This window comes from Apostichopus japonicus, chromosome 6, assembly GCF_037975245.1.
Source record: "Apostichopus japonicus isolate 1M-3 chromosome 6, ASM3797524v1, whole genome shotgun sequence".
Classification (NCBI taxonomy): Eukaryota; Metazoa; Echinodermata; class Holothuroidea; order Aspidochirotida; family Stichopodidae; genus Apostichopus; species Apostichopus japonicus.
In genome coordinates, this window is record NC_092566.1 from 14,285,914 (window position 1) to 14,403,921 (window position 118,008).

General features: G+C 37.2%; 5 protein-coding genes and 1 long non-coding RNA gene across 11 annotated transcripts; 3 read left to right on the plus strand and 3 right to left on the minus strand.

Annotated features, from left to right (window-relative positions):
* Window positions 1-3,979: 3,979 nt before the first annotated feature.
* On the minus strand, window positions 3,980-31,472 carry LOC139969058 (CMP-N-acetylneuraminate-poly-alpha-2,8-sialyltransferase-like). Its single transcript, XM_071973800.1, has 7 exons — window positions 31,116-31,472; window positions 13,720-13,836; window positions 12,123-12,270; window positions 9,358-9,464; window positions 8,924-9,013; window positions 5,650-5,885; window positions 3,980-4,710 (listed from the first exon to the last, which is right to left on the minus strand). Exons 1-7 carry the CDS (start codon window positions 31,313-31,315, stop codon window positions 4,478-4,480), a joined length of 1,131 nt encoding a protein of 376 aa, XP_071829901.1. The 5' UTR covers window positions 31,316-31,472; the 3' UTR covers window positions 3,980-4,477.
* LOC139969060 (uncharacterized) lies at window positions 13,773-17,518 on the plus strand. Its single transcript, XR_011793642.1, has 2 exons — window positions 13,773-15,652; window positions 17,118-17,518. It is a non-coding gene; the product is annotated as an uncharacterized lncRNA (long non-coding RNA).
* A 7,034-nt stretch (window positions 31,473-38,506) lies between the features above and the next one.
* On the plus strand, window positions 38,507-67,571 carry LOC139969068 (uncharacterized). Of its 2 annotated transcripts, none has more exons than XM_071973825.1 (6): window positions 38,507-39,054; window positions 39,308-39,421; window positions 40,116-40,263; window positions 43,000-43,106; window positions 43,419-43,508; window positions 67,441-67,571. In XM_071973825.1, exons 1-6 carry the CDS (start codon window positions 38,852-38,854, stop codon window positions 67,487-67,489), a joined length of 711 nt encoding a protein of 236 aa, XP_071829926.1. In that variant the 5' UTR covers window positions 38,507-38,851; the 3' UTR covers window positions 67,490-67,571. The 2 variants fall into 2 exon arrangements, with proteins under 2 accessions (XP_071829926.1, XP_071829922.1); XM_071973821.1 differs by lacking the exon at window positions 67,441-67,571 and adding an exon at window positions 49,839-49,976 and having other exon boundaries at window positions 38,511-39,054.
* Window positions 49,453-113,168, minus strand: LOC139969065 (alpha-N-acetylneuraminate alpha-2,8-sialyltransferase ST8SIA3-like). Of its 3 annotated transcripts, none has more exons than XM_071973815.1 (7): window positions 112,821-113,168; window positions 111,652-111,765; window positions 62,561-62,708; window positions 58,578-58,684; window positions 57,230-57,319; window positions 53,428-53,663; window positions 49,453-53,186 (listed from the first exon to the last, which is right to left on the minus strand). In XM_071973815.1, exons 1-7 carry the CDS (start codon window positions 113,045-113,047, stop codon window positions 52,945-52,947), a joined length of 1,164 nt encoding a protein of 387 aa, XP_071829916.1. In that variant the 5' UTR covers window positions 113,048-113,168; the 3' UTR covers window positions 49,453-52,944. The 3 variants fall into 3 exon arrangements, with proteins under 3 accessions (XP_071829916.1, XP_071829917.1, XP_071829918.1); XM_071973816.1 differs by lacking the exons at window positions 111,652-111,765; window positions 112,821-113,168 and adding exons at window positions 66,240-66,353; window positions 67,527-67,729; XM_071973817.1 differs by lacking the exons at window positions 111,652-111,765; window positions 112,821-113,168 and adding an exon at window positions 67,527-67,729.
* LOC139969053 (alpha-2,8-sialyltransferase 8E-like) lies at window positions 74,895-93,305 on the minus strand. Of its 2 annotated transcripts, XM_071973791.1 has the most exons (7): window positions 92,759-93,294; window positions 85,222-85,338; window positions 83,623-83,770; window positions 80,830-80,936; window positions 80,396-80,485; window positions 77,098-77,333; window positions 74,895-76,158 (listed from the first exon to the last, which is right to left on the minus strand). In XM_071973791.1, exons 1-7 carry the CDS (start codon window positions 92,956-92,958, stop codon window positions 75,926-75,928), a joined length of 1,131 nt encoding a protein of 376 aa, XP_071829892.1. In that variant the 5' UTR covers window positions 92,959-93,294; the 3' UTR covers window positions 74,895-75,925. The 2 variants fall into 2 exon arrangements, with proteins under 2 accessions (XP_071829892.1, XP_071829893.1); XM_071973792.1 differs by lacking the exon at window positions 85,222-85,338 and having other exon boundaries at window positions 92,759-93,305.
* LOC139969067 (alpha-N-acetylneuraminide alpha-2,8-sialyltransferase-like) lies at window positions 97,576-109,075 on the plus strand. 2 transcript variants are annotated; one of them, XM_071973820.1, is made up of 9 exons: window positions 97,576-97,630; window positions 99,485-99,642; window positions 100,034-101,110; window positions 101,329-101,477; window positions 102,184-102,331; window positions 105,090-105,196; window positions 105,481-105,570; window positions 106,647-106,882; window positions 108,600-109,075. In XM_071973820.1, exons 3-9 carry the CDS (start codon window positions 100,958-100,960, stop codon window positions 108,830-108,832), a joined length of 1,116 nt encoding a protein of 371 aa, XP_071829921.1. In that variant the 5' UTR covers window positions 97,576-97,630; window positions 99,485-99,642; window positions 100,034-100,957; the 3' UTR covers window positions 108,833-109,075. The 2 variants fall into 2 exon arrangements, with proteins under 2 accessions (XP_071829921.1, XP_071829920.1); XM_071973819.1 differs by having other exon boundaries at window positions 97,580-97,630; window positions 101,364-101,477.
* Window positions 113,169-118,008: the final 4,840 nt, after the last annotated feature.

A 118,008-nucleotide genomic window follows, 5' to 3' on the forward strand; every position in this document is an offset into this window, starting at 1 on the left:
CGTCGAATGCCACTTTTGTTCTCGGGAAAAGCGTGTACTGGGAATCCGTTATACGTGTGATGACAGGAATTGGAAAACTTTCATATTTTGCCCAAATTCGACTAATTTGTAAAGCTATACCCTAATGATTTTGTTCGATTTTGGCCAAAATCACGACTTTTTTAATTCTTCCCAAAATTGTACCTGAGGTGTGTGGCGTCCTTTCGATTCGTTTCCAGCTAATAAGAGTAATATAAACATTCATATTTTGGTTGAAAAATGAAATTTAATAACCATATCTCGAAGCCATTCCATATCAAATTTAAATGACTAAAGGTTCGTCGAATGCCACTTTTGTTCTCGGGAAAAGCGTGTACTGGGTGCTGGGAATCCGTTATACGTATGCTGACAGGAATATGAAAACTTTCAATTTTGACCCAAATTCGACTAATTTGTAAGGCAATACCCTTATGATTTTGTTCGATTTTGGTCAAAATTACGACGTTTTTAATTCTTCTTAAAATTGTACCTGAGGTGTGTGGCGTCCTTTTGATTCGTTTCCAGGTGATAAGAGTAGTAAAAACACTCATATTTTGGTGGAAAAATGAAATTTAATAGCCATATCTCGACGCCATTCCATATCAAATTTAAATGACTAAAGGTTCGTCGAATGCCACTTTTGTTCTCGGGAAAAGCGTGTCCTGGGTGCTGGGAGTCCGTTATACGTGTCCTAACAGGAATTGGAATACTTTCAATTTTGACCCAAATTCGACTAATTTGTAAGGCAATATATACCCTTTTCCTTGGGAACATTTCCTGTAATTTTTCGTAAAATACTCCTATACTTTGATGTCGATTTCCTTAGAAATGGTGATCATGTCACTACGTTCGATGAAGTGTGTATACCTTATGGGTGTCGGAGCCCCACACACGCATAATCATAGAGTTGGTATAGTAGTATACCCGTGTGTACTTTATTTAACATCCGGGTTTTCGTGACTGGCACAAAACTTTTTCGGTGAGAGACAAACAGAGCCGCCGAATTCTTCTACGCGACCCCGTGTTGGTGTTTCTTTCTGCAAAGAGGTAAAGACTCTATCAAATGGACTATGTATATATTATTGTAGAGAAAAGGCGGGGTCTTATAGAAAATAGGCAGAGCCACAGACTACCCTCAGGTGGAGAAAAACCCCCAAAATACATAAGCGTCGACCGTGCAGGATATGAATAACTCAGTGCACTGAGCTGGAGCTAGAACCCCTGATCACATATACTCGTCATGTTAAACATAGTACGGGAGCTCATTAGTTATGAAGCCGAAGATGGTTGCTATTCAAAACCAAATATGTTTACTGTATGACGTGCTAATGGTTCGTATAGCGAGATATACCCTAATGTGTCGTGCTAACAACCAATATCAGCGATTCTTCAATGTGTTCGTACACTGTAACATGTGTTACAGGACACAAACAGTGTGGATTGCTCCACCTTCACACCTTCCTATACGTACGCCACTGACCAGAAGATAGCCCGAATGGAGAACCAAGCAGTGCGCCATACACGGTTACAAAAATTTCACTAATGCTAACCCAGAATTCTCTAAAATTATATTAACGTTGAGTCAGTATCAAGGGTGCCTGTGAAAGCACACTATGATATATAAAGATATTATAATAGAGTACACTGCATTGATACATTGTTTTAATTAATTATATTCGTCGCAATATTTTACAAGCATCATCGACTTGTGACTGTCTATACAATAACGCTTAAATTGTCATAAGTTGATTTGCTATTTTTCATCGAATGAAAATGAAACCGCTGGTTTGCGAGTAACACTTTCACTTCATTCTCACGAATTGTATGAATGGAAGCCATGACGATCATTGTTTATTTTAACTGTGTGCTTTGTTAGTCTCATACAAACAAAAGAATGCTAAAAAAATGTAACCCAACCGTCGACTAGTAAGCTAAAGTCTTCACTTTCCAAGTTCAGTAGAGTATCGTAACGGTATAAGCAGAAGTTTTCAACGGGCATGAGCGGATTAAAGGGGTATAAGGATTTATTGAACAACATTGTGTTTAGACCTAAATGGAGACCTAATTGATAGTATAGCACCATTAGACACCCACACCATTGAGGATGATATATACCTCGTCTTTTATAAATGTTTAACGATGTAAATCTACACTCGGTCCTCCTGATGTCTACACAATCGTTAGCTGATTCTCTCGAACATCAAAGCAACCGTATTTATGATGATGATAACTAAACACACTCCAAAAGGCTCCTCTATAAAGTTTCATATCAAGACTTTTCCCATCAATCGTTAACTTTCAGGTACTGTTTGCATCTTTTCATTAGCTCAATCTCTCCAATGAGCCAAATGTTTTGGCCAAATAGTACTCACGTCATGATTGTGTGTAATTTGCTACTACGCAATAGTAGCAAAAAGAGAAAACGATTCTTCAGACCGTCAAGGTCGAATACAGGCATCAGCAGTTATGTCAGGTGAAGGCGGCTGCCATTTTGTTAGTATGTGATGTCATTAGTTCTACTATGAGGTGACTATATATATATCTATATATATATATATATATATATATATTTATATATATATATATAAATATATATATATATATGTGTGTTGACCGGACATCTCCCCTGGACAATTAGCCCCCAGACAACCCCCCCCCCTGGACAAGTGCCCCCCGGACAATTCCCACCCAGACCATTCCCACCCCAGAAAAATCCCCCGGACAATTCCCATCCCGGTCGACTCCCCACCGGACAATTACCCTCCAGGACAATTTCCCCTTGGACAATTTCCCCCGGACCATGGGCCCACAGATAATTGTCAATCATTCTATAGAAACTACTATGCTTTTCCCATTTGATATAATATTGATGAAATCTTTTGGACTTTTGATAGTTTGATGAGTTCAAGTCTTTTTTTTTTAATAACTAAAACATTATTTGACGTTTGTATGTGAGGGATATGACTGATTTTTTGACGTTTTGTTAAATGTTTATTCGCGAATAAATTCTAATATTTTACAGGCTTTCATATTTATGGTTTATATCAAAGTCAAGGGCTCTTCTGAGGTGATAAGTAGAGGCTGCTGTGCCTACACATCAAATATTTGACATCTCAGTAACGTAGGACAATGTTCAACCAAATTTACCCCCCTCTAGTACTCTGCATTATACCCCCCCCTGCACTACACATTATAGTCCCTAGTCCCTCCATCAAGGTCGTGACAGTCTCTTGGTGGGGGGGGGGGGTGCTGGTTGTTCTTCACCAGTAGTACCAACATCTGCTACGGGGAGGGGGGGGGAGTCATGTAATGTGTTAGCTAGTTGGAATTGATAGGGTCAGTTGATAGAAGTTTTTGACTGGTCTCGCGAGTTTTTGAAAAAAAGGTCAAAAGGTCAAAATATGACCACTTATTGAATGTAGACAAAAAAAAAACAAAGAAAGACGTCCACATGAGCCCCCCAAAAGGTGGTTTATTGATGCAGGCTGTCTGTTGTACAAAATCAAGCCATGGGAAACTCTCTAGTGTGTTCCTACTCAGGCACGCACGCACACGTACACACGCACACATGTTTGTATTACATTCAGACCGAGGACCCCATTGTATTTTCCATTGTTCAAATCCACGTACCCTAACCTTAACAATACTCCATACAATATAATTCTTCCGAGGACGTGGTGATTCTTTAGAAATTCTTTTGTTCAAGTCCTCGGTCAGAATACATACCAAACGAACGCATACACACACTCTTCGCCTGCATGAATGCATAGGTAACGATTATCATCGAAACCAAAACTGAAATCTCCTGTTGCACACCCCCATTATATTTACATATATATATATATATAATATATATATATATATATATAATATATATATATATATATATATATAGATATATATATATATATATATAATTATATAGATATATAGATATATGAATACATGATAACGATATATAAATATTGTATAGTTCAAGGTTATGCTAAGAAAACAACAAATGCCTAGATATAAACCCTGGAGTAAAATAAGTACTGTTGTAGTGTTTGGTTTCTTAAAAAGAGGATTATTTCACATGAACAACTTCCTGTCGACGGTGATTCTGTGACGGACTGGTTAGCGGTATGTTTTGGCTTCATCACTAACCACGTATGATTATAGTCTGCCTACACCTTCACAGACCAATTCGGTTGATTAGTGTGACCTACTGAACAGTTCGTCTCACATAAGATTCTAAATCAATAACTCACCAATCTCGTCTGCAGTTTTACTCGTCTCTCAGTTTATATGAACATCAGAGAAGAAATATATATTAATCTATTCGCTAGAGATATGCTAATGAACAATGAACATGAGATCCAAGCTCATTAACAGAGATGAAAAAACTAATTTTCAATTGTGTATCTTTCTTGTCTTCCTTTTATAAATATTTCACGTTGTTAGTCCTCATAGTCTTCCTTTATTCACATTTTCCATTGTGAATCTTTACAACACCAAGAAGATGAAGCTGTACGAGAATTGAAAACTCTATGTTCATTCCATGGGGTTCCTTCCATGCGTTTTCGAGCTTTTCAAAGTAATGATACGAAACATTGTAAGAAGAAATATCGTCAAATGCTTTTGGAAATGGCCAAAATCCATAAAGGTGCGTTTCATTACAGCGACTTAATGCATCACTGGTGTAGTAGAAACCTTTGAAATAGGAAAATATGAATTTGGTTAATTAATAAAGATGTTTAAGTTGCTACATAAGGAAATAAGGAACCTTAGGCTATTAGGAAGAAGAAAACCAAATCAAAAATAAGCGAGCGCGAGCCAGCAGTTTTTCGCTACTTGTAACAGCATTCTAATAAGTGGCGTGTGCAAATGGGGTGGGTAAGGATGGCACGGCCCCACCTCCGATTATCAGCCAGTGTTAAGTGATTCAGTCGGGGGATTTTTGCATTCAGCCATGGAAGAATTGGACCAATAATTCGGTTGTGTTCACGCCCCTCGCAACATCACACAGAGTATTTATTATAAACAGCCTTGCGTTTAGAGATAATTATGTAGCCTTAATTCATAACTAAGTTGTACATTTTTTGTGGTAGTAGTAATTTTGTTGAAATGATTTTAAAATTTAAAATATTTATAACATAAAATAGACCTAATCTATTATCAGTTCCTGGTCTTAGGATTTCACCAATAACTTAACCGAACAATTCATATTTTTTTTTTGGAAAATTTTCCTTTCATTGCCTTATCATCTATTTGATTTTATGGTATAGTATTGTGATGTCGGGAGGCTCACGAATTTTCCTGTGAACCCTGCAACCAGTGGCGTGCGCTTTAATGACTCTATGGCAGTGCCCCTCCATTATATAATATGACCCTTCCACACAAGTTCAGCACCATAACCTAATTTGTGGTGAAAATTTTGAATTTGGCCCATACCTTTGAAATCCTGTGCATGCGAGACGCTTAACCTTTGATAAATGAACCAGTAAATAAGACAGAACAATCACTACCTCAACATACATAATGATTAATTGTAAACTGTCTTACTGTGAGAACGGTAAATGTTAATTGCTCAAAGTTTAGGTTTTAAAGCTTTTCCAAAGTGTTTAGTGTGTTTTTCTTTCGAAGCCTTACCTGTAGAGGGGAGCTTCTTCTTTCCACGTCGAATCCAATAGTCATGGAAGGACTTATAATGATAAGGATGAGCTAGCACAAATACGTTTTCCTTGATGTTATAGCCGCTGATTGCTTTCATACACAGGTCCAAGGTAGAACGGCCACTGAAACAGGCTCCCCACAGATAGCCGTGATACTGCTGCATATCCGATACAAACTTCTTCAGAGAGGACTGTTTTGCAATTCCTTTGTATCTAAAAGAGATAATACTAACAAATTAAAGCAGACATAAATGAAAACATTATTATAAGTCTTTGTAATAGAGATATTTGGCGTGATAAACTTCCCCAAACAAATATGAAAATTTGTATGTCATCATTAAATTGACTATATTTAGCGTTACTTCGCACACATTGGCTCGATTAATTCCAAACATGACATCATCGAATGATATGTGCTTCATATTTTGTATGTTATTCTTTTATTCTTTATTGCTAAGTTTATTTTCTGTTTTGAAAACTGGAAGGTGCGTGTAAAATCGGAATAGTAGCATATACTTTTAAAGTTCAGAGCGTCTTCCATGTTCAGTTATAATTGCCCCTGGGCTACGGCTTCCGGCATTCGTCACACGTCATTTCAATCGTTGATTTCGAAATCGCATTTTTGAGGCCCATTTTCGTAAGTTTTACATTTATCATTATATATTGCATGTATTAAATGTAAGATAAGTTGCATTAATGTTTAAGGAAAACCTATATTTGAATTTAGTGTTCGATAAGCCATATTCGCCAAGATTATTTTAGATTTTACCAAGTCATACTTCTCCGTCACCATTGGTTTTAATATGTGTCTATAAGTTACTGAATAACATAATTTCGTATATTAAGCGTCAGGTTTCTCGTGAAATATTCTGGAATTTTAACTGTCTACGCACTTCGAACCTGTAGTAGGCTATATAGATTGAGACATATTCATTCCCATGAGTATTATTTCCTTTGCTGTTTAAGTAATTATGAACCATGTTTGATGTAGAAGTTTAAGATACAATGTTGTCAATTTCTGTATTGATTGAACCACCGCCACTACCTCACCATACCTATATACCGTACTACACTATGTATATATATATTATACCAGGTTTTACGTTACGCCATCGTTATTATTGTCACCCGACACCGTCAAATTGATACAAGGGCGGCGGAACCGGGGGGGGGGGACAGGGGGCACGTGCCCCCCACTTTTCCTGAGGTTAAAATGTGCCCTTTTTCTACCAAAACATTTCTAAATAAAAAAAAGAGTTAACAAAGCGAAACCCACGTCGAATGAAATATTTCGGGAATTTTTAAATGTTACTACCACAGGCGTAGGAGCCCAATTTGAATTGGGGAGGCTGTAACGACTTGCCCGAAAAATATTACCTACGCGCGCGTTCAACATCTTAATGTGCATATCATATAGGCATGCGTTGGTTATTACATCGCATGCCAATAACATACAATCATTTGCCGTGTTATAACCCTTCCAAATTGGTTAGAATTTTTGGGAAAGTCGTTACAATAATAATGATCATAATAATATCAGTTTAACCATTGAAAAACACATAGAAAATTATTTTTCTTTCAGTATTTTGACATGTTTCATTTGCTTTCATGCATGTATCGATCGCGTGTGCAGGGACTTGGACTTTATAATGATTTCACCTCATTTTGTCTTTTTCCTTGTTTCCCAATTTGCACATTAGATATTGCAGTGCTTATATGCATTGTTTCCTTGAGGGGGGGGGGGGGTGGTGGCGTTGATGGAGTGATGTGTATACGCAAATAAGATAATACAATAAGAGTTATAAAGGGTACTAAATATCAGGCTGCATCAGTCCAATCGAATTTCTGCTAAGTGCCCTTCGACGTTGGTGCCCCTACAGATTGAAAGTGCTTCCGCCGCCCTTGAATTGATATCATTGAACAGTGCGTTCAATACAAGGGTCAAGAGATCATTTCTCGCAGTCGTGCGTTTCCGTTTTTTTTTTCGGAGTCAAGATTTTTTATCGCTAACAGTGTGTATTTGCAAATGATGAATCTAACATATTTGAAGCTCGAAACATGTCTTTAAAGATAGCATTGGTTTCAGTGTCAAAACTTCTAACATTTTACCTGGAAAATATGAAAAGAAAAGACAGAGAAAAGTAAAATGTTTCATATCTTAGTGGTAGCAGACGATGACGGTTTGGGTTGGGTCCCCATGCAAGCGACGATGTAAAACACGCAACTAATACTTGTGCTTTGTATTTTACCCCTATAACAATTCCAGTAAGGAAGGTCGTCATTCCACTGTAAGCTTTTGCCACTTGTACCGAACATTGTTAGTTCTGCTTTGTTGACTTATGCATACTCTGGAGATCAATCATGATGCCAACCAACTCGAAATCATCTGTGAACCCTGCCCGGGTTCGAATCCCGGTGGAGACTGGAAGTTTTTTTCACTGTTCTGGATTTTCCAACTCACTACAATTTCAACTATATATAAATATTCATTTGGCTTTGTCGTTTACCTCCATTTCATTAACATGAAGTCTGTTCAAAGTATCTCTTTCGAGATCCGGCTTTAGGAATCTTAAATGATTTCGAGATGGTTAGCATCATGTTTAATCTCTAGTGTAAGGCAAACATATGTCACCAAAACAGAAATCGTATTGTTGGATACAGGTGACAAACTCCTACAGTGCAATTACGACCTTCCTTATAGGTTTCGAATCTCTGGACATACAATCGGCGTCCATCGTCTAATGGTTAGGGTGTCCGCATATAAAGCGGAAGGCCCGGGTTCGAATCCCGGTGGAGGTTGGAAGTTTTTTCACTGTTCTGGATTTTCCAACTCACTATGATTTCAATCATATTTATATTCATTTGCCGTTGTCGTTTACCTCTATTTCATTATCATAAAGTATGTTCAAAGTATCTCTTTTGAGATCCGGCTTAAGGAATCACAAATAATTTCGAGTTGGTTAGCATCGTGTTTGATCTCTGGAGTAAGGCAAACATATGTCACCAAAACAGAACTAGTATTGTTCGATACAGGTGACAATCGCCTACAGTGGAAGAACGACCTTCCTTACCGGTTTCGAACCTCTGGACATACAATCAGCGTCCATAGTCTAGTAGTTAGGGTGTTACCAGATGTATATATATATATATATATATATATATATATATATATATTTATATATATATATATTTATATATATATATATATATATATATATATATATATATATATATATATATATAAAACTAACCTTTTTTCAAAGATGCTCGGGTTAAATGAGGTGAGGTTACTTTTAGTTCCTGCATCAGCTGCAAAAGGTTTCAGAGGTGCAGCGTTACACCTGTAGATTTTCAAAAGGAGATAATATCCAAGGCCGTAGAAATTCAAGATGAGGCTATTATTTGAAAATAAACTAAAGAAAGTCGTCATGAATTACTGTTTTTGAGTGTGAGATTCCACATTTTCATATTAATTTACGTACGTAAATTCAATAATTAGGTTATATAATGAGGTAATAAACAGACTCAACGCACTTGCTCATGTCCCTGGTTTCTTTACCTTGCTTCGCCAATAAAAACAATCCAGAGCATTTGTTCCAAAATCTGTCTTCAAATTTAGTTTGTCTTCTTCCCTTAACTTTACGATACTGTACGATTTGTTATCCAAAAGATATATTACTCTAACCTGTATACAAAATCAGCTTCGTCTATATGCTTTCCACAATTAGAGTGAAGGAGAGAGCCACTGTTGCCCACCACACTGCACCGGGTTAGCCTATCAAACGTAGCTTTCTGTGTGTAAAAAAAAATGAACAATAAGAACAGAATGTCACACATTTTAATCTACTTCACTCTGTTAGAAACTGAGCCCTCGTGCCTAGGCATATAACTAGATCAACGTATTTCATTCATCATTAAACAATGTAAACTTTCCTTTTTAAATTGGTATAAGTCTCATTCTAATATCTTGAGAAAAGGCCTCGCCAATTTCCAGCTAAAAAAAGAAGTGACATTATGATTATCCTGGAAACACAGATCTTACTGTTGATTTCGGCTCATAGCAACCAAGAAAACCTGGTATAACTCTTGTCACTAGTCAAATCATTTCAAAACGTTTTATAATTTACATATCTGTCCCTAAAACATTTGTAAATTTCTTTTTGATTGGACAGGAAAAACCCTCGTCATTTGACGTCGAAATGGTAACAGGCTAAGAAATCTTGAACGCTCTGTTTATATTTCTTTGTTTGGGGATTACGTAATACCTCATCGCGTGCCCTTAGCGATGACGCTTGCAATCTACAAACGTAACCTGCACTTTCCCCATACCCTGCTCCGTCGTGTTAACCTATAATTTCATTTTCAACGCTGTTTCATTAACAAAATTACTTTTATTCTATTTAGCTCTCTTTTAAAAGAGTAAAAAGTTAATATCAAACACTCCAAGCAAAAGCTTTTAGCCATGTCGGACCGTTGTTGTGGAACAAGTTACCATCAGAAATACGAAGCCTCACCTCTATCAGCACTTTCAAAGCAGCGTTAAGGACGTTTTTATTCAAACAATCCTATTGTTAAGTGTATTCAATTGTATTTTTGAATTTTGGATGTTGTCTTGTTGAACCCTGGGATTTTGCGCTATATAAGCATCGGTGTGATAATATTATAATAATAATAACTGTTGAACTTAACATGGAACAGGGAACTTAAATTTGGAGACGGTGACCCGTACACTTGTGAAACATATCACTTGGCATTTGCCAGAGTGAATTTTGTTTGATACTTCAAAATTGTTCTCCAGTTCGGGAATCTTTGAGGACAAATTTGGCAAGGCAGTTTTTACTTGGGAACGAAAACTACCATATCTCTTCCCTGTATAATAATGGAATTGTCCAACATATTTGTTAACGTGAGTTACAACAAGAGCGATCTTGTCACTTTGCTTTGTAACGATTACCTCAACCTCGCCAATTAACTGACCGACTCCGCGAAAAATCCTGCTATGCGCGACTTATATAGGTCAACATTCTCATATGTCTATATATGTAGTAAAGCACACGCAACAATGAAAAGGAAATAATTCAGAAACGAACTACTCAATCAGGAAATATAAATGTTGAAACCAGCCGATTCACACAGAGATTACAGTAACTACTGTAAATCTAAAGTTTTGTACCACAGTAAATACTGGATCGTGCTGACAAATCTGATAAATCTTAAGTTTACAGTAAGAACTGAGGATATGTGTAATTCCAACAAGTCCCAACAACTTGAATTGTTAGAATTACACATATCCTCAGTTCTTACTGTAATCCTAATAGCACATGCTACCGAATTATAGCACGATCTAGTTTCTACTGTGGTACAAAACTGTAAGATTTACAGTAGTAACTGTGTTCTCTATGTGTATCGGGTGTTGAAACTGAAGGTTATCAAGTACGTTATAAGATTCAATCTACGTACATATAGAAGTACCTTACAATACTCCGATTAGTGTAAGTTGCCCGAAGAGTTAACCGGAAATAGTCTTATAGGGATCGCACTGAAGTGATTTTGTTTGCATATTTTCAGTCATAATCAGTCTTTTCTATGTTTTGGGAAAAAATTCGCAACGAGAACTGGCATTTGGGTTGTTGATCACTCTCCATGCTGAACTTCGACCCTCTCCTAGCCCAAATGGAATTTGATAATAGCCCAAAACATCATATGGTGGGTAGGAAATGTTTTTCGAATACTTCTATCTATGCTCTAACGGCATATTGTGACGATTTTAGTGTGTGGACCTACCGAGTGGGAACGGTCACTGTCATATTCTTATAACTTACTTTCCATGCGGATCTTAACAGTCTACATTAAAAACTCCTTTTAATTCTGGTCGCATTATTGTTCCTTAATACCAATGGTTCTGTAGGGTTACTGCTGCTGTTTTTCCTGAGAATATTATGTCCGTCAGAGTCTAATGTTGTTTGTTTTCATTATTTACCAATTATAATACAGGCTGAGTCCACATTTGCCCATAAGATGTTAGTGAACTCTCTTTCTTGTTCGTAACAACTGTATAGTAGAGGATATTAGTTTCGGGAGAGTTTAAGTTTGTTCATATAAGTATCCGACTCGAAACACGAACACTCTGAGTTTCCTTTTGTCAATTTGCTTTGGAACTAAACTTCGATCATAACTTTCTTGTTACCTTCGCATTACATTATCGTATTTGTATCACATGGTATTTACCTGCACGGAGAACGAGTGTCCATAAATTATCTAGACCTATGTGCACATACAATCATACAAGTTAATGACTTTAAGAATCTTGCAGTGAATGATCCGAAAGCCTGGGCTGGTGAATGAGGTAAAACATAGGAAGTTGATGATCCCATGTTGTTAAATGAACCAAGGACAGCACTGACCAGGTAGACACTGACACACTTCACTGAACAATGATGTAATTCTTACCTTTGGTAAAGATTTATAAAATGTGGATGACACTTTCCATAAGCCTTTCTCGTAGACAAAAGGTAAGGTTGATCCGATCGGAGAATTTTCTTGAGTAACAAACAAAAGATTAGTTATATTTGATCCCAACTCCTGGTGAATTCCTTCCCTATGACAAAGAAAAAACAAAACGTTGCCTGTCGGTAGAACATAGTAATGTTTATCTTTGTATTTTCTTTCAATAGTGGTAAGCGGATATAAAGACCAAAGACCCACCCACAACTGAATATTATCCTTTGAGCATTTATAGGGATAATATTTGAGGAGAATTATTCACGATCATGCTATAGAAAGTAACTGCATGTAACTGAAGGAGCACTTTTCGAAAATTCCACCTGACAATATTACATAAACCAAATGCACAAGGCGCTCAAACGGTTACCTTTGATGGTTTTCATGATAACTGCAAGCCTCTAAACATATTCTTGCTATACATTACACCATAACTGTGCGTCTCATTTTAACTGCATATGGAATGTCAGGTTATATGAACATTGAGAGATTCGTGTGCATTTCTAACACTGCAGCAGATATACACCCTCGGTCTGCATAATTAACCACCCACAACGAATGGTCCTGTATGTGAATAGGTTAGATGAATGTTGGTGTGAACTGGCAAGCTGCAACAAACATATTGTGAACTTTATTTATTACATTAAATCCTTATTACAATTGCACCCTAAATTACATATTTGTTGGATTCTCCGTTGAAAATTGTTCAGTTGTGTCAATATTGTGAACACCTTATTATTCTGCATTAAGTGCCAAATGCTAAACCTAGCCCAAAATTTGTTGATAAATTTATTAAGAAATATTGTTAACCCATATCCTGAAAATGGAATGGTTGCATAATCACACCGGAATTCTAATTTGTTTGCAGTTTAGAGGTATTTTGACTTCTATGCATATAAAGAGATGTCTAATGTACAAAAGAAACCTTGCTCTATGCCAGATAGTAGCAGTGTATCTAGCGCCGAAGTTCTATAACAGAGAAATTTTCCTTACCAGAGTAAATAGTTATAAACGAAATATATTTAATTCAACAATAATTGCAATCCCTGAAAAGGTGATAGATATTGTCTTTATCTATCACTTGTTCATGTACTATGTAAGCGTTAATATTGGTTCGGGTGGAGGAAGGGGAGGGGTGTAGCATGTTATATGAACGGTGCTTGTTCTCCTACTATTTAACAACTGTATGTCAATATATATTGCGTAGTCTCTATAATTATGTAACAGACTGACTATAATTGCACCATACAAGCAAATCTATATAAAACGTGTGAATCATAGCAGCTTTCTATCTATAGCTGTGTAACAAATAATATTGGAATGGTCATCAGTTAAAGAAAAAAACATAATATGGGGAATATTCAGTAATAAAAACTATAGTGAACATCATTGCCAACATGTTTTATGTGTGGCGATACACACAGCATTCCTCCTTGATATAGGTTACCACAATTATACGGTGTCCACTTGTCAACTGTCCCGCCACCATTGTCATCATTTACTTAATAACATATCGTAGTTTGCACGCTATATGTAAACTACTAACCTCAGTGTTTCAATGTTTCTTCGGTTGAATTTGTGTTCACGTTGTAACAACTTTTCATACAGAAACAATTTCTCATTCTGCTCATCCAAAATTAAGGCAGTGTGGCTGGAGATATTCCTGTGACGAAAATGATAAAAATGCTCCGTTTTGAACTGCAACAGAAGGATTGTTGATATTGTGATCAAATCTTTTGCAAATGCCTATACTTATACTATTGAAAACTCTTTTCCGCAGGCCATAAGGCCTAAGCCTCTGCTCTAAACATGAACCCAACAACATGGTAGATCATAAAATGTCAACAATAATGGGCAAATATGTTCAACATTTCGCCGAACGTTGGTCATCGTATCAGGTAGCAGAAATACATATAGAAAAGAAAGAACAACAAACTTCAGTTTCACATGCATGTTGGGCAAAACTAGACTACATTGATTAAAAGCACGCTCTCAGCTAGGAAATTTTTAGAGGGCGGGCCAATTTCATATGTTTCGATGGTTCACCGTTAATCACGTGACACGGTATTTGTAATATACTGCCAGTGTACAGTGTACCCTGTATGTAAATATACGTACAGTATTTGCTGACCAAATTGTTGTATTTTTTAAGCTTTTAACACCCTCCCCCCAGTTTTGCACGTTTTTTGGACATTTGGAAAGCTTACTCCCTAAAAATAACCAAAATTACCTCAATATAATACCACTTCTCTCTGGGACCTGACCTGTCTGAGCTTAGAGGTTCAGAGCATAGCAAAGAGCATCCAAAGTCAATGGATTTATCCTTAGGCCTACACTACGGTTAGTTAATCGACGAATGTGTCAATTTAGGGGTATGAGAGAACTTGACAGAGCAGACATTTTGTGGCCAAATTCAGCTCAATTGTACGGTGCATAAGCACAGAACCTTAAATATTTTGAGATCATAACATTTCTGAGGAACTACTGTAATATATAGCACAGTTTCATGCAGTGGTAGCATAACACACGTAACGTGTATATTGCGGTGGAAGGCACAGGTTGCTTTATTGTGGGTCCCAATGCCAAAAGCAGTGAGCGACAAAACGGACATGAAATGAAAAGTGTACTTGAGCTGGTGCTACGTACGTGGACTGGGTCTCCAAAAACGATCTACTGGAACAGAGATCGGGGATCGACAAAATGACCAATGCTACCTTCGCGGAGCATTTACTGGCATGGCAGATCATACGAGAAGGTAGGCAGCAAATTATGCTAACGACTAACGTTATATATTTACTATTTAGGCTACTGCATACTGTTTTCCGGCGGAAGTGTTTGGTCTGCCGCAGGCTTCATTGTTAAATTGTTCAATAGATCATGCTAGCTAGGCCTACTACTACGAGTACTACAAACTAAGGCAACTAATACACCGAGAGACATAGGCTAGTACAGTAGTAGTATAGTCAGTTTTGCGAAGTTCGGACACCCCTAAGAAATACGCGATTTCACGATGAGACAACCTACAGCAAGAGCCAATTGCACGAAAAACTACGAAGTTACAGTTATTTTCTCTCCAAAATGACCCAACCATATCAAGTATACACTCTAAAAACAAAAGAGTGAACTTTTCACTCTTTTCACGGAGTGAAAAAAATTTAACTCCAAAGGAGCGGAAATTCACTCCATTAGACAACAGAAATCTTCGTATTTCAAAGCTAAAGTACTTAATATTCACTCTTTACAAAGGAGTGAACAAATGAGCCAATCAAATGCTAAGAACGCTCACTCTTACTTTGGAGTGAAGGATCAACCAATCAGTCAGTACGCGTTTCTTCGAATACAGAAATATTTGTAGTTACGCCATTTTTTTTACTCGTTTGCCTTCGCTCGTTCTTGTCGTTTTACATCTTAAAACATGTCAGTTTCGCAGTGGCTTGAAGAAAGGGGATTTGGACGTGGTGGTATTCAGTTGTTTGGAGGTAAGGTTAACAATCAAATGTTGAAAGAACGTGAAATTATATAGAATTTAGAAGGTTGCCATGGCCGCAGGTCGTCGTTGCCTACAGTCGATTGGCTAGGCTCTTAAACGTTACGCTTAACAGTGTAGCGGAAACATTTAACATTAGGCTTGGTACCATACACATTAACACATTGGCTAGTTGTTTGGAGGCACAGGCACTCGTAACGTTATGTAGGTGTATAGTATATAAACACGCCTACATAACGTTACGAGTGCCTGTGTTCGGAGGTAAGGCCTATGCCTAAGGCTAATGTTAGGCCTATGAGTAATGGGCCAGAAGTTAATGCAGCTAAGGTCCAGGAATTGTTTTTTCTTAATGAACGTTTTCCTTTATGATTTTTTGTTATTTCACGTATCAAGTTGTAACGTCACAAACTGAAACAGAGACAGGTGGAAAATTCGGAATAAGGGGAAATTTCCTGAAAGAAAATTACAAAATAATAGTAGAAACAATCAACTTCGGACGACAAACAATTGCAATGTTCAATCATAACTATCATGAATAGCAATAGCTAATAATATATATGTATGTCCCTCTTTACAAAGTTCACTAGGTCTATATCAATTTAACCTCAATATACGGGAGAATAATACTACATGGCATTAAGGTTAAATAGCATTTACAGTACAAACAATTCAGGTATGTTTATGGTCCTACGCAGCTGAGAAAGAAACTTATGCCAAAAGATTGCATGACCTTCTAACCCCTTAAAAGCGAATATCCGAAGAGAGTTACAAATGCCTATACACAGTGTATGGACATAGCAAATGAAACACCCTCCAAAGCAAACACAAGATTCGTCTACTTTAAGATGGGTACTATCTGTGATGTTGAGTAACTTCTTCATTCATAGTACAGAGAGCAATGAGTAATAATGTAGAAAACCAGTCAGGGTCTGAAAGGAATATCAATAATTAACAACGTTGCCCTTTACCAGTCAATTATACAACAAAGATGTATCCCCTTTCACTATTTAATTCACAAGGGAATACAAAATTAATATGGACAGAAAATAGAATTAATCTATCAACTGTGTTGGAAAATCTGAATGATTGCTTACAACAGGGATGTTAATGGTCCTATGCAGCAGAGAGAGAAACTTATGCCAAAAGATTGATTGAACTTCTAACCCCTAAAAGGGAATATCCTAAGAGCGTTATATATGACTACACACAGTGTATTGTTCTGTTAGTGCAGTACCAAAGGTAAGGACCATTTGTTGTGTTTGGTGTAAAGGTTATTACCCTTCCTGCTTCAACTGTTGGATAGTTTTTAATAGACAAAATTGATAGTGATGTAAAGACGTTATTTTGTCAACTAAAGTGTACCACAGAATTATAAACTAAAAAAATCTGTCCATTATATCCATAACCACACATTTTTAACTGGGTAATAATGATTTGAAATAACTTTGTCGTTTCAGGTAGGCTGTGTGCACCAACGTTGGCCAATTTGTTAAGGAGAAGCCCCTGAAGTGTACCCAACCTTTTCTGCTGGGCCAAGGTCCAGACAGGAGGCCAACCCAATTCTTTTTCATTTTTGATTCAACAAGCTCACCAGTTTGGGACTCCATCACAGTTGCAATTGGCAGGATTTTTAAATTTCATTTGTTTTAATATTCATTTTGCCATTCCATTAACAACATTTTACAATTATATTTTGGAAGGGCTAATATTTAAGGTGCATAGTAAGACCAGATAAGGTAAGTCCAAAAGTTAGGTCTCTGAATGTTTCTCTGGCAAATGTGTGAGCATTCATAGATTCAAAGATTAAAGGTATGTAGACAGGTAGCTATTACTTCAGTTGAAATATCATAACCCCCCCCCCCCAAAAAAAATAAAGTATATATATATATATATATATATATATATATATATATATATATACTTTTTTTGGGTGGGGGGGGGGTGGTTTATGATATTTCAACTGAAGTAATAGCACCCTGTCAGAGGGGTTATGACATTTTGCTATCAAATTTTGTCAGCTTAAAATTAAAGTGGATATTACTTGAAAAGTGCAGCTGCTATTTTGACTTTTTCAGAGACCATCTTACTCAGAATTTCATACACTTCTATATGAATGGGAACTTTGACCTGTCTGTTTACCTTTAAATTCCAACTTTGGTTATTCTTTATTAACAAGTTTGATAGTTCTAAGAAGCATATGAAGGTATGTTTTATTCATTACGTACTGCTATGTTAGTAATTAAAAGGTTTAATTTAACCTTTAATGAATGATGCATTCTTTGTAAAGGAATTATTCAATAGCATATTATGAACTCAAAATTTAGACTACTTGACTAACTTTCTATTTTGATATATTTTTCATTCATCTTTATTACTTTACATGGTACCAATTAGAGCGGGAGCCCAGAGGGTTTGGTTAGCTGGGAAGGTAACCAATTGCCTTGTACGTCACAATGTTCACAGTGCATTCCTGTATATGAAACCAGACGACTGGCAAACCGGCTCTGGTGGGTGTGGCTGGGAGAGCAATTTTAAAGTCACCTAATAGCTAACCTAGATCAGCTTTCATGGTAACCACATCAAAGTAAGTACAATGTGTCAGGTACAGTATGGCCCCAAGAGCAACAAATGGCCATCGCCAGTAATTATTGGTGGTGGGGTACCCCTGCCAGTCATCAATAATTGACCCCTCACGGCTGACCTAGGTCAGCTCACGAGGTAACCAATTGAAACCTACTGGAAAATGATGGTTAGGACTTCAGATACAAGGGATGGGCATTGCCAGTGATTTTTATTAGTGGGGTACCCCTGCCAGTAAATCCCCAAAATGCCCCTCCTCTCATTGACCTAGGTGAGCTCATGATGTAACCAGTTGAAACCTACTGGAAAATGATAGGTAGGACTCCAGATTTAAGGAGAGTCATTTCCAGTAATTTCCACTGGTGGGGTACCCCTGTCCATTGTCCCAATTGTCAATTGTACTAAAAACAGTGAACAAATTAAAGTTTACCTCTAATAATAGGTCTTCATATAAAGTTATTACACATACTGACATAGGGGAGGGTTATAAAAAGTCATAACTTCTTTCTTTCATGGCATGGAATTTTTTATTCACAGTGGTTATCGAGAGGTCAAAGTCAATGATCAGAGTTTATATATAGTCCTCTCAAAGAAACCAAGTTTCAGGTCATAGGTCGTAGTTATTGTTTTATGGTTTTTCACAAAAAATGTCCCCATGCTAAAAGAAATTGGAATGGCAACAAAAATCACAAACAGTGAATCATTCACCAGATTAATATATTTTTCCTTGACCCCTGGAAACAGGCTGGTGACACTGGCATGGACCACGTGTTTCAATCAGACAATCACCTTGGCATTAGTAAAGCTACGGTAACTTGAACGGACCACTTCAGAACAGCTGAATGAAATGAACGTAGACTGTCAAGAACATACTTCCTGAATAACCACACAGGTTGTGTTCAGTCATTTGAGGCCACCTATGAGTGGTTACACTGTATCTGGGGTGTTTCGGGGAGTCTTGGGGTGTGAGCTATAATATAATGTGAGACAGTGGTTGAGATGTTGGGACAATGGACAGGGGTACCCCACCAGTGGAAATTACTGGAAATGACTCTCCTTAAATCTGGAGTACTACCTATCATTTTCCAGTAGTTTTCAATTGGTTACACCATAAGCTCACCTAGGTTAATAAGGGGGGGGGGGGGGCGGACTCTGGCAGTGGTGGCCCACCAATATAAATTACTGGAAATGCCCATCCCTTACATATAGAATCCTGCCAATCATTTTCCAGTAGTTTTTAACTGGTTACTTCATGAGCTGACCTAGGTCAATGACAGGAGGGGCATTTTGGGGGTCTACTGGCAGGGGTACCCCACTAATATAAATTACTGGAAATGCCCATCCCTTACATATAGAGTCCTGCCAATCATTTTCCAGTAGGTTTCAACTGGTTACTTCATGAGCTCACCTAGGTCAATGAGGGGATGGGCATTTTTGGGGGTCTACTGGCAGGGGTACCCCACCAATATAAATCACTGGAAATGCCCATCCCTTACCTATAGAGTCCTGCCTATCATTTTCCAGTAGTTTTTAACTGGTTACTTCATGAGCTGACCTAGGTCAATGACAGGAGGGGCATTTTGGGGGTCTACTGGCAGGGGTACCCCACTAATATAAATTACTGGAAATGCCCATCCCTTACATATAGAGTCCTGCCAATCATTTTCCAGTAGGTTTCAACTGGTTACTTCATGAGCTCACCTAGGTCAATGAGGGGATGGGCATTTTTGGGGTCTACTGGCAGGGGTACCCCACCAATATAAATTACTGGAAATGCCCATCCCTTACCTATAGAGTCCTGCCTATCATTTTCCAGTAGTTTTTAACTGGTTACTTCATGAGCTGACCTAGGTCAATGACAGGAGGGGCATTTTGGGGGTCTACTGGCAGGGGTACCCCACTAATATAAATTACTGGAAATGCCCATCCCTTACATATAGAGTCCTGCCAATCATTTTCCAGTAGGTTTCAACTGGTTACTTCATGAGCTCACCTAGGTCAATGAGGGGATGGGCATTTTTGGGGGTCTACTGGCAGGGGTACCCCACCAATAAAAATTACTGGAAATGCCCATCCCTTACCTATAGAGTCCTGCCAATCATTTTCCAGTAGTTTTCAACTGGTTACTTCATGAGCTGACCTAGGTCAATGAGGGGAGGGCATTTTTGGGGTCTACTGGCAGGGGTACCCCACCAATATAAATTACTGGAAATGCCCATTCCTTACACATAGAGTCCTGCCAATCATTTTCCAGTAGTTTTCAACTGGTTACTTCATGAGCTGACCTAGGTCAATGAGGGGAGGGCATTTTGGGGGTCTACTGGCAGGGGTACCCCACTAATATAAATTACTGGAAATGCCCATCCCTTACCTATAGAGTCCTGCCAATCATTTTCCAGTAGGTTTCAACTGGTTACTTCATGAGCTCACCTAGGTCAATGAGGGGATGGGCATTTTTGGGGTCTACTGGCAGGGGTACCCCACCAATATAAATCACTGGAAATGCCCATCCCTTACCTATAGAGTCCTGCCTATCATTTTCCAGTAGTTTTTAACTGGTTACTTCATGAGCTGACCTAGGTCAATGACAGGAGGGGCATTTTGGGGGTCTACTGGCAGGGGTACCCCACTAATATAAATTACTGGAAATGCCCATCCCTTACATATAGAGTCCTGCCAATCATTTTCCAGTAGGTTTCAACTGGTTACTTCATGAGCTCACCTAGGTCAATGAGGGGATGGGCATTTTTGGGGGTCTACTGGCAGGGGTACCCCACCAATAAAAATTACTGGAAATGCCCATCCCTTACCTATAGAGTCCTGCCAATCATTTTCCAGTAGTTTTCAACTGGTTACTTCATGAGCTGACCTAGGTCAATGAGGGGAGGGCATTTTTGGGGTCTACTGGCAGGGGTACCCCACCAATATAAATTACTGGAAATGCCCATTCCTTACACATAGAGTCCTGCCAATCATTTTCCAGTAGTTTTCAACTGGTTACTTCATGAGCTGACCTAGGTCAATGAGGGGAGGGCATTTTGGGGGTCTACTGGCAGGGGTACCCCACCAATAAAAATCACTGGCAATGCCCATCCCTTGTATCTGAAATCCTAACCATCATTTTCCAGTAGGTTTCAACTGGTTACCTCGTGAGCTGACCTAGGTCAGCCGTGAGGGGTCAATTATTGATGACTGGCAGGGGTACCCCACCACCAATAATTACTGGCGATGGCCATTTGTTGCTCTTGGGGCCATACCTGACACATTGTACTTACTTTGATGTGGTTACCATGAAAGCTGATCTAGGTTAGCTATTAGGTGACTTTAAAATTGCTCTCCCAGCCACACCCACCACAGCCGGTTTGCCAGTCGTCTGGTTTCATATACAGGAATGCACTGTGAACATTGTGACGTACAAGGCAATTGGTTACCTTCCCAGCTAACCAAACCCTCTAGGCTCCCGGTCTAAATGCATCTGTTTAAAAATTGGACACTCTTAGACTGTTTTCAGACGCCACCATTATTTTGAACTTTGAAACTCTGTTATGAGTACCCTATAACATGAAATTCTTTTAGGTGGGTATTGTTTTCAAAAAGCAAATTGAATTGTTGTGATCCAATTCCCATAGTTAAAATATTTAGATTTTTTTTTTTTATTTAAATATATTTACTAGTGCCTTAATATGAATTAATAATACGTGGTATGTACTGAGTTAATTTCCTTTCAAATGTTTGCATAAATTACTATTCTAAACCTAAAAGTGTTGCCACCCAGAGGGTTGACGGGTTTAGATGTACATAGGATGGAGCGTTTAATTACTATCTGTCAGGAATTAACCATTTTGCTGTAAAATATCGGTTCACCAGTCATAAACAGTAGTATCCCAGTGTGATTGTTGTTCTTCATACATTTTTCACAGATTTATAAAGACGCCAAAACGAGTTCGAAAATAATAAATGTTTGCATATTGCAAATTGAAATTGTAAGATTGAGTTATTTGCAAAAACATTTTTGAGGTATTGCCAGCACACTCTGGTACATGTTTCATAGCGTAACTAGAATTATTTTTTAATTATAAGAAAATCACATTTGTATGAGGGAAACATACAAGTGGGGTGAGTGAATCATTCATTGCATATTTTTGTGCCTTTGTATGTTTGTAATTTTGCTTCATTCTGTGTTTGTATATGAAACTTGGTATCATTTTCACTATTTAATATATATTTAGTACCATAAATTGTTGTCTTTGTCCTTTTTTATATTTGTTAACAGTGTCTAAATCTAGTAAATCGTCTTATCATCAGCGTAGTAGCCCATTCCATTGTCTTGATCTTTGGATGCATCCTTGTTTAGCAATATTTCTGTGAATAGATAGGGCCTTTCCATTGAGTCTCAAACTCATTCTATCAATCCCGTCCCTCAAAATCAGCTGTAAAATATCATTAACTCTTTAAAGAGTGAAATTCACTCTTTTAAATGAGTGATTCTCACTCTTTCTAGAGTGAAAAAGCCCACTCTTTCAGAGTGAAAAAGCCCACTCTTTCAGAGTGAAAAGCTCACTCTTTGAAGGAGTGAACATTCTCACTCTTTTGAAAGAGTGAATTTCACTCTTCATGGAGTGATCACTCACTACACTCTCAGAAAGAGTGAGAATTCACTCCAAACGAGTGAAAATTCACTCTTTTGTTTTTAGAGTGTAGTTTCAGGTGATTTATACCATGAGATATAGTTTTGGGGTGTTTTAAGGCTTAGGTGTCCGAACTCCGCAGTGTCCATGCTACTGCAGTGCAGGCTGCTGTACAAACTGTAGCCTAGCCTAGGCCGAACATTTCATGAAGTGTTATTTATGCTTTTCTACTTATATTCGCCTACTAAGCATGATCAGTATGGAAGTGTGCGGTATCATGTGTCTGGTTTATGATTCGGTAGCTTTGCAAATATGAATAGGACTTAGCCTAAATTAGTGTAATATGGATTTGGTAGGGAGATCTCCCCACAAGAAAATTAAACTCGAAAGAAATGCAACTTCACATGAGCGGAGCAATAGCAAAAGTAGGACTACTGTAGCCTAGCTCCAGGCCCAGATTTATAAAATTATGCACCATGGAGGGCCTGCCTCAATTTGATGGTTATTCCTGTCAAGAGCATTTTTGATATGGGCATATTTATTTTGTAACTGTAAGTCTAGTATGCAATGAGATACGTGAGGGACGGGCCTATACGCAATAAAGTAACTGTTTTCATTTCCTACTCTAATTTACCAGCACAATTATAGAGTTCCTAGCAACAAATAAATTAGTCTGACAACTTGAAAATTTACTGCATATTGGCATGCATGGTCATTCTCAGTTATAGACTACTAATTTGTGTAGCCATTTCAGTTCTTAAGTGGTGAAATAACCTCGAATCTGCTGAGCAACTCCAAGATGAATTAAGTTACTAAGGCATTGGGTTCTTTTACTTTTTTAAGTCTAATATGCATAGGCTAGGATATTTACTTTGCTTCACTTGTTTGTCAATCCGCATAGCCACTTTAGCTGTGGATGATTCTCCACTTGCAAAGAAAAAATGTACGCATTAATTTAAAGGCCGTGGCTATTCTTACAACTAGTCGTAACAATTATTTATAAACTATTCTTATGACATCGGCGAATTCATGCGCAGTTAAGTAAATAAAGCAACTGCGCATGTAGTAGGGGTTAACCTAACCCTAACCCCTAACCCTAACCCAACCCTTAACCGGAAAATATTGTTACTCCTAGTCGTCAAAAAAGAGTACTCCTAGTTGTAAAAATAGCCACGTTAAAGCAACTGAGCATGCGTAAAAGGGAATTATTGTTACAACTAGTCGTAAGAATAGCCACTTTGTAATTTAAACTCTTTCACCCAAATTAGAGTTTGCCTATAATACTCCCAACTTGGTATAGTAACTTTAAAAAACGGTAGCGGCTTTTCCTGTAACTGTAGTGTAAAGTGATAAATGATATTACTAAGTTTTCCAAATTAATTCAAAACTCAAAAGTCTTCTCAGAAAGAAGCTACACTAGCTCTACAGGCTCCTTTGTTGAATTAGTGAAGGATAGTAGATATTGTTCACATGTTTATGCATTCATAACATGATAGTTTGCTATCATCGTTGTTTAATCATAAAATCAAGGACAACATAAACAAATCAATGTCACCAATAATTGTGAATGCCACCATTTTATGTTCGACAAAATTTATCACATTTAATTTAAAGGATACACCATGCATGGCACATTGACGGACACTGAAGCGCATATTGTAGTTGTAATAACGCACCAAATATGCGCTTCATCGGACATGACGCACCATTCCGGGGGTCGTTGAGTCCGTCTTACAATAATTGATAATTTCATCATGATATAGAAATTAAAGACATTTGCCAAAATATAACCGCATCATAGGCTTCATAGCTCTACACATAATCTTATCATGCAGTTCTAAAAATTATACAAAATGAAAATGATACTACTGATTTGTGAGAGAACTAGAATGGTCACCCATTATATACCATATCATGTTTCTATAGTATATATCTTTTAAACACTTCATTGCTTAGGGCACACCTGTAGAATATTCCGTAATTTTTAGTCTTGGAAATAAGCAAAGCCTAGCTATATTTTTGAAAGCAATTATGCATCCCTGAACATGATGAAATTTGGTGACATATTAGTGTATGAGCAAGCCTACTGGGACATTGCCATTGTAACATCAAACGTTATGACATTTAGTGTATGTAAGGTATTAGTAGATGAGTTATAATACTGCAGGTGTATACTACTAACATAGAAATAAGAACTATAATATAAATTGTTGCACATCACTAGTTTAGGTTTGCACTATATTAGTAAATGGACCATTCTTGAATACTTGCAGAGTTGACACTATACATACTGTAAATCATAAAGCAGATGTGATGAATTTATGCTGCCAATAGCAAAGTTCTGTATTAACTAGTAGTGTTATTACTGTTCTGTGTTTGCAAAATTGATTTGAATTTTTGACTATTTAGTGAAGGGCAAAATGTGGTATGCAGTAATTTATTTTGGAAGTTATATAATTCACTATGTCAGGGATTTGCTCACACTGGACAGCTACTGTACGCCCAGCAGTTCTGAATGCCACCCCGCACAAACAGTATTTAACCTTTTTCGCCCAGCACTTTTTGATGATAATTTAATAAGTTTTACCATAACCAAAATCTGGGAGAATATATGGCACAGAATAGGAATATAGCACCACCTAAGCATACTTCATGTGCAAAATTTGTCCATTTGGGGGGGGGGGGTACCCCACCCATGAAATCCCTCTCCCAGAGTGTGGATCACACTACCGCCCAATCTGCCTGGCACTCAAATATTCATGAGCACTTCCCTGCTATGCGCACAGTATGCATTCTGATATATTATTAACTTTGCACATCCCCGGTATTATTTGTCTTTTTCAGTTGAAGGTGTGTGCCCAATTAAAAAACTCGAGAGGTTGGTATCCAAACTGATCAACCAGAAAAGATAACACCAGTTCCTCAATGAAAGGCCATGCCCAACAGAGGCTGATGCAGCAATGCACTCCAGCAGCTATACCCCAGTGGAGACTGGTAATTTTTTGATGTACATACTGTAACCATTCCATGCTGTAAATAAGTCTACATTTTAACTAGGTCTGCAGTCTACTACTGTAGGACTCTATATGACTAACCAGATTTAGGACATTGGACACATTTATTCATTTATTGTATTATGTTATATTAATGACATAGACATGTAGTGCTAAATATGGTGCTAATACAGCCACTGGAGGTCTGTAAATGTGAGGGACCCAAAAATGTTCAAACCCCACAAGTTAATGAAAACAGCACCTGTAGTATTTTTCCTTATCTCTGAAAAATAAAGACATTTACCAATCTTGTAGAATGTGCTACCTACCTGTCTGAAGCATTTTGTGTTCAAAAATTGCACATTTATTCTTTTCTTTTTATGTTTTCTTTTTATGTTTCATGATGATGTGGCATCATTCGTACATACAGTACAGTACTTGCACTGCTTAAAGATAGTTACTCTTAACTGCCTATACTGTAGTTGTCATCTGATCAGGTTGTCATGTGCATATCGTTTCATATCAGCGAAGACATTGACATTTTTGGCAAATTTTGAGTGTGAGCTATATTTCTAGTTTAACGTGTTAGGGGCAACATTAAGGGGTCTACTTTCACCCAGATTTGAACAATAATTTTTAGTTATTACAATGAGTGCAAGTTACAATCTCAGTGAATAAACAAACATAACATTTATGCTGGCTCCAACCCAGTTACCTTGGCTATGAGCCTGAATGTCTCTTTTGCAATTAAAATCAAATAAATCATATCTTGGAAAATCATTTGAACAGGTATATCTTTGTGACACTTCTGTCCTCACACAATGCCATAAATATGTCTTTTTTCCATTTTCATTTTACATTACAGATGTACAGAACATCCTTGGAGGAACAGTACAGCACAGCATAGCGTTATGGCATGATGGATGTTTTGCAAGCAGATATAAGGGTTGGAACTGGAAGTATTTGTGTTGGATTGTTTCATTAATAAATGTGTGCTTCTCTACTTTACGTAAGATTATTGTCATATTTCTTGTTCTCCAGTGAAAGCTATGGATTTGCATAGTGAACGTTGTTAACATGGATACGGACAATTTTGAAATAGCTGATGTCAAAGCAGTTTCTCAGCTTATTTAAATACCATACATCAAGGACACAAGAGTGGACAATGGGAGTAACAAGTATCCAGAGTGTAGATATCACAAGGCTTCAAGACAATTGAACAAACTGTACCATAACAGACAACAACAAACATGGTGTCTCAGTAAAATGAAGTTACTAAGCTAGTGCAATGTATCATAAGAATTTATCTTCTCCATGGTGTCAAACATTGATTGTTGCATTCAGTGCGTTATGTATCCTTCTCCTTTCTGTAGTATTTAGCATTGATTTGCATGTTCATTCATAGTGTAAGTAAACTACATAATTGATGTCATCAAAGTTACAACTGTGTCATATTAAATAAGTAAATGATTGAAATATTGGTTTCACTACATACTTGATTGTACACTATTTGGCTTTCCATAATAGCAATATCTGATCCTTTTAAATACTGTAGCTTGTTCAGTCATACCAGTAGTTCTAATGTGACATTGATCTTGGGTTATTTATTGTTGGTACAGAATAACTTGTCTTTATTTTGTATTGTGTGAGATCAATTTAACATAACATATTTTGTGATGTCATAGAGTGTTGAAGAGGTACTCTAACTTGCAGCTAGTAGTGATAAAACAGTTCATTCAGTGCTCTCATGATAACCCCAGTCGGGCCCAGTGGCAGATGGAGATGTTTGAAATGCAGGGGACATTATAGGGTCTTTTGAAGTTTTGGCAAAAGTTCTTTTGCATGTAAAGCTGCTATACTTACTGTATCATGGAGAAGTTCCACAATGGAGGCATGGCATCTCCTAGCCTTCTTTGGGTATATGTTCTTGCATTCCGTATTTGGAACACTGCCCTACTATTGTTTGTATTGCTTATTCTAAAGTTAGGTAAGTCAGTATTGTAACATGTTTTTATTTTTAACACATTGATTGCATCTGTACAGTTCTTACATTGAGTTCAACTATATACAATAACCATGAGCAGGGAAAACTTACCACTATCTCACTTGCATTTCTTAATGTTCAAGTGACCATATTCATACTTTAACCAAAGCATTTCTTCCATATTAGATAGTGTTTATCCAGAGTAGGTTACAGGATATTTTCAAGGTGGGCTATGTAGTATTGTCCCCAATTTAGCATGCTATAATTGCTAGAATATTTAATATGTTCCTAGAGGTATTTACTTTCCAAATTGTTCTAAGGCATTCTAATTGAAAGCATAAGATGCCTGAATGTCCCAGTGAGGTAAATTTCCTGGAAGGTGGTAATAAAACCAGTTTCAAAACTTTGACAAAAGGTAACCATATTTGAATATCTGGTTTATTTGGGGCCAATACAGCATACTCTGGTCAAGAGTTGGCGAGGAAGCCACCATATGTTTGTAGTAATGCAGTAAAATGTAGTAAAGGCAGCTGGAGGAGTCCAGTTTACCCCTGTGCCGAAGGTCATTCATCTTTTAGGTTTTTGTGGAGAACACTTTAACCTTCCCAACCACAGAGCTCCCAACTGAACCACAATTCGCGGGTTGGACCCGCATTCTAACACCCAAAGCCCCTGACCCGCTCAAGCATCCCAAAAACCTGCATTGTAATTGACAAGTATACATAAAAAAATTGCATCAAATTTGGACTTAGCAACCATCATTTCTTTAGCATTTAGCATAATAGAGTATGAAACCTTCTCTACATCATCATTTGAACCTCAAATTAGGCTATATTTCATTTCATTGGGGCGAGCAGCGAACATTTTCACGCCACGGGCAAGAATGAATTATCACCTACTACTCAATTTATTGATGTTACACACAAAAAACTGCATATTTCTCAGAAAATTGTGGGTGACAAAAGCCTTTCTAGGTGCCACCAGTTTACATGTGGGCATCACCAGGATTCCCAAAAAAAAAATTAAAAGGGGAGGGAGACACCCCCCATACACCCCTCCCCCAGGACGGCAATTCGTGGCATGGACCAGCATTTGCCTTCTCAAGAGTTGGGAGCTATGCAACCATACCATTAACGACATATCTCTATAGGCCCAGGGGATTGAATCCTTAGGTAGCCGTCCTGAGCTAGTGCGAATCAGCAGAGAGAGGTTGTGGATGCTACGCCTTCGCACCATTCAACCTCATGGGCTCAACATTCAGGAAGGACATGACTAACTTTTCTTCATTCCCCCTCCTTCTCCCCTTGCCCCCTCCCCCATTACTCCTCTTCTCATAGCTTTTTCCACCCCTTTTTTTCTCCACACTTTTCTGTCGTTGTCCTTCTCCAGTTTATTCCCTACCCCTTCCCTTTATCCTCTCTTTGTCCCTCCACTGTTTATCTTCTACCTATCCTCTTCCCCTGTTGGTTTTTATCTTTCATTCTTCTCTCCATCCCTTGTCTACTAACCCCCTTACATCTATCTCTTTGTGTTCACCATGCTCATTAACCTGTCCGTATTATGTGCGTGTTTTTTCTACACAGGCTCTCTAGTGGATAAGCTGTTTGCTCACTGTTTTATTTTATTTTGAACTCAAGTATTGAAGAACGTTAGGCCAGAAGCAAGTCGTTTCGTCAAATAACAGTACATAAGCAGCACACATTCAGTCACATGTTTATAGAGAATAACACGACGAAACTATTCGCATTTTATTTCTTCAGCAATTTCTCCAACAAAAATCGGCAGCACGAGATCATACGGGCCCATATGACTTTCCATAACAACTACCTGCTGTTACGAGCTGGTATAGCGTTTTCCCAGCAGTACAATATGCACTGTTCCATATAGCAAATCGAAAAATTGCGTAACTCGAATAGCACACAGTACAATTACACAGTGTGCCTTTAGGTTACGCATCACTGAGAGGCAGATTAGAATCTCGGAAATCTGATACCTTCGCGGTAACGGTACCCATTTGCGTATGCTGTTTAGGTTGAAAGTTCAATTGTTCGGTTTGGTATCTGGTGGTATGTGCTTATATATCAACTATTTTATAGTTTGATTGTATACTGTTTTATGCAAACATTATTTGTATTTCATATGATATTGACTTGTTCATTGCATTGTGTGGGTCAACCAACTTGGCAATAATGTTGCAATGCCGTCCATATACCTCGCGAAAATATGAACAACCGTTATTCACCACAGTGGGTTTTTTTTTCACTACATTATATATATATATATATATATATATATATATATATATATATATATATATATATATATATAGCCATATTATGTACCGTTCAGTATAGCATGTTACTTTTGTTACATGGTTATATGATTTAAATAATAGCTTCATGGTCGTTAGATTACTTAAAGCATGTAGGAAAATATCTCTAAATGCAATGACAGTTCCTCCACCTGACTAAATATCTGTTGGTGGAAAAACGTGTTTCGATTACAGTGTCGCGAGTGCCCAGTGTAACTGTAGTTCCCTTATTAGCCACGGTTAACACGTTGTAGGGAATACCAAATGCATTTAGTATAAAGAGTGAGTAGTAATATGAATAACCATTACATGGTCAAATATTGCTCAATATTCTTAGCAGTGTATACGTATGATGTACAGATGCGGTACACTTTTTAGTTGACACAAGTTTGATTTGTGTTCTGGCAAGCAGTCTCCTTAAATGACCTATAAAGCTTTAAGGGTGATAATGTGGTCTTTATTACAGATATAAGAAAACAGTGAATTACTGAGGAACCATACTGAGAACCAAACTTATTATATTTTATTATTATATATTTTGGATATTAAATTATTGCCTCGACGTCTAAGTATCACATTAGCAATATAAAATTGTTACAGCATACAGCATACAGCATGCGGCATACAGCATACAACATACAGTACAGCAAACAGCATACAGGTTAGAATAAGAAAAGAGCAACCCAAAGTGTTCTGCCACTTTAAATGAAAACAGGATCCAAGTTTGGCAGGCGACTTTCATAAGCATTTCGAGTAATTCCTAAAATAATATTACAAGTGAGAACACTTAAACACACGTTGTCGTTATTCAACTATTACATTTTAGGTCACTTGATCATAACTAATTTGTTTCTTTGTCATGTGATTGTAGTGTCAATTGTCTTTACTAAATTTCTAACAGGTTTTGTTACAATCTGCGTTTACACATAGACGGCGCTGGCATTTAATGATGGGCTTACCTTGTTGTAAAGATGTTCCCTTGGTATGTTGCTGTTGACTGTACACTCGTGTTCCTTGTGTTGATATTGTCTATTCGTTCTTCCGCCATACACGCCATGCTATTAATTGTCAATGAATATCGTTGCACATAGTACTCGGTGTACCACAAGCCAACGGTTACAGTACCTATAATACACAGTCCCAGACAATATCGTTCCATGTTGGTTTACTCCCAATTAGAATATGAACAGCATCATGTTTAATGAATGATAAATGCTGGTACTGATGATCACGAAAATTAAGAAAGTTCAGAAGATCCACGGAAGAAAACTAACTCTTCAGAGCGCGAGTACTTGAGTTAAGTGACACAAACTGTAGGTATGCATGTTATAGCAAACATTATATTGACAATGCAGCTATACGATATGTGGCGCAAATCCATTTGACGATATAGCAGGAGTGTTTTCGACGGTTAGATATGCTAAGAAGTCGCGTGTATAGGTTATACGATGTAAACGTGTGTAGTTAAGATATGTTAAGAATTCGGAACACACTGACATTGTGACTTATGAGTGATCTAATGAATATCACAAGCCAGTGCTCTAAGGAGCTAGAGTATACCTTGCAAGCTTTTTGGCTATGGTCACTCTCCAATGGTAGTCGATACAGAATACAAAGCGGAACGATATAGTGTTGTGTGTATAGAAATAAATCAACATGAAAAATTGGAATTCAAAAAAGCAGATTTGAAAGAGCAGAATTTGTTTCGATAGAACGACATTCGAACCAGTGACCACAGAGTTTGTCTGCCCCATCCCTCCCGAGTCAGCTATCCAGACCTAGTTCGTGGTGACCCATGGTCATTTCTTTGCAAAGGGATGGCGTGGGGTGCCAGCCAGAAGTCACAGTAGGCTATATAGACTCTTTAACAATAACATGCATATAAACTATGTGATAATTACGTAAATCACTATAATAGCTGGATAACCTGATGATTCTTTAGTACACCAATTAGCTCGCGTTTAATTGGTGGCGCTGTCTGGCTGGTCGTATTCCTAGTTTTACAGTATATCGTGGATCACAAGTATTCACCGCAGTCCGTGCGTTATAACGTGTCACCTACAGAATAATTTACTGGTAGAGCGGTCTATTGTGTGCGGAGTTATGGGGATGGGGGTAAGGATATTTATATGAGAATGCAATGTTTCCATATACCACATAAATTCGAAATATTTGCAGATAACTCTCTTCTCGATCAGCCATCGGTCGGAAATCTGGTTAAATGTTTCTATCGCATTGGTGCTAGTTTTTTTTACAGTGTTTTGCATGTTTTCTGACCTCGGGCAGCGATCAGGTTCTTTTTTTAACAAAATGCGTGTTACGAAAGATGTATCTTATTTGTTTATACTTGTGTTCATCTCTGCAAGTCAAACACCCACGAAATGTTGGACAAGCAAATAGATACTGACCTTTAAAACCATGTAAACGATTAACTCTTGAACTTTCATAGTTGACCCTGTAACATCTTTTACAATTTCAAACATATATCAACTTCCCACAGGGGTGCAATAGAGGATGGTTTTGGAAAAAGAACACTTCTATCCCTTTAGGGAAAGTGTGCTTTTATCTACTTAAGGAGAAATATGCTTCAATACTTAGGGGAAAATAATACATTTTTATTTCAGGGGAAAATAGAACAGTTCCCCTTAAATTTAGTAGTTACAAAAAGATGTGTGTGTGTAGAGATATATATAGTTAATGAGTGATTGAAAGTAAAACAGTCAATTCTTTCGAGCACAACTAGCTCTGTCAGTACATGATCACCGAAAGTGACAATGAGTAAAAGGAATTGACATTTTTTATGGAAGAAGAGTGTCGGCATGGCAGTGAAGTCAATACGATTTACTGAGGTCTGTTAGATAAGCAGAAGTTTGGATAATCGGATTACTTTTTATCCGTGTTTGACCAATTAAATTTGATCCCGTTTTACTTCAAAGGATTTGCTTTGATTTAACTGAGGCCATTTATGATGTTTATGCCGAATGGTGTTGTGGTTTTAAGATTTAGTTCACAGAAATTGTCTTTTCCTTGAATCGAGAAGTAAGCACGTTTTGCAGGTTTGTGCACAGGGCGATGATCCTGTATTTTGGTTTTGTTTACCTCTGATGAGGTGTCATCCTGAAAAGTTGCCAGACGTAAAATGTCGCTTAGGTCTCGTAAATGAAACGGCTAGTGGTTCTAAGAAAATTGATGTCAGACGTTCGGTGCATTGAAGCTTCATTACAATTCTTCTGAATGATGTTTGCCAGAAGTGGGAGACCAGGTTTGATTCAGTAACCAATGGTACCCTTTAGGAACTGACGTGACGAGTTTTGTACTTCAATGTGTTGTTGCGGGGTTTGCTTTTGGCCTTTGTGATGGCATTTCCGATAGAACCCCGACATTACTGTCTGTTGAGAAGGTGTAATGACAGTTCGTCGGTGCGAAAATCTAAATCGATTCAGAGGAGTAAATCGGTCGAATGCGCAACGCTTGACTGTATAGAACGTTTCTGGTACAATGCCGTGGATGAAACCTGCTTGGTTAGAGTTAATTTTGCTTGTTCGTGGTTTATTGAAAAAGTCTGTTTTGAGTGAGCCATTTTGTAGGGTGACAGTGGTGTTTCGAAATTTTGAATGTCCTGTCTAGAAAAATCTGCAGTGAATATAATTGTATGACGAAACGAGTCTATGACATCAATGAAGGACTTTTTATTTGCCTCATCGTGGGTCCATATCATAAGATGTCGTTAATGAAACGTAACAAGTGTGTAGAATCAAGTTTTGTCGAGGTTCCCCATAAAGATGTTGGCAAAATAAGGAGTAATTTCGGTACCCATTGCGATGCCCTGTGCAGATTGCAGTGCCGTAAACCTAGAGGTAGTGTTTGTTGCCAAATACCAGATTTTTGTTAGTCAAGATAAGTAATTCAGCCAATTCTTTCTTCGTGGGGAATTTACCACCTTCGGTTTGAAAGCTTTGTGCAGGACAAATTCCCTCTTCGTATATATTCGAATTAATACGCGGATTTATTATGCGGTGTTTGTCCCACATGGCTTGCCATATATGGTGCATATATTTTTTACAGGGAAGTTTGAAAAATATTGTGTGACAGGAGTAAGGTTTATACTTAATATAGTGGCTACAATGGCGTCGTTATAATTTTTGCCTATTCTATACTGTACGGGGAATTTTGAGAAAGTGTTCCGTTGAACAGGAGTAAGGGTTTGCGGTAGTCACCGAAAATTATTATGTGTTATAATCTTTGGACCTCCACACCACAGTCACCTTACTATGTATATAGGAATATCGTTTGTTCTAAATCCGAAAAAATACAACTGCTTTGAAACTGCAGTACGGGATTATGGTTCCAAAATGAAACATACATGACAAAATATCGAGTCTGTGAACATGGATCTCACCTGTACGGATACCATAGAGAAATTGTTCCTAGCACTGGTAGTTAGTTGGTACCCTCGGAAAGGCGTTTGAAATTGGGCAAGTTTCGCACACCCTCTCGGGGTTATTTCATGCACTATACATGTGCACTATACTGAGTATGTACATGACTGCACAACTACAAGGAATGGAGGAATCATCTTATCGCAAGACACGAAAAGTATAACATTAACACAATTTTAACATTAATATCAGTGTAAATTTACATACAGGTCATATCGGTAAAGGGATAATATATTGAAGTGAGTGATGGAGTGTGTTTGCAGGAAAAGATTTACAATCTCTATAGCACGTACACATATCTAAAAGAATTAAAGTGTCTCGATCACGTGAATCACAGTCCATAGAAAACTATTTAACTGTGTGTACCCACTTCACAATGTTTTTAGCTGTACGCCCACACTGTACATCTATCGTGGTCTGTCTGTATAGGCTGAGGCCTACATCTTGTGTACAAATTTCGCGAAATTGATTGGTCAAAAATTATACTGTATACTCAGTATGACCAGGTATGAAAGTTGGCATAACAATATTCAGTTTTCTGTCATATTGACATGTATTATGAAAAAAGCATGAAGAACTTCACACTGACAGCATGCTTTTTTTTTTGGGGGGGGGGGGGGGATTTGGACAGGTAATTGCATATTTGTACTCAGAAGGCCTTTGCAACATTGTAAATTGAAATACTGATAGATGAAATGCCATTTGTTGAGATATTGTCTAGCAAATATGAACTCAAAGGGGTCATTTAATATGCTAAAATACGATTCATCAGATCCTATGTACTTCATATTTTGTAGAACATCCGAGAATAAAATGAACTCTGAAAGGTGATGGATGTGTTCTAAGTAGAGCAATTCAACCAACATATTCTACTGCACTATGTGGCCTCATTATGATTTTAAATTTGGAAGGGTTCAAGAAGCCAATTATGGCTCATCAACGAACTCCAAAGCAATTTGATGATGGATGAACACCGGCGAAGGCTTGCCGTCTCTTCTCGAATAGTGTTCAGAGAGTAACAAACGAACCCCACTCACTGGACCGTCATTAACATTCTCATCCAACAGACGTGAGTAGAACTCTCAGACTTAGTCACTTTTTTAAATGTCGAGAAAGGTGGTAGCAACATGTTCGTCTCCACTGCCGTGCAGCCATGAACTTAATTACCCATCATATGAAATGCACCAAATTACAACGAAACCAGAACTTAAATAACCATCTACAACTGCAGTATAGTAAGTATCAAGGCACGAGTAGGAATCGAACCCCGTCCTCTGTAGCGCAAAGAGGTTCTGAACCATTATTTTAATTTTCATGACGAAGAGACAGAAAGTATGATAAATTCTGTTTTTAGCTTGATCATGTAACCCAACATGCTAACGACAATGTTGGTCATCAGAAACCTGTTGATTTCACATGACTGTCAAAATCCATCTAAACTCCTTTTTATACTTCACAGGATAACACTGTCCAAAACCGTCATAGAGTAGCATGAACGCCTCCATAAACTGTATGACGCTTTTACATTGACAGGCTGGAAGGAAGTCCCTGGTGGATAACACTTAACCTGATATTTTTCTGTTCTGGAATTCAAAGAGACTTAGGAAACCAGTACCAAAGGTTATCAGAGAACTAAGTATTGCTTTATTGAAAGACAATATTGAGATACCAGCAAATAACCTATCATGATACCACGTGACTTACAAAAGTATGAAAAACGAAGTATTACATCTTGGAATTGTGTTTTAAGTATTCAAGAATCTTCTGTGGAATTAGTTTTCATGTTTTAGTTTTCACGGGATGGAAATATGATTTTGGCCAACTTTTGACACTCTCGTTGACTGAATAATACTCAGGTGCGTATCCAGGGGGGGGGGGCGTTGGGGGCGCGCGCCCCCCGGGTAAGGAAAAGAGGAGAAAAAAAAGAGAAGAAAAAAGGGAAAAGGAGGGGGAAAAAGAAAAGGAGGAGAGAAAGGAAGGGAAAAGAAAAAGAAAAAAGAGAGAAAAAGGAGAAAAGGAGGGAGTAGAAGATAGCCAAGACCTCGGGAAGAGAAAGAGGAACAGTCATAGTTAAAGCGCTGATCCCTATTATATACACAGGGTAGCCAGCGACAGATCAAGGATTACTGAGCGGTGTGCGCCTCACCCTACCCCTTACACCGACAACTCCATTTTTGACGTTTCCATTTTTCCTCTCTCACTAATGTATCTATATAAATACTATATATGATCTATCATAACGCGTGTGTGTATGGACGCCTTAAACAATTGTACAATTGTGCTATATGGAACCAACTGTGGCTGGTCTTGAACTCGACCGAGACGTCGGGGAACATGACGCATTTCGGGAAGGGGGCGACCGCACTCCACCCACCCCCCCCGAGCAAATTTTCTTTATAACATCGCTAGTAATTTCAAAATAGACAATGCTTAGATGCAACTTACAAGGCCTGGGAAGTGTCATTTCCAGCGATCTGGGAGGCATTTTCGGCCAAAATTTTTCTTGCACGCTTCGCGCCAACTCATGGTGGCGCTTCGCTTAGATAGTTTGCCTATAGGCTTCACCCCTCCTTTGGCAATTACTCGCTACACTCCTGTTCGAATTTGTAAAGCAAAGAGCAGATATAACATCATATCAGTGAGCATTGAAATGCATGTTCCACGATGAACAGCCTAAAAAACTGTCTATGTGTGTAGTCAAAGGCGTAGGAGCCCAATTGGATTTGGGGGCTGTAATGACTCGCCCGAAAAAAAAGCCAAAATTGTTTCGCGCGCTTCGCGCGCGTCCAACATATCGATGCCAATATCACATAAGCAAGCATCGGTCATTACATTGCATGGCATCGTGTACCGCACGGTCCGTGAAAGTTGCAAACTATACCGCTGGATGCTAATGTAAACAACCAAATGTCTTATGTAGATAGAGAAAAAGCATACAGATCCATCTATGTCAAAACTCTGTTTTACAGTAGTAATGTCGGCCAAGCTTAGAACTTTATTTTAATTACCAAGGAGATCATTTTTAAGCTATTCGTTGCTATTTATTTTTCTTTCATGCAGTAGGTGCCCGAAAAAATGGGAAAAATTTGGTTGCGGGGGGGGGGGGGGGCTGCAGCCCCGCCTCCTATGGGACCTACGCCTATGTGTGTAGTGCTCGGTTTCGATATACCTGATATCGGAAATATCTGCTATTTTTCATTTCCTTCAACCAAGTTTCATAGTAGCCATTATAAGAGGTTGCAATATTTCTACACCAATAAATTAACTGTGTCTGAATTTTCGAAAATTTCCTCACCAACATTCTTCATCATACTTCCTCTACTCGTGCAATTTTGACCTGTATATTAGGGGTTCAAGGAGTTTTTCTATATTGGTTGTCCATAGATTGAATTTTGTGCAATATTATGGGTATGTTTTGAAGTGATTTTTATTCACGAGAAATGTGAATTTTCAAATTCTCAACAAATAATGGGCTTAAAACCTTGAAAAGTGGGGCTTTCGGATATTGTGAGCCGTGACGTAGAATCACCTACAAAAGCAATGATCCATATGACATGCAATGAGGTCGAACATGATGTGTGACTGGTGACAATCTTCAAAAAGGTTATGGATGGAAAAAAACTTTTGGGAAATACTTGGTTCTCAGGCAAAAGTGTACATCTGGTTGGTCATTTTCAAGTCCGAGAAGTGCCATTTCCGGTGATCTGGGGGTATCAAAACCAGAAATTTTCATGTACGCTGCGCGCCAACCGATGGTGGCGCTCCGCTTAGATAGTAATTCGCGCCCCCCCCCCGGGTTAAAAAATCCTGGATACGCGCCTGATACTGAACGTGCCTGTTTCTCTTGAACAACATATTTCACCGTATTTATCTATATTCTTTGTATTTCCCTCCCGATCGTGCGTTGGTATCTTCAATCGAAAACTCAATCAACTGTAATTGTTGTTTTCGTCTCGTACAGCGACACCGCCAAAATTCAAGTCTATATGACTTCACTGATCTTGAACATAACAAGTTTCGCGAGGTCGGATTCCAAACTGCTATGATGTCGAATACAATTGAACCACATATCGTATAGTTGCATCATCAATATAATATTTGCAACAGCAGGCCTACATTAAATTTGTGTCACTTAATTTAAGTGGATCTTCCGAACTTCCGTACCTTATGGGTCATCGACCACAAACAAATTCACATATATTATACATGATCTTATTTTAGTTTGTATAATCATTTCTAAACCGGATAACATCAACATGGGACGACATTGTCGCATTGAGCGTCTAGGAATTATTCTGAGTTTTATATGTACTGTAATCGTTGGTTGGTGGTACACCGAGTACTATGTGCGAAGATATACATTGACAATTCAAGGCGAAGAACGAAAAGACATTGTCAACACAAGGAACACGAGTGTACAGGAAACAGCAAAATACCAAAGGAACATCTTTACAACAAGGTAAACCCATCATTAAATGCAAGCGCCGTCTATGTGTAAACGCTAGATTTGAACGAAATCTGTTATATATTCATTAATGATAATTATGCTACAATTACATCACCGATTCATGTTTAGAGCAGAGGCCTTGGCCTCAAGGCCCTGTGAAGAAGAGTTTTGAATAGTTAGTAGGCACACGCAAAAACTTGATCACAATATCAACAATCCTTTTGTTGCAGCTCAAAACTGAGCATTTCTATCAATTTCATCACAGTAATATCTCCAACCAAACTGCTATTTTTGATGAACAGAACGAGAAATTGTTTCTGTATGGAAAATTGTTACAACGTGAACACAAATTCAACGGGAAAAACATTGAAAGACTGAGGTAAGTAAACTACATATATAAGCGTGCAAACTATGGTATGTTACTAGTAAGTAAATGATGTAAATGGTGGCGGAACATTTGCCGATGGTTAATTTCTTCATTCAGTTCACATATTCCATAACAACAGTAGACTTGACATGTACATTCACACGAAATGCTTTTCCTGTTTCAACCTATGCGCATATTATATGACCATTTCGTTCTGGGTAGATCATTATGCAGACCGGATGTGTGTATCTGCTGTTCAACTGATCTGTGTTCAACCTGGCAATACTGCCCAGCACACAACTCTCTCAATAACTATATAATCCTGACATGACATAAGCAGACATAAGAAGTCAAAATGAGGCTCACAGTTATGGTGTTATATATGACAAAGATGTGTTTAGTGGCTTGTGCATTTAACCAGCATCAATGATGAACATGGCCTTTTTTCAATGATCCATAGTTCCTCTTAGACCAGCAGGTGGGTTATGTGATATTGCCAGGTGGAATATTCGAAAAGTTTTCATTTCAGTTACCTGTAATTCTATAGCATGATCGTGAGTAATCCTCCTTATATATGCCCCAATGATTATTCAACGCTGTTGTGGGTGGTCCTTTATATTTATTAACCACCATTGAAAGAAAAATACAAGAATACAAATTACAATGTTTTACAGACAGGAAACATTTTGTTTTCCTTTTTGCATAGGGAAGAAATTCACCATGAGTTGGGAACAAATATAACTAATCTATTGTTTGTTACAAAAGAAAATTCTCCGATCGGATCAAAGTTACCTTATGTCAGTGGGAAAGGCCTCTGGAATGTGTCATCCAAATTTTATGAATCGTTACCAAAGGTAGGAAAACAATAAACATAACGAAACAACTGTTCTGATGATATGGGTTTTTATTTCTGGACAACGAAAATCCTCAACCCGAGCATTTTCGTTTTCTAACTAATTATAAATAAGCACGCGCCTCTTCAATTTGTTGGTTTGCTCCTGCTTTGCCTGTCACGTCGAATCTACAGGTAGGTACCACTGTAACATTATAGTATATGACATAATTTTTCAGGGAAGTGAGTCAGCATTTACATGGTCGGTGCTGTCCTTGGTTCATTTAACAACATGGGATCATCAACTTCCTATGTTTTACCTCATTCACCAGCCCAGGTTTGCGGATCATTCACTGCAAGACTCACCAACTTGTATGATTGTATGTGAACATAGGTCTAGATACTCTATGGAAAACTTTTGCTCTGTGCATGTAAATATCATGTGAAACAGAAACGATGATGTAAAGCGAAGGAAACAAGAAATTTATGATCGAAGTTTAGTTCTAAAGCAAATTGACAAAAGGAAACGAGAGCTCGTGTTTAAGTCGGATACTTATATGGACAAACATAAAATCTCCCGAAACTAATCTCTACTGCTATACAGTTGTTACGAACAAAAAGAGAGTTCACTAACATCTTATGGGTAAATATGGACTCAGTCTGTATTGGAATTGGTAAATAATGAAAACAACACTAGACGCTCACGAACATGTTTGATATTCTCAGAAAAACCCAGTTCAACTCCAACTCATCTGCCAGCTCTCCATGCGAAATCTTCCTGAAACATGAAAAAGACTGATGGTAACTGAAAACATGCTAACAAACTCCCTCCAGTGGGTCCGTTTTGGCTAAATCCGGACGCGTAAAGGTCTAGGGACACCTATGAACAACATTGTTCTAATCACTCTAACAGGCATTAGAAATCCTGAAAGGAACTGTAACTCCCATCAAAATCCATCAAAGATTGACCATTTTACAAGTCTTTTCTTAATTTTTAGTTTTATTTACAATTAAATATTTAGCTAATTATGCACATTAATGATGTAAATCGGATTACTGCCTTATTATCTGTTATGTTATTACATTGCTTTCAAAACCTTCGTTTCAAGGACACTGAACACAGTTTCGTGGCCTCGGCGGTTTTGTGGTAATTTGTCTTCTTTGAAAAGAGGAACACCACATTATTCAAATGATATATTTGGGCCGGTAATGGGAGGTTAAGTATAGGCTAATTAGGGCCAAAATATGAAAGTTCAATGAGCGCATTGCATCACGTCATAGTTTGCACATATTCAATGAGTTTCCCAGATTTATAAAAACTGCAAAAGGGTATATCTTGGCAATGAAATGATCTCTTTATAAACTTCCAACAGATTTTGAATGATATTATTACACACAACATATGTACCGAATATGGGACAAATTGGCTAGGTGTCCGTAGTACTCTAATTTTTCAGACAACGTACACTACTCTGAGTGTGGTACTGTTCTTCTGTATCTCAAGAAGAGATCACTGGTAGTCAGTCTAGTCGCTCAATGTAAAATACAAATCTTACACTGTCAGATCAATTTTTATCAGAGAAAGGCGAAACCGTAAAGAGATCGAGAGGATCTAGCAAGACTGAGCCACGAGCGGCTGACGAAAGCTAGAACAAGCAGATATCAAACACAAAAATTGTTGAATGACTCTTTGTTTTCCTTTGATGAAATGCCCCTTCATGTCGTAAAAGATTACACGACGTATATTGAAATCATATTACGTACTTGATCACCTGTTCTAACATCTTTATATCTCATAATTGAGTAGTTCTTGTCTGTATTTTCCCCCTTCCATTGATGTGTGTTATTTACTACGTAGTTATAAGTGACCAAATCATTCTCCCTCGACTGATGATTGTATAGGGGCCATGGCACCCATCCACCCCCTCACAAAAACCACTGGTAATGTAAATGAAAGCCTTGTTTTGAGACTGCAAAATTATTTAATACTACGTTCAAAATTCGCAGGCCTACCGATTGATGAGAATATATCATGATAAGAAAAACAATAGATCAGACTTGTCTATTGGGATTGAGGAAGGTAAATGGAATGCAGCCAACATTACCAGGTGCTCTCTAAACCAATATTAACGGAATGTAAAATCGATTGTTCAGACTTCTAACCAGCAATGTATACAAACTCGTTGTTATAGCTGCAACAACATTGCACTATTATAATCGCTATATTAACACAATTAATACAATTAATCTGATTTTCGAGAAGAGTTTAAACATACATGTTGATATTATACGGGAATATACAAACTTGAATCGTCTGGAGTCGAGTGGGCGTGATGAAACGGTAAAATACATATAGACATTGCGCTATTTGTACGAGTAATATAGATAAATAAGTTTACTGATGTATATAACAAGCGTCCGTACACGTCAATTTAAATTTTGATATTAATTCTTACTTCATAATAAATGAAGGGCAGCTGTTGTTACATTTTGCACTTGTCTTTGTTTACGGTAGGTGTGTAACATACAATATATAGACCGCCGGTATTGGTTTGATGATTCAATCAAAACTGCTATATATTTATTTAAAAATTCATCACGTTCAGTCTCAATCCCGGTTATTCTCTTAACATTGACCTATTTTACTTGGCATTGAGATTGACCCAACACATTAATGGGACAGTGCCACTCACATACACTTATTAAGAGTTTAAAGTGTCAACATTATTTTCTTATTGTTCATTTTTTTTACATTCAGAACTATACGTTTAATAGGCTAAACCGGTGCAGTGTGGTAGGCAACAGCGGTTCTCTCCTACACTCTAATTGTGGAAGGCATATAGACGAAGCTGAGTTTGAATATAGGTAAGTTGACATGAGAGTAATATACCTTTTGGATAACAAATCGTATTGCAGTAAACGGGGGAAAGATAAATTTGAGACATATTGGAGCAAATACTCTGTGTTGTTTTCTTGGCAGATCATGCATGGTAAAGAAAGCAGGGACATTTAGAAAGTGCGCTGATTGTGCTTATTGAATTGACTTGCGTAAATAAATATGTATATGTGGAATCTCACATTCAAAAGCAGTAAATCCCTACGATTTCTTCTTCTGTCACCACTTTATTTTCAAATAATCATGAATTTCAACGGCATTCTCTGTTTAAAATTCTGCAGGTGTAACGCTGCACCTTTGAAACCTTTTGCAGCTGATGCAGGAGCTAAAAGTAACCTTACCTCTTTTAACCCAAGCATCTTTCGAAAAAGGTTAGTTCATATCGGTTGTGCAGTGATCTATCTATTTAACAACATTGCTATTATGCCGGTTTGTACATCTTTAACGGTAAGCCAACATTGTTGAAGCATGTGTAAAGAGAATGTCTGATAATATGCTCAGTGTACATCCTGTTGGAAAATGGGTTGAATCATCGATCAACGAGCGTGACTAGTAGTTGATCTTTATTATTATCTATCTATCTATCTATCTATCTATCTATCTATCTATCTATCTATCTATCTATCTATCTATCTATCTATCTATCTATCTATCTATCTATCTATCTATCTATCTATCTATCTATCTATCTATCTATCTATCTATCTATCTATCTATCTATCTATCTATCTATCTATCTATCTATCTATCTATCTATCTATCTATCTATCTATCTATCTATCTATCTATCTATCTATCTATCTATCTATCTATCTATCTATCTATCTATCTATCTATCTATCTATCTATCTATCTATCTATCTATCTATCTATCTATCTATCTATCTATCTATCTATCTATCTATCTATCTATCTATCTATCTATCTATCTATCTATCTATCTATCTATCTATCTATCTATCTATCTATCTATCTATCTATCTATCTATCTATCTATCTATCTATCTATCTATCTATCTATCTATCTATCTATCTATCTATCTATCTATCTATCTATCTATCTATCTATCTATCTATCTATCTATCTATCTATCTATCTATCTATCTATCTATCTATCTATCTATCTATCTATCTATCTATCTATCTATCTATCTATCTATCTATCTATCTATCTATCTATCTATCTATCTATCTATCTATCTATCTATCTATCTATCTATCTATCTATCTATCTATCTATCTATCTATCTATCTATCTATCTATCTATCTATCTATCTATCTATCTATCTATCTATCTATCTATCTATCTATCTATCTATCTATCTATCTATCTATCTATCTATCTATCTATCTATCTATCTATCTATCTATCTATCTATCTATCTATCTATCTATCTATCTATCTATCTATCTATCTATCTATCTATCTATCTATCTATCTATCTATCTATCTATCTATCTATCTATCTATCTATCTATCTATCTATCTATCTATCTATCTATCTATCTATCTATCTATCTATCTATCTATCTATCTATCTATCTATCTATCTATCTATCTATCTATCTATCTATCTATCTATCTATCTATCTATCTATCTATCTATCTATCTATCTATCTATCTATCTATCTATCTATCTATCTATCTATCTATCTATCTATCTATCTATCTATCTATCTATCTATCTATCTATCTATCTATCTATCTATCTATCTATCTATCTATCTATCTATCTATCTATCTATCTATCTATCTATCTATCTATCTATCTATCTATCTATCTATCTATCTATCTATCTATCTATCTATCTATCTATCTATCTATCTATCTATCTATCTATCTATCTATCTATCTATCTATCTATCTATCTATCTATCTATCTATCTATCTATCTATCTATCTATCTATATCAAGTTGAAACAAATAAGCGAAATCTCGTAGTAAACGTTTAGGACGAACGTTGGTTGAAGCACCGTGATACAATTTCTGTCAACCAGTGACAGAACTGCATATTTTTGGGATTTGTGCACACGTGTGGATGGAGGCAGCGTAACATAGCATATGAAATAGAAACAATCGAAATCTCAGAGTTCTCGTTATGGACCTCTGCATGTCGCGTACACCGTTATATATGGAATATGCGTAACTTTTTTCCCGTTAAATTAAGGACTGTACAACATACTCCGATACGTCGTTTTATAAACGTTTTGTTTCATGTGATTTTATGTAATTTTATTAGTCGGAGTGTTAAGAAAAATTAAGCGCCGAGTTGCTAGGAAACCAATAAAATACTAACATTCATGAGAATTTTAATATTATTTTCGCCATAGACGCAAATCCACTGGCAAACCATGTTTAATATTCTAACTTCAGGTCGTATTGATCTATGGATATAGTATAGTTAAACTAATTTGGGCGGGTCTGGGATGGATGAACGGTTTAATTTCCCATATGGAAGTCATTTAAATTTTGGCTCTGATAATCTGTTCTAATGTAGCCTACGTCAATGACAACCTCCTTTTATCAAATTCACAAGTAAGTTAGTGACGTCTAGTCTAGAATATCCCAAGGGTTAGGAAGCCAACTGAAGCACATTTGAATGCCTATATACATATTCCCTCTAGAGAATTGTGACACACTTGACGTAACATTGTCATCATCAGTCTCGATACAAGGGACTGGGCCTGACGTTGAATCAGTTAAGTCGTTTAGCTTTTGTGCCCAGGCTCTATTTTGGGTGGTTCCTTAAGGTATGATGATACTGATCATGTATGAACGACGACTTTTACCAAACCCTTTCTTTTCGATGAGTGTTCAGAAAGGTACGAGACAGGATTTAACTATTGCACACATTCCTGCTCTCGGGACCACCAGTTAACGTCCCCATCCGACGGACGAGATTGTATACCTCAGTTAGCATATATGACCACTTTCTGAAATGATCAAGGGAGGTGAATGCAAACCATTCATCATCAATGCAATGCAACTACAGTGAATGTAGTTGCTTCGAGGTCATTGAAGGAACAGAACCAAACCCCAGTTTTCAGTTCGCAAAACCAGATATACCAAATCCGCGAAAGAATCCGCTCAACAATTTTGAGTAGCCTTTGTCCAGAGAATCTGCATGGTTCCTTGTGAGGATTTGAACCGGGAACCTAAGGAACGGTGGGCGGATACTCTAACCGCTACATTACGCCTTTCCATACGTAAATCAGAACTCAACCAATGAAACAAAGTTGTTTCTTTTTCGTGGTCGTTGGTATACAAGAACTTTCAGAGACCGTTAGTCGCTATGGAACTCCGTTTTGAGGGTGCACCTGCTGACAAGGTAATAGTACTTTAACATCTCGCAAAGTATAAAGAAAATCCTATGCGCAAAGTGTGTATGCAGTGGCGTAGCTAGGATTTTTTGAGTGGGGGGCATGGGGGGGGGCTGTTCTTTCTTGTGGGGAGCCGGAGTTTACTATCTGAGGGGAGCGCCACCTTGGTTGGCGCGGAGCGTACAGAGAAAATTTGAGATTTCAGCACCCCCCAGATCGCAGGAGATGGCACCTGTGAGGCAAAATAGCAACGAAAAAGATGTGCAACTTTGGTGACAGAAATGCAAAAAAAGTTTCTTCTCTTTCATGCTGACTGGCCTTGCCAACTCAGCCAGACTTTAACTTGAGGGAAGTTGGCATCATAGGCGAACGGGACCATTTCAGTTTGGGTGGCAGAACTTTTTGTGCCCGAAAGTTCCCGTGACACTATCTAAGCGGAGCGCCACCATCGGTTGGCGCGTAGCGTACAAGAACATTTTGGCACACAATGCCTCTCAGGTTGCCGGAAACGGCACTTCTGAGGCCTTGCAAGTTGCATCTAAACATTCTTTATTTTATAATCTCACGTTTTAGAAATATACACTGCCCCAAAAATTTGGTAACTTAAAAGAAGAAAAAATGGTAACATCACTTTGAAGGGGAAAAATGAGACAGTATATTTTTTAAGCTCCTATATTTAGTTACCTTATTTATTATTTTAACACAGTACTCAGCTACCTCCAGAAAAACATACATTGTTCAACGACACGTAGGCGGGAATGTCGCTGTGTCTGGTGAGACTGCAATTTGTCTCACAAAAAAGTATAAAATATAACAAAGAATATGATAAACCTGTACTTCTAGGCTTGAAGGCACTCCCCCCACCATCCATGAAAAAGAAAATGTTTCTTTTATACACTCATGTCGGGGATATCCAGGTCAAGGGCGGCGGAAGCACTTTTAATCTGGGGGACACCGACATCAAAGGGCACTTTGCAGAAATTCGATTGGAATGATGCAGCTTTATATTCAGTACCCTTTATAACTCTTATTGTATTATCTTATTTGTGTATACACATCACTCCATCAATGCCCCCCCCCCCCCTCAAGGAAAATATGCATACTAGCACTGCAATATCCAATGCGCAAATTGGGAAACAAGGAACAAGTTTTCTTTTGAGACAAAATGAGGTGAAATCATGCTAGTTGCTAATGTAGGAATCTTCCGAATTAGAGTTTTTTTTCTTGTTAATATCTTAACAAATTTTTTCCATTCAAAAATGTTTGCGTTTGACTCACAGAAATTCGTTAAAAGTCACGGGCTTAGCCAGGATTTGCAAAGTTGTATGCACGACTATCTAAGCGGAGCGCCACCATCGGTTAGCGCGCAGCGTACTAGAAAATTTTTGGTTTTACAAACCCCTCAGATGGCCGGAAACGCCCCTTCCCGAGTGTTCATTCTGGTTCCCTGGCCTCTTGCTAACTTGAGGCACCTCAATTTTTATGTAGAAAAAAAGGCACATTTTTAACCTGAGGAAAAGTGGGGGAGGGGCACGTGCCCCCCTTTCCCCCCCCCCGGTTCTGCCGCCCTTGGTCCAGGTATACAATTGACTAGTTAGAAAAAAAATTGATCGTGCAAAAAGCGTGGTAGCCGAGATGAACTGCGCTTACGGTGGTGTTACACGGAAATATTCGGACATCATGATGCTAAATAAAGAAAATCATGGAATTGTCGGGCAAAAATTTGAAAAAGATTCGGGCAAGCTACTGCATATATATATATATATATATATATATATATATATATATATATATATATATAAATATATATAAATATATATATATATATATATATATATATAATATATATATATATATAAATATATATATATATATATATATATATATATATATATTCCAGAAGACAAGAAATTCGGGCAAAAGTCCTGAAAAATTCGGGCAGCCTAAGGGGGAGAGAAATATATATGTATATATATATATATATATATATATATATATATATATATATATATATATATATATATATATATTTCTCCCCTTAGGCTGCCCGAATTTTTCAGGATTTTGCCCGAATTTCTTGTCCTCTGGAAATTTGGGGGGCAGCCTGCCCCCTTGCCCCCCCCCGCCTCGTACGCCTATAGTTGGCATCATTTGTTGTTTCAAGGTGTCAAGGCCTTTCTCCCAGCTCAAACCCCTGTGGGCTACCGGTAGGTTTGCATCATATGCCCACATGTGGACTTAAATAGCATTAGAGGAAGGGGATGGAAGACTAACACGCATCGATGTTTCGGTAATGGTCCACATTGGTGGCTCTGTGCTAATTAGGCCATTTCTTGGGTTTCTTGAGGCAGCTGTCATCAGAATCTGGGTTTTTGTGCCAATCGATGACCGATAACATGTATTGGTAGATATCGATATCGCGCAGCACATGCACAAGGTTCGTTCCCAGTGGGGGGGGGGCAGTGGGGGGCCAGCCGATTTCATGGGGGTGGCGGCCCCCAGGCCCCCCCCCCCGTAGCTACGCCACTGGTTTGGGGTAACTGAACATTTTTGTTTTTCTCGTTTCATCGAGGGTGGCTGCAATGCAAGGCAGCAACCTAGGTTCAATTCTCACTCATAAAAGTTCCACCGCACTTTCTTCTTCCACCATTCAAAACTCAAACCAAAATTAATTGTTATTTTTTAGAAGAACTAATGTAGTACATGTTCTTTAGACATGACCACTTTCACTTTATGGTGGCAATCAAGTAACTCTATTTCCCAAATTATTGAACAAAAAATATTAGTGAATCGCACTGATGATTATTTTTTTTACATTTTTTTACCCCATTCCCAGTGGGGGCCAGTGGGGGGCAGCCGATTTCATGGGGGCCCGGCCCCCCCAGGCCCCCCGTAGCTACGCCACTGTATGTATGATCATGGAACTATAGCTCCATATGGTATGATGTATGATATATTTAAGCCAAAAAAAATCAAGCAATAAAGAAAGATAGGGCGCGTTGATTGTGTATTATGATTAAATAATACTTAAATGATCAGAATTAATCATATGATACAGAAGAAAGAAACCAGCTGCTTATATCAGATTATCCAAATATTAAAATGCACTGTGGTAAAGGACGTGGCAAACAATAATTGTAAAATTTGTTTTTTTTTCAGTACACGATCATTGTCTATTATTACATAAACATTGTCACTTTTTTGGGCTACTTGTTTGCTCACGCTTGTTATAAAAATGTTATTAAACGGAAAGCAGAGCAGCTGTAGGCCTACTGCATCTGTCTTAACAGGAATCACTTCTTCTTTGGTAAGGTTTTATAGCTACGGCAGATGATGATTATTAATTTTTTTAATTATTAATTTGTATCTTCAACAGATATCAAGAACACACAATGATTGCAAGTCATGGTCAATTACAGCAGTGCTGTTAAAGTTTTTCCAGATATTGACTGATGTTTAAAGTAGGCCTACACCAAAAATACTGTTTGAACTGCTCAGTCGATAATGGCGGAGTTGATTATGTCGTCATCTCACAGGCCCACCGGTCGATCAAGTTGTTAAACTTTAATTCATCGGTGTCATACATTCTACAGTAATCCAATCATTATGTCCATTTTTAGCTTCATAGCAACAACAGAACACCCTTGTATTACAATGGACAATCGAAACCATTTTGTCGTGGAACGAGTTTCATTCCACAAGGCCATTGGTAGACTTGTTTTTTCGCTTGTTCTTTTTGTGCAGCATTTGGTGGAAAGGTGAGGGTGTGGGGGTGTTGGGGGGGGGGAGGGGACTGACCTTATAGTGTGCGTTCTACAATCAGTAGCTCGAATACTTCACTTGCTCCTACATAATATTCCCGGTTTTAAATGAAATACCTATATCGAATGTGTTGTTAGATGGCGATGTTTTTATTTATGTAATTAGCATTTCATTTAAAGATCTTTTGCGGAAATATATTTCTCCTTTATTGATAACTGAATAGATATCATATTTTAATGATGACATTATTTACTCAGCTGTTGCCAGGTGCATTTACCAAACTATTACCGAATTTTTCAAATATTAACATTATATCACTGCCATTCAAATATGGGAATGTGGGTTAGACCTAAGGTTACAGAACTTTATCAACATTTCTTTTACTATCATCTTCAGCCGCCAGAACTTCCTGTTATGATTATTTTTTATTTCGGTTAACTCTTCTACGGTCTAGAAGATATGACAATCTAAATATTTTCATCCACTTCACCCTCTTAACAACGCTAGAAGAACATCGATCGCCATATTCAGATACCCACACTAACTTTGAAGCACCATCAGCCTTGAAGTTTCACATGACCTCATGATCTACTTGAACTTCTTGTATCAATCTCATATCAGTTGATTACGTTGTTGAGACAATGACTCATAGGCGTATGAGGCGGGGGGGCAGGGGGCAGTGGGCGGGGGGGGGGGGGGGCAGACTGCCCCCAAATTTCCAGAGGACAAGTAAATTCGGGCAAAAGTCCTGAAAAATTCGGGCAGCCTAAGAGGAGAAAAATATATATATATAAAAATACGCAGTAACTTGCCCGAATTTTTTTCACATTCTTGCCCGACTATTCCGTGGAGAGCGTTTTGTGTTATTTGTTTTGTGTCATTAATATTAATATAGGCCTAATGATTTTCTTTATTTAGCAGCATGTTGCCCGAATATTTAATATATCAGGGCTACTACGCTTTTTGCAATATCGCCCAAAATTATTAACAGGAAAAATAAACTGTCCTATTTCCCCCCTTCAAAGTGATGTTACCATTTTTTCTTCTTCTAATTTACCAAATTTTTGGGGAAGTATAAATTTCTAAAACGTGAGATTATAAAATAAAGAATGTTTAGATGCAACTTGCAAGGCCCCAGAAGTGCCATTTCCCGCAATCTGAGAGGCATTTCTTGCCCAAAAAATTCTTGTACGCTACGCGCCAACCGATGGTGGCGCTCCGCTTAGATAGTGTCACGGGAACTTTCGGGCACAAAAGTTTCTGCCCCCCAAATGAAATGGTCCCGTACGCATATGGACAATGTCATATTCTTTTCACTCAACCCACACTTGTATTACAACTATATATAGCAATCTGTTTATGGATGCATACCTAGAATACGTTATATAGATAGATAGGCAAACAGGCAGGTATAGACAGACAGATAGATAGATAGATGGGTGCTTATTATTTGTTAATTACACACTTGAATGTTTCATTTTACGATCAATCCTGTTCCAATTTGAGTCATAAAGTTTTAGCCACAATGAATGACTGAAAGAATTAGTTCGACCACTCTAAACTTTCTCTACACCTCGGTTTAAAGAAATATACAATATTTCATGGAATCAACTGTAAGGATTAACAACGTATTTAATAGTTTTTAAAAATAAGAAATCGTCCTACACGGAGAACTTAGGTTTTATCATTGATGAAGATCACTATTGGAACCATCAAGTCAACGATTTACGTACATCAGCGTGTTTTATCATATTAGATACACTGTTTTCACCTGATATTACTAACCCTTAATTTACTGTTCCATTTTGCATTCCCACATATACTATGCAATGATATTATATGGTACAGCGATGGTATACAGCGTCGGCCCCTGCAGACTACACACAATATATTTACTTAAATCATCATTGTAAAAACACCCAACACATCTTTCAAATCTTCAGGTGTTTAATGAATACAAATTGCTTATGTCAGCAGATATGCATTACCACTCGATGGAGAATATAACATATACGTACTGCAACAACATTCTTCCAACAGCGACGAAAATTCACCTAGAACTCTCACTCCACAGTAGGAAAACGTTCCAACCATGGAGGGTCATGTGACGTGCTCCCAAGTGCTACTGACAAATTATTTAGCTCTTTGTCAGTTCAACGAAATAGACCTCTCCGTAGACGAAAGAACGCCGCTATATAACGGGCATTTGCGGTCAATTTGAGGAATGATTGCTTTGGTTTGGATGATAGCCTAACGTTGTCAAGATTTACTTTCTTTATTAAAAATCTTGATCTGCATGGACCCTAGCTTATATGCGAACATCAACTGTCAAGGTCTTACAGATTACATAAGGCGGTCACTCCTACGACTATACGTGGTAGTTATGAGATCATGACTTTAGTTGTTATAGAATATGCATTCAAGGAGAACTATAAGAGATGAGTGCTACAAGGGAGTACGTCACATGACCATCGTGGTTGGTGGTTGGTAAGGTGAATAAAGTGGCACGAGGAGGCTGGAGCGGTTTGCGTTGAAAAATGTTCCCGCAAAATGAATTTGGTCTCAACTTGTAAAAAGTCATCCTGTTTGAACTAGTTGTGAAAGGGACCCTGCACTTTTGTTTAAAGCATTGGCAACCGGATCTCCGTTCCCAGCTTGCTCAAGATTCCAATCACTGTTGCAATTGGATAAATTGTATCTCGGTTTTGATTTCTCTTTTATTAGTAACATTTACCATAATGTAGCTTAATTATTCCAAAAGTATGAAGTTGTAAAAGGATAGAGAATTCCTTATTCATTGTATGAGCAGACTTCTTTGTTGTACCGGGAAAGGAGATATTATCGAAGTAGTGGTAATCTATAATGCGAGGACCATCCTTCTCAAAGATCCAGTTGAACGGCCAAAATCCATACAAATGTACTTCATTGCATCGACTAAGAGCATCACTAGCGTAATAGAAACCTAAATATTGAATGAATAGAAAAAATGGAGATTAAATAAATATAAAATTAAGTAATATTATAAGCAGTAAAGAGATAGAATCAGATTATGGTTTAAACACACAAAGACTACAATCAACTGATGGAAGGGGATCCGGGGGTAGTGGGATGAAGGGGCGGGGGGGACATGATACTTGATGCTGATAATGTAGAGCTATTTGTGGGATGGGATGGGGTGGGTGCAAGGCTACAGAGCTGCTTACCTGTAGACAGACGACCCTTGTATCCTCGTTTACTCCAGAAGCCATTAAAGTATTTGAAGTGGTCCGGATGTCCTAGGACGAAACTGTTTTCTGTAATGTTGTAGGCGTCCATTGCTTTCCTACATATTTTCACAAAAGCCTCAAAATTTAAGCAGGCTCCCCACAAGTAACCATGGTACTGTTTCATATCTGTTAAAAACTTCCCGATGTGTGTTTTGTTAGATAAGCCGTGATATCTGTAAGTGATACACAAAAAAACAGGGAAGAATAAAACGCCTGTAACGTTATACATAACTCGTTAATTAGAACAAAGAATTGATATGTTATTAAAACATCGTCCATATGTTCATTATTTCGTTTAATATACGTTTTGAATAGCATTGTAAGTGTCAACTTCCTTGTTTGGTTTCTGCTAATACAACACGAACCTTTTCCATTTCGTGATCTTTAATAAAATAAAGCTTTATGTAATTGTTATATTTCAAGTTACGATCTACATGTTTGACAAAACTAGGCAGCTGATATATTTAATATAACATTTGTTTTTGCGCTTGAAGGAGACTGAGTAGTATTTTTCAAGTGTCATGCATGTACTAGTATATCTGACCTGCCCCTTTCATTTTCAGGTCCCTCGGGGTGCCCGTCGATGGCTTCTTTGAACTACTTGTTTACTTCTCAGCTCTCCGGAGAGGACAAGTGTTTTCTCACGCCATTTTTTACTGTATTATATTGTTTTGGCTCTCTGTTACAAAGCTACATTTATGTCAACATATAAGTCAAGTTTACAATGACGCGTGAAGTAATATTACTATATTAGGACAGTTGTATCTCGGCGCATGCTCAGCAGCCCACGTTAAAGATAATAGCTCCCATTGGTTAGTTTTAGCAGTGAGGTCACCACCTTGCATGCTCACGTTAATTATTCATTAGTTTACATTCCATGCTGCCATACCGTTACTGTGTAGAAGCACCGCGAACACGTGTTTAGGCCTAGAACCGTACACGTCTTCTCTGCGCTAGCCCAGGACTTGCGTATATCTGTCTCTGAAGTGATCACTTCGAAGCACCATTATTGTTTAACATAATATCTCTAGCTCTCTCAACATCGAAATTCATTATATATTTTCATCGCAAGTCAATCAAGTAAAGAATCATCAGAGGAATCAAGAAAAGTTTTGTCTTCTTCTTAGTTTATAGGAACGTCTCTATCTCTCTCTGATCTCAGCTGCCGAGGGAACATTTTACTAAGTTATGTTATTCTGTAGCCTATCACCATTTACCCAACATGAATTCCTGACTGAGCTAGCCGGCCACACAACACAAGTATAATTGATCAAACTAAGAAGTAGCCTATTCTTTGCTTTTTACAAAGTATAAGAGCCAGTGAACACAACTATAGTGATTCTATGTCAATCGAGTTGTTTTGTATATACATGTAGGCCTAAGTGTTTCTCTACAAATTAAACTAAACTAGAAAGTTATTGAATTTCATTGTGATTTCAGAGAATTGGAAAGTACTGCAGGTTGATAATGTACAAAATGTCAACATCCAACCGCGTAGCATCAGAAACTAAACTAATTCTGGTGAAGATTGCCCAAATTTCATCGGTTTTCTGCCTCCTCAACTTTTGATAGCTTCCCAACAGACTGATAGCGGATGATAGCTTGCACAATTGCAACGGATAAACCTTTTTCTTTACATACAGTATTACACTTTCTTAGAAAACTGCGTTTGAAAAAATACAGTGCCACTTGCGCGAATAGAGTATTTTAAACGTGCAAAACTCAACATGTAGGCCTATTAATGTTTTACGCTGCTTTATATATACAGATGATTATGTAATAAACCATACGGCATATTGAAACGTTATCGTCGGAATCACATGCACGTCAGCATTGAAGATATGATGATACGTGGATAACAGACACAATTTTGATTCCATATCGATCACATCCGCTTATTTCGTAATAAAGACAGTATACATGATATACAAAACAGAACTTAGGCATTCTGGCGTATGACGCAAATGTACTGCCACCAGGGACGTAGCCAAGGGGGAGCAGGGGGAGCGACTGCTCCCCCTTTCAGTGTCGAAAAAAATGTTTAAAAAGCATTTTTTTAGCATGGTATTTTGTCAGTGCTCTTTCGATCTTGAATACTCGTCAGCTTCGTTAACTCGATTATAATAGTAGTAACATGCACGCCTACTGATTCAACTACTTACTTAGTTTGGCAGATGCAATTAGCTAAATTTAGCCTATAGCCTATTACAAGCCTACAGTTGGCCACTGCGTAATAAAATACATATTGCCTATCTAACTGCACTCTATGGAATGTCACGAACCGTATGCACAACAACGTCGACAACGTTCATTCTCATTCTTTCTATGATTCGCCCTAAGTTGTTGCATGTTATGAAGCTAAGCTAGCAATCGTACGTGATACGCACTTCCTATAACTAATTATTACACTGCTAATACACTGCGATAACGATATTTGTTTTTAGACCACTGCATATCTGGTTATATTACAAAATATGAAAGTTTATATTTTCCATCAGTTAAGTTTGTCAAATGTATTGAAGTCCAGACATTGGACAATAAACAAAAATCATCCTACTGGGAAAATTTTAAAAGAGCACTATGTTTGTTATTCTGATATATTATGTATAGGGACAACAAAATCTGCTGATAATATGATATCATATGATTAGTGGCATAGCCAGTATGTAGCACTGTAGGCCCGGGCCTACACCTTTTTTGGCCTAGGTATCTTATTTTTTAAAAACACCCATAATTCAAGACCATAAGCTTGCTGGACGAGTTTAAGGAAAAACTATTGAAATGAACGTAGCAAGAATATGGCTAAAGTAAGTGACCTATTCTTCTGCCATCTAGGCTGTCATTTCTATCACGTGCCGTTTCATTCAACACTCTACCCGCCGAAAAAGACTAGGATCCGATCTTGTCAGTTTTTTTTACATCTAGTTAAGAACCCGTTTACGCAAATAATATTTCAGTTGAGAAAACAGTTGAGAAATTTGCATCAGATGGCAATCGTCGGAGAGCTCTCGCCTTCTCTTATTAGGCTAACTTAAACATTTACTAGCTACAGTTGTATCAAAAACAATTACTGGCTATAGTTGTATCAAAGACATTGCTGGCCTATCTTTGTATCTACAAGTATCAGAAGTTGAAAAGTAAGACTACTCTGGACATGTATACCTTGCTAATTTTAAATGCATTATGTAGTATATTGAATTACGTGTGTACTATTTTAACTCGGTTGTTTTTTGGGTTTAAAAGTGATATTGAATGAGGTGTCTCAAGTTAGTAAGATGCCAGGGAACCAGAATGAACACTCGGGAAGGGCCGTTTTCGGCCATCGGGGGGGGGGGGGTTTAAAACCAAAAATGTTCTTGTACGCTCCGCGCCAACCGATAGTGGCGCTCCGCTCAGATAGTCTTGCCTACAACTTTGAAAAATCCATATCAATCGCAAAAAGTGCTCCCCCCCTTTCAAATTCCTGGCTACGCCGCTGACTGCCACGTGTTGAAATCAGTAAAAGATCATAAAAGTGAAACGTGATTTTACTTCCTTAACAGAGTATGTTAATAATTTACGAACCGTTCTTCAAATATGGATGAGTTATATGAAGTGATATTGTTTTCATTTCCTTCGTCGGCGGCAAAAGGTTTCAATGGTGCAAATGTACTGCCACGTGTTAAAATCAGTAAAAGATCATACAAGTGAAACGTACGTGATTTAACTTCCTGAACAGAGTACTAAATAATTGACGAACCTTTTTGCAAATATGGATGGGTTAAATGAAGTGATATTGCTTTCATTTCCTGCGTCGGCGGCAAAATGTTTCAATGGTGCTGCGTTACATCTGAAAAAGCAGAAGAATGGAAAATATGAAGCTTGGAATTGGTGGGTTATACTGATAGAAATGTAACAATGCTAAGCCAATCAGTCTTATCCATATATATTGGTATACTGTTACGGCTGGATTGGTCAGTTAGATCACAAACCATAGCCTACTGTAGGCCTATATATATATATATAGACGTTTGATTGATTGGCGTCTATCTTGGCGCAGGGTACTCTGTCCGGTGGAGATAGCGAAGCATAGGTGAGAATTAATTGAGACTAGTGGAATGTACTATATAAGGTACGCATCCGTAGTACACAATGACCGTTAGGTCAATTCGCATTATCGCTATACACGCCGGTTCGCGTTGCTAGGCCCACTGGACGCATGCGCAGTATGTACTTGCGTCAGAACAACGTCCGGTTATTCAGCATTGTAAAGCCTAATTATTGTAATAATTCTTATCTTATTTGCGCAGTTACATAGAACTGAGACCTTTTACTGAGACCTTTTTTATAGTTACATGTAAACTTATGTACAGCAAGTATTTTACAAAAAAAATAGTAGTATTTTTACCTCCAATGAAAATGTACAGGAATATCCTGTAAAAGTTTCCAAAATATGTCGTTTTTTTATACTGTTAAACTGAATTTCTAGTTAGTGCTTTGTTTAGCCCATCGTTGGATGAACTCTCCATACAGCCTCGTGTATTGCTTGAATCATACCGCCGTTCTTTTATTATCCTGTGATAAACGCACGGTTGACTGTTGCTTAACCCCAAAGTAATATCGAGTTAGGCAAATCTATTTGATTTCTTACATACATATATATATGAAACGGCATACTACATTTATTTTGTTTTTACCGACATAACTGAGCTGTTAAATTGTAACATACTGATATACTGATTATATACTGATACACAATACTGACTTTTCTTCTGCTATTCTAAAAGAGATTATATTCTGTATTTATCATGATAAATCAATGTAGTGTTTTCTGCTAGGGGGTGGTGTTATTGACATATCTTGTTGGTCCATGCACATGGTAATGGTATCTACAGTAATCTATATAAAATTGGGTCTCTCTATGTAGGCTTTACATGTATCAATAAATCAACGACACCTATTGGAACTAACATTTATGCATCTTTAGATCAGCTGAGTCAAAGCGCCGATGTCAGCAAGGTGAATATTAGCGAAAATGTCACAGATTAGTCACCACATTTGAGTACTACTGACAATTAGCTTATACATATATATTCCAACTACCTTACCTGTACACGAAATCAGCATCATCGATTTGTTTGCCACAATTAGAATGCAGGAGAGAACCACTGTTTCCTATCACGTGACACCGGTTTAATCTATCAAATGTAGAGTTCTAAACATGAAAAAATAATATGAATACAGATATGGAAGCAATAAAAAAAATCACTATAAAATATTGACTTACTGAATTAAGAATATATGAAAGCTTTCTAGGCTGTATGCATGCTATACACACACAAATCTAATTATGCAAAAACGGGAAGGTGTTTGGAACAAGAATTAGGTGATAGATATTTTTTGCAGTTAAGATGGCCTACCTAAATTGAAGATCGATGAAGGTATTTAATTATACGTCATATTAAAAGGCATCACATGACATTGTATATATCATATGCAATTGTTATCTATTCATTTTCGACGGGCATATGACAAGTTCTGGTTTCGAACCCGTACAAGCCGTATTTATAACGGCCTGTATTTAAATCGCTTTCAAAGTGCTCCGAACTATAATTGGGTCATTACTTTGGTGACAAGAAAACTGTCAACAGTCTTGCTTAAAAGTGCTTTACTTCTGTCACTAAATATTATCTGAAAACCAGATCTGACAAAGATCATATGAAGGCACACAAATATATACATTGGATTTCAATGAACCTTAAAATCGAAGAGCTACATTTGCTAATTGCTATTTTACCTGCAATATGAGTCTAACAAGGTGATGTTTTCACTCTGTACGTTGAAAGGTTGACTTTTGCGCATTTAACCGCATTGATTGCATTGCAGGACACATGAGTATACCGTCCTGAAGATTACATTCAGCTGTATTGATTTTTTCATTTCTTCTGGATGGCAAAGAGTCTTCACAAATTGTAATCAATGTTGACTAAGTGCAGCACATTCTATGCATAATCTTCGTTTTAACCGATTGTTGATATTTTAAAATCTACTTAGACTATCCCTTACATATTTCTGTTACCTTTGGTAGTTTCGTATACACTGACCATATTTAAACACAAAACCTCTTCGAAGTTTCCTACAAACGACTCGAGTATCAGGATCGAGGAAAACAGAAGTCAAGCAATAATTTACACATAAGTTACTTTCCAGGCACATAATTAAAGATATATTACAAAGGTATATAATATGACACTTATATTGACAAGAAAGTTGATAGTCAAACGAACAGACTAGTGTGTGACTTCTTCATCATAGCTAGTAACATTGCAAGTGCAGAAGCTTAATTGTCAGTGCTTCAATTCTGAAAGTGGCCAGAACCTACATCTATCAATATCTACCAATTATTGTACGTTATAGGCCTTCTACCCTACACTGTTAAATTTAGAGGAAATATTTTATGGTCTGTCGATCCTTTGTACCCAGGCCCGACTTCAGGGTATTGCAGAGGAAGAAATATTTATCAGACCATGAAGACATCAGTTAGAGACAGATATGGATGCAATAAAAAAATCAGTATAAAATATTGACTTACTGAATTAAGAATATATGAAAGGTGTATATAATTATGCTATAAACACACATCTAATTATGCAAAATCCGGAAGTTGTTTGGAAGAAGAATTAGGGGATAAACATTTTTGCAGCTTTGATGGCCTAACCAAGTTGAGTTTATGATACGTCAAATTAAAATGCGACCACACAACAGGGTATATATAATACGATTTTTTTAAATAATAATTATTATAATTTTTTGATATCAACGTGCATCTGGCAAGTTCTGGATTCGAACCCGTATATTCCGTATTTATAAAGGCCTGTAATATGAGTCGCTTTTAAAGTGCTCGAAACTATAATTGATTTCGTACTTTGGTGACATGAACACTGTCAAAAGTCTTATGTTGTTTAAAAGTGCGTTGCTATTTGTCACTAAATTTTATCTAAAGATCAAATCATCAGCATGTTTGAAAGGCAAACAAACATACATAATGGAAAATATATATATATATATATATATATGTATAATTGATATTGTAGTGAGTTGGAAAATCCAGAACAGTGAAAAAACTTCCAGCCTCCACCGGGATTCGAACCCGGGCCTCCCGCTTTATATGCGGACACACTAACCAGTAGGCTATGGACGCTGATTGTATGTCCACAGGTTTGAAACCGGTAAGGAAGGTCGTTATTCCACTGTAGGCGTTTGTCACCTGTATCAAACAATACTAGTTCTGTTTTGGTGACATATTTGCCTTGCTTCAGAGATCAAACTGATGCTAACCAACTCGAAATCATTTGTGATATCCTAAAGCCGGATCTCGAAAGAGATACTTTGAACAGACTTTTGTTAATGAAACAGAGGTGAACGACAAAGCAAATGAATATATATATATATATAATTGAAGTGAGTTGGAAAATCCAGAACAGTGAAAAACCTTCCAGCCTCCACCGGGATTCGAACCCGTGCCTCCCGCTTCATATGTAAACACTCTAACCACTAGGCTATGGACGCGGCTGACGGTTGCAGGTAAAAAATTGCATTTCACTTTTCGGATATTTTCTTTACACAGAATTTGCAGTCGAAATGCCAATGTCTGTTTTTCTCAGCATAAAGCGGTCTTGATGTAAACTACAGTACATAACGTTCTAACATTTATCTTCACAACCAGCATGTAATTGAGGCCAGTTTTTATTTCATCCAGTCTAAATAATTCCTTTTCAAAACTATACAGTGAAATATATTGGATTTCCAAGCACTTGTAATTAATACAGCCTCACTAGATTAGATTATCGAAAAAGAACGATCGTAAACACTGGTACTATAAGGTTACATGTGTGTTTACCCTTATGAAAAGCAATTCGGTTTGATTCTGGGGCGAGATCGAGGTAAGTATTTGCGTGACAAATAATTTAGATTGACCGAGGGGTAAGAATGTGTAACAGCCTTAGCTACAAGTGTTCCGGACGATACTTAGTATCGTTGCACTAGCATCCCTACAATAACGCCACAATGTGAATGCTGTATTCTGTGACAACCTTGTGTGAATGAATAGATGGGTGACACAGTATAATTACCTTCATGGACTTTTCTCGGTGTTACCCATTTAGTTTACTGGTGCACGTAACTATTAATACTCTTAAAATACGTGGAATAATGCAAACTCTTGATTCCATGTATATCTTTCTGTATTAACACGTAACGACGAGTTGAACACGTTTGATGATCCAACAACACTAATTTATATCAAGCAAGTCACCTTATAGGTGACATTTATGGGATGTAAGAAGCTGATAGGCAAACAAACAGACTAATCAGTTACTTCTTCAAACAGTCGCCATCTCGTGATCCCTATGAGCAATGTGTTTCTCATCTATTCATGTAACGCTCTATATTTGGCTATGATGTTGTACTTTCGGTTTACGAACCAATATGTATGGTCAAGTGGCCTTTGACCTCGGGTAGTACCAGGGTACTCACTGTTCATAAACGACAAATAGCTGAATCATGTGTAATCTTTAGCGTAATATTGTGTAATTTTGTTCAGTGTAGGCCCAAAATATCGCAAACATTGGTTATCTACCACTGACATTATTGTAAGTTATGAAAGGCCTACTACCCTACACTGCTAAATTTAGAGGGAAGATTTTATGATCCGGCGACCCTTTGATCCCAGGTGCGACTTAAGGGTATTGCAGCGGAAAAAATATTGATCAGACCATGAAGACAACAATTATAGACATGTATTATCTACAGATTGAAATTCTAATGATCACTATTGGTCAAGTAACATCTGACATATGGTCTGGTATACTAACTCCACCTCTTCCATTGTGAACAATTTCCACGTCATAGCAGCTCCCGTGTATAACATCCAGTTGCAAAAATCATTAATACCACGATTTGCAACTAATAACCACCTGTTGATGATGTATGGGTATATGGTTATTATTTATGGTAAAAAACGTTGGTTAGAGAAGGTGTTGAATGATGATCATATTTTCCTAGGTCTTTTCTCTCAGTCTATTTCTCTTACCTTTGGTAGTTTATCGTACACTGACGATGTATCAAAGGATCCCTTCGTAGATGCGTAATATCTCAATTTATGACCTTTTGGAGAATTTTCTTTGGTCAAATACAATAATCTGGTCACATTTGTGCCCAACTCCTTGTAGATTTCGGTTCTGTTAAAGATAATAATAAAGAATAGTTGATTTAGATCTCAAACCGATACATGAGAAGACACTAAAACCAATAAAATACTTCCTATCATTATCCTGTGACTGTTTTATCTCACTATTGTACGACTCACAGCGGCGCAACGCCAGGAAGTTGATAGTGGGAGATCTCACGGGCCCCGAGCCTATCCAAAAACGGTGTACACATAGCAAATTGCGTTAAAAAAGACAGGTTTAATACAATCACAATGTGCATAGAAAGCGAATCTCGTTGTGCATCTGTTGTTATGCTAAGAAAATACATTTACTATATTAGAACAGAACTTTTTGTACAGCAGGCACATGTTAGTTTTAAAGTTGAAGAGGTAAATAATTGACTAGGCCTAACACTAGATTAATTACACTATCCCGAGGCTCATTCAAAATGGTTCTATGGTAAGACAAAGCCCCAGCCCTCAGAAAATGGTTTCTCCCCGTGCTAGCATTTACTCTATGCGCTCACTTTAAGGGGTCCATCCTCATGCTTGGCCTCTGAACGAACAGTAACTACGCCGTAACCCTATGCAAGCGATCAACGCTTCTTTTAAATTGGTTAAACATCCCAAAACTGCATGTTTTGGATTTGTGTTGGATTTGTTTACCATTCAAGAGAAAAGGGCTGTGCCGGAATACCCCCTATGGTCATCTGTATGTTCACGCTTGGACCGTGCAGTGTATATTATAATCTACAACATAAAGGGTTACATAACATACTACAAAGTATTGGCACGGTTAGAGTACTGTTGGTCGAAGCCCGAGAAAGCTCTTGGCACGGTAGAGTTTGTGTCCATTATATTGGACTAGAACATCCCTTCGTTTACGGTTATATGAAAGACCAAGTGTTCAGGTAATTATATCTTACAATTGCTGGATCTCAAAAAAATCTGAAACATTTTCTAAACTATTTACATGTAGATAAATTAGTGACGTACAACAATCACCTATGCAAATGAATATCTGAGAGTATTCTTAGCATATAGGTTATGAAGGAGAATACATAATTTTGAAAATGTATTGTCCTTTAGAGTTGCTAAAGTTAATGTGTGACTTTATCTCGTCAAAATTTATCATTGTCTTTCAAATTATTTATATATTAATCAATTTCGTAACACTGAAAGTGAATCTGAGTTTCTTGACGTTTACCCGTTCTAGTCCAGTCTGCTCATACGCAGTTATACGACCAAGTCACGACTCATTATATAAATTTAAATAGTTCAATTTCAAGTTTATTTCTGATATGTTTGTACAAGATCAATACAAAACTAACATTTCACATTAGGGTAACATATTGAGGACACTAGAAAAACATCTCAGCTAGTGACCAAGTAGAAATAAGACGGAAAGAAACACTTAAATTACATTCAGAGGGGAAAGAAAATTAGAGTGTGGTATTTAAAGAATAAAGTTTAAAATTCAACATGCTTACATGTATCTGTTGAGAAGATCATCCTTGAGTTGACATGGAAACGACTTAAGAAACTTAGCAGATTTAACAGATTGAGACAAAGACTGCATTAGATTGTAAATGTTTTTGTTAACAACCAATTTGCAATGCTGATTGTGATGATACGCTACTTTAAATAAATTACTATTACTAGTTATGATGGAGAAATTAAAAACATCAGAATGGCTTAAAACAGCAGAAATACATTTGGAAACTTGTTATTGCAATGGTTATAAACAAATCCATATTATAGTAATGGATTTCCTTGATCATACCCATTTTTTTCTCTGTTTAAGAGTTAAGTCGTATAACGTCTAGGTTTCTTCACAAAAATATTATTTTATTTATATTTTTGTAGGGTTTGAAGCTGTTTGAAATACCAAACATTACTAGACATCTTTGAGTGAAACAAGTTAACAATAAAACCAAGGTCTTGCCTGTTCAATATTTCCTTCTTTCGTTATTGAAGATGGATCCGTATATATGGGAAATATAATACAAAGCAAACACATCTTGTGAAAACAATGAAGTACATCTATCAAAACTAAACTTTTGCACTAATCTGTCTTTTGAACTTTGAAGTTTGAACGCATATATCTTAGACCCCGCCACCCCCACGAAACCGAAACAAAACAGTGGAATAGAAAGAGCGGGAGGTGAAGCCAGAGAGGTGGGTGGGGAGAGAGGCGGAGAGAGAGAAAGAGAAACCAGAGTTATCAGTGACAATGTATCCTTTCTAAAAATAGCAGCATATTTGTTAATGAATAGTAATTTGCATCAGTTTCTTTCTATAGCTTATAGAATAGAGAGCTAATTGATCATGCGTAGCATTACATTATTTCAGACAACAGCTTGAATATTGTAGGTGGAATGAGGTGGTTATTTGTCAGTTCTTACAAACATGTTACGGTGTCAGTAATAACACGCTGGCCTAATTGTGTAACATTCTGTAGTAGTGTTTCTTGATGTAGCATATTACATTGAACACTTCTTGACACGGCTGTTCAAACTAATTTAATCGTTAGTAACATGAAGACACATAAAAGCATGAATTTCCATTTTTGTATTGGTTTTAAAATGTTACATGAAGCTGTTTAAATTCTGTTGGTGTCAGCTTTGTCACAAAAAAAAGTTTGTCATTTTTAAAGTTTCACATAAAGAAAAACTATTAGGTGAACAGAGAGGCCGACGGTTGCCAATGTGTTTAACTATTTGTTAAAATATGACCAAACCAACATATTATTATATTTGGTAATATCAATATGCATCAGTTCTATGATTGCGTTCAATATTCTTCAATGCAAGTGTGACCATCTCTTCTTAATATGTAGCCCCTTTGTCTCGTCTTTTCAATATTTCCTTCTTTCGTTATTGAAGATGAATCCGTATATATGGGAAATATAATACAAAGCAAACGTATCTTGTGAAAACACGGAAGTACATCTATCAAATTGAAATCTTGGCACTTATCTATTTAACGCATATATATGAGAACCCTCCCCCCTTCCCCACGAAACCAAAAGACAATGGAATAGACAAAGAGGGAGGTGAAGCTAGAGAGACGGAGGTGGAGAGAGAGGCGGAGGGGGAGAGAGCGAAACCAGAATAATCGGTGATAATATATCCTTTTCTAAAAATAGCAACCTATTTTTAATAAAAAAGTTACCAACATATATACATAAACACAAGCACGTGAACAGTAATTTACATCAGTTTCTTTCAATAGCTTATAGAATAGAAAGCTAATTGATAATGCGTAGCATTACATTATATCAGACAGCAGCTTGAATATTGTAGGTGAAAAGGAGGTTGTTATTTGTCAGTTCTTACAAACGTCTCACAGTGTCAGTAATAACATGTTTGCATAATATATATGTATATATTTAATTTCTTACTAAACTTTTAAGAGAGTTGAGATGGGTGCGCTTTCATTCTTTTTGCCACCGCCATATCGATCAAAATCGCTATTTCCTTCGCCTTTGGTGACGTTATTATACGGTATAATTCCTCTTATTTGACGTATTATTGCTGTATATAAGTCATGTTTCACTGACCTGAATGATTCTACATTTGTTTTGTTGAAAGAGTGTTCAAGTTGCAAAATCTTTCCGTAGAGCAAGAGACTTTCGTTCAGGTCACTCAGGACCGCGACTCTTCTGTAGATATTGCTGTAATAAAATTTTATAAAATTCACGTGAACTCTGAAAAATCGGTGTTTGGATTTACCAATGAAATCTAAGGCATTTAAATAGTGCTATTTGTACTATGTATTGCAGGTCCGTACACAGGATTTCAAAAGTAGAGCTAGGGAGGGGGGGGGGGAGGGGAGTAGGGGAGGAATACACCCGACTGCTTTAAGTACGAGCAAGAATCCCTATGAGTGAGGCCAAAAGCAAATCCAAGCACGTAGCTTGCGTCTGAAGTATTTGTCATTCCATGTACACACTGCAGGAAGGCAATTGCAGTGGTCGCTGCCAACATTAATTTAAACCAATGTAGTGTACAGAAATATATATTGAAAAGATCATTGCTGAACCATGGTTTCTTTTGATATCGCCAAAAATGTTTACTGTGGTAACTATAACAACCTTCCTCGAGGGCCATGGCCCTCACCTCCATTGCCAGTCTATGCCCGGAAAACATTTAGTCGTTCAGTCAGTACTTCAAGTGTATTTATAAGCAAAAGATACATTTGGACACCGCATATAATTATAGACTTAATTAATAGTCTAAATGTGCCTCAGAATGCCACCATTTTACGGCAAACTTTGGGAAAGGAACCTCATACGCTTCTTCTTGTGAGACCGCTTCATCTATCCTGGCAGGGCTACGCATCTCCTGTATAAAATCCTTGATCTGCCTACGGCCACTTATATAGAGGGCCTTAAAGGTTCATGCCGTTACCTACCTCAGTCGGAGAAAGTTAGGATCCCCTTCCCCCTCAACAAGGCACACGCCATTGCCTTCACATAGCCTAACTTGTCAATTGATGAATATGCATCAGGGTTCTAATTAACCAACGACACCAACCACTTACCGTTCTGCCTTTAAATATTGTCCGAAACTCCATCAATAATTGCGCAAGAAACGGCTTTCAACCAACTACAGGAAACGAAAGATCTTGCATTTTTGTTGACGAACCCCGATATTTTGAATCGTTTTTAGTGTCTTCCATTTCAGTACGTTTTAACTTTCATATTAGAAAAAGGATTCAAGACAATTTACTTGCAAGTTCTCTTTGGTTCTTTTTCGCAGAACAAGCAAGCAGACGGAAGAAGAAGAAGAAGAAGGAAAAAGAGAATGAAGCAAACAACTACTGCATCGTTTTGATTCTTTCTTACCTTTCCTCGCCTGCATGTTTGCGTTGAAAGTTGCCTTCTTCACTGATGTTCACGTTCACCCAAGGGATGTGCATATCGTCATAAATTCTACTTATATGAGGTATTACGTAAAATTCGACAGACAACCATCCGATGGCTACAACCCAAGTAGCACATAATGTTAGAAAAATTGTAATACGTTTCATTCGAAAAAGGCTTTCCATGTTTGCTATGCTTCCAATGACGTAGTGTTCCGTATACACGACCTTGCTTGATCGACATGCATAACGTTATATGTTATTCATATGAAACGTAATCGACTAAGACATTACCGTTATCATATACTCGTCATGTTGAACATATTACGGGAGCCCATTAGAGCCATGAAGCTGACTAAATGGTCGAAATCCAGCACCAAATATGTTTACTGAATGACGTGCTAATGGTTCGTATAGAACAGTGCAGCTCCTTCTGACAGTGTTAGCGACATCCCACAAAAATATTCTAAAGAAGAGAATAGTGAGCGAAATACAGAAACTAGTAAGTTATTTACTTGTTAAACTGTGCTTTTTTCTAGTTTAATCATTTCAGTTTCTCTGCAACTTCCTCAGTATGAGGAGTTACCAATTAACCAGTTCCATCACTGCAATGGAATACACTAGTATTGCAAACTTGTTTAGCAGACCTGTTACACAGGCAACACTATTTAACCCTCTGACCTTGGATTCATGAGATAAGGGATTTATGTGGAATAAATATAGTTTAAGAAAGGGTTGTTAAAAATGTCACTGCATGGAAGTTAGTTGACCTTCAAAATTGGAATGTATATAGGTAGCTCTTGAGTAGAAGATCACCTATATTGTTTTCCATTAGGTAGAAATTAATTAGTGGTCAACTAGAGGCAACAGTCCCAATGAATCGGTTCATGAAGTGAAGGTTGATTTCAACTTCAACCACCCATGTATATTGTCACACATTGACCAGTACTACAAGACCCTTGCACATTTGGTAATTCATTCATTTGCTGTTTGGATGAAAATTGGTGTTGCTAACTTGCCATAGCTTGTAACCTGTTTGAAGGGGGCTAAATTTAGCATAGCCTAGAGTCTGAAATAATCCAACCCAAAACATCCCCCAAAATAAAAAGAGAAGAAAACAAGAGAAGTTTTTTGATTGCATTATGTGTTTTTTATTCTTGGTAAACGGATGAAATGTCATATTCAACCAGCCACCTAAGTCTCCATGGTGGAATAAAACCAAGGGGCAGTTGTTTACCTGTTGTTGATTGTGGAATGCCATTTGGCAGAATATATTTTGTGTCTAATGCATGTGATGATGCTAAGAGTTAAAATAACCAGAAATATATTCCTTTAGTACATGGATTGATCGCCATTTTGAGCCATGTCAGAGAGTCTTGTACACAGACAAGAGTTAGGATTGGGTTTGTTTTTCCTTTCCATTACAGGAAGTTATATGTCAATTTGTTTCCCTTTGCATTGTGTGCAGCCCCTCAAAGAATAGGTGCTGAAACAATTTATATCAAATGTTGATGTGTGTTTAACAACATGCCAACATTTTTCCTTGTAGCTTTTGTTCCAATCACTTCATTGTCACTTATTATTATGATTAATTTTTCTTTGCGTATAATGTAATAGCCAATAATCCTGTGTTCCATCTCCACTTGTCAAGTCTTCTTTCTTTTGTCTCCGTTTCACCATCCCATTTACCCCCTCCCCTCCCCTCCCCTCCCCTCCCCTCCCCTCCCCTCCCCTCCCCTCTCCTCCCCTCCCTGCCCTCCCTCTCCTCATGCCATGTCATGCTGGCCTTTGAGGCCAAGTGTGTGGCATCCTGACCGAAATTTGAATTCCTGGTCCAAATGTGACATTAAATGTCTGATAGGACCACACTTCAGATCAGAGAGGAAATTATATCTGGGTATTTGCGAACCCAGAATTGTATCTTGACCAAAAGTAGAGAAATTTCTAGTGTTGACCCTACCTTTACTATTTTGAAAGGCCAGACAGTGCCTTGTGATTATTTTTATTTACCAAGCATATTGCTATTTCCGTGTCAAAAAAACAAACAAGGCACGAATAGTAAATTTAATCTCAATTGTAGCATCTTATGCGATTTTTCTTTCAATAGAAGCCTACTTTTAATTTGATAATTCCTATCAGCTTCGAGATCTTTTAGATATGTAATTTAGAACAGTTTGAATTTGCATCATTTCTTAGGCCCAACTTTAATCTAAAAGAGAAACCCATGCTTGAAGACTCAGAAATATGTCCTGTTTAAGATTTGAGACATGTTAACAGTACAACTTAGAATGCCTATACCAGTTCTCAGGTTTAAAGTTTGAAAGTCGCCCGTTTTAAAGTTATGAGACCTTACATCGGAGATCAACCCGACCAAATTTGTGAAATTAGATTGTTAGCTGAAATATTGTCAACTTTGTATGATTGTATGAAATGTTTTTCCGAGCTCGGAAAATCCATTTGGTCCATCATGACCGTCATGTGATATTTAATAATCATATCTTGACGGAGGGTGGCGCTATTCTGATTCATTTCCAGGTGATAAGAGAATTAAAAACACTCATATTTTGGTGGAAAAATAAAATTTGATAACCATATCTCGACGCCATTTTATATCAAATTTAAATGACTAAAAGCTTCGTCGAATGCCACATTTGTCTCGAGAGAAGCGTGAACTGGGGTGCGAGGAGTCCGTTATATCATCTTGACAGGAATTTGAGAACTTTCATTTTTGGCTCAAATTGGACTAATTTGTAAGGCCCTTGTATTGTTTTCGGCTTCATTATTGTTTTCGGCTTCATAAGCTTCGTCGAATGCTACTTTTGTTCTCGGGAAAAGCGTGTTCTGGTTGCTGGGAGTCCGTTATACTTATCCTGGCAGTAAATTGAAAACTTTCACTTTTGGCTAAATTTCGACTTATTTGTAAGGCTATAACCCTAGCTTATGATTTTGTTCGATTTTGGCCGAAATCACGACTTTTTTAATTCCTACCAAAATTGTACCTTCGGTGTGTGGAGCCCTTTTGATTCGTTTCCAGTTGAAAAGAGTAGTAAAAACACTCATATTTTGGTGCAAAAATGAAATTTAATAAACATATCTTGACGCCATTTCATATCAAATTTTAAATGACTAAAGCTTAAACAAATGCTACTCTTTTGTTCTTGGGAAAAGCGTGTACTGGTTGCTGGGAGTCCGTTATACGTATCCTGACAGAAAATTGAAATTTTCATTTTTGGCCCAAATTCGACTAATTTGTAAGGCCTTATATACCCTTATGATTTTGTTCAATTTTGGCCAAAATCACGCCTTTTTTAATTCTTCCCAAAATTGTACCTTCGGTGTGTGGCGCCCTTTTATTCGTTTCCAGTTGATAAGAGTAGTAAAAACACTCATATTTTGGTGCAAAAATGAAATTTAATAAACATATCTTGACGCCATTTCATATCAAATTTTAAAAGACTAAAGCTTTGTCAAATGCTACTCTTTTGTTCTTGGGAAAAGCGTGTACTGGTTGCTGGGAGTCCGTTATACGTATCATGACAGGAAATTGAAACTTTTATTTTTGGCCCAAATTGACTAATTTGTAAGGCCTTATATACCCCTATGATTTTGTTCAATTTTGGCCGAAATCACGACTTTTTTAATTCTTCCCAAAATTGTACCTTCGGTGTGTGGCGCCCTTTTATTCGTTTCCAGTTGATAAGAGTAGTAAAAACACTCATATTTTGGTGAAAAATGAAATTTAATAAACATATCTTGATGCCATTTCATATCAAATATTAAATGACTAAAGCTTCGTCGAATGCCACTTTTGTTCTCGGGAAAAGCGTGTACTGGTTGCTGGGAGTCCGTTATTCGTATCCTGACAGGAAATTAAAAATTTCATTTTTGGCCCAAATTCGACTAATTTGTAAGGCTATACCCTTACGATTTTGTTCGATTTTGGCCAAAATCACGCCTTTTTTAATTCTTCCCAAAATTGTACCTGAGGTGTGTGGCGCCCTTTTGATTCGTTTTCAGGTGATAAGAGTAGTAAAAACACTCATATTTTGGTGGAAAAATGAAATTTAATAACCATATCTTGACGCCATTTTATATCAAATTTTAAATGACTAAAGCTTCGACGAATGCCACATTTGCCTCGAGAGAAGCGTGAACTGGGGTGCGAAGAGTCCGTCATATCATCATGACAGGAATTTGAAAACTCTCATATTTCGCGCAAATTCGACTAATTTGTAAGGCCTTATATACCCTTATGATTTTGTTCGATTTTGGCCAAAATCACGACTTTTTAATTATTCCCAAACTGTAACTACAGTTTGTGGCGCCCTTTTGATTCGTTTCCAGGTGATAAGAGTAGTAAAAACACTCATATTTTGCTTGAAAAATGAAACTCAATAACCATATCTCGACGCCATTTCATATCAAATTTAAATGACTAAAGCTTCGTCGAATGTCACATTTGTCTCGAGAGAAGCGTGTACTGGGTGCTGGGAATCCGTTATACGTATCCTGACAGGGATTTGAGAACTTTCATATTTGGCCCAAATTCGACTCATTTGTAAGGTATGACTATTTTGATTATGATTTTGTTCGATTTGTTTATCATCCTGACATGAATTTGAGAACTTTCATTTTGGCCCAAATTGGACTTATTTGTAAGCTTTTGTAAGGCTATATATACCGTTTTCCTTGGGAAATTTTCTGTAAAATACTTTGATGTCGATTTCCTTAGAAATTGTACCATGTCACTGCGTTCGATGAAGTGTGTAATACCTTATGGGTGTCGGAGCCACACGCACACATAAGCACAGTGTTGGTATAGTCTATACCCGTGTGTACATCCGGGTTTTTGTGACTGGCACAACCCTTTTTCGGTGAGTGACAAACAGCGCCGCCGAATTCTTCTACGCGAACCAGTGTTGGTGTTTCTTCCTAAAAGAGGTAAAGACTCTATGAAAAGGACTGTGTATATATTATTGTAGAGAAAAGGAGGGGTCTTATAGAAAATAGGCGGAGCCACAGACTACCCTCAGGTGGAGAAAAAAACCAAAATACAAAAGCGTCGACCCGTGCAAGATATGAAGAATCCAGTGCACTGAGCTGGAGCTCAGCTAGTGCTGCAACCCCTGTTCACATATACTCGTCATGTTGAACATATTACGGGAGCTCATTAGAGCCACGAAGCATGGCAATTCAGAACCAAATATGTTTACTGTATGACGTGCTAATGGTTCGTATAGCGAGATATACCCTAATGTGTCGTGCTAACAACCAATATCAGCAAAATCAGTGATTCTTCAATGTGTTCGTAACACTGTAACATGTGTTACAGGACACAAACAGTGTGGATTGCTCCACCTTCACACCTTCCTATACGTACGCCACTGACCAGAAGATAGCCCGAATGGAGAACCAAGCAGTGCGCCATACACGGTTACAAAAATTTCACTAATGCTAACCCAGAATTCTCTAAAATTATATTAACGTTGAGTCAGTATCAAGGGTGCCTGTGAAAGCGCACTATGATATATACAGATATAATAATAGAGTACACTGCATTGATACATTGTTTGAATTAATTATATTCGTCGCAATATTTTACAAGCATCATCGACTTGTGACTGTCTATACAATAACGCTTAAATTGTCATAAGTTGATTTGCTATTTTTCATCGAATGAAAATGAAACCGCTGGTTTGCGAGTAACACTTTCACTTCATTCTCACGAATTGTATGAATGGAAGCCATGACGATCATTGTTTATTTTAACTGTGTGCTTTGTTAGTCTCATACAAACAAAAGAATGCTAAAAAAATGTAACCCAACCGTCGACTAGTAAGCTAAAGTCTTCACTTTCCAAGTTCAGTAGAGTATCGTAACGGTATAAGCAGAAGTTTTCAACGGGCATGAGCGGATTAAAGGGGTATAAGGATTTATTGAACAACATTGTGTTTAGACCTAAATGGAGACCTAATTGATAGTATAGCACCATTAGACACCCACACCATTGAGGATGATATATACCTCGTCTTTTATAAATGTTTAACGATGTAAATCTACACTCGGTCCTCCTGATGTCTACACAATCGTTAGCTGATTCTCTCGAACATCAAAGCAACCGTATTTATGATGATGATAACTAAACACACTCCAAAAGGCTCCTCTATAAAGTTTCATATCAAGACTTTTCCCATCAATCGTTAACTTTCAGGTACTGTTTGCATCTTTTCATTAGCTCAATCTCTCCAATGAGCCAAATGTTTTGGCCAAATAGTACTCACGTCATGATTGTGTGTAATTTGCTACTACGCAATAGTAGCAAAAAGAGAAAACGATTCTTCAGACCGTCAAGGTCGAATACAGGCATCAGCAGTTATGTCAGGTGAAGGCGGCTGCCATTTTGTTAGTATGTGATGTCATTAGTTCTACTATGAGGTGACTATATATATATCTATATATATATATATATATTTATATATTTATATATATATATAAATATATATATATATATGTGTGTTGACCGGACATCTCCCCTGGACAATTAGCCCCCAGACAACCCCCCCCTGGACAAGTGCCCCCCGGACAATTCCCACCCAGACCATTCCCACCCCAGAAAAATCCCCCGGACAATTCCCATCCCGGTCGCCTCCCCACCGGACAATTACCCTCCAGGACAATTTCCCCTTGGACAATTTCCCCCGGACCATGGGCCCACAGATAATTGTCAATCATTCTATAGAAACTACTATGCTTTTCCCATTTGATATAATTTTGATGAAATCTTTTGGACTTTTGATAGTTTGATGAGTTCAAGTCTTTTTTTTTAATAACTAAAACATTATTTGACGTTTGTATGTGAGGGATATGACTGATTTTTTGACGTTTTGTTAAATGTTTATTCGCGAATAAATTCTAATATTTTACAGGCTTTCATATTTATGGTTTATATCAAAGTCAAGGGCTCTTCTGAGGTGATAAGTAGAGGCTGTTGTGCCTACACATCAAATATTTGACATCTCAGTAACGTAGGACAATGTTCAACCAAATTTACCCCCCTCTAGTACTCTGCATTATACCCCCCCCCTGCACTACACATTATAGTCCCTAGTCCCTCCATCAAGGTCGTGACAGTCTCTTGGTGGGGGGGGGGTGCTGGTTGTTCTTCACCAGTAGTACCAACATCTGCTACGGGGAGGGGGGGGGGGGAGTCATGTAATGTGTTAGCTAGTTGGAATTGATAGGGTCAGTTGATAGAAGTTTTTGACTGGTCTCGCGAGTTTTTGAAAAAAAGGTCAAAAGGTCAAAAAATGACCACTTATTGAATGTAGACAAAAAAAAACAAAGAAAAACGTCCACATGAGCCCCCCAAAAGGTGGTTTATTGATGCAGGCTGTCTGCTGTACAAAATCAAGCCATGGGAAGCTCTCTAGTGTGTTCCTACTCAGGCACGCACGCACACGTACACACGCACACATGTTTGTATTACATTCAGACCGAGGACCCCATTGTATTTTCCATTGTTCAAATCCACGTACCCTAACCTTAACAATACTCCATACAATATAATTCTTCCGAGGACGTGGTGATTCTTTAGAAATTCTTTTGTTCAAGTCCTCGGTCAGAATACATACCAAACGCACGCATACACACACTCTTCGCCTGCATGAATGCATAGGTAACGATTATCATCGAAACCAAAACTGAAATCTCCTGTTGCACACCCCCATTATATTTACATATATATATATATATATATATATATATATATATATATATATATATATATAATATATATATATATATAATATATATATATATATATATAGATATATATATATAATTATATAGATATATAGATATATGAATACATGATAACGATATATAAATATTGTATAGTTCAAGGTTATGCTAAGAAAACAACAAATGCCTAGATATAAACCCTGGAGTAAAATAAGTACTGTTGTAGTGTTTGGTTTCTTAAAAAGAGGATTATTTCACATGAACAACTTCCTGTCGACGGTGATTCTGTGACGGACTGGTTAGCGGTATGTTTTGGCTTCATCACTAACCACGTATGATTATAGTCTGCCTACACCTTCACAGACCAATTCGGTTGATTAGTGTGACCTACTGAACAGTTCGTCTCACATAAGATTCTAAATCAATAACTCACCAATCTCGTCTGCAGTTTTACTCGTCTCTCAGTTTATATGAACATCAGAGAAGAAATATATATTAATCTATTCGCTAGAGATATGCTAATGAACAATGAACATGAGATCCAAGCTCATTAACAGAGATGAAGAAACTAATTTTCAATTGTGTATCTTTCTTGTCTTCCTTTCATAAATATTTCACGTTGTTAGTCCTCATAGTCTTCCTTTATTCACATTTTCCATTGTGAATCTTTACAACACCAAGAAGATGAAGCTGTACGAGAATTGAAAACTCTATGTTCATTCCATGGGGTTCCTTCCATGCGTTTTCGAGCTTTTCAAAGTAATGATACGAAACATTGTAAGAAGAAATATCGTCAAATGCTTTTGGAAATGGCCAAAATCCATAAAGGTGCGTTTCATTACAGCGACTTAATGCATCACTGGTGTAGTAGAAACCTTTGAAATAGGAAAATATGAATTTGGTTAATTAATAAAGATGTTTAAGTTGCTATATAAGGAAATAAGGAACCTTAGGCTATTAGGAAGAAGAAAACCAAATCAAAAATAAGCGAGCGCGAGCCAGCAGTTTTTCGCTACTTGTAACAGCATTCTAATAAGTGGCGTGTGCAAATGGGGTGGGTAAGGATGGCACGGCCCCACCTCCGATTATCAGCCAGTGTTAAGTGATTCAGTCGGGGGATTTTTGCATTCAGCCATGGAAGAATTGGACCAATAATTCGGTTGTGTTCACGCCCCTCGCAACATCACACAGAGTATTTATTATAAACAGCCTTGCGTTTAGAGATAATTATGTAGCCTTAATTCATAACTAAGTTGTACATTTTTTGTGGTAGTAGTAATTTTGTTGAAATGATTTTAAAATTTAAAATATTTATAACATAAAATAGACCTAATCTATTATCAGTTCCTGGTCTTAGGATTTCACCAATAACTTAACCGAACAATTCATATTTTTTTTTGGGAAAATTTTCCTTTCATTGCCTTATCATCTATTTGATTTTATGGTATAGTATTGTGATGTCGGGAGGCTCACGAATTTTCCTGTGAACCCTGCAACCAGTGGCGTGCGCTTTAATGACTCTATGGCAGTGCCCCTCCATTATATAATATGACCCTTCCACACAAGTTCAGCACCATAACCTAATTTGTGGTGAAAATTTTGAATTTGGCCCATACCTTTGAAATCCTGTGCATGCGAGACGCTTAACCTTTGATAAATGAACCAGTAAATAAGACAGAACAATCACTACCTCAACATACATAATGATTAATTGTAAACTGTCTTACTGTGAGAACGGTAAATGTTAATTGCTCAAAGTTTAGGTTTTAAAGCTTTTCCAAAGTGTTTAGTGTGTTTTTCTTTCGAAGCCTTACCTGTAGAGGGGAGCCTCTTCTTTCCACGTCGAATCCAATAGTCATGGAAGGACTTATAATGATAAGGATGAGCTAGCACAAATACGTTTTCCTTGATGTTATAGCCGCTGATTGCTTTCATACACAGGTCCAAGGTAGAACGGCCACTGAAACAGGCTCCCCACAGATAGCCGTGATACTGCTGCATATCCGATACAAACTTCTTCAGAGAGGACTGTTTTGCAATTCCTTTGTATCTAAAAGAGATAATACTAACAAATTAAAGCAGACATAAATGAAAACATTATTATAAGTCTTTGTAATAGAGATATTTGGCGTGATAAACTTCCCCAAACAAATATGAAAATTTGTATGTCATCATTAAATTGACTATATTTAGCGTTACTTCGCACACATTGGCTCGATTAATTCCAAACATGACATCATCGAATGATATGTGCTTCATATTTTGTATGTTATTCTTTTATTCTTTATTGCTAAGTTTATTTTCTGTTTTGAAAACTGGAAGGTGCGTGTAAAATCGGAATAGTAGCATATACTTTTAAAGTTCAGAGCGTCTTCCATGTTCAGTTATAATTGCCCCTGGGCTACGGCTTCCGGCATTCGTCACACGTCATTTCAATCGTTGATTTCGAAATCGCATTTTTGAGGCCCATTTTCGTAAGTTTTACATTTATCATTATATATTGCATGTATTAAATGTAAGATAAGTTGCATTAATGTTTAAGGAAAACCTATATTTGAATTTAGTGTTCGATAAGCCATATTCGCCAAGATTATTTTAGATTTTACCAAGTCATACTTCTCCGTCACCATTGGTTTTAATATGTGTCTATAAGTTACTGAATAACATAATTTCGTATATTAAGCGTCAGGTTTCTCGTGAAATATTCTGGAATTTTAACTGTCTACGCACTTCGAACCTGTAGTAGGCTATATAGATTGAGACATATTCATTCCCATGAGTATTATTTCCTTTGCTGTTTAAGTAATTATGAACCATGTTTGATGTAGAAGTTTAAGATACAATGTTGTCAATTTCTGTATTGATTGAACCACCGCCACTACCTCACCATACCTATATACCGTACTACACTATGTATATATATATTATACCAGGTTTTACGTTACGCCATCGTTATTATTGTCACCCGACACCGTCAAATTGATACAAGGGCGGCGGAACCGGGGGGGGGGGACAGGGGGCACGTGCCCCCCACTTTTCCTGAGGTTAAAATGTGCCCTTTTTCTACCAAAACATTTCTAAATAAAAAAAAGAGTTAACAAAGCGAAACCCACGTCGAATGAAATATTTCGGGAATTTTTAAATGTTACTACCACAGGCGTAGGAGCCCAATTTGAATTGGGGAGGCTGTAACGACTTGCCCGAAAAATATTACCTACGCGCGCGTTCAACATCTTAATGTGCATATCATATAGGCATGCGTTGGTTATTACATCGCATGCCAATAACATACAATCATTTGCCGTGTTATAACCCTTCCAAATTGGTTAGAATTTTTGGGAAAGTCGTTACAATAATAATGATCATAATAATATCAGTTTAACCATTGAAAAACACATAGAAAATTATTTTTCTTTCAGTATTTTGACATGTTTCATTTGCTTTCATGCATGTATCGATCGCGTGTGCAGGGACTTGGACTTTATAATGATTTCACCTCATTTTGTCTTTTTCCTTGTTTCCCAATTTGCACATTAGATATTGCAGTGCTTATATGCATTGTTTCCTTGAGGGGGGGGGGGTGGTGGCGTTGATGGAGTGATGTGTATACGCAAATAAGATAATACAATAAGAGTTATAAAGGGTACTAAATATCAGGCTGCATCAGTCCAATCGAATTTCTGCTAAGTGCCCTTCGACGTTGGTGCCCCTACAGATTGAAAGTGCTTCCGCCGCCCTTGAATTGATATCATTGAACAGTGCGTTCAATACAAGGGTCAAGAGATCATTTCTCGCAGTCGTGCGTTTCCGTTTTTTTTTTCGGAGTCAAGATTTTTTATCGCTAACAGTGTGTATTTGCAAATGATGAATCTAACATATTTGAAGCTCGAAACATGTCTTTAAAGATAGCATTGGTTTCAGTGTCAACACTTCTAACATTTTACCTGGAAAATATGAAAAGAAAAGACAGAGAAAAGTAAAATGTTTCATATCTTAGTGGTAGCAGACGATGACGGTTTGGGTTGGGTCCCCATGCAAGCGACGATGTAAAACACGCAACTAATACTTGTGCTTTGTATTTTACCCCTATAACAATTCCAGTAAGGAAGGTCGTCATTCCACTGTAAGCTTTTGCCACTTGTACCGAACATTGTTAGTTCTGCTTTGTTGACTTATGCATACTCTGGAGATCAATCATGATGCCAACCAACTCGAAATCATCTGTGAACCCTGCCCGGGTTCGAATCCCGGTGGAGACTGGAAGTTTTTTTCACTGTTCTGGATTTTCCAACTCACTACAATTTCAACTATATATAAATATTCATTTGGCTTTGTCGTTTACCTCCATTTCATTAACATGAAGTCTGTTCAAAGTATCTCTTTCGAGATCCGGCTTTAGGAATCTTAAATGATTTCGAGATGGTTAGCATCATGTTTAATCTCTAGTGTAAGGCAAACATATGTCACCAAAACAGAAATCGTATTGTTGGATACAGGTGACAAACTCCTACAGTGCAATTACGACCTTCCTTATAGGTTTCGAATCTCTGGACATACAATCGGCGTCCATCGTCTAATGGTTAGGGTGTCCGCATATAAAGCGGAAGGCCCGGGTTCGAATCCCGGTGGAGGTTGGAAGTTTTTTCACTGTTCTGGATTTTCCAACTCACTATGATTTCAATCATATTTATATTCATTTGCCGTTGTCGTTTACCTCTATTTCATTATCATAAAGTATGTTCAAAGTATCTCTTTTGAGATCCGGCTTAAGGAATCACAAATAATTTCGAGTTGGTTAGCATCGTGTTTGATCTCTGGAGTAAGGCAAACATATGTCACCAAAACAGAACTAGTATTGTTCGATACAGGTGACAATCGCCTACAGTGGAAGAACGACCTTCCTTACCGGTTTCGAACCTCTGGACATACAATCAGCGTCCATAGTCTAGTAGTTAGGGTGTTACCAGATGTATATATATATATATATATATATATATATATATATATATATATATATATATATATATATATATATATTTATATATATATATATATATATATATATATATATATATATATATATATATATATATATATATATATAAAACTAACCTTTTTTCAAAGATGCTCGGGTTAAACGAGGTGAGGTTACTTTTAGTTCCTGCATCAGCTGCAAAAGGTTTCAGAGGTGCAGCGTTACACCTGTAGATTTTCAAAAGGAGATAATATCCAAGGCCGTAGAAATTCAAGATGAGGCTATTATTTGAAAATAAACTAAAGAAAGTCGTCATGAATTACTGTTTTTGAGTGTGAGATTCCACATTTTCATATTAATTTACGTACGTAAATTCAATAATTAGGTTATATAATGAGGTAATAAACAGACTCAACGCACTTGCTCATGTCCCTGGTTTCTTTACCTTGCTTCGCCAATAAAAACAATCCAGAGCATTTGTTCCAAAATCTGTCTTCAAATTTAGTTTGTCTTCTTCCCTTAACTTTACGATACTGTACGATTTGTTATCCAAAAGATATATTACTCTAACCTGTATACAAAATCAGCTTCGTCTATATGCTTTCCACAATTAGAGTGAAGGAGAGAGCCACTGTTGCCCACCACACTGCACCGGGTTAGCCTATCAAACGTAGCTTTCTGTGTGTAAAAAAAAATGAACAATAAGAACAGAATGTCACACATTTTAATCTACTTCACTCTGTTAGAAACTGAGCCCTCGTGCCTAGGCATATAACTAGATCAACGTATTTCATTCATCATTAAACAATGTAAACTTTCCTTTTTAAATTGGTATAAGTCTCATTCTAATATCTTGAGAAAAGGCCTCGCCAATTTCCAGCTAAAAAAAGAAGTGACATTATGATTATCCTGGAAACACAGATCTTACTGTTGATTTCGGCTCATAGCAACCAAGAAAACCTGGTATAACTCTTGTCACTAGTCAAATCATTTCAAAACGTTTTATAATTTACATATCTGTCCCTAAAACATTTGTAAATTTCTTTTTGATTGGACAGGAAAAACCCTCGTCATTTGACGTCGAAATGGTAACAGGCTAAGAAATCTTGAACGCTCTGTTTGTATTTCTTTGTTTGGGGATTACGTAATACCTCATCGCGTGCCCTTAGCGATGACGCTTGCAATCTACAAACGTAACCTGCACTTTCCCCATACCCTGCTCCGTCGTGTTAACCTATAATTTCATTTTCAACGCTGTTTCATTAACAAAATTACTTTTATTCTATTTAGCTCTCTTTTAAAAGAGTAAAAAGTTAATATCAAACACTCCAAGCAAAAGCTTTTAGCCATGTCGGACCGTTGTTGTGGAACAAGTTACCATCAGAAATACGAAGCCTCACCTCTATCAGCACTTTCAAAGCAGCGTTAAGGACGTTTTTATTCAAACAATCCTATTGTTAAGTGTATTCAATTGTATTTTTGAATTTTGGATGTTGTCTTGTTGAACCCTGGGATTTTGCGCTATATAAGCATCGGTGTGATAATATTATAATAATAATAACTGTTGAAATCTTTTTTAAATTAGTAAACGGTCAACACCACTTTTGTCCAGGGAACTTAAAATTGGAGACGGTGACCCGTACACTTGTGAAACATATCACTTGGCATTTGCCAGAGTGAATTTTGTTTGATACTTCAAAATTGTTCTCCAGTTCGGGAATCTTTGAGGACAAATTTGGCAAGGCAGTTTTTACTTGGGAACGAAAACTACCATATCTCTTCCCTGTATAATAATGGAATTGTCCAACATATTTGTTAACGTGAGTTACAGCAAGAGCGATCTTGTCACTTTGCTTTGTAACGATTACCTTAACCTCGCCAATTAACTGACCGACTCCGCGAAAAATCCTGCTATGCGCGACTTATATAGGTCAACATTCTCATATGTCTATATATGTAGTAAAGCACACGCAACAATGAAAAGGAAATAATTCAGAAACGAACTACTCAATCAGGAAATATAAATGTTGAAACCAGCCGATTCACACAGAGATTACAGTAACTACTGTAAATCTAAAGTTTTGTACCACAGTAAATACTGGATCGTGCTGACAAATCTGATAAATCTTAAGTTTACAGTAAGAACTGAGGATATGTGTAATTCCAACAAGTCCCAACAACTTGAATTGTTAGAATTACACATATCCTCAGTTCTTACTGTAATCCTAATAGCACATGCTACCGAATTATAGCACGATCTAGTTTCTACTGTGGTACAAAACTGTAAGATTTACAGTAGTAACTGTGTTCTCTATGTGTATCGGGTGTTGAAACTGAAGGTTATCAAGTACGTTATAAGATTCAATCTACGTACATATAGAAGTACCTTACAATACTCCGATTAGTGTAAGTTGCCCGAAGAGTTAACCGGAAATAGTCTTATAGGGATCGCACTGAAGTGATTTTGTTTGCATATTTTCAGTCATAATCAGTCTTTTCTATGTTTTGGGAAAAAATTCGCAACGAGAACTGGCATTTGGGTTGTTGATCACTCTCCATGCTGAACTTCGACCCTCTCCTAGCCCAAATGGAATTTGATAATAGCCCAAAACATCATATGGTGGGTAGGAAATGTTTTTCGAATACTTCTATCTATGCTCTAACGGCATATTGTGACGATTTTAGTGTGTGGACCTACCGAGTGGGAACGGTCACTGTCATATTCTTATAACTTACTTTCCATGCGGATCTTAACAGTCTACATTAAAAACTCCTTTTAATTCTGGTCGCATTATTGTTCCTTAATACCAATGGTTCTGTAGGGTTACTGCTGCTGTTTTTCCTGAGAATATTATGTCCGTCAGAGTCTAATGTTGTTTGTTTTCATTATTTACCAATTATAATACAGGCTGAGTCCACATTTGCCCATAAGATGTTAGTGAACTCTCTTTCTTGTTCGTAACAACTGTATAGTAGAGGATATTAGTTTCGGGAGAGTTTAAGTTTGTTCATATAAGTATCCGACTCGAAACACGAACACTCTGAGTTTCCTTTTGTCAATTTGCTTTGGAACTAAACTTCGATCATAACTTTCTTGTTACCTTCGCATTACATTATCGTATTTGTATCACATGGTATTTACCTGCACGGAGAACGAGTGTCCATAAATTATCTAGACCTATGTGCACATACAATCATACAAGTTAATGACTTCAAGAATCTTGCAGTGAATGATCCGAAAGCCTGGGCTGGTGAATGAGGTAAAACATAGGAAGTTGATGATCCCATGTTGTTAAATGAACCAAGGACAGCACTGACCAGGTAGACACTGACACACTTCACTGAACAATGATGTAATTCTTACCTTTGGTAAAGATTTATAAAATGTGGATGACACTTTCCATAAGCCTTTCTCGTAGACAAAAGGTAAGGTTGATCCGATCGGAGAATTTTCTTGAGTAACAAACAAAAGATTAGTTATATTTGATCCCAACTCCTGGTGAATTCCTTCCCTATGACAAAGAAAAAACAAAACGTTGCCTGTCGGTAGAACATAGTAATGTTTATCTTTGTATTTTCTTTCAATAGTGGTAAGCGGATATAAAGACCAAAGACCCACCCACAACTGAATATTATCCTTTGAGCATTTATAGGGATAATATTTGAGGAGAATTATTCACGATCATGCTATAGAAAGTAACTGCATGTAACTGAAGGAGCACTTTTCGAAAATTCCACCTGACAATATTACATAAACCAAATGCACAAGGCGCTCAAACGGTTACCTTTGATGGTTTTCATGATAACTGCAAGCCTCTAAACATATTCTTGCTATACATTACACCATAACTGTGCGTCTCATTTTAACTGCATATGGCATGTCAGGTTATATGAACATTGAGAGATTCGTGTGCATTTCTAACACTGCAGCAGATATACACCCTCGGTCTGCATAATTAACCACCCACAACGAATGGTCATGTATGTGAATAGGTTAGATGAATGTTGGTGTGAACTGGCAAGCTGCAACAAACATATTGTGAACTTTATTTATTACATTAAATCCTTATTACAATTGCACCCTAAATTACATATTTGTTGGATTCTCCGTTGAAAATTGTTCAGTTGTGTCAATATTGTGAACACCTTATTATTCTGCATTAAGTGCCAAATGCTAAACCTAGCCCAAAATTTGTTGATAAATTTATTAAGAAATATTGTTAACCCATATCCTGAAAATGGAATGGTTGCATAATCACACCGGAATTCTAATTTGTTTGCAGTTTAGAGGTATTTTGACTTCTATGCATATAAAGAGATGTCTAATGTACAAAAGAAACCTTGCTCTATGCCAGATAGTAGCAGTGTATCTAGCGCCGAAGTTCTATAACAGAGAAATTTTCCTTACCAGAGTAAATAGTTATAAACGAAATATATTTAATTCAACAATAATTGCAATCCCTGAAAAGGTGATAGATATTGTCTTTATCTATCACTTGTTCATGTACTATGTAAGCGTTAATATTGGTTCGGGTGGAGGAAGGGGAGGGGTGTAGCATGTTATATGAACGGTGCTTGTTCTCCTACTATTTAACAACTGTATGGCAATATATATTGCGTAGTCTCTATAATTATGTAACAGACTGACTATAATTGCACAAGCTACAAGCAAATCTATATAAAACGTGTGAATCATAGCAGCTTTCTATCTATAGCTGTGTAACAAATAATATTGGAATGGTCATCAGTTAAAGAAAAAAACATAATATGGGGAATATTCAGTAATAAAAACTATAGTGAACATCATTGCCAACATGTTTTATGTGTGGCGATACACACAGCATTCCTCCTTGATATAGGTTACCACAATTATACGGTGTCCACTTGTCAACTGTCCCGCCACCATTGTCATCATTTACTTAATAACATATCGTAGTTTGCACGCTATATGTAAACTACTAACCTCAGTGTTTCAATGTTTCTTCGGTTGAATTTGTGTTTACGTTGTAACAACTTTTCATACAGAAACAATTTCTCATTCTGCTCATCCAAAATTAAGGCAGTGTGGCTGGAGATATTCCTGTGACGAAAATGATAAAAATGCTCCGTTTTGAACTGCAACAGAAGGATTGTTGATATTGTGATCAAATCTTTTGCAAATGCCTATACTTATACTATTGAAAACTCTTTTCCGCAGGCCATAAGGCCTAAGCCTCTGCTCTAAACATGAACCCAACAACATGGTAGATCATAAAATGTCAACAATAATGGGCAAATATGTTCAACATTTCGCCGAACGTTGGTCATCGTATCAGGTAGCAGAAATACATATAGAAAAGAAAGAACAACAAACTTCAGTTTCACATGCATGTTGGGCAAAACTAGACTACATTGATTAAAAGCACACTCTCAGCTAGGAAATTTTTAGAGGGCGGGCCAATTTCATATGTTTCGATGGTTCACCGTTAATCACGTGACACGGTATTTGTAATATACTGCCAGTGTACAGTGTACCCTGTATGTAAATATACGTACAGTATTTGCTGACCAAATTGTTGTATTTTTTAAGCTTTTAACACCCTCCCCCCAGTTTTGCACGTTTTTTGGACATTTGGAAAGCTTACTCCCTAAAAATAACCAAAATTACCTCAATATAATACCACTTCTCTCTGGACCTGACCTGTCTGAGCTTAGAGGTTCAGAGCATAGCAAAGAGCATCCAAAGTCAATGGATTTATCCTTAGGCCTACACTACGGTTAGTTAATCGACGAATGTGTCAATTTAGGGGTATGAGAGAACTTGACAGAGCAGACATTTTGTGGCCAAATTCAGCTCAATTGTACGGTGCATAAGCACAGAACCTTAAATATTTTGAGATCATAACATTTCTGAGGAACTACTGTAATATATAGCACAGTTTCATGCAGTGGTAGCATAACACACGTAACGTGTATATTGCGGTGGAAGGCACAGGTTGCTTTATTGTGGGTCCCAATGCCAAAAGCAGTGAGCGACAAAACGGACATGAAATGAAAAGTGTACTTGAGCTGGTGCTACGTACGTGGACTGGGTCTCCAAAAACGATCTACTGGAACAGAGATCGGGGATCGACAAAATGACCAATGCTACCTTCGCGGAGCATTTACTGGCATGGCAGATCATACGAGAAGGTAGGCAGCAAATTATGCTAACGACTAACGTTATATATTTACTATTTAGGCTACTGCATACTGTTTTCCTGCGGAAGTGTTTGGTCTGCCGCAGGCTTCATTGTTAAATTGTTCAATAGATCATGCTAGCTAGGCCTACTACTACGAGTACTACAAACTAAGGCAACTAATACACCGAGAGACATAGGCTAGTACAGTAGTAGTATAGTCAGTTTTGCGAAGTTCGGACACCCCTAAGAAATACGCGATTTCACGATGAGACAACCTACAGCAAGAGCCAATTGCACGAAAAACTACGAAGTTACAGTTATTTTCTCTCCAAAATGACCCAACCATATCAAGTATAGTTTCAGGTGATTTATACCATGAGATATAGTTTTGGGGTGTTTTAAGGCTTAGGTGTCCGAACTCCGCAGTGTCCATGTTACTGCAGTGCAGGCTGCTGTACAAACTGTAGCCTAGCCTAGGCCGAACATTTCATGAAGTGTTATTTATGCTTTTCTACTTATATTCGCCTACTAAGCATGATCAGTATGGAAGTGTGCGGTATCATGTGTCTGGTTTATGATTCGGTAGCTTTGCAAATATGAATAGGACTTAGCCTAAATTAGTGTAATATGGATTTGGTAGGGAGATCTCCCCACAAGAAAATTAAACTCGAAAGAAATGCAACTTCACATGAGCGGAGCAATAGCAAAAGTAGGACTACTGTAGCCTAGCTCCAGGCCCAGATTTATAAAATTATGCACCATGGAGGGCCTGCCTCAATTTGATGGTTATTCCTGTCAAGAGCATTTTTGATATGGGCATATTTATTTTGTAACTGTAAGTCTAGTATGCAATGAGATACGTGAGGGACGGGCCTATACGCAATAAAGTAACTGTTTTCATTTCCTACTCTAATTTACCAGCACAATTATAGAGTTCCTAGCAACAAATAAATTAGTCTGACAACTTGAAAATTTACTGCATATTGGCATGCATGGTCATTCTCAGTTATAGACTACTAATTTGTGTAGCCATTTCAGTTCTTAAGTGGTGAAATAACCTCGAATCTGCTGAGCAACTCCAAGATGAATTAAGTTACTAAGGCATTGGGTTCTTTTACTTTTTTAAGTCTAATATGCATAGGCTAGGATATTTACTTTGCTTCACTTGTTTGTCAATCCGCATAGCCACTTTAGCTGTGGATGATTCTCCACTTGCAAAGAAAAAATGTACGCATTAATTTAAAGGCCGTGGCTATTCTTACAACTAGTCGTAACAATTATTTATAAACTATTCTTATGACATCGGCGAATTCATGCGCAGTTAAGTAAATAAAGCAACTGCGCATGTAGTAGGGGTTAACCTAACCCTAACCCCTAACCCTAACCCAACCCTTAACCGGAAAATATTGTTACTCCTAGTCGTCAAAAAAGAGTACTCCTAGTTGTAAAAATAGCCACGTTAAAGCAACTGTGCATGCGTAAAAGGGAATTATTGTTACAACTAGTCGTAAGAATAGCCACTTTGTAATTTAAACTCTTTCACCCAAATTAGAGTTTGCCTATAATACTCCCAACTTGGTATAGTAACTTTAAAAAACGGTAGCGGCTTTTCCTGTAACTGTAGTGTAAAGTGATAAATGATATTACTAAGTTTTCCAAATTAATTCAAAACTCAAAAGTCTTCTCAGAAAGAAGCTACACTAGCTCTACAGGCTCCTTTGTTGAATTAGTGAAGGATAGTAGATATTGTTCACATGTTTATGCATTCATAACATGATAGTTTGCTATCATCGTTGTTTAATCATAAAATCAAGGACAACATAAACAAATCAATGTCACCAATAATTGTGAATGCCACCATTTTATGTTCGACAAAATTTATCACATTTAATTTAAAGGATACACCATGCATGGCACATTGACGGACACTGAAGCGCATATTGTAGTTGTAATAACGCACCAAATATGCGCTTCATCGGACATGACGCACCATTCCGGGGGTCGTTGAGTCCGTCTTACAATAATTGATAATTTCATCATGATATAGAAATTAAAGACATTTGCCAAAATATAACCACATCATAGGCTTCATAGCTCTACACATAATCTTATCATGCAGTTCTAAAAATTATACAAAATGAAAATGATACTACTGATTTGTGAGAGAACTAGAATGGTCACCCATTATATACCATATCATGTTTCTATAGTATATATCTTTTAAACACTTCATTGCTTAGGGCACACCTGTAGAATATTCCGTAATTTTTAGTCTTGGAAATAAGCAAAGCCTAGCTATATTTTTGAAAGCAATTATGCATCCCTGAACATGATGAAATTTGGTGACATATTAGTGTATGAGCAAGCCTACTGGGACATTGCCATTGTAACATCAAACGTTATGACATTTAGTGTATGTAAGGTATTAGTAGATGAGTTATAATACTGCAGGTGTATACTACTAACATAGAAATAAGAAATATAATATAAATTGTTGCACATCACTAGTTTAGGTTTGCACTATATTAGTAAATGGACCATTCTTGAATACTTGCAGAGTTGACACTATACATACTGTAAATCATAAAGCAGATGTGATGAATTTATGCTGCCAATAGCAAAGTTCTGTATTAACTAGTAGTGTTATTACTGTTCTGTGTTTGCAAAATTGATTTGAATTTTTGACTATTTAGTGAAGGGCAAAATGTGGTATGCAGTAATTTATTTTGGAAGTTATATAATTCACTATGTCAGGGATTTGCTCACACTGGACAGCTACTGTACGCCCAGCAGTTCTGAATGCCACCCCGCACAAACAGTATTTAACCTTTTTCGCCCAGCACTTTTTGATGATAATTTAATAAGTTTTACCATAACCAAAATCTGGGAGAATATATGGCACAGAATAGGAATATAGCACCACCTAAGCATACTTCATGTGCAAAATTTGTCCATTTGGGGGGGGGGGTACCCCACCCATGAAATCCCTCTCCCAGAGTGTGGATCACACTACCGCCCAATCTGCCTGGCACTCAAATATTCATGAGCACTTCCCTGCTATGCGCACAGTATGCATTCTGATATATTATTAACTTTGCACATCCCCGGTATTATTTGTCTTTTTCAGTTGAAGGTGTGTGCCCAATTAAGAAACTCGAGAGGTTGGTATCCAAACTGATCAACCAGAAAAGATAACACCAGTTCCTCAATGAAAGGCCATGCCCAACAGAGGCTGATGCAGCAATGCACTCCAGCAGCTATACCCCAGTGGAGACTGGTAATTTTTTGATGTACATACTGTAACCATTCCATGCTGTAAATAAGTCTACATTTTAACTAGGTCTGCAGTCTACTACTGTAGGACTCTATATGACTAACCAGATTTAGGACATTGGACACATTTATTCATTTATTGTATTATGTTATATTAATGACATAGACATGTAGTGCTAAATATGGTGCTAATACAGCCACTGGAGGTCTGTAAATGTGAGGGACCCAAAAATGTTCAAACCCCACAAGTTAATGAAAACAGCACCTGTAGTATTTTTCCTTATCTCTGAAAAATAAAGACATTTACCAATCTTGTAGAATGTGCTACCTACCTGTCTGAAGCATTTTGTGTTCAAAAATTGCACATTTATTCTTTTCTCTTTATGTTTTCTTTTTATGTTTCATGATGATGTGGCATCATTCGTACATACAGTACAGTACTTGCACTGATTAAAGATAGTTACTCTTAACTGCCTATACTGTAGTTGTCATCTGATCAGGTTGTCATGTGCATATCGTTTCATATCAGCAAAGACATTGACATTTTTGGCAAATTTTGAGTGTGAGCTATATTTCTAGTTTAACGTGTTAGGGGCAACATTAAGGGGTCTACTTTCACCCAGATTTGAACAATAATTTTTAGTTATTACAATGAGTGCAAGTTACAATCTCAGTGAATAAACAAACATAACATTTATGCTGGCTCCAACCCAGTTACCTTGGCTATGAGCCTGAATGTCTCTTTTGCAATTAAAATCAAATAAATCATATCTTGGAAAATCATTTGAACAGGTATATCTTTGTGACACTTCTGTCCTCACACAATGCCATAAATATGTCTTTTTTCCATTTTCATTTTACATTACAGATGTACAGAACATCCTTGGAGGAACAGTACAGCACAGCATAGCGTTATGGCATGATGGATGTTTTGCAAGCAGATATAAGTTAACGACATATCTCTATAGGCCCAGGGGATTGAATCCTTAGGTAGCCGTCCTGAGCTAGTGCGAATCAGCAGAGAGAGGTTGTGGATGCTACGCCTTCGCACCATTCAACCTCATGGGCTCAACATTCAGGAAGGACATGACTAACTTTTCTTCATTCCCCCTCCTTCTCCCCTTGCCCCCTCCCCCATTACTCCTCTTCTCATAGCTTTTTCCACCCCTTTTTTTCTCCACACTTTTCTGTCGTTGTCCTTCTCCAGTTTATTCCCTACCCCTTCCCTTTATCCTCTCTTTGTCCCTCCACTGTTTATCTTCTACCTATCCTCTTCCCCTGTTGGTTTTTATCTTTCATTCTTCTCTCCATCCCTTGTCTACTAACCCCCTTACATCTATCTCTTTGTGTTCACCATGCTCATTAACCTGTCCGTATTATGTGCGTGTTTTTTTCTACACAGGCTCTCTAGTGGATAAGCTGTTTGCTCACTGTTTTATTTTATTTTGAACTCAAGTATTGAAGAACGTTAGGCCAGAAGCAAGTCGTTTCGTCAAATAACAGTACATAAGCAGCACACATTCAGTCACATGTTTATAGAGAATAACACGACGAAACTATTCGCATTTTATTTCTTCAGCAATTTCTCCAACAAAAATCGGCAGCACGAGATCATACGGGCCCATATGACTTTCCATAACAACTACCTGCTGTTACGAGCTGGTATAGCGTTTTCCCAGCAGTACAATATGCACTGTTCCATATAGCAAATCGAAAAATTGCGTAACTCGAATAGCACACAGTACAATTACACAGTGTGCCTTTAGGTTACGCATCACTGAGAGGCAGATTAGAATCTCGGAAATCTGATACCTTCGCGGTAACGGTACCCATTTGCGTATGCTGTTTAGGTTGAAAGTTCAATTGTTCGGTTTGGTATCTGGTGGTATGTGCTTATATATCAACTATTTTATAGTTTGATTTTATACTGTTTTATGCAAACATTATTTGTGTTTCATATGATATTGACTTGTTCATTGCATTGTGTGGGTCAACCAACTTGGCAATAATGTTGCAATGCCGTCCATATACCTCGCGAAAATATGAACAACCGTTATTCACCACAGTGGGTTTTTTTTTCACTACATTATATATATATATATATATATATATATATATATATATAGCCATATTATGTACCGTTCAGTATAGCATGTTACTTTTGTTACATGGTTATATGATTTAAATAATAGCTTCATGGTCGTTAGATTACTTAAAGCATGTAGGAAAATATCTCTAAATGCAATGACAGTTCCTCCACCTGACTAAATATCTGTTGGTGGAAAAACGTGTTTCGATTACAGTGTCGCGAGTGCCCAGTGTAACTGTAGTTCCCTTATTAGCCACGGTTAACACGTTGTAGGGAATACCAAATGCATTTAGTATAAAGAGTGAGTAGTAATATGAATAACCATTACATGGTCAAATATTGCTCAATATTCTTAGCAGTGTATACGTATGATGTACAGATGCGGTACACTTTTTAGTTGACACAAGTTTGATTTGTGTTCTGGCAAGCAGTCTCCTTAAATGACCTATAAAGCTATAAGGGTGATAATGTGGTCTTTATTACAGATATAAGAAAACAGTGAATTACTGAGGAACCATACTGAGAACCAAACTTATTATATTTTATTATTATATATTTGGATATTAAATTATTGCCTCGACGTCTAAGTATCACATTAGCAATATAAAATTGTTACAGCATACAGCATACAGCATGCGGCATACAGCATACAACATACAGTACAGCAAACAGCATACAGTTTAGAATAAGAAAAGAGCAACCCAAAGTGTTCTGCCACTTTAAATGAAAACAGGATCCAAGTTTGGCAGGCGACTTTCATAAGCATTTCGAGTAATTCCTAAAATAATATTACAAGTGAGAACACTTAAACACACGTTGTCGTTATTCAACTATTACATTTTAGGTCACTTGATCATAACTAATTTGTTTCTTTGTCATGTGATTGTAGTGTCAATTGTCTTTACTAAATTTCTAACAGGTTTTGTTACAATCTGCGTTTACACATAGACGGCGCTGGCATTTAATGATGGGCTTACCTTGTTGTAAAGATGTTCCTTTGGTATGTTGCTGTTGACTGTACACTCGTGTTCCTTGTGTTGATATTGTCTATTCGTTCTTCCGCCATACACGCCATGCTATTAATTGTCAATGAATATCGTTGCACATAGTACTCGGTGTACCACAAGCCAACGGTTACAGTACCTATAATACACAGTCCCAGACAATATCGTTCCATGTTGGTTTACTCCCAATTAGAATATGAACAGCATCATGTTTAATGAATGATAAATGCTGGTACTGATGATCACGAAAATTAAGAAAGTTCAGAAGATCCACGGAAGAAAACTAACTGTTCAGAGCGCGAGTACTTGAGTTAAGTGACACAAACTGTTAGTATGCATGTTAAAGCAAACATTATATTGACAATGCAGCTATACGATATGTGGCGCAAATCCATTTGACGATATAGCAGGAGTGTTTTCGACGGTTAGATATGCTAAGAAGTCGCGTGTATAGGTTATACGATGTAAACTTGTGTAGTTAAGATATGTTAACAATTCGGAAAACACAGACATTGTGACTTATGAGTGATCTAATGAATATCACAAGCCAAAGCTCTAAGGAGCTAGAGTATACCTTGCAAGCTTTTTGGCTATGGTCACTCTCCAATGGTAGTCGATACAGAATACAAAGCGGAACGATATAGTGTTGTGTGTATAGAAATAAATCAACATGAAAAATTGGAATTCAAAAAAGCAGATTTGAAAGAGCAGAATTTGTTTCGATAGAGCGACATTCGAACCAGTGACCACAGAGTTTGTCTGCCCCATCCCTCCCGAGTCAGCTATCCAGACCTAGCTCGTGGTGACCCATGGTCATTTCTTTGCAAAGGGATGGCGTGGGGTGCCAGCCAGAAGTCACAGTAGGCTATATAGACTCTTTAACAATAACATGCATATAAACTATGTTATAATTACTTAAATCACTATAATAGCTGGATAACCTGATGATTCTTTAGTCACCAATTAGCTCGCGTTTAATTGGTGGCGCTGTCTGGCTGGTCGAATTCCTAGTTTTACAGTATATCGTGGATCACAAGTATTCACCGCAGTCCGTGCGTTATAACGTGTCACCTACAGAATAATTTACTGGTAGAGCGGTCTATTGTGTGCGGGGTTATGGTGGGTGGGGGTAAGGATATTTATATGAGAATGCAATGTTTCCATATACCACATAAATTCGAAATATTTGCAAATAACTCTCTTCTCGATCCGCCAGCGGTCGGAAATCTGGTTAAATGTTTCTATCGCATTGGTGCTTGTTTTATTTTACAGTGTTTTGCATGTTTTCTGACCTCGGGCAGCGATCAGGTTCTTTTTTAACAAAATGCGTGTTACGAAAGATGTATCTTATTTGTTTATACTTGTGTTCATCTCTGCAAGTCAAACACCCACGAAATGTTGGACAAGCAAATAGATACTGACCTTTAAAACCATGTAAACGATTAACTCTTGAACTTTCATAGTTGACCCTGTAACATCTTTTACAATTTCAAACATATATCAACTTCCCACAGGGGTGCAATAGAGGATGGTTTTGGAAAAAGAACACTTCTATCCATTAAGGGAAAGTGTGCTTTTATCTACTTAAGGAGAAATATGCTCCAATACTTAGGGGAAAAATAATACATTTTTTTTTCAGGGGAAAATAGAACAGTTCCCCTTAAATTTAGTAGTTACAAAAAAATGTGTGTGTGTAGAGATATATATAGTTAATGAGTGATTGAAAGTAAAACAGTCAATTCTTTCGAGCACAACTAGCTCTGTCAGTACATGATCACCGAAAGTGACAATGAGTAAAAGGAATTGACATTTTTTATGGAAGAAGAGTGTCGGCATGGCAGTGAAGTTAATACGATTTACTGAGGTCTGTTAGATAAGCAGAAGTTTGGATAATCGGATTATTTTTTATCCGTGTTTGACCAATTAAATTTGATCCCGTTTTTACTTCAAAGGATTTGCTTTGATTTAACTGAGGCCATTTATGATGTTTATGCCGAATGGTGCCGTGGTTTTAAGATTTAGTTCACAGAAATTGTCTTTTCCTTGAATCGAGAAGTAAGCACGTTTTGCAGGTTTGTGTACAGGGCGATGATCCTGTATTTTCTGTTTTGTTTACCTCTGATGAGGTGTCATCCTGAAAAGTTGCCAGACGTAAAATGTCGCTTAGGTACCTAGGTCTCGTAAATGAAACGGCTAGTGGTTCTAAGAAAACTGATGTCAGACGTTCGGTGCATTGAAGCTTCATTACAATTCTTCTGAATGATGTTTGCCAGAAGTGGGAGACCAGGTTTGATTCAGTAACCAATGGTACCCTTTAGGAACTGACGTGACGAGTTTTGTACTTCAATGTGTTGTTGCGGGGTGTGCTTTTGGCCTTTGTGATGGCATTTCCGATAGAACCCCGACATTACTGTCTGTTGAGAAGGTGTAATGACAGTTCGTCGGTGCGAAAATCTAAATCGATTCAGAGGAGTAAATCGGTCAAATGCGCAACGCTTGACTGTATAGATCGTTTCTGGTACAATGCCGTGGATGAAACCTGCTTGGTTAGAGTTAATTTTGCTTGTTCGTGGTTTATTGAAAAAGTCTGTTTTGAGTGAGCCATTTTGTAGGGTCACAGTGGTGTTTCGAAATTTTGAATGTCCTGTCTAGAAAAATCTGCAGTGAATATAATTGTATGACGAAACGAGTCTATGACATCAATGAAGGATTTTATATTTGCCTCATCGTGGGTCCATATCATAAGATGTCGTCAATGAAACGTAACAAGTGTGTAGAATCAAGTTTTGTCGAGGTTCCCCATAAAGATGTTGGCAAAAGAAGGAGCCATTTTCGGTACCCATTGCGGTGCCCTGTGCAGATTGCGGTGCCCTGAATCTGGAGGTAGTGTTTGTTGCCAAATACCAGATTGTTGCTAGTCAAGATAAGTAATTCAGGCAATTCTTTCTTCGTGGGGATTTTACCACTTTCGGTTTGAAAGCTTTTGTGAAGGACAAATTGCCTCTTCGTTAAGTATAGTGTTGGACACATCGGAAGCTACTAACAGAGTGGAAGGGAAAGACTTTTTATTTCCCCAATTATGCGGATGGAATCCGTAGTGTCCTGAACATAGAACGGGATCGCCGAAACAAGAGGGTGGATGAGAAGGTCCACGAATTTTGACATTTTATCATTGGCCGTTCCATTTTATGGGCCTTCTGTGCACGATTACTTCCTTTGTGAATTTGGGCAGAAAAGTAGAAGTGACCCGTTTTTTGGTCGGTTTCACGGAGGTTTTCTCATAAGTTTCTTAATCTTTTGGATGACTCTTTTTTACCTTTGTTGTGATTTCTTGAGTGGGATCAGAATCCAGGAGTCTGAAGTGTTGATGGTTGCCGAGTAGTCTGTTTGCTTCCTCTGTACAGAATTACTTGCCCATTGCAACAATTGCAGAACCTTTGTCGGTTGGCTTGACGACAATGTCATCATTTGATGAGACAGTCGTGGAAGTCAGGGGCAGAGGTCTGAGTTATTACATCATCTTCAATTGCGGAAATAAATTATTGAATAGCCCTTAGGCGGATTCCACGGGCTTTTTCGCTTGAATTTGGAATGCATGTCGTTGTTTTGTTGCATGGTATTATTGCCATTTTCGTGGGCAAAAATTCACGGAGACGTAAGCGTCGATAAAACACATTAAGGTCAAGAGCTTTAGGGCAGAAATTGAGACCTTTGGAGAGAAGGTTGTTTCTCGTTTCGAGAGTTGGCACTCATGAGTAACAACTGCACTATTGGTGGTGTTACATGAGGTCTCTATCGATTTGCCACGGAATTTGCGAGACCTGGTTCTTTGGTGAGGTTATGTTTAGTTTTACCAGAAGACTTAACTACCTCTCTACGGGCGACATTATTCCTATTCAGTTTGTGAATTTGCCTTGAAGCTAGGCCAATCCAGTTGTTACAATATATCAAATGGAGAAGACTGATTGGATTATCGTGGTTACAGTTCTATCAGTATAACCCACTAATTCCAAGTTTCATACTTTCGATTCTTCTGCTTTCCAGATGTAACGCAGCATCATGCGAACCTTTTGCCGCCAATGCAGGAACGAAAAGAAATATCACTTTATTACACCCATCCATATTTTGAAAAAGGTTTGTAAAGTATTTATTGCTCTGTAAACGAAATAAAATCGTTTCACTTGTAAGATCATTTACCGATTGCAACACTTGGTAGTACATTTGCGTAATACGCCAGGAAGTCGAAGTTTTATTCTGTGTATCATTTATACTGTCTTTACTACGAAATCAGAGCAAGTGATCTATATGAATCAATATGTTGTCTGTAATCCATGCATCATCAACTCTTCAATACATGTGATTCCGACGTTAGCGTTCCGTTTCAATATATCGTATGGTTTATGATATCATTATCTGTCTGTATAAATCCGCCGCGATAAATCAGCGTAAAACATTAATTCGTGTTTATTTTTACACGTTTCAAATACTCTCTTTGCAAAATGGCACCGTACTTTTTTAAATGCATTTTTCTAGAGCGTGTATTATGTAAAGAAAACCATTCATCTGTTACATTATTGTCAGCTATCATCCACTATCAGTGTCTCAGGAAGCTATCACCTCTCCCTCTCTATATATCTCTCTCTGTTATATATACAAGTTACGTCGGAAACGTGTCATACCAGCATATTTCTTTTCATTCGTTCAGAATTATCTACCAGTACTTTTCGATTCTTTGAAATCCCAATAAAATGATAAAATGTACAATGCGACACCTTCAAGTTCAACTATTCGAGCTAAGAAAGCAGATAGAATGGGGTTTGGAAATTTTTATTCCCAAATTTCAAGGTTAATTTTATTTGATAATATGCAAAACGTTAGCAAGGTTTCAGATTGTTGTTTAGTTAACGATATAGTTTAAGTTATTTTACGCATCCTGTGTAGTGTTTAGCGTAATGTTAGTCAGGCTTACCTACTCAATAACTGTACGCCAAATGTTATGCATGTAGTAATGTATGGACCTAATAACGTTAGGCTATCCTAGTCCAATAAAGCTACATACAAGCATGTGTTTAACAACTAAACTAGGCCTAACTGACTTTGTACACAGATCGTACAATTTTGTTGTAGCCTTCTGTGATTAGAATCACAAGTATCGGCCCATGATATTTTCTCAATATCTTATTAACTCACTTAACTCCGAAAATTACCTGCCTTGTTGTATGACTAAGGTGAAGAACAGTTCATTGTTTAAGTTGGCAATGTTTTTCAAACCAAAATTCTGTGATATTTGAAGCTTTATTGGCCAAGATAAATTGTAGTATGCTTTTGTTATTTTTTAAAGCATTCCCCACTTAGTGTGGGCCTTATACAAGTTATAGCTGACCCAGTAGAGCCTAGGGACAAGAAACTGGGTCATCTGACCCTGACAAAGTTTATAGTGGCTATCACATATTGTAGCTTCATTGACGTCATTCTAACCTTTATGGTGCATATATTTTTTACAGGGAAGTTTGGAAAAATATTGTCTGACAGGAGTAAGGTTTATACTTAATATAGTGGCTACAATGGCTGCAATGGCGTCGTTCTAATTTTTGCCTATTCTATACTGTACAGGCAATTTTGGGAAAATGTTCTGTTGAACAGGAGTAGGGTTTGCGGTAGTCACCGAAAATTATTGTGTGTTATGGTCTTTGGACTTCCACGCCACAGTCACCGAACTATGTATATAGGAATATCGTTTGTTCTAAATCCGCTATTTTGAAAATGCAGCCTTCAGTACAGGATTAGGGTTCCAAAATGAAACATATATGACAAAATATCGAGTCTGTGAACATGAATCTCACCTCAGTGTACGGATACCATAGAGAAATTGTTCCTAGCACTGGTAGTTAGTGGGTAGCCTCGGAAAGGCGTTTTGAAATTGGGCAAATTTCGCACACCCTCTCGGTGTTATTTCATGCACTATACATGTGTACTGTTCTAAGTATGTACCTGACTTCACAACTACAAGGATTGTAGGAATCATCTCATCGCAAGACACGAAAAATATAACATAAACACAATATTATATAGCATTAACATCAGTGGAAATTAACATACATCTAAAATAATTAAAGTGTCTCGATCACGTGAATCACATTGCATAGAAAACTGTTTAACTGTGTGTACCCACTTCACAATGTTTTTAGCTGTACGCCCGCACTGTACATCTATCGTGGTCTGTCTGTATAGGCTGAGGCCTACATCTTGTGTACAAATTTCGCGAAATTGATAGGTCAAAAATTATACTGTATACTCAGTATGACCTGGTATGAAAGTTGGCATACCGTTATTCAGTTTTCTGTCATATTGGCATGTATTATAACAAAAAAAGCATGAAGAACTTCACACTGACAGCATGCTTTTTTTGGGCTGGACAGGTAGTTGCATATTTGTACTCAGAAGGCCTTTGCAACATTGTAAATTAAAATACTGATAGATGAAATGCCATTTGTTGAGATATTGTCTCGCAAATATGAACTCAAAGGGGTCATTTAAGATGCTAAAATACGATCCATCAGATCTTATGTATTTCATATTTTGTAGAACATCCGAGAATAAAATGAACTCTGAAAGGTGATGGATGTGTTCTAAGTAGAGCAATTCAATCAACATATTCTACTGCACTATGTGGTCTCATTATGATTTTAAATTTCGAAGGGTTCAAGAAGCCAATTATGGCTCATCAACGAACTCCAAAGCAATTTGATGATGGATGAACACCGGCGAAGGCTTGCCGTCTCTTCTCGAATAGTGTTCAGAGAGTAACAAACAAATCCCACTCACTGGACCGTCATTAACATCCTCATCCAACAGACGTGAGTAGAACTCTCAGACTTAGTCACTTTTTTAAATGCCGAGAAAGGTGGTACCAACCTGTTCGTCTCCACTGCGGTGCAGCCATGAACTTAATTACCCATCACTGAAATGCACCAAATTACAATGAAACTTAAAAAACCATCAACAACTGCAGTATAGTAAGTATCAAGGCACGAGTAGGAATCGAACCCCGTCCTCTTTAGCGCAAAGGGGTTCTGAACCATTATTTTAATTTTCATGACGAAGAGACAGAAAGTATGATAAATTCTGTTTTTAGCTTGATCATGTAACCCAACATGCTAACGACAGTGTTGGATTCTGGGTCATCAGAAACCTGTTGATTTCACATGACTGTCAAAATCTATCTAAACTACTTTTTACACTTCACAGGATAACACTGTTCAAAACCGTCATAGAGTAGCATGAACGCCTCCATAAACTGTATGACGCTTTTACCTTGACAGGCTGGAAGGAAGTACCTGGTGGATAACACTTTACCTGATATTTTTCTGTTCTGGAATTCAAAGAGGAGACTTAGGAAACCAATACCACAAGCTTATCAGAGAACTAAGTATTGTTTTATTGAAAGACAATATTAAGATACCAGCAAAATAACCTATCATAATACCACGTGACTTACAAGAGTATGAAAAACGTAGTATTACATCTTGGAATTGTGTTTTAAGTATTCAAGAATCTTCTGTGGAATTAGTTTCATGTTTTAGTTTTCACGGGATGGAAATATGATTTTGGCCAACTTTTCGACACTCTCGTTGACTGAATAATACTGAACGTGCCTGTTTCTCTTGAACAACATATTTCACCGTATTTATCTATATTCTTTGTATTTTCCTCCCGATCGTGCATTGGTAACTTCAATCAAAAACTCAATCAACTGTAATTGTTGTTTTCGTCTCGTACAGCGACACCGCCAAAATTCAAGTCTGTATTGACTTCACTGTTCTTGAACATAACAAGTTTCGCGAGGTCAGATTCCAAACTGCTATGTGTACTGCTATGTCGTCGAATACAATTAAACCACATATCGTATAGATGCATCATCAATATAATATTTGCAACAGCAGGCCTACATTAAATTTTTTGTTAATTAATTTAAGTCCTCGCGTTCTGAACGTTAAGTTTTTTTCCGTGGATCTTCCGAACTTCCGTACCTTATGGGTCATCGAGCACAAACAAATTCACATTCATTAAACATGATCTTATTTTAGTTTGTATAATCATTTCTAAACGGGATTACATCAACATGGGACGACATTGTCGCATTGAGCGTCTAGTAATTATTCTGTGCTTTGTATGTACTGTAACCGTTGGTTGGTGGTACACCGAGTACTATGTGCGACGATATACATTGACAATTCAAGGCGAAGAACGAATAGACATTGTCAACACAAGGAACACGAGTGTACAGGACACAGCAACATACCAAAGGAACATCTTTACAATAAGGTAAACCCATCATTAAATGCAAGCGCCGTCTATGTGTAAACGCTAGATTTGAACGAAATCTGTTATATATTCATTAATGATAATTATGCTACAATTACATCACCGATTCATGTTTAGAGCAGAGGCCTAGGCCTCAAGGCCCTGCGAAGAAGAGTTTTGAATAGTTAGTAGGCATACGCAAAAACTTGATCACAATATCAACAATCCTTTTGTTGCAGTTCAAAACTGAGCATTTCCATCAATTTCATCACAGTAATATCTCCAACCAAACTGCTATTTTTGATGAGCAGAACGAGAAATTGTTTCTGTATGGAAAATTGTTACAACGTGAACACAAATTCAACGGAAAAAACATTGAAAGACTGAGGTAAGTAGCCTACATATATAAGCGTGCAAACTATGATATGTTACTAAGTAAATGATGTAAATGGTGGCGGAACTTTGCCGATCGGTTTTCTTCATTCAGTTCACATATTCCATCACAACAGTAGACTTGTACATTCACACGAAATGTTTTTCCAGTTTCAACCTATGCACATATTATATGACCATTTCGTTCTTGGTAGATCATTATGCAGACCGAAGGTGTGTATCTGCTGTTCAACTGATCTGTGTTCAACTTGACAATACTGCCCAAGACACAACTCTCTCAATAACTATATAGCCCTGACATGACATATGCAGACATATGCAGTCAAAATGAGGCTCACAGTTATGGTGTAATATATGACAAAGATATGTTTAGTGGCTTGTGCATTTGACCAGCATCAATGATGAGGATTACCTTTTTTTCAATGATCCATAGTTCCTCTTAGACAAGCAGGTGGGTTATGTGATATTGCCAGGTGGAATATTCGAAAAGTTTTCATTCAGTTACCTGTAATTCTATGTAATTCTATAGCATGATCGTGAATAATTCTCCTCAACTCTTAACCTTATATATGCCTCAATGATTATTCAACGCTGTTGTGGGTGGTCCTTTATATTTACTTACCACCATTGAAAGAAAAATACAAGAATACAAATTACAATGTTTTACAGACAGGAAACATTTTGTGTTCCTTTTTGCATAGGGAAGAAATTCACCAGGAGTTGGGAACAAATATAACTAATCTATTGTTTGTTACTGAAGAAAATTCTCCGATCGGATCAAAGTTACCTTATGTCAGTGGGAAAGGCCTCTGGAATGTGCCATCCAAATTTTATGAATCACTACCAAAGGTAGGAAAACAATAAACATAACGAAACAACTGTTTTGATGATATGGGTTTTTTATTTCTGGACAACGAAAATCCTCAACCCTAGCATTTTCGTTTTCTAACTAATTATAAATCAGCACGCGCCTCTTCAATTTGTTGGTTTGCTCCTGCTTTGCCTGTCACGTCGAATCTACAGGTAGGTACCACTGTAACATTAGAGTATATGACATAATTCTTCAGGGAAGTGTGTCAGCATCTACATGGTTGGTGCTGTCCTTGGTTCATTTAACAACATGGGATCATCAACTTCCTATGTTTGACCTCATTCACCAGCCCAGGCTTGCGGATCATTCACTGCAAGACTCTTGAAGTCACCAACTTGTATGATTGTATGTGAACATAGGTCTAGATACTCTATGGACACTTTTGCTCTGTGCATGTAAATACCATGTGAAACAGATACGATGGTGTAAAGCGCAGGAAACAAGAAATTTATGATCGAAGTTTAGTTCTAAAGCAAATTGACAAAAGGAAACGAGAGCTCGTGTTTAAGTCGGATACTTATATGAACGAACATAAAATCTCCCGAAACTAATCTCCTTTGATATACAGTTGTTACGAACAAAAAGAGAGTTCACTAACATCTTATGGGCAAATGTGGACTCAGCCTGTATTGGAATTGGTAAATAATGAAAACAATACTAGACGCTCACGAACATGTGTGATATATTTTTAGAAAAACCCAGTTCAACTCCAACCCATCTGCCAGCTCTCCATAAGAAATCTTCCTGAAACATAAAAAAAACTGATGGTGACTGAAAACATGCTAACAAACCCCCTCCAGTGGGTACGTTTATAACTAAATCCGGACGCGTAAGGGTCTAGGGACACATATGAACAACATTGTTCTAATCACTCTAACAGGCATTAGCAATCCTGAAAGAAGCTGTAACTCCCATCAAAATCCATCAAAGATTGACCATTTTACAAGTCTTTTCTTAATTTTTAGTTTTATTTACAATGAAATATTTAGCTAATTATGCACATTAATGATGTAAATCGGATTACTGCCTAATTATCTGTTATGCTGTTACATTGCTATCAAAACGTTCGTTTCAAGGACACTGAACACAGTTTCGTGGCCTCGGGCGGTTTTGTGGTAATTTGTCTTCTTTGAAAAGAGGAACACCATATTATTCAAATGATATATTTGGGCCGGTAATGGGAGGTTAAGTATAGGCTAATTAGGGCCAAAATATGAAAGTTCAATGAGCGCAACGCATCACGTCATAGTTTGCACATATTTAATGAGTTTCCCAGATTTATCAAAACTGCAAAAGTGTATATCTTGGCAATGAAATGATCTCTTTATAAACTTCCAACAGATATTGAATGATATTATTACACAAAACATATGTACCGAATATGGGACAAATTGGCTAGGTGTCCGTAGTTCTTGATTTTTTCAGGCAACGTACACTACTCTGAGTGTGGTACTGTTCTTCTGTATCTCAAGAAGACATCACTGGTAGTCAGTCTAGTCGTTCATTGTAAAATCCGAATCTTACACTGTCAGATCAATTTTTATCAGAGAAAGGCGAAACCGCAAAGAGATCTGGAGGATCTAGCAAGACTGAGCCACGAGCGGCTGACGAAAGCTAGAACAAGCAGATATCAAACACAAAAATTGTTGAATGACTCTTTGTTTTCCTTTGATGAAATGTCCCTCCACGTCGTAAAAGATTACACGACGTATATGGAAATCGTATTACGTACTTGATCACCTTCTGTTCTAACATCTTTATATCTTTATATCTCATAATTGAGTAGTTCTTGTCTGTATTTTCCCCCTTCCATTGATGTGTGTGATTTACTACATAGTTATCAGTGACCGAATCATTCTCCCTCGACTGATGATTGTATAGGGGCCATGGCACCCATCCACCCCCTCACAAAAACCACTGGTAATGTAATGAAAGCCGTGTTTTGAGACTGCAGGATTATTTAATACTACGTTCAAAATTTGTAGGCCTACCGATTGATGAGAATATATCGTGATAAGAATAACAATAGATCAGACTTGTCTATTGGGATTGAGGAAGGTAAATGGAATGCAGCCAACATTACCAGGTGCTCTCTAAACCAATATTAACGAAATGTAAAATTGATTGTTCAGACTTCTAACCAGCAATGTATACAAACTCGTTATTATAGCTGCAACAACATTGCACTATTATAATCGCTATATTAACGCAATTAATACAATTAATCTGATTTTCGAGAAGAGTTTAAACATACATGTTGATATTATACGGGCATATACAAACTTGAATCGTCTGGAGTCGAGTGGGAGTGATGCAACGATAACATACATATAGACATTGCGCTATTTGTACGAGTAATATAGATAAATAAGTTTACTGATGTATATAACAAGCGTCCGTACACGTCAATTTAAATTTTGATATTAATTCATACTTCATAATAAATGAAGGGCAGCTGTTGTTATATTTTGCACTTGTCTTTGTTTACGGTAGGTGTGTAACATACAATATAAAGACCGCCGGTATTGGTTTGATGATTCAATCAAAACTGCTCTATATTTATTTAAAAATTCATCACGTTCAGTCTCAATCTCGGTTATTCTCTTAACAATGACCTATTTTACTTGGTATTGACATTGACACAACACATTAATGGGACAGTGCCACTCACATAAAGTTATTAAGAGTTTAAAGTGTCAACTGTATTTTCTTATTGTTCATTTTTTTTACATTCAGAACTCTACGTTTAATAGGCTAAACCGGTGCAGTGTGGTAGGCAACAGCGGTTCTCTCCTACACTCTAATTGTGGAAGGCATATAGACGAAGCTGATTTTTTATATAGGTAAGTTGACATGAGAGTAATATACCTTTTGGATAACAAATCGTATTGCAGTAAAGGGGGGAAAGATAAATTTGAGACATACAACTACTCTGTGTTTTTTTCTTGGCGGAGCATGCATGGCAAAGAAAGCAGGGACATTTAGAAAGTGCGCTATATGTGGAATCTCACATTCAAAAGCTGTAAATCACTACGAGTTCTTCTTCTGTCACCACTTTGTTGTCAAATAATAGCCTCATCATGAATTTCAACGGCATTTGAAATATTCTCTTTTTAAACTTCTGCAGGTGTAACGCTGCACCCTTGAAACCTTTTGCAGCTGATGCAGGAGCTAAAAGTAACCATACCTCTTTCAACCCAAGCATCTTTCGAAAAAGGTTAGTTCATATCGGTTGTGCAGTTATCTATCAATTTTACAACATTGCTATTATGCCGGTTTGCCCATTATTAACGGTAAGCCAACATTGTTGAAGCATGTGTAAAGAGAATGTCTGATAATATGCTCAGTGTACAACCTGTTGAAAAATGAGTTGAATCATCGATCAACGAGCGTGACTAGTAAAGTAGTTGATCTTTATTCCATCCATCCATCCATCCATCCATCCATCCATCCATCCATCCATCCATCCATCCATCCATCCATCCATCCATCCATCCATCCATCCATCCATCCATCCATCCATCCATCCATCCATCCATCCATCCATCCATCCATCCATCCATCCATCCATCCATCCATCCATCCATCCATCCATCCATCCATCCATCCATCCATCCATCCATCCATCCATCCATCCATCCATCCATCCATCCATCCATCCATCCATCCATCCATCCATCCATCCATCCATCCATCCATCCATCCATCCATCCATCCATCCATCCATCCATCCATCCATCCATCCATCCATCCATCCATCCATCCATCCATCCATCCATCCATCCATCCATCCATCCATCCATCCATCCATCCATCCATCCATCCATCCATCCATCCATCCATCCATCCATCCATCCATCCATCCATCCATCCATCCATCCATCCATCCATCCATCCATCCATCCATCCATCCATCCATCCATCCATCCATCCATCCATCCATCCATCCATCCATCCATCCATCCATCCATCCATCCATCCATCCATCCATCCATCCATCCATCCATCCATCCATCCATCCATCCATCCATCCATCCATCCATCCATCCATCCATCCATCCATCCATCCATCCATCCATCCATCCATCCATCCATCCATCCATCCATCCATCCATCCATCCATCCATCCATCCATCCATCCATCCATCCATCCATCCATCCATCCATCCATCCATCCATCCATCCATCCATCCATCCATCCATCCATCTATCTATATGAAACAAAAAATAAAGACAAATAATAATGGTTAGATTTGCGTCTGCTTTAGGTCGTTAGCTTAATATCTCTTTCAGATACAAAGGAATTGCAAAACAGTCCTTTCTGAAGAAGTTTGTACCGGATATGCTGCAGTATCACGGATATCTGTGGGGAGCGTGTTTCAGTCGCAGTTCTACCTTAGCCATGTGTATGAAAGCAATCAGCGGCTATAACATCAAAGAAAGCGTATTTGTGCTAGCTCATCCGAATCACTTTAAGTACTTTCAAGACTATTGGATTCGACGTGGAAAGCATAACTACCTTTCCACAGGTAAGGTTTCGCAAGAACAACATACTAAATCATTTTGAAAACTTAAAAACGTAAAACTTGACTTTTGTATTAGCAAATAAGCAAGTTAAGATTGACCTTTTCTCAAAGTAGGAAAGCTTACAATTTCATATTCTGTATGTTGAGACAGTGATTGTTCTATTTTAATTTGCCAGACACCTACTTGATCCTTGATCAACTTTTAAGCGTCTCGAAGTTTAAGGTGGAATTGTCAATAGCAGCAGTAAATATATGAAGTTAAAACTCGTGTAAAAATTCATTTAGGTGTGCAGATATAAAGCACCTATTATTTACTAAATGATATTTTCGCGCTAAATTATAAATGATTTGACAAGCACATAAAGTATTAAATGTGATTGTCCAAAGTCAACTTGTCATCGTGCGTTAAGTGCGTGGCAATGATAAAGCTTAACTATGGAGAACGTACTTAATTGCCCATGTCATTAGAAATATAACTTGCATAATATATTCTTGTTACTGTTATGTGCTATTTCAAAGTTTGTGAAATGCCAACGTGTAAAATATACCTTTGCATCAACAAGTTATGTGCGATGAGGAAGATTCCCTCAGTAACAAACGATAATAAACGATCAGACTATAGACCACCACTATTGTCCTGTGGGGGGGGGGGGGGCTTCGGTGTTAAAAAGTACAGGGGAGGGGACTAAAGGGAGGAATGATCCTTGCCCTTTAAGAAATTTGGGGGAAATGGAGTAAAGGCAAAAAGTGCTATGTTCCGCAAAATATTTTTCGACTATTAATGTTCTACATATTTGGCATGTTGTGTATTTCTTTACTTAACACTAGGAATTATTGTAATATTTTGTCTGCCAGTGTGGAGGAGAATTTCTTTTTGGGAACATGTATGTAGCTGTGCCCTTGGTTACCCTTAATCTCGAATTGCACATGATTTCCGGCCATTCCCCCCTCCCAAGGTTTAACCTTTCACCAGTTGCCCCCATCCCAACGGGTACTTATCAAAAATGTGTAGATACGTGCTAACCGTTTGTATCATATACAGCCACTGGTTGCAGAACTCAAATAATAATCTGGGAGCCTCACGACATCACAATACTATATCATTAGATCAATTAGATGAAAAGGCAATGAAAGGAAAACATTGAAGAAAAATTAATTGTTCAGTAAACCTATTGGTGAAATCCTAAGACCAGAAACTGAAAAATATATATGTGTTTTTTTATGTTACAAATATTTATAATTTTTAAATCTTTCCAACACATTTTGAATCATGTTCTTCCAGCTAAAAATACTGAAAACCTTCTTAGGCTTTTAATAATCAATACTGTGTGAGGGTGAATTCTGAGTGCTGAATGCAAAAGTCCCCCGACTGAACCATTTAGCAACGGCTTATGATCGGAGGTGTAGCCTTCCCCACCCCTCCACCCTTGAACGCCACTGTTTAGGATGTTGTTTCACGTAGCGATACCCTTCACGTTCTCTCGCCCCCTCTCTCTCTTATTAGTGTCTGTTTTACTTCTGCCTACTGATATAGGCTAGCCTAAGTGCTCTTTCCATTCTTTGAATTATAAATACATACTAGGTAACATGTTATCGTAGCGTATATCATCTACACAGCTCAGACAGTCATATCACTGTCTCGACTAGTTTTGAAATTAATTTACATAGCAATTTAAATATCTGTATTAATTAATCAAATTCATATTTTCCTTTTTCAAAGGTTTCTACTACACCAGTGATGCATTAAGTCGCTGTAATGAAACGCACCTTTATGGATTTTGGCCATTTCCAAGAGCATTTGACGATATTTCTCCTTACAATGTTTCGTATCATTACTTTGAAAAGCTCGAAAACGCATGGAAGGAACCCCATGCGATGAACATAGAGTTTTCAATTCTCGTGCAGCTTCATCTTCTTGGTGTTATAAAGATTCACAATGGAAAATGTGAATAAAGGAAGACTATGAGGACTAACACCGTGAAATATTTATAAAAGGAAGACAAGAAAGATACACAATGGAAAATTAGTTTCTTCATCTCTGTTAATCTAATACAAACATGTGTGCGTATGTGTGTGTGTACGGGAAATGTGTAGAAGTCCATCCAATTGAGATAGATTGTAGTTTCGTGGGTCGCTAGGTCTTCACGTTTACTGTTTAAGTAAAACTCATGTTTCCCTGCAGTAGAGCGATGTACACACTCTTCAACGTATTTAACAAACATTGTTTCACTTTGAGCACAACAGGAAAAAACAAACTAAAGCTAAGTGCAGAGGGTTTGATTTGGTGGTCAGTTATGAACCATCACATTTCAGATTTATAATGTATTTTTATTTAACAAGATTTTGTTTTCATCTCATAGGAAATTACAGTTGATTGTTACATTCTTCCCCTATACTAACCCTATCTAATGAGATTAAAGGAAGGTGTTTTTGTTTGCTTTTGTTTTGGCTATATTTATTCTTTATCAAATAGACTGGACCCAGTTTCAACCTAAATATATATAAACCTATATATATATACAAACCTATATCCAATTGTATGCATCTCTTCCTTTGTAATGATTGTGAATAGGAATGTTGCAGACGTATCGACTTCAAACTTAAGAGACTGCCGAAAATATCCATCGATAGAAATTTACAAAAACAAAATCTGGATTTCCATTGCGAAATAAATATCTTCTGGTCATATGTATGTGTATGTGTATTTGTGCAACGAAGTAGGTTGTTTTTTCTTTCCCTTTTCTATGTTATTGTACCGATTTTCATCATAAAATAAATGCAGATACTCAGTCAAATCCCAGTTCTGTTTACTTTTATTCTTGTCGTTAACTGGCCACACAAACATGGCCACACAGATACTCGTGATACCCTCTTGTTCCAACTGTCAAGGTGATATACCAGTACAAATTTATTGAACTGCTTCTCGCCCTGTTGGATAACATCATGTGATCATGTACACTATATAGATCTCGACAACCTTACACCCGACCATGTGTAGTGTATTTCCCATTTCCAAGGTATTCACGATACTAACTTGACGTAAACCCTCATGATCATACAGTTGCAGCCTAGATGTTAGGGGACTGGGGATTGAGCTGAAGGTGGGTTTAGGCGTTCGGAATTTTCTTCGAAAAAAATTGATAAAGGTTCTATGGAATTAAATCCGCTACTCTTAAATGCACACGTTAGTTGTGACTATTTACATTCAATTTGGAAATCCCAAAGTTATCTAAAATGTAGAAAGTTGGTCTCGCCTCCAAAAAATTACAGAACATATTTATACATTGGTATTTTTACTTGTCATATACGATTCAGGTGGACCTGCACCGAGGAGCTGACGTCATTGTCAATTGAGCCTTAAAGGAGCCTTCTAAATATTTAACATAGTTTACAGCTGAATATCCTGAAGGACCGAATAGCTATATATGATTGAAATGTTATTTATGAACAAAGTTTTCCCTTACCTTCTTGAGATTTGATATATCAGGAATGAATTTATGGCTTGTGTCATCCTTTTGTTTTAATGACATAGTCTACTTGGGTATAAGTTTAATACTCAAATATGATAGCTATTGACTAAAACCCATTAAGTCTCAGTCTAAATGAAACTTCATGAAGGAGCATTTTGGAGTGTTTTCAGTTATCATCATCATAAATGTGGATGCTTTGTTGTTCAAGAGAATCAGCTACGGATTGTGTAAAAATCAGGAGGACCGAGTGTAGATTTACGTCATGAAAAACAAAGCGTTGGGAAACAAGAAGACATTGCAAACCAAGGTTGTGTAGTGCGACTATGCCACAATTTCAGCCAACTAGAAGCGAAATCCAAGATTATATAAATGACGAGGTATATATCACACTCACCTAAGCATACAAATGCAGATATTCTTTCGGTATGGATGTCAAACTGGTGTCTCTGAAGGCGACTGTCATGTTGTTGATGTGGTGTCTTCCCACGCAAAAATAAAAGTCAATGGTCCCTACGAAGGAGTAGTGCTACATTATAAAGTGGGTCCCTATCTAGGTCTAAACATCGGACTAATACATTATCCGAGTTTCAAAAGGGAGAGGTGATATCCCCCTCAACTCCTGCAATCCACCCCTGCCCGTTGAAAACTTTTCTACCTATACCGTTAAGATACTTTAGTGAACTTGGAAAGTTAAACTTTTAAGTCAACGGTTGTGATGCGACACTTACGTTTTAAATATTTTTTGTTTATATTAGATAAGCTAAATTAACTAAATTTCAAAATGTAATGCCATTTGACTGTTGCTTTATATTAAATGTTTCTTGATGAAGCATATTACATTGAACACTTCTTGGCACGGCTGTTCAAACTAACTTAATTGTTAGTAACATGAAGACACATAAAAGGATGAGTTTCCATTTTTGCATTGGTATGAAAATTTTACATAAAGCTGTTTAAAATATGTTGGTTACAAATTTGTTACAAAAGAAAATTTGTCCTTTTTATAGAAAATATATTAGGTGAACAGAGAGACCGACGGTTGCCAATGTGTTTAACTATTTATTAAAATATGACCAAACCAACATATTATTATATTGGTTAATATCAATATGCATCAGTTATATTGTTGCGTTCAATATTCTTTATATATATATATATATATATATATATATATATATATATATATATATATATATATATATATATGTTCGCCATTTATCTTCGCCTTTGGTGACGTTAATATACGGTATAATTCCTCTTATTTGACGTTTGATTTCAATATATAAGTTATGTTTCACTGACCTGAATGATTCAACATTTGATGCGTTGAAAGAGTGTTCAAGTTGCAAAAGCTTTCCGTAGAGCAACAGACTTTCATTCAGGTCACTCAGGACCGCGAGTCTTCTATAGATATTGCTGAAATAAAACATAAATATAAGAAACACGCACGCATATATATATATATTTATATATATATTTATTTATTTATATAAATATATTTATAGCAATATATTAATATATAGACATATATATATATTTATATACAACTGACACATCTTAATATTTAAGCCAAACAGTAATCAGTTTTTCCTGTTGTTTCTGCTGGAGGAACGTGATGAAATATCTCCGGAAACGATGTTAAATTTATAATTATATTTACATAAAACATGCAAAATATTTCCCTGATCTTAGGATTGGACCAATAGGTTCCCTTTACAGATTGTTTGAATTGAAGATGGTTAAATATCATATAATTGGCCTGAACATGACATGAGATAAGAGGACGAAGAAAAGACATTTAAAATAAAGCAACAATCAAATGGCATTACGTTTTGAAATTTAGTTAATTTAATTCTGACCGTTCCCCCCCCCCCCTCCCCTTCATGTTACATGTTTCACATAGATTGCGTACGAAGTATGTGCCATTATCACGTACAAACAGGAATGCAACGACAGTGTTTGTTATCAACATTAATGTAAATCAATGTAGTGCAAATAAATAGATTGTGAAAGATCATTCTTGAAAGATTCTTTCTTTTGATATCGCTGTTTACTGTGGTAACTACCAACCATCTTCCCAATTTAGCGTGCATAAAGGGAGAGGGTGGAGATGGAAGCAAGAGAAGTGGTGTTAGGTATCTAGGACCATGGTCCTCAACTCCATCGCCCTAAAATATTGTCCGAAACTCCAGTAATAATTGCGATAAAGACGGCATTCAACCAGCGATGGGAAACAAAAAGATGTTCTCACTTTTTTGTACGAACCCCAATATTTATTAATCTTTCTGTTTCCTTTCATTTCTGTACGTTTCAACCTTCACTATAGAAAAACAAAAACCTTCATGCCAATTTCTTTTTAAATTCCCTTGGAATTTTGAAATATATAAGCAGAACGACAAATAATAATGGAAAAAGGAAAAGGAAAGAAAACAGAAATAACTACAGTCTGCATCGTTATGATTCTTTCTTACCTTTCCTCGCCTACATGTTGGCGTTGAAAGTTGCTTCCTTCAATGAAGTTCAGGATATGTATATCGTCAGAATTAATTCTACTTACACGAGGTCGTACGTAAAGTTTGACGGACAGCCAACCGATGGTTACAACCGAAATAAGAGATAGTGTCAGATAAAATCTGATACCTTTCATTCGAAAATACCGTCCCATGTTTGCTATGCTTCCAATGACGCAGTGTTCCATATGCACGGCTCTGCTTGATCGACGTACATGGAGTTATCTGTTATTCGTAACCGACTAACAAACTCTTGACATAATGGTCATGTGAATATATATTACGGGAGCTCATTCAGAACCAAATATGTCTGTCTGATGTACTAATGGTTCGTATAGCGGATATACCCAAATACTTATAACTCAGTCTCACAAATTGTATTATTGAAAGCCAGGACGGCCATTGTTTATGCTTAACTGTTTGTTAAGCTTATCTAATATAAACAAAAAATATAAAAACGTAAGTGTCGCATCACAACCGTTGACTTAAAAGTTTAACTTTCCAAGTTCACTAAAATATCTTAACGGTATAGGTAGAAAAGTTTTCAACGGGCAGGGGTGGATTTCAGGAGTTGAGGGGGATATCACCTCTCCCTTTTGAAACTCGGATAATGTATTAGTCCGATGTTTAGACCTAGATAGGCACCCACTTTATAATGTAGCACTACTCCTTCGTAGGGACCATTGACTTTTATTTTTGCGTGGGAAGACACCACATCAACAACATGACAGTCGCCTTCAGAGACACCAGTTTGACATCCATACCGAAAGAATATCTGCATTTGTATGCTTAGGTGAGTGTGATATATACCTCGTCATTTATTTAATCTTGGATTTCGCTTCTAGTTGGCTGAAATTGTGGCATAATCGCACTACACAACCTTGGTTTGCAATGTCTTCTTGTTTCCCAACGCTTTGTTTTTCATGACGTAAATCTACACTCGGTCCTCCTGATTTTTACACAATCCGTAGCTGATTCTCTTGAACAACAAAGCATCCACATTTATGATGATGATAACTGAAAACACTCCAAAATGCTCCTTCATGAAGTTTCATTTAGACTGAGACTTAATGGGTTTTAGTCAATAGCTATCATATTTGAGTATTAAACTTATACCCAAGTAGACTATGTCATTAAAACAAAAGGATGACACAAGCCATAAATTCATTCCTGATATATCAAATCTCAAGAAGGTAAGGGAAAACTTTGTTCATAAATAACATTTCAATCATATATAGCTATTCGGTCCTTCAGGATATTCAGCTGTAAACTATGTTAAATATTTAGAAGGCTCCTTTAAGGCTCAATTGACGATGACGTCAGCTCCTCGGTGCAGGTCCACCTGAATCGTATATGACAAGTAAAAATACCAATGTATAAATATGTTCTGTAATTTTTTGGAGGCGAGACCAACTTTCTACATTTTAGATAACTTTGGGATTTCCAAATTGAATGTAAATAGTCACAACTAACGTGTGCATTTAAGAGTAGCGGATTTAATTCCATAGAACCTTTATCAATTTTTTTCGAAGAAAATTCCGAACGCCTAAACCCACCTTCAGCTCAATCCCCAGTCCCCTAACATCTAGGCTGCAACTGTATGATCATGAGGGTTTACGTCAAGTTAGTATCGTGAATACCTTGGAAATGGGAAATACACTACACATGGTCGGGTGTAAGGTTGTCCAGCGATCTATATAGTGTACATGATCACATGATGTTATCCAACAGGGCGAGAAGCAGTTCAATAAATTTGTACTGGTATATCACCTTGACAGTTGGAACAAGAGGGTATCACGAGTATCTGTGTGGCCATGTTTGTGTGGCCAGTTAACGACAAGAATAAAAGTAAACAGAACTGGGATTTGACTGAGTATCTGCATTTATTTTATGATGAGAATCGGTACAATAACATAGAAAAGGGAAAGAAAAAACAACCTACTTCGTTGCACAAATACACATACACATACATATGACCAGAAGATATTTATTTCGCAATGGAAATCCAGATTTTGTTTTTGTAAATTTCTATCGATGGATATTTTCGGCAGTCTCTTAAGTTTGAAGTCGATACGTCTGCAACATTCCTATTCACAATCATTACAAAGGAAGAGATGCATACAATTGGATATAGGTTTGTATATATATATAGGTTTATATATATTTAGGTTGAAACTGGGTCCAGTCTATTTGATAAAGAATAAATATAGCCAAAACAAAAGCAAACAAAAACACCTTCCTTTAATCTCATTAGATAGGGTTAGTATAGGGGAAGAATGTAACAATCAACTATATTTTCCTATGAGATGAAAACAAAATCTTGTTAAATAAAAATACATTATAAATCTGAAATGTGATGGTTCATAACTGACCACCAAATCAAACCCTCTGCACTTAGCTTTAGTTTGTTTTTTCCTGTTGTGCTCAAAGTGAAACAATGTTTGTTAAATACTTTGAAGAGTGTGTACATCGCTCTACTGCAGGGAAACATGAGTTTTACTTAAACAGTAAACGTGAAGACCTAGCGACCCACGAAACTACAATCTATCTCAATTGGATGGACTTCTACACATTTCCCGTACACACACACATACGCACACATGTTTGTATTAGATTAACAGAGATGAAGAAACTAATTTTCCATTGTGTATCTTTCTTGTCTTCCTTTTATAAATATTTCACGGTGTTAGTCCTCATAGTCTTCCTTTATTCACATTTTCCATTGTGAATCTTTATAACACCAAGAAGATGAAGCTGCACGAGAATTGAAAACTCTATGTTCATCGCATGGGGTTCCTTCCATGCGTTTTCGAGCTTTTCAAAGTAATGATACGAAACATTGTAAGGAGAAATATCGTCAAATGCTCTTGGAAATGGCCAAAATCCATAAAGGTGCGTTTCATTACAGCGACTTAATGCATCACTGGTGTAGTAGAAACCTTTGAAAAAGGAAAATATGAATTTGATTAATTAATAAAGAAATTTAAATTGCTATGTAATTTAATTTCAAAACTAGTCCAGACAGTGATATGACTGTCTGAGCTGTGTAGATGAATACGCTACGATTACATGTTACCTAGTATGTATTTATAATTCAAAGAATGGAAAGAGCACTTAGGCTAGCCTATATCAGTAGGCAGAAGTAAAGCAGACACTAATAAGAGAGAGGGGGGGGGGGGGGGCGAGAGAACGTGAATGGTATCGCTACGTGAAACAAATGAAATGATTAAAAAAAAAATGTCCCCCCAAAAATGTCAGACAAACAAAAACAAAGTCAGAATTATGAAAAACTAAATGAATTATGTGACACTACGGGTTGCTGTAATAGGCAGTTTATACTAAAAAAAAATTCTGGCGTGCATTGCTTACTTGAAATGTTGTTTTTTTTCTGATACATAAGGTTTGATGTTATTTTAGCTTGCCACTCTCTATATGTGTTTTTCATTTCCTAATTGTTAGTCCTTCCTTTTCATTGAAACCATGTTGACAGGACCATTTCTAGTCGTCTACCAACGTCACCTTTCATTTCCTGATATGCAGTTCTTCAAGTCGTTCTGTAAATTTCATACTAGTTTATGTGAAATCTTATATTCAGAAACCATGCTGCCATCTAACTCGCCACTGAATATGGTCCAGTCTTAAGAGGGAGTTTCACGAGACAAATTTATTTTGTAATTTCAATTGTTTCTTTAGAGTTGCTTTGATATCTTATAAATCTCATTTTGGCGTACCTGCAAATGCTTTCTGCATGACATCATTTTGTATTCATTCATTTAATCATTCTTTTGCTTTCAGCTGATATTCTTTTTACAAAATCATACAGTCATATTCCTACAAATTCTCTCTGTAAAATATATGACAATAGTTTTCTTTTGTTGATGAAGATTGAATAGTGATATTTTGACCCATTGGTAAGATGCTATTCCACTTGTTTCTCTCTGTGTTTAGTAAAACACATCAGTCTGCTTGTTAAGATGATTATAGTTTTAAATTGTTTTTTGTTTGCCCTGATGTTACTGTGTTTTGACTAGGGCTTTCTTACGTAACCATATTTATCATTCATTAGATAAAATCATATTGATGTTCATGAAATTGTTGTTATTGCTTCTATCATGATCTTTATGTTTTTCTTCTTAGCAGCAGTTTCAATAGATAACGTATTTTATAGTGAAATATTACTTTCAAGCATTTCTGTTGTCTTTACTGATCTGCTTAGTCTTTATTGGGGCTACTGAATGCTAGACAAGCACTTTATCAAGGAACTTACAAAACTTCCAAAACCATCATCATTGACAATTTCCTCTATAGATAGAGACAAGTTTTCTTTTGTTTTGTGCAACGTCTCATCCCCATTATCCCCAACCCTCCCCACCCACCGCTCCTCACCTTCCATGCCTCTGTCCCTGAACATGTCTACATATTTGTAGGAAGGCAGATCCTTTAGATGTACCTGTATCCAAGCCTTTATATAACCTGCATCAAGGCCTTAATCGCCCAAATAATGATATAAGCAGTCTGCAAAACCCATCCCTGGTCAAGAACGTGAACCTATGTGTGATGCCAAGTATCTCTAATGTAATACGTATTCGTTAATTATAGCCTTATATGATGACATATGTGTTGAATATGCACATTTTTCTACGACGTAGTTGATCGCCGCCATTTGGTTCGCTTGCCTGATACCCTCAAAATTTCATTAATTAATTGTGGTTTTATATGATGACATATATGTTGAATATGCACATTTTTCTACGATGTAGTTGATCGCCGTCATTTGGTATACACTTGCCTGATACCCTCACAATTTCATGCGAACGGAAAACATCTGTACGTGTCCCTATTAGAGTATGAAAAACTTAGAATAACATCTTGGAATTGTGTTTTAGGTATTCAAGAATCTTCTGCGGAATTATTTTTCATGTTCGCTGGATGGAAATATGATTTTGGCCATTTTTCGACACTCTCGTTGACTGAATAATACTGTACATGCCTGCTTCTCTTTAACAACCTATTTCACCGTAGTATCTGTATTCTTTGTATTTTCCTCCCGATCGTGCATTTGTAACTTCAACCAGTAACTCAATCAACTGTTCTGTTTGCGTTTCGTACAGCCATACCGATCTTGAGCATAACAAGTTTCGCAAGGTCA

Excerpts from the sequence above, each read along its gene's own strand:
- LOC139969058 (XM_071973800.1), bottom strand. The coding sequence starts at position 31,315 with ATGGAACGATATTGTCTGGGACTGTGTATTATAGGTACTGTAACCGTT. Across the intron at positions 9,014-9,357 it reads GAAGCTGATTTTGTATACAG|GTGTAACGCTGCACCTCTGA; the intron begins GTTAGAGTAATA and ends GAAAATCTACAG. Across the intron at positions 4,711-5,649 it reads GAAGAAGCTCCCCTCTACAG|GTTTCTACTACACCAGTGAT; the intron begins GTAAGGCTTCGA and ends CCTATTTCAAAG.
- LOC139969068 (XM_071973821.1), top strand. The coding sequence starts at position 38,852 with ATGGGACGACATTGTCGCATTGAGCGTCTAGGAATTATTCTGAGTTTT. Across the intron at positions 39,422-40,115 it reads AAAAACATTGAAAGACTGAG|GGAAGAAATTCACCATGAGT; the intron begins GTAAGTAAACTA and ends CTTTTTGCATAG. Across the intron at positions 40,264-42,999 it reads TTTATGAATCGTTACCAAAG|AACTATACGTTTAATAGGCT; the intron begins GTAGGAAAACAA and ends TTTTACATTCAG.
- LOC139969053 (XM_071973791.1), bottom strand. The coding sequence starts at position 92,958 with ATGGAACGATATTGTCTGGGACTGTGTATTATAGGTACTGTAACCGTT. Across the intron at positions 85,339-92,758 it reads AGGAACATCTTTACAACAAG|GAATATCTCCAGCCACACTG; the intron begins GTAAGCCCATCA and ends TTTTCGTCACAG. Across the intron at positions 80,937-83,622 it reads TTTATAAATCTTTACCAAAG|AAAGCTACGTTTGATAGGCT; the intron begins GTAAGAATTACA and ends TTTTACACACAG.
- LOC139969067 (XM_071973819.1), top strand. The coding sequence starts at position 100,908 with ATGGGACGACATTGTCGCATTGAGCGTCTAGTAATTATTCTGTGCTTT. Across the intron at positions 101,478-102,183 it reads AAAAACATTGAAAGACTGAG|GGAAGAAATTCACCAGGAGT; the intron begins GTAAGTAGCCTA and ends CTTTTTGCATAG. Across the intron at positions 105,197-105,480 it reads GAAGCTGATTTTTTATATAG|GTGTAACGCTGCACCCTTGA; the intron begins GTAAGTTGACAT and ends AAACTTCTGCAG.
- LOC139969065 (XM_071973815.1), bottom strand. The coding sequence starts at position 113,047 with ATGGAACACTGCGTCATTGGAAGCATAGCAAACATGGGACGGTATTTT. Across the intron at positions 111,766-112,820 it reads CAACATGTAGGCGAGGAAAG|CAATATCTATAGAAGACTCG; the intron begins GTAAGAAAGAAT and ends GTTTTATTTCAG. Across the intron at positions 53,664-57,229 it reads CCATCCATATTTGCAAAAAG|ATATCACGGCTTATCTAACA; the intron begins GTTCGTCAATTA and ends TATCACTTACAG.